The sequence below is a fragment of the Muntiacus reevesi genome, chromosome 1, assembly GCF_963930625.1.
Source record: "Muntiacus reevesi chromosome 1, mMunRee1.1, whole genome shotgun sequence".
NCBI lineage: Eukaryota > Metazoa > Chordata > Mammalia > Artiodactyla > Cervidae > Muntiacus > Muntiacus reevesi.
This window is the reverse complement of record NC_089249.1, coordinates 189,722,346-189,859,074: the sequence shown is the minus strand read 5'-3', so window position 1 is coordinate 189,859,074 and position 136,729 is coordinate 189,722,346. Positions and strand designations below refer to the sequence as shown.

Below are 136,729 nucleotides of genomic sequence, written 5' to 3'. Positions count from 1 at the left end.
GTGGATTCTTTACCACTGGGCCAAGGGAAGTCCATACACACCACACACACACACACATGTTTGAGAGGAATATAATGTCAATGGAATGGAGCAGTTGAGAATTCACCTTTGGAGCAAGGCCACAGAGTTCAAATACCCCTCATCCCACCCACTGCCAGTTCTTGCTGTGTGACCTCAGGCAAGTAACTCCCCCTCTCTGAGCCTCAGTTGCCTCACTTCATAAATTGTACCTGCTTCAAAAAAAATAAATTGTACCTGCTTCATCCACTTGGGGAAAAGGTTTAAATGAACTAATAGGAGTGAGGCTCAAAGAAAAGTGCCTGGCATACAATATAAATACTATATGTCGTATGTGCTTGGCCTGGTAGAAATATTGAGCCTCTAAAAAGATTATAGTAATAAATTTTTTAAAAGAGAAATATGTGAGCCCTTTATGTCATTTGAATTTTTCCAGTAGCTGCATTTTTTTTTCAGTAGCTGCATTTTTAAAATACAAAGCTAAAGAATAAATTTAAAGAGTAGAAGTATAAATGCTGGAGAGGGTGTGGGGAAAAGGGAACGCTCTGCACTGTTGGTGGGAATGTAAATTGATACAGCCACTATGGAAGATGGTATGGAGATTCCTTAAAAAACTAGGAATAAAAAAAAAAAACTAGGAATAAAACCACCCTATGACCCACCAATTCCACCCCTAGACATATACCCTGAGGAAACCAAAACTGAAAAAGACACATGTACCCCATTGTTCATTGCAACACTATTTACAATAGCTGGGACATGGAAGCAACCTAGATGTCCATCAACAGAAGAATGGATAAGTTGTGGTACATATACACAATGGAATATTACTCAGCCATAAAAAGGAGCGCACTTGAGTCAGTTCTAATGAGGTGGATGAAACTAGAGCCAATAAACAACTACTTTATTGTACAGAATAAAGTAAGTCAGAAAGAGAAAGATACATATCGTATACTAACATGGAATCTAGAAAAATGGTAGGGCAGCAATGGAGAAGCAGACATAGAGAAACTCAAACAAGGTCTCTATCAACCTAGAGGGGTGGGATATGTAGGGAGATGGGAGGGAGGTTCAAAAGGGAGGGGATATATGTATACCTATGGCTGATTCATACTGAGATTTGATAGAAAACAACAAAAATCTGTAAAACAATTATCCTTCAATTAAAAAATAGATTAATTTTTTTTTTAAAGTAAACAAGTGAAATTAATGTGAAAATTGCATTTAACCCCATAGATTAAAACTATTATCATTTCAACGTGGAGTCATATTTCAAGTGACATCTGGGGCTCAGGGCAACTGTTTAGGGTGGTGCAGACTTAGAATGTGCCTGCTCAGTCACTCTTTGTGACCCCATGGGCTGTAGCCTGCCAGGCTCTTGTCTGTGGGATTCTCCAGGCAAGAATACTGGAGTAGGTAGCCATGGCCTTCTCTGGGGGATCTTCCTGACCCAGGGATTGAACCTGCATCTCCTGCATTGGCAGGCGGGTTCCTTACCACTGAGCCACCAGAAAAGCCGCAGACTTTGGAACAGGGCCTGACATAAAGCCAGTGCCTGATAAATGTTAAGCACTGTTGCTGTTATAACCTGTGCACACAGGCATATGCTCAGTCCCCTTACTTGTCTTCTGGCCACTGCCGTGTCTTGATGATTCCCCTGGTTCTGTCCCCCAGGCAACCCAGGTGGTTCTCCAGTGTGTACCCCAGTTGTGAGGGTGGGGTGAGGGGAGGTGAGATACCAGGGTCCTTCGGGTAGCCCTTGTGGTACAATAACCCAGGACCTGTCACTCATCATCCACAGAACCTCATCGAGTCAGTGGATGACCTGTTGAAAAACTCAGGAGACCTGGAGTTACTGGATCAGTCTTCCAAGCACGTCACAGTCACCCACCTGCTCTCAGGCCTTGAACGAATCCTGAGGACCCTGGCCAAAGCCATATCTAAAGGGTCCTTCACCTACTGTTCGGTTGACGGCACAGGTGAGACCTCGTTCTGCCCCACCCCAGCTACCCAGGACCCGCTCCCACACCTGGAGCCCCTGATCACTGCCCCCTCTCTTCTCAGAGCTGTCCCTGGTGGTCCAGGAGCAGGGGAAAGGGAACGTCACCGTGGGCCAGAGCCATGCACGGATGCTGCTGGACTGGGCTGTGGCAGCCGCAGCTGGGGAGTCAGGTAATGGCAGGCACCCGGAGCAGGCACTTCAGGGAAAGGGAGGGAGAAGCTGGGATATGGCTAGGATACAGGAAAGATTGAGGGAAAGAGGAAAAGGGGGCGACAGAGAATGAGATGGTTGGATGGCATCACTGACTCAATGGACGTGAGTTTGAGCAAGCTCCGGGAGATGGTGAAGGACGGGGAAGCCTGGCGTGCTGCAGTCCATGGGGTCGCAAAGAGTCGGACAGGACTGCGGGACTGAACAGCAACACAGCTTCAGAATAGGCAGCCACAGGAAGCTGAGCCTTGGGGCGGGACTCTGGGCATCACAGCAGACCGGCAAGCTTGAATTAGACATCTTAAGAGGAAGGATGGGGCACAGAAGCAAGCAGAGCAGGAGGTAGCCAGCATGTCTGTCCCCCAGGCCCCTCCGTGGTGGGGATCCTCTCCAGTCGGAACATGGAAAAATTGCTGGCCAATGCCTCTTTGGAACTGGACTTGGAAAAGCTGAAAGAGACCTACGAGAGTCCTGTCCGAGGTGCCAAGGTCATGCTTCTCTCAGCGGTCAGCTCCGTCTTTCTGAGCAACACGGACACTGAGAAACTCGACTCCAACGTCTCCTTTGCCTTCACCCTCCATGTGAGTCCTGGGCTGGGGAGGGGAATCAGCCACACTGCTCATCCCATAGCCAAGGTGCCCGTGGGCCCTCAGCAGCCTTCCTTCCCCCACCCCCACCCACTCTGCTCCTTCCTTACATGTGCCTCAGGGCCTTTACACTTACTGTGCCCTCTGCCTGGGACACCTTTCCTCCACAATTCAGTCCTTTACCTGTCAACTTGTTCACATGTCACCTACTCTTCCAGGCCTTCCTGGACCTGCTTATTTAAATTACAATCTGTAATCACACCCCACCTTTCCCCTTTGCTCTTTTCTTTCGCATTCAGCACCTGCTAACACTCTGTCTAGTTTACTTATTTATTAGGTGTATTATTTCCTGTCTGTCTCCCCCACTAGAATGTCAGCCCAGAAGGACAGGGACTTGTGCCTCCCCAGTTCACCCGGGTCCCCTGGCCTGGCACACATAGTCGGTGCTCAGTAGACAGCTGTCAAAGGAGAAGCAGCCCTCTTTGGGGTCCAACCAAGCCCAGTACCCACGAGAGGGTTCCAGGCTAACTTCTATGACCGCCTCTCCCTAGAAACAGCCTGAGCTCAAGCCACGGCAGGAGCTGATCTGTGCCTTCTGGAAGAAAGACAGCAATGGGAACGGGTTCTGGGCCACCTCGGGCTGCTGGAAGATGGGCAGTGGGAACGGAAGCATCACCTGCCAGTGCAGTCACCTAAGCAGCTTTGCCATCCTTATGGCCCACTACGACGTGGAGGTGAGCAGACTGGGGGCCATTCTCAAAAACCCACTGGTGGCATGGTTGGCTCAAGCGAGACAGGCAGCTGGTTCTCAGTGGAATGGTCCAAGAGGTTCCGCATGGTTGCACAGACCAGATGACCCTACACTGCACCTCACAGCCCCTTGCTTGGCACCCCTAGACCTCCACGTGACTCAGCAACTAAACAGAGTGGCATTGCTTCAGCCAGTGCCCCTCTGATGGCCCACCCCCAACAAGTTGTTATTTAGTCATTAAGTCATGTTCAACTCTTTCATGGTCCCACAGACTGTAGAACGCCAGGCTCGTCTATCCATGAGATTCTCCTGGCAAGAATACTAGAGTGAGTTGCCATTTCCTCTTCAAGGGGAACTTCCTGACCTAGAGATCAAATCACCTTTTCCTGGTGGATTGGCAGGTGGATTCTTTACCAGAGCCACCAGGGAAGCCCCATCAAGTTGTTAAATACTGCTGAAAGCTCCCGAGGGATCCAGAGATACACTGGGCCATGTGAATACCTGGAATGGTCAGGCAGAGTAGTGGAGGCTGGTGGTCCAGGCCCAAGGCCCAGGAAGGACACAAATGTGGGTTTTGATGAGTTCATAGTTGCGGCCAGGTGTGGGAGGGGCAAGAGATGAGATGGAGATGAGGGTCAGAGAGGTGGGCTCATCAGTGTAGGGAAAGAAGGTTGCAGCCGTTGAGGATACACAGGGGACCTTCTAAGGAGAACAGTCTGGGTGTGTAGTGGGGAACTCATCTAGAGGAACTGGGGATACCTGCTGCACCCATGGGTGTAGGAGTGGTGGTATTTAGGGTGAGAGAGACACAGTAGGTTTATTCAGATGTTGATGGTAGAGGAGGTGGAGGGAGATGAGCCACCTGATCAGTCCTGCAGGCCAGGTCCCAAGTGGGTGTGGGTGGTGGGGCCCACAAGGAGGGCAGGAAGGCCTCAGGGTGCTGATGGAGTCCCGCCTGCCCCGTCCTGCATCTAGGACCCGAAGCTGGCCCTGATCACCAAGGTGGGACTGGCGCTGTCGCTGGTCTGCCTGCTGCTGTGCATCCTCACCTTTCTGCTGGTGCGGCCCATTCAGGGCTCGCGCACCACGGTGCACCTGCACCTCTGCATCTGCCTCTTCGTGGGCTCCGCCATCTTCCTGGCAGGCATCGAGAACGAAGGCGGCGAGGTGAGGCCCCGCCCCGTGGCGCGCCCCACTCTCACCTGGGCGCTAGACCTGCGAGGGCCTGGAGAGGAATAGCTCCGCCTATTGCCAGCTGGGTAGGGTAGTCGGCCTTCCCCCAGTGGAAGCATACGGCTCCGCCCATTCACTGCTTCGGCGGGCCCGCCCACCGCTGACGTCACCGCCGTCCCTCCGCCCTCGCCCCGCAGGTGGGGACGCGCTGCCGCCTGGTGGCCGTGCTGCTGCACTACTGCTTCTTGGCCGCCTTCTGCTGGATGAGCCTTGAGGGCGTGGAGCTCTACTTCCTCGTGGTGCGCGTGTTCCAGGGTCAAGGCCTGAGAAAGCTCTGGCTCTGCCTGATTGGTTACGGCGTGCCCCTGATCATCGTGGGCATCTCAGCAGGCGCCTACAGCAAGGGCTATGGCCGCGAGAAATTGTGAGCACGAGGTGGTGGGAGGGCCAGGGCTTGGGGGTTGCACGGAGCCCTTGCTCCCCTCAGGGCTGACTGGGTGTTAACCAGATCCTCCCTTCTTGCCCAGCTGCTGGTTGAATTTCGAGGGTGGCTTCCTCTGGAGCTTTGTGGGACCTGTGACCTTCATCGTTTTGGTAACTGTCTCACCTCCCCCCACCCTACACCCGTGGAAATCTGAAGCACTCGGCTCCACACGGAGCCTCTGTACCAGCTTTCTCTCTGCGAGTTCCAAGGATACCCCCTAATCTGAATTCTGTGCTTCCTGCCCAGGGCAATGCTATCATCTTTGTGATTACTGTCTGGAAACTCACTCAGAAGTTTTCTGAAATCAACCCTGACATAAAAAAATTAAAGAAAGTCAGGTGAGAAGACAGAGGCAGGGAGGGGGGCTGACAGAAGGGGTGGGTGTTTGAGGCGGGGCCCCCAGCTGCAACTGGCTGCCTCCCTGCAGGGTGCTGACTATCACAGCCATCGCCCAGCTCTTTGTGTTGGGCTGCACCTGGGTCTTCGGCCTGCTCCTCTTCGACCCGGAGAGCTGGGTGCTGTCCTACATCTTCAGCATCCTCAACTGCCTGCAGGGTTTCTTCCTCTTCGTGCTGTACTGCCTACTTAACAAGAAGGTGGGCCGCAGGCCAGGCTGCGGGCAGGGCTGGGCCCCTCCTCCTGTCCTGGGGCCCGTCCTTCCCTGACCTGGCCCCTGTGCCCCACAGGTAAGAGAGGAGTACCGCAAGTGGGCCTGCATGGTTGCTGGGAACAGGTACTCCGAGTTCGCCACAACCACCTCTGGGTCTGGCTCTAGCCACAATCAGACTCAGGTAAGGGCTGAGCCTGGGGTGGGGGGTGCAGGACAGAAGGCCCCCGGGTCTCTGGTCTCAGTCCTCACGTCTCGCTCCTTTTCCTCCAGGCCCTCAGGCCTTCAGAGTCTGGCATGTGAAGGCGCAGTTCTGGCCAAACCAGCAGCTCCTGTGGCCTCCGCAGCTTTTGCACACACAGATGACCTCCTCTCCTCCCTCTCTGCTCTGCTCCCTCCTGCCTTGAGCCCCACACACACCACGGAGAGGAGGGTGTCAGCCACCATTTGTTACCGAACCCCTGAACACCCAGCAAGGGTGGAGGGTCGGACCTACTTCCTGCTGCCTCTCAGCTCCACCCCGGTCAGGACCCAGGGTAGGAGCAGACCCCTCAAGCACACCAGGCCCAGACAGAATGAAGACTCGTGCCCAGCTTGGCCCTTTCCTGTCATCTGTCTTTGCTACAGAACAAGAGGCCAAGGTGCTGAGACTTTGCTTCTAGGTTAAGCTAAGACTGAGGTTGGGTGGGAGAGGGGCAGGGCCCTTCTCAGCCCCTTGCCGAAGAAGGCTCATGGTACTAAGTAAGGCCCACCTGCCCCCAGGGCAGAGGGTTCAAACTGATGTGAAGGCTGTGGACATTGTATGTTTTTGTTTAATCTGTATAAACCTTTCAGTGTTGACACTTTAAAAATTAAATCTCATGTTGACAGAGAAGGTGGCATGTCTTGTTGGCCAGAGGCTCACTGACCAGGCCATGGGCCCCTGGTGTCCACGAAATGCAGTGAGGTGACACAGACACTGTGGGAGCCAGACTTTCATAATAAAAACTTAATTCTTGCACAAATCTACAGCTTTTAAACAGTAAAATGAAAGCCCCAGTGTCACCTAGAAAGAGGACTTGAAGCAGCACGTGGGAAGTAGAGTGGCTCTGGGTCATCAGGGCATGTGGTTACCGGCTCTGCTCAACTGTAAGACACACGGGGGATGGGGGAGGCCAGTGAGGAGGGGGCAGTTGGGAGAGAAGGCCCCACCACTGTCCCCCACCTCCCCCCAGCACCCCAGCCCTGTCTGAACCACTTACTGTATGTGGAGATGTCAATTTCTTCTGGAAGCTCTGCCACGTTCACTTCAAACCGGTCCTGGACATCATTGAGGATTTTGGCATCGTTCTCGTCAGACACAAAAGTAATGGCCAGGCCTTTGGTACCAAAGCGACCTGCACGGGCCACCTGGAGGGAGATAGGAGCAAGGGTCAGGCTGAGTACAGACAGAGGTCCCCATCCAACACCAACCCTGAAAAAGGGGCAGGAGGGAAGGGACACCCCCATGGGCCACTCACACGGTGGAGGTAGGTGTCTGAGTCCTCAGGCATGTCGTAATTGAAGACAATGTTGACGCGCTCAATGTCCATCCCTCGGCCGAACAGGTTGGTGGCCACCAGGATCCGCCGCTGGAAGTCCTTGAACTGCTGATAGCGTGACAGACTGGGTGCAAAAAGAACAAGGGGCGGCCATCAGACACGGGGACCCTGGGTGGCATCTGCTCCACCGGGCCTGCCAGGGGCTGAGAGCGGCCCGCACGCACTCACCGCTCCTCCTGGGCCATGCCCCTGTGAATGGCAATGGCTGGGAAGTTCTGTTCCACCAGGAGCTGGGCCAAGGCCATGCAGCGCTGCACTGACTTCACAAAGATGACCACCTGTGACAGAGGGAGAGGCAGACCTGCGTCAGGGCCAGACTCCCTCTCCCAGGCCGGGAACCCCAGCACAGGCCATGGGCGTGCAGAAGCATCACCTGGTTAAACTCCAACACATCCAGGAGGTCAAAGAGCTTGCGGTTCTTCTCACTGTCCTTGAGTTTCACGTAGTACTGCTGTAGCCCGTGCAGCGTGAGCTTGGTCTCGTCGTCCACGAACACCTCCATGGGCTGTGCGGGGAGGAGAGCAGGAAGAGCCAGGCGGGGCTTACTGCTGGGCCTTCTGCCTGCCCAGAACCTTCCAAAAGCGACTCCGTGGCGGCAATACTTCCAAGAGGCCTCTGTACCCCCTTTAACACTTGTCTCCCAACAGCTGGATCTAAGGTCCGGCCCGGTTCAGGTGTAGACCAAGCTCTCAGCTCCCAGTTTGACAAGAGAGGAAGAGGCTCCGCCGGCCTTCCAGCAAGTTTGTGCCATGAGGGCAGCGTGGATGTTGGGGAGCGGCAAGAGCCTGCACCCTCGGAGGCCGAAGCTACCGCACAGAGCTCTCCGCCATTACTCACATCTTGCATGAACTTCCTGCACACGGGCCGGATCTCCTTGCTCAAGGTGGCGCTGAACATCATGCACTGCTTCTCATGGGGGGTCAGGCGGAAGATTTCCTGCACGTCCCGCCGCATATCTGGCAGGGAAGGGAGAGCAAGAAATGGGGCATGAGCACCTGCCAGACCACGACCCCCACCTGGATCCAGTCCCTCCCAACCTGTGCCAGGGAGCTGCTGGCCCCATGACAAGGGCGGTGTGAGCGCAGACTGTCAGAGGGGGGGAGTCCCAGGTGCCTGAGGCCCAGACTCAGGGTAATAAGCAGAGGCGCGGGAGGAGCGGCAATCCACTTACACGCTGCCAGAGCGGAGCAGCCGTGCCAGCGCGCCTCCAGCCACGCTTCAGGGTGGGGAGCCTGAGGCAGAGACAGCCGCTGGAGTGAGAGCTGCAGCCGCCTCCCAGGCACAAGCCCCAGCTCCCACTAGCCGTCAGGGCTCCCTGAGCGCAGGTGGGGGCCTAGAGCTAAACCAGCTGGTGGCAGGGCCACGGTCCTCGGCTAACATGGACGTGTGCCCAGACACGGCTCATCTTGGGTCATGTGGTCCCACTCCAAGATCCAGCTCAGGAGCCGCAGTTCACTCTGCCAAATGCCAGGACTTGCCCGCAAATCTGCTTCCAGGAGACCTAACTGCCAGCCACCCACACGACCCCACTCTGGGGAACCCTCTGGCCTGCCCTGTCAGGGCCTGGTTCTGAAGTCCGGGGGATGATGCAGGGGGCCTCCACAGCCCGCAGACGCGGCGCAGACACTCACCCAGCTGCTCCAGCATCTTGTCGCACTCATCCAACACGAAGTGCTTCACGTTCTTCAGGTTGAGGCTCCTATTGCGCACAAGTGCCAGGATCCGGCCCGGCGTCCCCACCACCACATGGGGACAGTTCCTCTTCAACACCTCCTCATCCTTCTTGATAGAGAGGCCCCCAAAGAACACAGATACCTATGCGGGGGAAAGCTGCTGTCAACCATCTGGTGGCCAAAAGCTCACACCCAATTCTTGTGACTATAGCCACTCAGTTCACAACTCTGCGAAGCCCCCACCGCCACCCCAGACCTGGTGCCTGGGGACAGGAGAGGCCTCAGAGCCTGGCCCCAGCTCCACTGAAAAGCAGCCCCAGGACTGAGACTGGCACAGGCCTCTGGGAGCCATTCATAATTCATCAGGCTTTTAAGGAGCAAAAACCACCACAAACCTCAAAGGCAGCCGCTGCAGCCAAGCTTGGTTAATGCCGGCTGGGCCAGAGCTGAGGCCAGCAAGGCTACAGAGGACCACACCACACCCCACCCGGCCTGGGGTACTCACCTTGACACTGGGCATGTATTTGGAGAACCGCTCGTACTCCTTACTGATCTGGAAGGCCAGTTCTCGAGTGTGGCACATCACTAGGACCGTCACCTGTGGGGCAGGGGGGGGCAGAGACCCTCAAGGCAGTGTCCAAAGTCCTCCCCTGGGCAGAGCCCACAATAGTGCTGGTCCCTGGCGGCCCCCAACCTTTGGGCCACTGGAAGGTCCAGTCCACATGACCCCATCTTCTCCCAGTCTATCAGCTGCTGCTCACTTCCTGTATCTTCTTACTTTCTTCCCTAGCAGGTTTTAAGACTTACTGTTTGTTGTTTTTGTTTAGTCCCTCGGTCACGTCTGACTCTTCGACCCAATGGACTGTAGCCCAGCAGGCTCCTCTGTCCATGGTTGCCATTTGCTTCTCTAAGGGATCCTCCTGACCCAGGGACTGAACCTGCATCTCTGCACTGGGAGGTGGATTCTTTCCCGCTGAGCCACTGGGAAAGCCCTCCCTACGTCTCCTTATAGCTACTCCAGTGTGTCCCCCTACGGCAGGGAGACACCTAGCTGGTGACACTCTCCATGCTAACAGCTTCCTGAGCCTGCCCCCTGGCTGGCCTATGACCATCAGGGGAAGGCTACCCCACCTTCCTGGCCCACAATGCCAAGGACTGAAACCACACCATGGCCTCCCATGAAACCCTTTCCTCCTAGACCACCCACCCTAAGGTCAGTAACACCCAGGGAGGTGTGCCCCAGCATGTCAAGAACAGAACACCTGCACGTGCCTCAATTATCCCCTCAAAATAGTGAACTACAACATTCAAGGCATGAGAAGACAATTGTGTCCTGTCGGCAATAAAAGCAGTAACAAAACCATGTTCAGTGTGAGACCACCTTCACATATGTGCACGATCTAGAAAAGCACATGTAGAAATTACAGCCGTCTTGCTGGCTGGTCAGACTGGGCACTTTTCAGTTTTTCCTCTTGGCTTATTTTGGGGGCGATATTGCTAACACCTAGCTGTGTGCATGCTAAGGTGCTCACTTGTGTCCAACTCTTTGTGATGCCATGGACTCATATGGACTGTGAGGCTCCTCTGTTCATGAGATTTTCCAAGCAGGAATACTGGAATGGGTTGCCATCTCCTGCTCCAGTAGAACTAAGTACCGTACTTAATTTTAAAAGTCCACAAAAAGGATTCGGGAACAAGGATTTTTAACAAGAGGGCCCATGATTCCTGCTGCATCAGGAAGCTAGCGCCTAGCAGGGAGGGTGTCCACCCACCTGTCCGTTGACGGGCTCAATCTGCTGCAGAGTGGCCAACACAAAAACTGCTGTCTTGCCCATCCCTGACTTGGCCTGGCACAGGACGTCCATGCCCAGAATGGCTTGTGGGATACACTCGTGCTGGACTGAGGGAAGAGAACACATGAGCTATCAGAAACCGGATGGATGTTCCCTCCGTGCAGGCCCCTCACCAGGTGGCTGAGTGGACCGTGCCGAGGCAGTGAGAGGAGAGCTGAGGGAGGGAGGACCCAGGGATGCGTACCCTCTGATGGGTGCTCAAAGCCACAGTCCACTATGGCCCTCAGGAGCTCTGGCTTCAGCAGAAAGTCCCGGAAGCCAGAGCTGTGGATGGAAACATAGGAACCCTTCACGTCTTTCTTGGGGGGAGGTGGAGCGCTCTCTGGAGGTGCCTGAGGCTCTTCATCTTCCTCATAATCCAGAAGCTCGTTTTCCACATCCTGTTCCGCCATGCTGCTGAGAACAGAGGAGGGAGGACAGGCTCAGAGAAGCAACAACAGTGACTGACGCAGGCAGGAAAATTCCCAGAGCGAGGGGGAAAAGGGAGCCGGCTGCACAGAAGCTGCAAGCTGTTGACACAAGTCCGAGGTGGGTGAGGTCCTGGGGTCCGGTCTGGCCGCCCAGCCACTGAAGCCAAGACTGGACGTCATTCTCCGATCTCTCTTTAACTCACCTCCGACACTGACTCCTGCAGCAGGTCCCACCACTCCACCTGTGTAGCACTTCCCAGCTTCCGCCTGTCGTGCCCACATCTCCACCACCCTCCACCAAGCTGCCTCACCTCTCCCTGGGACCTTCAGGTCACAATCACAGGTGCACCGAGTGAAACCCCAATTCCTTTCCACTTGCAACCTCCCTCACTGGCCCCTGCCCACCCCATTCCATACCACTCCCAGCCTCATTTGGCTGCTGATACTTATTGAGCCTCTACCCCAGCTCAGGTCGCCCAGCCCCATAGGCACGACTCTGCTGCATCGCTTCTGGTCTCTGGACAAATAAATGCCTCCTTCTCAGCATCAAGGTCTCAGCTCTACTGAATAGCCTCAGACCACCTAGTCTCAAGGACTCCCCTCCACTGTCACTCCCCAAGGACCCCACCCTGAGTCTGAAGATGCAACTGCCAGGATGCTGGAGAGATGGGAGCTTCTGAGCTCGCCAGTGTCTACCCAGCCCCAGCTGCTCCTGCTATTTGTGGTTTGCACAAGGGAATAATTAAGTGCTCTCATGAAAAGACCTCCCATTGGGCCTGGAGCCAGTAAGAATACAGCCAAGATGGTAAAAAGAATTAATACAAAGTGCAATCACTTCCTGGCTTCATTTAATTCAGCCACACAGAGCACCTAGTGGGTGCAGGCTACAGGGACCTGAACATGAGAATACTGTCTTTTGTCCTCCCTGTTGCACCCCAGCCTCCAGTCAAGGGGTGGTTGTTGCTGTCATTTTAGTTGCTAAGTCGTGTCTCTTTGTGACCACACGGACTGCAGCCCCCCAGGCTCCTCTGTCCATGGGATTTCCCAGGCAAGAATACCAGAGTGGGTTGCCAGGCCTTCCTCCAGGAGATCTTCCCGACCCATGGATTGAACCCGTGTCTCCCGCACTGGGAGGTGGGTTCTTTACCATTCAGCCACCAGGGAAGACCAGTGTAGGGAGTGGAAATGCTAAAAATAGTCCCTCTTCCTGAGATGGATTTTGAGGGTCCCAGACCCAATTTGTGGCCCTTTTGCCACTCATCCTCTGTGACTATGCAGCCCCAGGGCCTTAACCACCTCCATGAGGCCTCTCTATGGACAACCTCTCCCCTCCACCCGCATCTCAGAAAAGGCAACTCCATTCTCTAAACTGTTCTGTCTTTTCTCTTTTCCTGCCCACCAGCCAATAAATCTAAGCAGGTCAATCAGGCCACTTCTCACCCCTGCTACGTCACTGGTTCTCAGGCTGTCATCACCTTTCTTTTTAGTTTAGAGCAGCTTTATGGAGACATTCACATGCCATACAAGGCAGTTTAAAAGGTACATTTTATTGGTTTCTTGTGCAGTCACAAATACTTTCAACTGCTGCCACAATCATCTTTAGCACACATTTCCTCATGTCAAAGACTGCACCCTCAGGCTACCATCCTGTGCCCCCCAACTCCCTTTGGCAACCACTAATCTACTTTCTTTTTATGAATCTGCCTATTTGGAACATTTCATATAATGGAATCATACAACATGTGACAGTCTGACTTTTTTCACTCACCTAATTTTTCAAGGTTCCTCTACATTGTGACCACGTATCAGTACACCATTTCTTTTCGTGGCCAATGGATATTCCTTTTTACTGGAATACTACAGTTGGTTTTATCCATTGTCAGCTGATAGGCACTTCGGCACCGTCACCTCGTGCCTGGATTATGCCAAAAGCCGCCTTGTTGGGCTCCTTGCTTTCCATCTCCCACTCCCCCTTCAAGGCCCCTCAGCTGGTGGAGGGAGCCTAAAAAAGCTAAGTCAGAGAAAGCCACTCCTCTGCTCAACACCCTCCACAGGATCCCACTGTGTTCAAAGCAAAACAGAGTCCTCACCACAGACTATCAGGCCCGGCACAACCTGACTCCCCCTATACTCAGTTTGTCACCCTTGTCCCCTCACACATAGGCCTTGCTGCTGAGCCTCAAACATGCCTCAGCCCCTTTCAACTTGCTTTTCCCACTTTTTTCAGACCTCTGTTGTTTCAGAAAGGCATTTTCCATTGTGTTTTGTCACTCTTGTCATTCCAACTCTTATTAACACCACGGACTGTAGCCCACCAGGCTCCTCTGTCCATGGGATTTTTCAGGCAGAAATACTGGAGTGGGTTGCCATTTTCTCCTCCAGGGGATGTTCCTGACCCATGGATCAAACCCCCATCTCTGTGTCTCCTGCATTGCAGGCAGATTCTTTACCCACTGAACATCTGGGAAGCTGTTCTGTTGTTCCAAAAAGGCATATTCCAAAGTTGGGTCCAACTGAAAAAACACCCCCTCCAGTCATGCCAGCCCAGCACCCAGAACAGGACCTGGTTCATAACAGGTAAGCACTCAAGAAGAGCAAATGGCTGAATAAATGGAATTAGAATCGGGGCCTCACGGCAGAGTTTAGGGGCTAAGCAAGTATCCTCATAGGATTCTTGAAAGAGGCAATCTGATACAAGTACTGAGGATTCCTACTGGTGAAAACAGGAAGGCTCGCTTCAAGCATCAAAGAAAAGAAAAGGCGCCAGCGAAGGGCAGTCCAGAAACCACTAGAACCTTTCAGGGGTTGGAAAGAACTGGCTGCTTGAAGCAAGAGGCAGAAAACCAAGCTGGTTAGGCCCAGAGTATTCATACTTAATTCGCTGAATAAGAAATCGCTGATTAGGTTTTTAGTTGTGACTCAATCAGGATTTGCTCAAGACCAAGTTACTCCAGAGAAGATGGAGTGAGGTAAGAGACCAGCAGCAGGGAAAACCAGACACCAAATGAAAGAGGGTTAACCACGTTGGGAGCATTGTCAAAGAGGGAAAAGAGGGTGGATCACCCTACAGGGAGGGACCAACCCCTGGGGGAGCCTTGGACATAAAAGAGCCAGCGTCGTCTACTCTGGGCTTCAAATACGGAAAGAGATGTGCATTCCAAAAAATAAGAGAAGAGTTCGAAGAAACTCTTTTTGTTTTAATGGAGACAAATTTAGTGACAGACTAAGTCTGAGTCTAAGACTAAGTTCGAAGAAACTTTTTGTTTTAAAGGAGACAAATTTAGTGACAGACTAAGTTTGAGACACAAAATTTCTAGCGACTGGCTAGACAGAACCTAAAAATCAAAACAAATTACATCAGGAAAAGATTTGGCGCTGTTTGCTTCACCCAGAGAAGGTGGCAGAGGCCCCAAGAGCTGATCAACTTGAAAGCTGACAGACGACTAACAACTCAGACCCTTTCGCGTACCCTTCTCACCCTGAAGTGCTGCCCCCAAAGAGATTTTCATCTAAGACTTTGTTCCTTACTGGAATATCACTTTTTGCCCTAAATCTCTGGAACTACGAATCCACCCCCCGAAACGCAAAGCAAGAACGGAGGAAGAGTCTTTCGATCTTGAAGATCGTCACGTCGACAAGCTCCGGCTTCGCGCACCGCGGCCCCAGACCCCCGCGTCGCCTCCTGACCCCTCCCCAAATCGCCTCGGGCTTCCAAGACCAGGCAGACTTTGCCCCAAGGTGGGGTTCAGCCTGCAGGAGGCCATGACAACCCCTCCCGGAAGCGGGCCCGTACCCGCGCGCCAACGGCCGGTCCGCTCCCCGCACATGCGCCCTAACGCCCAACGGCCGCCAACGCGCGCTCCGGGAAGCCCAACCGCCCCGCCTCCCCTTGTCTCGCGCTCGGTCTCCTTCCCTCAACCCCTGGCGTCTCCTATCTCCCGCTCGCCCGCAGAGCCGACGTCTCCGCACCGCGGCCCCGCGCCTGGGCCAGCCGCTCACCTGATTCCTTGTTGGCCTCCGCGTGCTGCGAAGAGAGCCACCCGACTCTGGTTACAGTTCTCGCGCTCCGACACGAGCTGTTGCGCTTCCGGTCTCCTACGTCCGAGTGCGGCTCAGCTCACTGGGCCGCTCGTTTTTCATTCAAGAGAGGCGGGAGCGATTATTGGATTCTGCGGGAGGTGTCTGAAGGCTATTGGTGGAGAGGGGAAAAGGGCGTGCCTCATGCCTCCGATTCATTGGTCAATCTAAAAGTAGGCGCCGGAGTGGGCTGACCCAGGCGGGCGTCTGCGAGCGTACGGTACCGTCACGTGATAGAGGTTGTAACCGGCTCGTGTGCCACCATATTTAGTCCGGGCAACCGAAGCCGTGATGTGGGCCCAGAGTGAGTGTCTGACTCTTATGAAATAAGACCTCTACGCTGAGGGAAGGAGTTTTCGAAGTGGTCCTGCAGCGTAGAGGTTTTGAAAGGGTTCTGAGAAGGCTAGGGAGCTTGGAATAACACCACCGTGGAGAGACATTTTGCATCCTCAGTAGAGAAGGGGTCCCCCAGGGCATGGGAGTGAGAGAAATGGTCCTAAGCCACAATTCCTGTTTGCTGAAAGTCGCGTCCTGGTCAGACACTGTGCGAACGGCCATGCAGGTTCAGGCCGAAAAAACCAAAACCAGGATGTTTTCGTCATAAAACTTTTTTGTTGTTATTACTTTTACTTTTCTTTTGTATGAAAATTTCCCAGCCTTTTTGTCCTGCCAGTGCTTTACTGAGTTGAGCGGTCCCATGAGTTCTGATGGTTGATACCCGAGTGACAATTACCTGGTGAAGTTATAGAACGTTTCCATCACCACAGAAAGTTCTGTTGTGTCCCTCTCAAGTCAGCCACACCCGCTTCCTCCCTCTTGCCCCAACCAGGCAGCCACTATGTTTATTTCTATCACTATAATCTTGTCTGTTCTTGCATTTCATATAAACAGAATCATGCAGTAGATTGTCTCTTGTGTCTGGCTTCTGCTCAACAAAATGTTTTGAGATTTTCCACATTGCTGTACATAGCAATATTCTTTCTTTTTTACTCCTGAGTAGATCCCATTGTGTGGCTATACCACAATATAACCAATAGAGTTTCTCCATTCACCTATAGATAGGCATTCCCCCCCCCCCCCCCAGTATTTGGCCATTATTAATAAATCGTATACAAGTATTTTTGTGAAAATGAATTTACTTCTCTAGGGCAAATACCTAAGAGTGAAATGGTGAGTGGAAGGTCATGTGAGTATTAGGCTTTAGTAGATCCTGACAGTTTTCTACATTCTCACTAGCACCCTGTGAAAGTTCCAGTGACTCTTAATTCTTGGCATACCTGGTACTGTCAGTCTTTTCTCATCCATGGGAGATTTGGGGGGTGGGAAAGAGGAAGGAAAGTAAGTAGGGCAAACTCCGTAAGCCTGCTCCAGCTTTCCAGTCTCCCTAAGCCCTTAACACAATTAAATCTTTCTCCACAATTTTCCAAAGAGGTTCAGGCATTTCGTTTTCATTTAGTATAATGCTATCAAAGGGTCCCTGTCTGAGACAAACTCAGCGCTAAAGTCATCACAGGTATAACTTCAGTCAAAAAGCCCACAAAGAAAAAAAAAAAAAGCCCAATGAAGAGAAACCAGTCAATCCAGAGGGAGGCTTTACATGACATAAGATTGATACTGTATGTGATAATTACATCATAAGTAATCACATCAGAACACTTATAGAGCACTTGCTGTATACCCAGAAGTGGGGAAGCAGGGCCCGAATGAGGGTGCGGCATGCAAATTTTAAGGGGGCACCAAACACCGAACAAAGCAAAAAAGCAAAAAACTCGTGAGACTTCCCTGGCAGTTCAGTGGTTAAGAATCTGCCTTGCAATGTAGGGAATATGGGTTCCATCCCTGGTCTGGGAAGATTCCACATGCAGTGGAGCAACTAAGCCCAAGAGCCACAACTACTGAGGCCAAGTGCTGCAACTACTGAGGCCAAGTGCTGCAATTACTGAACCCCGTGCACCTGGAGCCTGTGCTCCACAACGAGAAGCCACTGCAATGAGAAACACGCACAACGAAGAGTAGCCCCTGCTCTCCGCAACTAGAGAAAGCCCACTCATAGCAGCGAAGACCCAGCAGAACCAGAAATAAAAAATAATTTTTTTAATCTTAAAAAACTGAGTCATCAAGATAAATAATATTTGAATGCACTACTTTAAAATCAAAATTAATGTTTAAAATCTCGCTAAAATATCTGATGAGCAAAATGTCAAAATTTTAAGTAAAGACAGGGTCAGTAACAGTACTACGTCAAGCCATATTGGCACCTGAGGCAAAAGGAAACGTTCAGAACTACTGATCCTGTCTTTTTTAAAAAAATAATAATAATAATTTTATTTATTTATTTATTATTGACTGTGCTGGGTCTGCGTTGCTGTGTGGGCAATGTAGTTGTGGCAAGTGGGGACTACTCTCTGGTAGTGATGAGAGGGCTTCTCGTTTCGTTGGCTTCTCTTGATGCGGAGTACAGGCTCTAGAGCTCGCAGGCTTCAGTAGTTGCAGCATGTGGGCTCAGTAGTCATGGCTCTGGGGCTCCAGAGCACAGGCTCAATAGTCATGGCACTCAGGCTTAGTTGCTATGCAGGATCTTCGCAGATTAGGGATTGAACCTGTGTCTCCTGCAATGAAAGGTGGATACTTTACCACTGAGCCAGCAGGGAAGCCTGTCTTTATTTGGATTTTTTTTTTCCATTACTTTTGATTTTTTAAAAATTGCATGTAAAAAACACATAAAACGTATTTATATGTAATTTGTGTGTATTAGCACATCCATTGTTCATATCTATTGTCATGTGGTTGACCTGAGCTCCAGATAGAGTTAATCTCGGTCCCAAAGTCACACTGCTGGCAGGAATTCAAGTCAAAGCCAGGTCTCTTTATTAGACTCAGCCAAAACCTCTCTCTCACAAAGAGTTGAGCACAACTTAGCGATGGAACAACAGAACCTCTATAGGTGGAGATAGAAGCCAAAGCTAGTAAATTGGAAGCCTGGAGAAAACCAGTTCCTGGGGAAAGAAGAGGAGCTCCAGGAAAGCAGGTGAGAGGTAACCTTGGAGGTATTAGATTACCTGAGACCATGCTGGAGAAGGAGGAGACTGGAGCCAGTAGAGTCCAGTAAAGAAGTCTCGGAAAACAAAGGGGGAAAAAAACAAACAGGGCTTTCACCATCTATGCAGCCAGGGGGAGCTTGTACTATTCAAAACAAGCAACAAGAAAGCCACAAGAAACAAAAAAATCCCACAAACTTTAAATCCAGAAAAGATTAGAGCCAGCTAAAGTACATCCACCACCCAAGATGAAAAAATGTTCACATTTGTCATATTGGCCTGATTCATTTCAGAATTATTTTAAGATAGAAAAGATTTTTAAACACCCACCCAAATGGCTACAAAGGAAAAGACTCACAGTACCAAGGTTGGAGGAGAGGCTGTGGAGGAACCAGAAATGAGAAGACCACTTTAGAAAATGATTTGGCAGTTTGTAATAAGGTTAACTAGGGAAACTCAACCCCGACAGTCTTGACATCTGAGCTGGATCCTTCTTTGCAGTGGGAGCCATCCCATGCCTTGTAGGATGTTTAGGAGCATTCTTGGCCTCTCGATGCCAGTAACACCCTGCCTCAATGTCTTCAAACCAAAAATGCCTCCAGACATTGCTAATGTCCACCCTCACCCCCGGAAGACAGAAAAAATCATCTCAGATCAGATCCATTGGGTTGAACAGGCACCGATGTCATGACTAAGCAGTCCTCAGAACAATCAATGAAACATTAAAAATTTTTTTGACATGTACACATTGTTAATATTTAATTTTTGGCTGCACTGGGTCTTCGTTGCTGCACGCAGACTTTCTCTAGTTGCAGCAAGTGGGGGCTCCTCTCCAGTTGCTGTGTGCAGGTTTCTCATTGGGGTGGTTTCTCTTGTTTCTGAGCACAGGCTCTAGATGTGCAGGCTTCAGTAGCTGCAGCACAGGAGCTACTAATTAATAGACCATTAGTTGTGTCTTTCGGGTCTTAGAACGTGCAGGCTTCAGTAACTGTGGCTTGTGGGCTCTAGAGCATGGGCTCAGTAGTTAAGGCACAGTTGCTGTTTGGCATGCGGAATCTTCCCAGACCAGAGATTGAACCCATGTCCCCTGCACTGGCAAGTGAACTCTTATCCATTGCACCACCAGGGAAGTCCAAGGAAACATTTTTTTTTTGGGGGGGGGGGGCACCACGAAAAGATACGAACGGGACTTCCCTGGTGGTTCAGTGGTTAAGACTCCACGCTTCCAATGCAGGAGGTGTGGGCTTGATCCCCAGTCTAGGAACTAAGTCCCCACATGCTACACGGTGTGGTCAAAAAGTTATCTTTATACATAACAGCTCCAAACTGGAAACAGCCCAAATGTCCATCAACAAATGAATGAGGAAAGAAACTGTGGTCCATTCATACCATGGAATACCACTAGAAATAAAAAGGAATGAATGATTGATAGCCACAACGTGATGGATAAATATTAAAAACATCACGTTCTTTCCAAACATACACTGTACACTGTGTATGTTGGATTGTACACTTTTTTTGATTGTACACTTTAAAAGGGTGAATTTTACAGTAACAGAAAACAAAATAAATATTAAGTGAAAGAATCCAGACATTTGGGGACTTCCCTGGTGGTCCAGTGGTTAAGACTTCTCCTTCCAATGCAGGGAGTGTGGGTTCAATCCCTGCTCTGGGGGGAGCTAAGATCCCACATGTTTGTGGCCAAAAAGCCAAAACATAAAAACAGAAACAATATTGTAACAAATTCAATAAAGACTTTAAAAATAGTCCATATTAAAAAAAAAACTTAAAGAAAAAAGGAGTCCAGCCATTTTTAAAGACCATAAAATGATTCCACGGAGTATGAAGCTCAAGAACAGGTAAAGTTAATTTACATAGAATCTACATGAGGAGCTTGCCAGGGAAAGAGCATAAGTAAAACTTATGCCACAGGGGAGTGGCCTGAGCAGAGGCCACAGGGGTAGGTGCATATATACAAATTCATGTTGCTGAACACCAAAAGATCTGTGTACTTTACCATATGTAAGTTGCACCTCAATCAAAATAAAATAAACAATTTACAGTAAAAGACGTTAACATTATTTTTAAAGTGGAAGTCATTTCTGTTCACATCCCCAACTCCATTCCCCTCCCCCACTACAGAAACAGCCTCAATAAAAATAACTGAACAATCACTGCAGCCCTATTCCGTGATTTTGGAGAAGGAAATGGCTACCCACTCCAGTATTCTTGCCTGAAAAATCCCATGAGCAGAGGAGCCTGGCGGACCACAGTCCATGGAGATGCCAAGAGTCGGACACAACTGAGCAGCTGAGCATGCACACACATTCTGTGCTTTATGAGAATTCATTCATTTAAGCTTCCCAGCAACCCTATGAGGTAGATGGCACTATGATCATCCCTTTTTACAGATGGGCTAAGACTCCATGCTTCCAATTCAGGGTGCCTGGGCTCAATCCCTGGTCAGGGAATCCCATATGCCACAACTAAGACCTGGTACAGCCAAATAAATTCATTAAATAAATAAAAAGAATTTAAAAAAGAAAAAGAAACTTTCCCAGGGTCTCTCCGTCCATGTGCAGTGGTGCCAGAATTTGGACCCAGATGGCACCAGTGGTAAAGAATACGCCTGCCAGTGCAGGAGACATGAGAGATGTGAGTTCAATCCCTGGGTAGGGAAGATCCCCTGGAGAAGTAAATAGCAACCCACTCCAGTATTCTGGCCTGGAGAATCCCATGGACAGAGGGGCCTGGCAGGCTACAGTCCATAGGGTCACAAAAAGTCGGATGCAACTGAAGCAACTTAGCACGCATGCAGCCTGGCAAACCTTAGCCAGGATGCCAGGCATACTGCCTACTATTCTGAACTGCTCCATAAACTTGATACATAATATCCCTTTCTGGATTTTTTTTTTTGCATTTGATATAAATAATAGCAAACTATCATTTTTTAACCTTGCTTCTTTATCCCCTCCCTTCACGTGATGTTTTCCAGTTTAGCCTTGTTGATACATGTAGTTCTTCTGGTGGCAAATGAATCTACTCCCATTTCTTTTCTTAGGCCCCCTCCCCTCCCCCGCTGGTGAAGACTTGCTTTGCAAAGAGCCTTATCTTTTGAGAAATAATCCTTATTCAGTTCCTCCCCTGCTAAGAATCTACCAGTGGTTCCCACAGTCCTCAGGGCAGATCTGAATTCCACTCCCACTATGGGCAACATCTAGAGTGTTTTCTCTACTCCAGGTTCACAAGAAAAAAAAAAAAAAAAAAACCCAAACAAACTCCAGCCATGCTTTCATGATACCTGGTTTGTTCATCTTTTCATCCAACAGCTGTTTTTTGAGTTCCTTCTGTGTGCTAATCCCTGTTCTAGGAGCAAGAGTAGTCATGTACAGATGTGAAAGTTGGACCATAAAGAAGGCTGAGTGCCAAAGAACTGATGCTTTTGAACTGTGGTGCTGGAGAACTCTTGAGAGTCCCTTGGACAGCAAGGAGATCAAACCAGTCAATCCTAAAGGAAATCAACCCTGACTGTTCATCGGAAGGACTGATGCTGAAGCTGAAGCTCCAATACTTTGGCCATCTAATGGGAAGAACCGTCTCACTGGAAAAAGACCCTGAAGCTGGGAAAGATTGAAGGCAGGAGGAGAAGGGGACAACAGAGAATGAGATGATTGGATGGCATCACTAACTCAATGGACATGAGTTTGAACACACTCCAGGAGCTGGTGAAGGACAGGGAAGCCTGGGGTGCTGCAGTCCATGGGTTCACAAAGAGTCAGTCACCACTTAGGGGCTGAATAACAACAAAGAGCCAGAGACCCAGCAGTGAACAAGACAAAAATCCCTGTCCTATTTTGTTGTTGTTTAGTCTCTAGGTTGTGTCCGACTCTTTGTGACCCCATGGACTGTAGCCACCAGGCTCCTCTGTCCATAGCATTCTCCAGGCAAGAATACTGGAGTGGGTTGCCATTTCCTCTTCCAGAGGATCTTCCTGACCCAGGGATCAAACCCATGTCTCCTGCTTGGCAGGTGGAATCATTGAGCCACTAGGGAAGCCCCTCCTGCCCTCTGGGAACTGACATCTTCCTGGTAAAGTCCGACAAGAAAGAAAATAGTCGTCAAATTTATTAAAATCTGCAAGGATGAAAAAAGTATGTGAAGGGTGGAGTTTGGTAGAGATGGGGTGGACCTTGTTCTGGGTGAAGATGCAGTCAGGGAAGACTTCCTTAAGAGGGTGACATTTAGACAAAGATGGAGATGAAGTGGGAAAGAGAGAATGCCAAGATGAGAAGGAAAAGCATTGCAGGCAGTGAGAACAGCCAGTGCAAAGGCCCTGAGGTGAGAATCAGCATGGGTGAGGAGGCTATGCAGCCAGAGTGGAATGAGTGAGGGGATGTGGGTGGGAGACAAGGGCAGAAGAAGAAGGATATACCAGGTTCTACCTCACCCACCTCTGGGCCTTTTTGCTTCTGCTGTTCCTTCCACCACACATGACTTTCTTCTCTATCTATTTGGCAATTTCCTAATTTGTCCCTTAGTGCCAGCCTTTCTGCCTCCTCTACAATGAGGCAGCTGTCCTCCCAAGGCATTCACTGGCTGGGTTACCTTTCTCCTGACAGCTCACACGCAGTGCATTTACTCCTTCCACAAAGATTGAGTGAGCTTAGGCCAGTTACTGGGAAATTTCAGAGAGGAGTTATACTTAAAACAAAGAAAACAGGGGCTTCCCTGGTGGTCCAGCAGTTAAGACTTCACCTTCCAATGCAGGGGGTTGTGGGTGTGATCAGGCAGCTAAGATCCCACATGCCTGGTGGCCAAAAAACAAAACATAAAACAGAAGCAGTATTGTAACAAATTCAATAAAGACTTTAAAAATGGTCCACATTAAAAAAAAAAAAAAGGAGAGCCATGGGACAATGATGACAGGATATGGAGATGCTCTGGGAAGACTCTCAGAGGAGATGACATACAAACAGAGACCTAAATGATCAGAAGAGGCCAGACTTGGTGAGATGTGAGGGAAGGGCATTACAGACTGGGGAATAGCCAGTGCAAAGGCCCTGTGGTTGGAAGTAAGGTGAGAATATTTGAGGAACAGAGAGAAAGCCAGTTTTGTTAGATGGGGGTGAGGGAAGTGGAGGGGGATGTGGCTGGACAGGTGGCCAGAGGCTGGACTGGACTACCTTGTAGGCCAGATGAGGAGTGGTGTTTTTCCTAAGAGCTCCAGAGTGCCAGAGACAGGTTTTCCAGCAGGCAGAGGTGGGGGGTGATGGGGGTGATTTAGGGCTTCCAAGGCCCTGGAGAGGACTGGAAAGAGGCCAGAGGAGGCACAGGGAGGTGTTGGTGCAGTTATCATATTTGGCTGAGTTCATACAATAAGTCCTTGGTGTCCCTATTTCAAGCCCAGAGTGAAATTTTGTTTCCAGTGCTACCGAAGTCCCCAGTGGGTACCGATAAATATTCACTGAGTAAATGAATGCCGGAAGGTTGGAGTGAGACGTTGGCAGGGTTCCCCAGCTCTATCCAGGGAAGCAGCCTGGAAACCTGGCAGGCAGCAGAGGGCCCTTCCCTGGATAAGGTGGTGGACTGGCTCTCAGCCTTGCTTGGCCCCATCATCCCCATCTGTAAAATGGGTGGGCTGGAGAATTAGAGGAAGACGCAGCAAGGACCATAAACATCCTGACTTTATAATTGGTGCTAAGTCGCTTCAGTCATGTCTGATTCTTCATGACCTTGTGGACTGTAGTCCCCTCTCCCCACTCCTCTGTCCCTGGGATTCTCCAGGCAAGCATACTGGAATGGGTGGCTATGCCCTCCTCCAGGGGATCTTTCCGACCCAGGCATGGAGCCTGCGTCTCTTGTGTCTTCTGCATTGACAGTCGGGGCCTTTCTCACTAGCACCACCTGGGAAGCTCATTGAGGGTGAGGGGCCTGAGTTTCCTCATATTTAAATCAAAAGCAAAAGAGCTGGCTCAAAGGTTTCTTTAATTCAATGAATAAATATTTGAGGAACTGCCAGGAAACAGGTGTGGCTGCAAAGGGTGAGCAAGGGGAAGAGGTGGGAGAAGAGGAGAGAAGGAAGGTGAAGGGCCTTGTGGGTTGCCGGTAGGACTTTGGCTTTTACTCTGAGGAAGGTGGGAGTCAAAGGTGGTTCTAGGCAGAAGTGGGACATTACCTGGCTTAGACATTCCTAGACATCCCTGGGTTGTTGTGGGGAAGAGAGACTATGAGTTCAAGGGAGGAACCCAGGGACCTGACAGGAGGCGATTGCACTGGTCCAGGTGAACGACGATGAAGATGGACCCAGTGGAGACCGTGGAGGGGGGAAGTGGGTGGATTCTAGATTGGTATAATTTCTCCTCTTCCTCTTCCCCGCTGTTCACCACCACCACCACCACCACTACTACTCCCCAGCCCCAAAGAGTCGCCCAAAGGGAAAGAGAAAACATCCCGCCCCGATCTCTGGGACCGCGTATACCATGCAAAGCTGCGGGTAACCAAGGTAGTCTCCGGCGCTCTGGCTGGTCCCCGGAGGGCGCCAAGGCGGAGGAGCGCTCTCTGCCCCGCGCCCAAGGGACCGCAGCTTGGTTTAGTCTCCGAGTTTGAAAGGGAGTGCCCGGTCTGCCACCAGCTAGGCTGCATGCTCCAGGGACTCCGGAGACCCTGGAGAAGCTCCTCAGAGGTCTCCACCTTCTGCCTCCGACCAGGCACGAGTCTGCACGGTGGAGCGCCACCTGCACGCAGCAGATCCGAAGAACAGGCGTGTCCCCATTTAACGGAGGCGAAAACTGAGGATCAGACGCTACAGGGCCCACAGCGAGTCCGTGACGGATTTAGGGTTCAAATCCCCTTACACAACAACGGCAAAAACACTAAAAATCACAGCAGCTAACCTTTGTCCAGCGCTTACTGCGTTCACAGCACTTGGCATGCATTGTCTTATTTCATTTTGTCAACATATCCAAGGGGTGGGTAGGTCAATCCTTCTCTCTCTCTCTCTCTTTTTTTTTTTTTTTACAGATAAAGGGCTGTTAGGTTTTGGGGCCTCCCCCAAGGCATAGGGTGCAGGAATTTGAACACAAGTCTGCTCACAGCTTGTCTCCAGCCTGTGGGGGAAGCGCCGGTGCCCTTGAATGACAGTCCGTTCCAAGAAAGCCCAAACTTGCAAACACAGGGAGAAAATGAGTTGTTTTTGTTGTTTTGAGAGGAGGTCCCGGGAGGCCCAAAGGCCTCCACCGCTCCCCGCTTTAACGTGGCTCCCTCTTTTCCTTTGGGCTCCCGCGCGCTCAATCGGGGGACCCGTGGGAAAAAGGAGAATTCCGAAAAAAAGAAAGGCGAGCGAAGCCGACCGGGCAGTTTCCCCCCCGGCGGGCGGTGCACAGCCGCTAGGACCCCGCAGCCCCAGGGGCCGCCGGGAGCCCCGCCCCCTCGACCCCGCCCCCTCCCCGGGCGCCGACCTCGGCGATCACGTGACCGGGCCCGGCGGCCGCTGGGGCCGGAGGGCGCGGCGCGCGGACTCGGCGGCCAGGCCAGGCGCGGCCCGAGCCGAGCAGGCCGGAGCCGGCCCTGCGCCTTGGGGGGGGCGTTGCGCCGCGCCCGCCCCCCTCCCCGCCCCGCGCGGGGCGCACGCGCGCTCCTCTCACCGCCCCTCCCTCCGCGCGGGGACCCCTGGCGGGCTGCGTGTGGACATGGCCAGCGACGCTGTGCAGGTAGGCGCACCTGCGTTCGCAGCCGCCCAGCGGCCAGCCAGCGCTGGGGACCCCCGCCCGCTCACCGCCGGAGCTCCCGGGATCGGGGCGGCCAGGGCGGGTCCCCACCTCCCCCGAGCGCTAGGCGCCCCCTCCCTGGGCCGGCGCCGTGGAGCCCGCGCAGCCTCCTCGGCAGGTGGAGGTACGCACGGGGGAGGGTGGAGGAACGAGAGGGGTCCTACAGCATCTCCCAACTCCGCCCTTCCCCGAGAATTAGAGGGGGCTCAGCGGCGGCTCGACTTCGGGTGTCTATGGCTAGCTGGGCATCCCGGTGCCAGTCGACCCTGCCGCTCGCTCCCTCTCTCCAGCGTTCGGTTCTCCGGCAGGTGCCGCTCCACCTGAGCAGGTGCCTGGCGCGATGCCCCGGGAAGGGCGCAGGCCACCCGCCCCGTTCCCCCTACCCTCCCCCACGCACAACAAAGCTCCGGCGGCACCCCCACCTCCGGACTGAGCTTTACGATGGTCGCGACGCTGCAGATTGGCACCTGTTGGCGGAAGTGCCAGAGTCACCTCTTTAGGTCTGGGGACCAGGGACCCACACAGCCACTCGGCTGCCGGGTGGAACCTTATCCCGGGATTCCAGGTGGGGAGTGTCCATGTCAATGACAGGGGGATTCTCTTTTACCTGGAACCCTGCCTGGACTGGGTCACTCAACAACCCACACATCAACACACACAGAGGCACAGGTGACTGACACCGACATGCCTCCCACAGGGTCTCCCTGTGCCACCGTGTGGACATCACAGCCTGGGACTCACCTTCCCTGCCTGTGGTGAGCAGGGCCAGAGTGACTTCTGAAACCTCTCCGGGTCAGTGACCCAAATCTGAGTCATGTCCTCTACCTCTGGAGCCCCCACTAGTGCCTCATCAGCTCTCCATCGTCCTGTGGTCGCTGTGTAACTGGGTTCTCATCTCCTTCTGCACCTGCCCCCACATCCCCTTTGTGTCTCTCCCCCGTGACCCCCTGTCCCCCACCCCAGTCCTGCTGATGGCCTGCCAGCCTTGCCGAGGAGCTGGGCGTATCTGGTGTTGCCGATCACACAAGGTCAGACCTTGGGGGCTGGGGAGGGCCTGGGTCCCTGCCTCTACCCCATCAGCCCTGGGAGGACAGTGTAGGACTCCCCTGGCACATGCATGCGTTTGGCATGTAGCAGACATGACCCGGACGGAGACTGTGATTCCTGGATCGAGGCTGGACCTGCGCCCTGGTCCCCTTTCCTGTCCCCTGCCTGCTGTCTACCCCCCCCCCCCACTCCCACCCCGTTGTTCCTCTCGTGGCTGCTTGGGTCTGCTACCCCTGTCCCTCTGTCTGTCCCAGTGTGTGTGCCTGTCTGTTCTGTGTCCGGCAAACGGATGTCCTGTCCGGATTCCAGAAACGCCCAACGCATTGAAATCTCCGGACATGGGGTCTAGATCCCTGGTCACTCTAGGAAGAGGGAATTTCTGGGAGGTGGACCCTCTGGACCTGGGCAGGCAGGAGGCGTCTTCTGCTTCTTGGAGGGTGTTGGGGATTCCCCAAGGCCAGGCCAGGCTCCTGATTCATGGGTTCATCTCGTTGGCCCTCAGGTGACCCCTGCCCTGGATAGGAGTGAGTCACCCAAGGAAGGAGAATCGGGGAGGCCCGGCCTCCCTCTCTTCCTCCTCTGCATATTCTCAGTCCTCAGCAGCTGGAGGAGGTGGGGCTGAGGGATCCTGCTCCTCCCTCCCCCCTGCCCCTCCCCCCCCCCCCCCCAGGATTCCTCTCCTTGGAGCTGGCTCTGCTCCTGGCTGTACCCCTGCTCTGCCTGCTGGGGACAGGGTGGGGCAGGGTGGCCAGTGGGACCTGGTTGATAGCAGGTGGTAGTAGGTGACCCTGGGTGTAAATTCCAGAGCTGTCACTTCCTCATGGTGTGTCCTAGGCCCAGCACCGTTCCCTCTTTGAGCCTTGGTTCTGCCGTCAAAAAAAAAAAAAAACAAAAGTGTAGCCAAGAGGATTTTCACGGTGAGGAAGGACATAGACCAGGTCAGCCCCTTGCAGGTGGGGCTGCTGTGAAATCCTTACCAGTGATCATGGTCAGCAGTTCAGGGTGTGAGTCTGTGTCCTTTAATTCAGGGTTTCTAAAGCTCAGCACTATTGACATTTGGGGCTGAATCATTCTTGGAGGTGGAGGCTCTCGTGTTTACAGTGGAATGTCAAGCAGTTTCCATGAACTCAACCCCATAGAGCCTAGTAGCAGCCCCAGTTATGACAACCAACCCAGAATGTCTCTGGATATTGCCAGATGCCCCCAGAAGTGAGGTGGGAGTGTTGGGAATCCCCTCCGCCATTGAGAACTGCTGCTGCCATCCCTCTGAGCCTCAGTCTCCTCACCTGTAAAGTGGGAGGGGCAATATGGCAGCTGCTCAGGATACAAATGAGGGGTCAGGAGGGTCATGGGAGTGACACTTCAGGCCTGTGGTGCATCTTCCCTGGAGGCAGCTGCCCCTTGAAGTTGACTGAGAGCCAACCCCGACTTCCCTCATCTCTGAAATGGGGTCTCAGCGTGGCGGCAGATAATATACGCGGGGCTCTTCCTGCCTGGCTGACAGCTAACTCCGATTCCGGGCACTTGTTGGAAATCTCAGTTCTGTCTCCTGCTGGCTGTGGGACTTTGGGCAAAGTTAGGTCACCGCCCCAGGCCTCGGTTTCCTCATCTGGAAAACGGAGTGATAATAGCGCCTCCTGGAATGGCATTAGTTGACCTGGCCTGCAGCTTGTAGTAACCGCCATGGTTCTTAATAAGCATACTTGAGCTTGAGTGGAAACACTCGCACCCCAGCCCTGCAGAGCTGTCTCCTCATGATGTGAGCCTCAGGGAGGTACCGCAGGGCCGGCCGGGCCCCCCGGCCTCCAAGCTGTGGTCAGCAGCAGCAGGCAGCCGCGCTGAGAAGAAGCCGGAAGTTGGGACAGGAAGGGGGCAGGGCCGCCCATGTAAGCACTTGTGGGTGTCGGTGTTTAAGTATATACAGGGGGTGGGGGTGGGCACACACTGGCCAGCCTGTGATACCTGCACATGCCTGGAGGTGTATAAGAGTGTGTCGTGGGGAAGCTGTATACGTGGGGAAGGCTGCTCTTCATGTCCACACTAGCGGGCCTGTGTGTGTGTCTGCTGGGTACACCTGGGGCATCCTCAGGACAGGGAGCAGAGGGGCCACCCCTGGGATGACCCCAGAGAAGCAGGCTCAGCCCTCGAGTGGGGGCTGAGAGGAAGGTCCTCTTGATGCCCCAGAGCTGGCCTCCGCAGGGGTTGCTGGGAGCCAGCAGGAAAGAGGAAGTAGCAGGCGAGAGGCCCTGGCAGGGCTGAGGTTCAGGAAGAGGGCGGGGCCCTCAGCCGGGACCCAGGATGGCGGAGGCTGATCCCCCTTTGGACCAGGAGCTGGAGGTGGGGGCTGGGGTCCATGTGGGGGAAGGGCAGCAGAAGAGGACCCCAAGTGGCACAGGCCGGAGGGGCCCTGCCCTCGGTACCTCTCGGTTTTGGACTGAGCGGAGGAGGTGGGGTGCTGGCTTTGGAGTTTTCTGTTTGAAAGATGAAACTGTTTGGGGCCTGTTGGGCTTCCAGGTTGGGGAAATAGAGGAGAAAGGGAACAGTGCTCTGCTTTTTAGGGTCCCAGTTGTAGACAACAGAAGGAGGGGAGATGGCACTTGGCCCCAGGATCTCAAAGTTTGGGGGTACAGCAGGGAATAGATGAGGCCTGTCTCCAGGCCCTCCTAGTTTGGGGGTACAGCAGGGAATAGATGAGGCCTGTCCCTGGGTCCTCCTCGTTTGGGGGTATAGCAGGGAATAGATGAGGCCTGTCCCTGGGTCCTCCTAGTTTGGGGGTACAGCAGGGAATAGATGAGGCCTGTCCCTGGGCCCTCCTAGTTTGGGGGTACAGCAGGGAACAGACAAAGCTTGTCTCCATGCCCTCCTAGTTTTGGGGTACAGCAGGGAATAGGCAAGGCCTGTCCCTGGGTCCTCCTAGTTCAAGGGCACAGCCATGAGGAGAAGGAACCTGCTCTTGGAACCCCAACCTTGTGGTTTGGGGGGCGTCACAGGCCTGCCCTTGATACTTCCTCATTTGGGGAGCAGCAGAAGGAAGATGAGAGCTGCCTTCAGGCCTTCCTAATGTGAGGCACAGGGAGTGGAGATGGGGCTTCCCTTTGGGACCTCCTAGTTTAGGGGGGCAGCAGAGGGGAGAGAGGGGTCTCCCCTCAGGACCTGGTCATTTGGGGGCAACAGAGGGAGACAAAGCCTGTCTTGGGCCCCCCTAATTTGGGAGGACAGTGGAAGGAGAGAGAGGGCCTGACCTTGGGGACCCCGAGCTGTGGGTACCCAGTGATGGGGCAGTGGAATCTGCCCTGCAGGATCCTACTGCATGAGGACAGAGGGAGGGAGGCTGAACTGTACCTATGGTCCTCTTGTCTGAGGGGACAGGCAAGGAGAAGGCTCTGCCCTTGGGACCTCACAGTTCGGGGGTGTCAGGAAGCAGGCACAGGGCCTTGTCTCACCTCCCAGTTTTGGGGGACCGCCGGAGGACACGGAGCAGGCCCTGTGTCAGCAGTCCCCCCACCAGGAGGAGGCCGGGCCAGGCCGGCTGAACGTGGTCTGCACCCCTAGAGGCCCCCTGGCCCCACTGACCCTGCTCCGTCCCCTGCAGAGTGAGCCACGCAGCTGGTCCCTGCTGGAGCAGCTGGGCTTGGCGGGTGCCGACCTGGCAGCCCCGGGGGTGCAGCAGCAGCTGGAGCTGGAGCGGGAGCGTCTGCGGCGGGAGATCCGCAAGGAGCTGAAGTTGAAGGAGGGTGCAGAGAACCTGCGGCGAGCCACCACCGACCTGGGCCGTAACCTGGGCCCCGTGGAGCTGGTGCTGCGGGGTTCCTCACGCAGGCTCGACCTGCTGCACCAGCAGCTGCAGGAGCTGCATGCCCACGTGGTGCTGCCCGACCCTGCGGTGGGCGTGCACGGTAAGCCAGGCCTCCCTGGGGTGGGGGGTGGGGGGTGCGGGATTGGGGGCCTCCCGTGCCCAGGGCTCACCCACTATGTCCCAGTGAGGCCAGCCAGCCCATTGCCACTGACCCCCAGGGAGACAGACTCGGTCACAGCAGCTTCCAACCTGAAAATGCAGGCCGCTGCTATACTGCTGACAAGTGCTCAGTTATGTCCAGCGCTTTGCGACCCCATGGACTGTAGCCCGCCAGGCTCCTCTGTCCAGTGGAATTCGCCTAGCAAGAATACTGGAATGGATTGCCATTTCCTCCTCCAGGGGATCTTCACAACGCAGGGATTGAACCTGCATCTCTTTCGTCTGCTGCATTGGCAGACAGATTCTTTACCAGTAGTGCCATCTGGGAAACCCAAATACAGGCAGACCAAAGGCCAAAACCAACACTCAGGGAAAGGTACACACAGTCACACCCACACCCAGACAACTCCTAAAGGCTCCAACTGACTAAAAAAATCTTTTAATTGCGATAAAAAACATGTAGTAGCACCTAAAGTATAACAGCATTGTTAGCTGGCTATTGTTATTGCTTCTGTTTAGACCCCATGTTTGTGACCCCATGGACTGTAGCCTGCTAGGCCCCTCTGTCCTTGGGATTTTTCAGCAAGAATACTGGAATAGGTTGCCATTTCTTTCTCCAGGATCTTCCCAATCCAGGGATTGAACCTGCATCTCCTGCTTAACAGGCAGATTCTTTACCACTGAGCCACCAGGGAAGCCCCTTAATCACCTATATTCCAATATAAAATAAAAGGTTTTGGGGAAGAAAACACAGAAAATTTATCATTTTTAAGCATGTAGCTCAGTGGTGTTGAGTATTTTCACATTTTTGTGCAAGGAATCTGCAGAACTTTTTCATCTTACAACTAAAAACAAAGATGTAACACACATCACATCAGTAGCTAGAGACCCTCACACACAGTCAGTCACACCAGCGCCCAGACAACTCTGAGGGCCTGTGGCTCAGCGGTAAAGAATCTGCCTGCAGTGCAGGAGATGTGGGTTCGATCCCTGGGTCGAGAAGATCCCCTGGAGAAGGGAATGGCAACCCACTCCTGTATTCTTGGCCTGGGAAATCTCATGGACAGAGGAGCCTGGCCGTCTACACTGCATGGGTTGCTAGAGAGTCAGACATAACTGAATGACTAAACAATAGCAGCATTATTCTGTGAATACCCAGAGATTTCCATGCTGCCAACCAGCACCCAGATAAATGCACACTGTCACACCAACACATACACAAAACCTAAGGGCTCACACATGCTCACACCAACCCCCAGAGATTCAGACACACAGAGTTGCTGTCACAGGTGTTTACCAACCCATAAACAGCCTGAATGGCACCCCACTCCAGTACTCTTGCCTGGAAAATCCCATGGACGGAGGAACCTGGTAGGCTGCAGTTCGTGGGGTCGAGAAGAGTCGGACGCGACTGGCGACTTCACTTTCACTTTTCCCTTTCATGCATTGGAGAAGGAAATGGCAACCCACTTCAGTGTTCTTGCCTGGAGAATCCCAGGGACAGAGGAGCCTGGTAGGCTGCCGTCTCTGGGGTCGCACAGAGTCGGACACGACTGAAATGGCTTAGCAGCAGCAGCAGCAGCAGCAAACAGCTGGAGACTTAAACACACAACTGGACAAGACCTGAGACTCAGCGCCACTTAGCCCAGCACCCACACACCACTTCGGTGTGTCAATAGCTGGAGGCTAACACTATCAGATCAACACTTGGAGATGACGAAAAAGAGCTCAGCCAATGCTCAAAAACCTCATCCTGTCACAGCTGTACCCAGAGGCCCTCTGATGGTCACACGACTCTGGAGACTCACACAGAGCTGCGCCAACCTCCAGAGACACACATGTCCAGCTGTTCCAACACTCGGGCGCTGTCACACCAGTGCCAGGAGATCTGAATGCACAGCTGTGCTGACTGTAGCAAACACGTGCAGAGAGTCATCCCCATCACCCAGAATCTCACCAAGTCATTCTAACACCTTGCATCTCACAGTTACACTAGCACCTGGGGAGGCACACACTCAGTTATGCCAACACGCTGAAGGTCACAGAGTTGACCACAGCCACACCCACTGACGCCTACACAACCCTGTACATCGTTGGGGTATAGATACCTTCTCTACAAAGATACATACGGTCACACCAAGGACTCACACACACCTGTGTTCATTTACGCTGGTCCTGCCCCAGCCCTGAAAGGGTTTCCCTATGAGGGCTGGTGGGGAGTGGGTCCTGTGGTCCCTGGCCCCCAGCTCTTCCTCCTCCCAGGCCCGGGGTGGATCCCCTCAGCTGGGGCAAAACCACCTGGGCAGTTGGAGAGGAGGGCCGTGGTGACTCTGCCCCATCCACCCCTCCAGATGCCCCCCAGTCCCCTGGCACAGGCGACTCCGCCTGCTCAGCCACCAACCTGAGCCGCGTAGCCGGTCTGGAGAAGCAGCTGGCCATCGAGCTGAAGGTGAAGCAGGGGGCAGAGAACATGATCCAGACGTACAGCAACGGCAGCACCAAGGTGGGAGTAGCGTGCATGCACACCCCCCTGTGTGCATGTACACCTGTGGGTGCATCACAGGCTGGAGCGTGGGTTGGGGGGCTGGGTGGTACCTCCGTCTGCCCCCCAGGAGACTGGGGCACTCTGGGCTGGAGACAGAGGGCTCTTGAGTGACTCTGCAGCAGGACTGGAGTGTGGGCAGCTTGGGTGGGGGCAGATAGGAAACTGGATGACTGTGGGTGATGTCAGATAGACACATGGTAGAGACTCCCCCCCCCCCATATTCAGTTACCCCCAGAGACAGGGCAACATGCAGCCTCCCACTGCTGGTGGCGTCTCTCACATGTACACACAGATCAACACCTAGATGCACACGTTACTGTTTAGTGGCTCAGTTGTGTCCGACTCTTTGCATCCCTATGGGCTGTAGCCCACCAGGCTCCTCTGTCCATAGCATTTTTTAGGCAAGAATACTGGAGTGGGTTGTCATTTCCTCCTCCAGGGGATATTCCCAACCCAGGGATTGAACTCATGTCTCCTGAGTTGATAGGCGGGTTCTTTACCACTGAGCCACCAGGGAAGCCCAGATGCACACATACTATAATCGTAACATCCAGAGACACACCCTATGGTCATAACAGCATCTAGAGACACACAGTGGCATATCACCACTGAGAGAGACACATATACCATCAAAACATCTAGATTCACAGCAGTAACAATGCTCAGAAATACGTGGAGGATAAACCACCAGTCACCTCTAGACACAGAGAGACAAACACCATCATAGGACACCTGGACACACAGACCCACCATCAGTTTTCACACCCAGAGATCAGAGTTGTCACACAGACGTACCCCAGTTGTACCAACACCAAGTACACAGTCACAGGTTTGCAGCAACACCCAGAGACACACCCACAGGCAGAGTTAGACCTACAGCTAGAGACCCAGAGAGCACCCATACCTGTCAGGAGGACACAGACCATGCAGAATTGTTTTTAACCTTTTATTAAGGTGTAACAAATGGACATCAAGTGCAGAAAACCTAAGTGTACAGCCAGGGAATTTTCATCTAGGTGCCCACCGCCCTTACTGAATTACAGAACCTTTCCTGTCACCCAGAAGGGCCCTCCTGCCCCTTTCAGTCAATACCTAGTCTTCTTGCATCACAGATTGGCAGTGCCTGGCTTTTTAAAAGTTTATTTTATTTATTTTTATTTTTGGGTGCTCTGGAACTTCATTGCTATGCTCAGGCTTTCCGTAGTTGTGGAGAGCAGGGGGCCGCTCTCTAGTTGCAGTGGCTTCTCTTGTCATGGAGCACAGGCTCTAGGGTGCGAAGGCTTAGTAGTTGTGGCTCATGGGCCTAGTTGCCCTGCTGCACGTGGAATCTTCCCGGACCAGGGATCGAACCTGTGTCCCCTGCATTGGCAGGTGGATTCTTAACCACTGGACCACCAGGGAAGTCTGTCAGTGCCTGGTTTTGAGCATAGCACCAAGTCGATGGAAAAATCCACCACCAGTTCCTGGCACTTGTACACACATAGGGTCCTTGGCTTATGCCCAGTCCACCCTGTAGCTTGAACTGCACACACCAGCATCAGGACCCTGCTTCCTGCAACTGCCTACAACTGTCTCACACCCAGTCACCCTTGGACTCACCCGTGTGGCTACAGGCAAGGCTACACCCACCATGGGGAACACTCACACACGTACGCCATTCTAACAACTGACAAATACAGTGCCTGCTGGTGCCAGGCACAGTTCTGAGCCTTGCACACAGATTACCTCCTTTAATCCTCAGCCCAGTGGTGGTTGGTGCTGTTGGTACTCCCCTTCCCGCAGATGAGCAGACAGACCCAGAGTGGTTGAGCGGCTTGTCCAAAGTCACACAGCTGTTAGGTGGCAGCTGTCAGGATTCACATGCCACAGGCTCCATCTCCCTTCAACACCCAGGAACACGTTCTGTCATACCCACACATGAATGCTTTGTCATCCAGAGCCTGCCTGGGGTGGACACCAGGATGGGTGGTCAGACCCCTACCCGCCCAGTCTTCCCCTCACGGCCTGTCTCTGCCATCAGGACCGGAAGCTGCTGCTGACGGCCCAGCAGATGCTGCAAGACAGTAAGACCAAGATAGATATCATCCGCATGCAACTGCGCCGAGCACTGCAGGCCTGCCAGCTGGAGAGCCAGGCGGCCCCAGACGAGGCTCAAGGTGAGTCCATCACCCTGAGACAGCCTCCCCTGCATTCCACCTTGCAGTTCAGCTCCCAGCCCCACAAGGGGTCTCTTTCTAAGGCAGGGAGGTGGGTGCTGTGACTCACCATGCTAGAATGCGTTCCTGACCCTCTCTGGGCCCCAGTTCCCCATTCTGTCCCACTCAGGATTTGCACGTGATCAGTTATGGGCAAACTACAGCTCTTGGACCAAATCTGCTACTGCCTTTTTTGGTTTGTTTGTTTTGGAAATACTGAAAACCCAGCCATGCCCATTCATTTACTGTCACCTACGACTGCTTCTGCATTGTGACACTGGGGCCAATGGTGGCAACAGAGCCTGTGGTCCACAGAGACAAAAATACCCTTTGGCTCTTTAAAAAAAATTATTTATTTCTTCAGTTTTGGCTGTGCTGGGTCTTTGCTGCTGTGTGAAGGCTTCTCATTGCAGTGGCTTCTTTTATTGTGGAGCACGGGCTCTTGGGCTTCGGTAGTTGCAGCTCATGGGCTCTAGCTCACAGGCTCAGTAGTTGTGCAGAAGGTGTTCAGTTGCCCTGCAGCATATGGGATCTCCCTGGACCAGGGATTGACTCCATGTCCCCTGAATTGGCAGGCAGACACTTAACCACTAGACCACCAGGGAAGTCCTACCCTTTGGCTCTTGATGGAAAACATGTGTGGACCCCTGGGCTAGGCAGTTGCCTTGCCATGTTGGCCTCAGTAATAGGAAACTGTGGGAGTCCACAGCCTGTGTGTGTTTCCTGTGTATCTCAGTGTCTGAATGCCTGAGGACGTCTCAACCCAATTGTCATCCTGAATTTGAGACAGGCTGTGTTGTATGCGTCAATTCTCCAGGTCTCACGTGCAGGGGTGACTGTACTAGTGACGTTTGTCAGTGTTAATGTGATATTTGCCGTGGGGACCAGAGTTTGTACACATGCCCCATAACTATGAGAGTTCCTGTGTCACCATGAGAGTGCATCAGCTGTTGGTGGGTGTTAGTGTGTTTGGGCTGCTCCACCACAATACCACAGACTGGGGAGGAGGGGGCATGTAAACAACAGACATTTATCCCTCACTGTGCTGGGGGCTGAAAGTCCAAGATCACGGTGCTGGCAGACACAGCGTCTGGTGAGAGCTGTCTTCCAGATTCATAGATGGTTGCCTCCTTACCATGTCCTCACACTGTAACTTCTGGTGACAGCCTGATTTTGTCCCTGTAAGTGTAAAAGTCTTAACGACCATCTGGGCACATGTGACAAAGATCTTGGTGGGTGCTACACAGCGGTGGGTGAGTGTGGCTGTAGGAATGCTTCAGTCTGAGTCTAGGTCGTCATATGGGACCACAAGACTGTCCTTGAGAGCTACAGCTGTGGATAAGCATGACTGTGAGCTTGTGTCTGTGGGTGACAGGTTTCCTGTATCTAGGTGACAGTGTATCCCTGTGCCATTGGGTGACTGGCTGTGTCCTCTCTTGGGCTGTGGCTCTGTCCCTGGGACTTCGCTCTGAGCATGAAGCCAGCCTGTTTCCCTGTGACATTGGGTCTCTGTGTCTATGAGTATCACTCACACTACCCTGACTGTATAATGTCGTGACAGCATTTCTTTTAAAGATGTTTTTTCATTGTGGATCATTTTTTTTTGTTCTTCAAAAAAAACATTATTTTTAATTGGAGGACAATTGCTTTACAGTATGGTGTTGGTTTCTGCCATACATCAACATGCATCAGTCATAACTATACATATGTCTTCTCCCTCTTGAACCTTCCCTCCCGCTCCATGCCATCCCTCTAGGTTGTCATAGAGCACTGGTTTGAGGTGCCTGCGTCATACAGCAAATTCCCACTGGCTATCTGTGTTACACGTGGTGGTGTATATATGTCAGTGCTACTCCTATTCATCCCACCCTCTCCTTCCCCCACTGTGTCCACAAGTCCTCACTGAATTTGCTACAACACTGCCTCCATTCCATGCCTTGATTCCCCGGCGGTGAGGCACGTGGGACCCTCAGCCCTCAACCAGGGATCAAATCTGAACTGCCTGCCCTGGAAGGCGAAGTCCTAACCACTAGACCACCAGGGAAGTCCCGTGCTGGCATTTCTTTGCCTGTGCCTTATCTGTGTGGCAGTGTGACTGTGTTGCCATGATCCTCCCTAGGCTGGAATTAGAGCCCTGGGAGTTTTGCTATTGTGTGACTCTGTCCCAACTCAATGGACATGGGTTTGGGTGAACTCCAGGAGTTGGTGATGGACAGGGAGGCCTGGCGTGCTGCGGCTCATGAGGTTGCAAAGAGTCGGACACGACTGAGCGACTGGACTGACTGACCGACTCTGTCCCATTAGGGTGTTTATGTTTTGTGACTTTCCCTCTGTCCCTGTGACAGAGGGAGATGCTGAGAGTTGACAGGGTGTATAGGGCTTCCCAGGTGGCGCTAATGGTAAAGAACCCGCCTGCCAATGCAGAAGACATAAGAACTGCAGGTTCGATTCCTGGGTTGGGAAGATCCCCTGGAGAAGGGAATGGCACCCCACTCTAGTATTCTTGCCTGGAGAATCCCATGAACAGAGGAACCTGGTGGGCTACAGTCCATGGGGTTGCAAAGAGTTGGACAGGACTGAAACGATAGCGCATAGCACAGCACAGACAAGGTATCTATCTGTGTCTATAACATCAGTCTTACCCACGTGACAGCATCCCTGTGTGGCAGCGTGATGGCATCTTTGTGAGTGTGTGTGGGTATGTGTGTTCCAAGGCCTACACCTGTGACAAAGTGACAATGCCATTGTCACCCTCTGACAGTCTGATGACATCTATCTGACCCTGTTCCTGTTCTTCCAGCTACATTGTATTTCATGGTGTGGGTGGTCACCATTCATTTACCCAGACCCCTACTAGAGGAAATGCGGTATCTTTCAATCTTTTACTCTTAAAAAATTAAACGCTATGAATAACCACGTATATATCAAGGGAAATTCCCTGGCAGTCCAGTGGTTAGGACTCTGCACTTTCACTGCAGGGGAGAGGGTTTGTGATTCAATTCCTAGTCAGGGAACTAAGATGCCGCAAGCTGCACGGTATGGCCAAAAAAAAAAAAAACAAAAAAAAACCACCCAACATGTATCAAGTGCAAAGTTGTTTCTATGGGATAAAGTACCTGAGCTGGGATTGCTAAATCAAAAGTTAGATACATTTATAATTTGGACAGAAATCGCCAAACTGCCTCCATTGGAAAACAACTTGTGTTCCCATCAGCAACGTGTCTGTTCCTAAGTGTGTGTTTTATTTTTATTTATTTATTTGGCTGCACTGAGTCTTAGTTGTGGCACACAGGATCTTCATTGCATCATGCGGGATCTTTCCTTGAAGTGCACAGAATCTCTAGGTTGAGGTGTGCAGGCTCAGTAGTTGCAGGGACATGGGCTTAGTTGCTCTGGAGTATGTGGGATCTTAGTTCCCTCACCAGGGATCGAACCTTCATCCACTGCAGTGGAAGGCAGATTCTTAACCGCTGGACCACCAGGGAAGTTCCCTAAGTATGTGTTAAGTGTGTGTCTGTGTATAAGACTGCCGCTGCGTGGCAGCTTAACTGCATCCCTGGGACGGGCTCTGTGGGTGATGGTGTCTGGATAAAAGAGTGACAGCATCCGGGTGCATGTGTGGCTGTCTGCCCGTGGGTGACAGTGTGACTGTCCCCATGACCCCCTACCTTGGGAGGAAGTGATGCTGGTTGATGGCTATCTGCCTCTGGCCAGTGCCTGTTCATACAGATGGCTGCATGTCTCTGCAACCAGGATGGTTGGACCCGGGGCTCAGGCTGGCCTCACTGCCTCGTGTCTCACGCCCACAGGGAGTCCTGACCTGGGGGCAGTGGAGCTGCGCATCGAGGAGCTGCGTCACCACTTCCGAGTGGAGCACGCGGTGGCCGAGGGCGCCAAGAACGTGCTGCGCCTGCTCAGCGCCGCCAAGGCTCCGGACCGCAAAGCCGTCAGCGAGGTGAGGGGCGGGGCGTCGGCCCGGAGAGGTGGGGCTTCAGCAAGGGGTGTGGATTCATGTTTCAAGTCGGGCCCAGATGATTGGAGGGCTCGGGCTTCCGGGGAGGAGCTCCAGGTGGGACTTAGCCGGCCTGGGGGCGGGGCATGCCGGATCCCGCCCCCAGCCCGGCCAGGCTTCTCCCACCTTAGGCCCAGGAGAAGCTGACCGAGTCCAACCAGAAGCTGGGGCTGCTTCGGGAGGCGCTGGAGCGGCGGCTTGGGGAGCTGCCCGCTGACCACCCGAAGGGGCGGCTGTTGCGCGAGGAGCTCGCCGCGGCTTCGTCCGCAGCCTTTAGCGCCCGCCTGGCTGGGCCCTTCCCCGCCACGCACTACAGCACCCTGTGCAAGCCTGCACCACTCACAGGTGGGTCCCAACACCTCCCCCCCCCTCCCGTCTTCCCCTGCTCCCACCCCAAATCAGGACCCCACCCTCGTAGCTCTGGACTCCTGCCCCTCTGATCCCCTAGCCGCAAGACCCACCACTGGGATCTTCATTCTCCCTAGTCCTGGACTCCCATCCCACTGTCCCCTCCCTTCTCCATTCACCCCAACCCTGTAGCCCTGGGCCCCATTTCCTCACGCCAGACAGACCCGTGGGCCGTAGACTTCCCACCCCACCTTGCCCTCCCAGAGACTCTTGTCCTTGTCTCCCCATCCTTGATCCCTGGGTGGGGAAGATCCCCAGGAGATGGAAATGGCGACCCACTCTAGTATTCTTGCCTGGGAAATTCCATGGACAGAGGAGCCTGGTAGTCTGTAGTCCGCAAGGTCGCAGAAGAATCAGACACACACACACACAAAAAGAGTCAGACACAATTGAGTGAGTAAACAGCAACAGCAACAACAGTCCCATCTTCACTTTCCCCACCCCTCCCTGAAGGGCCCTGTCTTCTCTCTCCAGCCCAAGTCCTCGATTTCAGTCTCATAGTCCCTCACTCTCAGAATCCTCAGTCCTGAACCTCTGACCCCCCACCCCCAGACTAACCAACTCCTCCCTTCTTAGATCCATCAGTCACTACCACCCCAGACCAGTCCTACCATAGACCCCAGCCCCAGTGTCAGACCTCAGGCTAGCCTACCAAATCCTGCCTGGGACTCCCCAGTCCTACCTGGCTCACCACTGCCTAGACCTCCGGCCTACACTCTGAACTGCTCTTCTGTCACTAAACCTCAGCATCTAGAGTCCTTCCCCAGACTGTCCCACCCCTCCCCCTTGTCCCCTGTTTCTGTCTTCTGGGCACAGCCATCTCTGCATTAGACCCCCTGCCTCACCCCGATTGTCCCTCACCAACTCCCACTTGCACGCTGGCCACTTCTGCACACATCTTCTTTACCTGCACCTGCTCCCCGCGTCCTGCCCCAGAGGTAACCCACCCCATGAGCCTGCCCCTCTCTCAGGGACCCTGGAGGTGCGTGTGGTGGGCTGCAGAGACCTTCCAGAGACCATCCCTTGGAACCCTTCACCTTCGGTGGGGGGGCCTGGGACCCCTGACAGCCGCACCCCCTTCCTGAGCCGCCCAGCCCGAGGTCTTTACAGCCGAACTGGAAGCCTCAGTGGCAGGAGCAGCCTCAAAGCGGAAGCCGAGAACACCAGTGAGTGGCACTGATGTCTGGGAGGGATGAGGTGGGGTAGGCTGGGAGTGGTCCCTGATTTCCCACATTGGTAACATTCTGAAAAAGTCGTTCATCACGCTCATTAGGATGGATACTGTAAAATAGAACAAGATAAAATAACAGGTGTTAGGGATGATGTGGAAAAGATGGAAGGCTTCTACACTGTTGGTGGGAATGTACAATTGTGTGGCCACTGTGGAAAGCAGCATGGCAGGTCCTCAAATAATGAAACATAGAATTACCATAAGATCCAGTATTCCTACTTCTAAATAAATACTCAAAAGAGTTGGAAGCCGTATCTCAAAGAGATTTTGGTACACACCCTTGTTCATAGCAGCATTATTCACAGTGGTCAAAAGGCAGAAGCAACCCAGTGTCTGTTGATGGATGAATGGATAAACAAATTGTGGTCCATCCACACAGTGGATTCCAGAGAAGTCTATTCTATAGAAATGGATTCTATTCTATAGAAATACATCTATAATGATGGTAAATTTTATGTTATGAGTTTTACCACAATGTGAACAGAAGCGAATGCACACATTTAAAAAAATAAAAGAAGAATAACACTAGAGTAACTGCCAATGTTACCACCACCCAGGTCAAAAAATAGAATTCTCTGGATTTTTCAGCCTTAAAAAAGAAGGCCATTCTGAAACATGCTGCAACATGGATGAACTTGAGTACATAAGTGAAATAAACCAGTCGTAAAATGACAAGTGGAATTCCCTGGTGGTTCAGTGGTAAAGAACCTGCCTGCCAGTGCAGGAGACACGAGTTTGATCCCAGAGTTGGGAAGATTCCCTGGAGAAGAAAATGACAACCCGCTCCAGTATCCTTGCCTGGGAAATCCCATGGACAGAGGAGCCTGGCGGGCTACAGTCCACGGGGTCACAGAAGAGTCGGATACTACTTAGCAACTGAGCATGGGGATGCTTCTTGTCTTTTTGTTGTTGTTGAGTCACTAAGTTGTGTCTGACTCTTTTGCAGCCCCATGAACTGTAGCCTGCCAGACTCCTCTGTCCATGGGGTTTCCCAGGCAAGAAAACTGGAGCGAGTTGCCATTTCCTTCTCCGAGGGATCTTCCCCACCCAGGGATTGAATCCCTGGGTTCAACCCATGTCTCCTGTGCCTCCTTCATTGGCAGGCAAATTCTTTACCACTGAGCCACCTGGGAAACCAACAAGTAGTATAGGATTCTACTTATACGAAGTTATCTATATTGGTTACATTCATAGAGATGGAAAGAAAAGTGGTTGCTAGTGGTTGAGGGGGAGGGGAAAACGGAGAGTTATTGTTTACCTGGGACAGAGGAAAATGGAGAGTTATTGTTTACCTGGGACAGAGTTTCAGTTGGGAAAGATGAAGACTTCTGGAGATGGATGATGGTGATGATTACACAACGGTGTAAATGTACTTGGTACCACTGAGCCGTGTACTTGAAAATGATAATGATGGTAAATTTTATGTTATGTGAGTTTTACCACAATGTGAAAAGAAACGAATGCACACATGTAAAAGTATGAACAAAAGAAGAATAACAATAGAGTAACCGCCTGTGTTACCACCACCCAGGTCAAGAAATAGAATTCTCTGGAAGTCCTCTCATGCCCCCTCCTCAATTCCAGCCCCTTCCTCTGTCCTAGAGGTAGCTACTCTCCTCACTCTTACCGTTATCATTTCCTCGCTTTTCTTTGTAGTTTTAGCACCCATGTACCATCTCAAAGCAATGCAGTTTAATTTGCCTGTGTTTGAACTGCACATATGTGGAATCATACAGAATGTATTCCATGGTAACGGCTGCTTTTATTCAACATTGTGTGGGAGACTTATTCATACCGTTGCATGAAATTATACTTCATTCATTTTTAGCCCGGTTTAATTGTCTTAGACTGAGCCATATCAAATTGCTGTCTTTTTTTTTTTTTAAGGTAAAAAATAGTTGAATATAAGAGATTTCATGGTTTAGCTAATAACCCTATATTACCATTTATATGTTAATTCATAGACAAATGTTTCTAGTTTAGAGCTGTTACGTAGGCATTATATTTATGCATCTCCCGATGTATACTTGCTGGCATTTTTTTAGAGTGAATACTTAGGGATATATTGTCGGAATTTATATATAGAATAAAAGTGAATTTGGATCCCTGCCTCACACCACACACCAAAATCAACTGGAGATGGATTGAAGGGCTTAATGTGAAAGGCAGGACTGTAGAGCTTGGTCAGATAGCATAGCAGAATATTATAGGGCAAGAGAGGATTTCCTTATTAATAAGATACAAGAGATTACCCTCCTCCCCAGAATCTCCTGACACCCTCCCCTCACCCCTGTTCCAGATGAGGTGAGCACTGTGCTCAAGCTGGATAACACAGTGGTGGGACAGACATCCTGGAAGCCATGTGGCCCCAACGCCTGGGACCAGAGCTTCACCCTGGAACTGGAGAGGGTGAGTTAGGTTGGGGGGTGAGAGGGCTGGGAGAAGGCGGGGCCTGGGGCCTCAGGCACCCCAGGTGACAGCCCTCTTCTTCCCTCAGGCACGGGAACTGGAGCTGGCTGTGTTCTGGCGGGACCAGCGGGGCCTGTGTGCCCTCAAATTCCTGAAGTTGGAGGATTTCTTGGACAACGAGAGGCATGAGGTGCAGCTGGACATGGAACCTCAGGGCTGCCTGGTGGCTGAGGTACAGCCTGACCCCCACCCTGAGAAAATGCTTTTTTTTTGGTTGTGCTGGGTCTTCGTTGCTGCTCGGGATACTCTCGAGTTGCGGCACTTGTGGATTTTTAATTGCACTGGCTTTTCTTGTTGTGGAACATGGGCTGTAGGGTGCATGGGCTTCAGTAATTGCAGGACATGGGCTCAGTAGTTATAGCTCCCGGGCTCCAGAGCACAGGCTTAGCAGTTGCAGCACACGGGCTTAGTTGCCCTGCGGCATGTGGGATCTTCCCGGACCAGGGATCGGACCCGTGTCTCCTGCCCTGGCAGACGGATTCTTCACTGCCAAGCCACCAGGAAAGCCCAGAAAAAATGCTTTTTGTGTCTCTTTCTCCTGGTTTTCTAGAAGGGGAAGATGTGTTTTCCCCTTAGTCTCTGAACCTTGATAGGAAAGTACATATAATTAGTCCCATGATGTGTGACTAAACTTGGGATTGGTTTCATTCTGAAACAAGATATTAAAAAAAAGAAGAAACAGCAAAATGCTGTCAAGCCAAAAAAGAAAAGCAAAACCAAGCAATGTATTATGGGGATTGCTATGAGAGCCACAGTTGAGCAGAGAGATTCCTTCCCCAGTGCCGTCAGGGTGAGGGTCCTCATGAGGGGAGCCCACGCCCCACCCTAGGCGCAATGGACATTTGGGCTGGATCGTTCTTGGTTGCAGGACTGCTCTATGTGCTGCAGGGTGCTGAGTCACATCCTCCGTCCCCACCCACGGGATGGGATGCTGGTAGCAGCCCCGCACAAGTTGTGACAACTAAAAATGCCTCCAGACCTGGCCAGCGGCCCCTGATTGAGAGCCCATAGTCTAAATGACATTCCTAGCTGACCCCTCGTCGTATGGCCATGCCCTGTCCTAAGTGCAGTGCTGGCACTGACTTATAAATCCTCACAAGAACCCGTGCAAGAGGGACCGTGATTAGTTATGTCTGACAGAGGAGGAAACTGAGACACAGAGAAAGAAAGTCACTGGCCCCGTCATTTAACCAGAATTATTCTCAGAAATTCTTTAAATTTGCCCCTAAAATACTCATGTACCCTGTTTTATGTATTGGGCTGAACAGGGAGTTCATTTGGGTTTTCTCATAAGATCTTATAGAAAAAAAAAACTTTTTGGCCAATCCAATACACACACACACACACACACACGTATATGAATTGCTTCCCTGGTAGCTCAGATGGTAAAGAATCCGCCTGCAATGCAGGAGACCTGGATTCAATCCCTGGGTTGGGAAGATCCCCTGGAGAAAAAAATAGCAACCCATTCCAGTATTCTTGCCTGGAGAGTTCTGTGGGCGGAGGAGCCTTGTGGGTTGTACAGTCCATGGGGTCACAAAGAGTTGGACATGACTGAGTGACTAACACTTGCATTTCACGTGTGTGTGTGTGTGTGTGCGTATATGTATGTATTTATGTATAGATATATCTCCACATGTCCTTAACCCTAGGGGCAAATTCTTTTTTTTTTTTAATTTATTACTTATTTTGGCTGTGCTGGGCCTTCATTGCGGCTCTTGGGCTTTTCTAGTTGTGGTGCGTGGGCTCTAGGGTGCTTGGGTTCAGTCGTTGCAGTTTGTAGACTTGATTGCCGTATGTGGGATCTTTGTTTCCTGACCAGGGATTGAACCTGGGCCCCGTCCATTGAGAGTGTGGAGTCTTATCCACTGGACCACCAGGGAAGTCCCCACCACTTGCTTAGATTTTTGAATACTAGTTTTCTTTGCAAAAAGATTAGACCATGTGAAAAAGATCAGAAATGTGAAAAAGAAACAGAATTCCCAGTGTATGCGTGCTAAGTCGCTTCAGTCATTTCCTACTCTTTGCGATGCCATGGACTGTAGCCCACCAGGCTCTGTCCATGGGATTCTCCAGGCAAGAATACTGGAGTGTGTTGCCATGCCCTCCAGAGAATCTTCCTGACCCAGGGGTCAAACCTGCATCTCTTATATCTCCAGCATTGGCAGACAGGTTCTTTACCACTAGCTCAACCTGGGAAACCCTAGTATAAAAACCTCCCAGTGCACAATATTAAAAAAAAAAAAAAACCAGCTGTATAATTAACTCTGTTTTCAGGAATGGGATAAATATCAAGAGAGTCATTGGGTTCAAGTGAGTTTAAAGATTAACCTGAAAGAAGCTTTTCCTTGGCTGTGAAAGTTGTTCACTTGTGTCTGACTCTCTGCGACCCCATGGACTATACAGTCCATGGAATTCTCCAGGCCAGAATACTGGAGTGGGTAGCCTATCCCTTCTGCAGTGGTTCTTCCCAACCCAGGAGCCTAACCAAGGTCTCCCGCATTGCAGGTGGATTCTTTACCAACTGAGCTACCAGGGAAGCCTATAGAGACCAAAAATCTATATTACTCTAAGTTTTCACTAGAAAATGCTTTCAAAATTTCAAAACATTAGTCACTTATCACTAATTTCTAACTAATTCACTAATTCCTAAAATTATCTAGAAACAATTCTTGAAATAGTCAAGGGCTATCTTACTATCTGGGTGAAAATTCTTACATGGTCTCATAATCCAGGACCACAGAAGGAAAGGAACAGAGAAGAGCTGACTTCAGATGGCAGGGCCGTGAAATTATTCTTCTGTTAGGAAGATTGTCCAAAACCCAAGTGGACAATAGCGGTGGGTGGCCAGGAGTAAGAATTCTGAGGCAGTCCTGCTTGTCTTTAAGATTTACTTATTATTTTTTTTAAGAAAGATTGTTGTTTCTTTATTATTTTTTTTAATTTTTTTTGGTTTTTTTTTATTTTTGTTTTTTGTTTTGTTTTTTTTTTGTTGTTGTTTCTTAAAAAAAAAAATGTTACTTATTTTTATTTTTGTCTTGGCCGTGTCTTTGTTGCTGCTCGGGCTTTTCTCTAGTTGTGGCGGGCGGGCTTCTCATTGCCGTGGCTTCTCTAGTGATAGAGCACAGGCTCAGTAGTTGTAACTCACGGGCTTAGCCGCTCGGCGGCATGTGGGGTCTGCCTGGATCAGCAATTGAACCTGTGCCTCCTGCATTGGCAGGCGGACTCTTTACCACTAGGGAAGCCCCCAAGGTATACTTAAAACATTCTATTTTGTTCTCCCCAAAGCACCATCCTATAGAACCTTCCGCAGTTCTGTTGTCGATGAGCCTACAATAGTTGAGTTCTGTCGTAGATGGAATTGTTCCGTGTCTGTGTCCTCCTATCTAGTAGCCGCTAGCCACTTGAAGTCTGGCTAGTGTGACTGTGGGACTGACGTTTTCCGTCAGCTTACATTTTACTTCATTTCAGTAGCCACACGTGGCTAGAGGTGACCAGATCAGACACCCAGAAGGTCACACGGTTCTGTGACTTCAGCACCTTCCAGAAGATGCGGTGCAGTTGGGAGAATTACATGAGACCAGTGGTTTCCCCACATGAGTGGACACCACCATCATCACCTGGAAGGCTTGATAGAACACACACTGCTGGGTTCCACACCCAGGGTTTCTGATTCAGTGGGTCCAGGGTGGGTGGAGGTGCTGAGAATCTCCATTTCCAGCAGGTTCCCAGGTGATGCTGGTCTGTGAGCACAGGTGGGGAGGCAGGATGCTAGAAGAAGGGTAGTTCCCATTTGCTAGAGTCGTCCGTGGGTCTTGTTGGATCAGAGCTGCTCCCCACCCCTAGAAGAGGGCATGCTTGCCTGCTTCTTGCTTTTCCAGGGTGGCTTTCAAGAGGTGATCCTGTCAAAGGATGGATTGGCTTTGTGACCCCTTAATACGCTGCATGGTACTCTGTGGTTGGATGCGATGCCACAGTGACCGGAACCCCGGAAACGTACGGGTGTGCACGCCTATGACCCTGAGGCTTCCCCCAGCGAGATGCTAGAGGTGGGCCAGGGTCCTCACGCCAGCCCCTCCCCTCAGGTCACCTTCCGCAACCCTGTCATTGAGAGGATCCCCCGGCTAAGACGACAGAAGAAGATCTTCTCCAAGCAGCAAGGTGAGGGGATGAACCAGGGCAGCGCAGAGACCAGGGGTGCCGGGCGTGTCCTGGACCAGGGGTGCCGGGAAGCTAATGTCCCCCCCCACACCCCTCCCCAGGGAAGGCATTTCAGCGCGCTCGGCAGATGAACATCGACGTCGCCACGTGGGTACGGCTGCTCCGCAGGCTCATCCCCAACGCCGCGGCCACTGGTACCTTCAGCCCGGGGGCTTCACCAGGACCTGAGGCTCGCTCCGCAGGGTAAGCGGGGGGCGGGGCCCTGGGAGGCCGGCTGCCCCTGGCTGTTTGCCCGGATTCTGGGTCTTAGATGCGCCCTTTTTCCTTGTACTGCAGTGACATATCTGTGGAGAAGCTGAACCTCGGGGCTGAGACAGACAGCCCTCCCCAGAAGAGCCCTCTGGGTCCTCCTTCCAGCCCATCCAGTCTGGTGAGCAGCCCCCTGGCCCAGCTCAGGCTCCAGGCTCTCGCCAGGAACTTCTTGGCCACACAGCACATCTCTGCCAGAGCTAGGGTCTCATTTTCTGTCCCAGATAAAAACATGAGCTCGGGAGCCAGGCCACCTGGGTCCCACTCCTGCCCTGTTGCCTTCTGTCTGTGTGACTCCTGCCAAGCCGCTTCGCCTCTTGGTGCTTAGTACACCACCCTGTAAAACAATCAAGTTTAAAACTCAAGTTGATGATAGGAGTCAAGTTAGTGGTTTCCTCTGGGCATTTTATTGACAGGAGGGCGGACTCAGGAGAGCCTGCCAGCCTGATGAAAATGTTCTGAAGCTTGATCTAGGTCAGAGGGCAGTACACTTTTTCTGGGAAGGACCATATCGTTAGTATCTTCAGCTTTGTGGGTCAGACGGGTCACAGTGATGACTTGTCAATACTACTCTCATAGAAAGCAGCAACACGTGATAGAGGCATGAAGGGGTGTGGCTGTGCACTGGGGAAACCTTACTGAATGTCATATCCCTTTCAAGAATCGTGAACTATTTTTCTTTTGATTTTTCTTCTCAACCCTTTAAAAATATAAAAATGATTCTTAGCTTACAGACTGTACAAAACACAGAATTTACCAACCCCTGGTCTAGTTCACAGGCATCTGGGTAGACACACATGTCTACCCACCCCACTGAATGCATTTTATACCTCATTTTCTAAAAAATGGCAGCAATAATAATATATGCTTCATGGTGTTAAATGAGCTACCTTATTAAATAGATGAATTTGGCAAAAAAAAAAAAAAAAATCCAAAAGTTGAATAACACTGAATGCTGGAGAAGATGTAGGAAAACAGGCAGTCAGTGGGAGGCCTGTGAATCACTACATCTTCTTGGGAGGGCAAGCTGGTTGAGTTAAAAATGGGTATTACCTTGACATAGATGTTCCACTCCTGGACATCTGTGATGGCCATTCACACACATGCACCAAAAAATGCTTGAATGGGTATAAAATATATCTAGAAAGGTACCCACGATATTATTAACAGCAGCTGGCTCTGGGGAGAGCAGCTGGGGCAGGAAAAACTGTATTTCCTACTGTATACCTGTTTGCACTGGTTGAACTTTTAAAACTATGTCTAGAGTGGGGAATGATGGACCAGTAGGTAAATTTTCACCCACTTAAATTTTTAATTTTGATTCTTCATTATATATGCATATGATGTAAAGAATTAGGTTGTTCCACAAGGCTGTTACCAATAAAGGCAATAGGTTGGACGCATTGGAGCTTCAGCAGCAGTCCTCCCAATGACTGTGCAGAGTTGATTTCCTTTAGGACTGACTGGTTTGATCTCCTTGCTGTCCAAGGGACTCTCGAGTCTTTTCTAGCACCACAATTCAAAGGCTTCAGTTCTTCGGCGCTCAGCCTTCTTTATGGTCCAGCTCTCACACCTGTACATGACTCTTGGGAGAACCATAGCTTTGACTGTACTGAGAGGAGAGGTCAGATTGGAGATGGGGCATATCCATTGTGGCTATGAGTTACTGTACTCTGACCTCCTCTCTCTGTCACAGAGTTCTCCGGCCCAGGCGACTACTACCACTCCCGAGCTGCCTTCGGAGACCCAGGGGACCCCAGGCCCCACCCTGTGCAGGTGACACCCCTCCCCTGGCCCCACCACCACCACCCCCGCCCGCTGTCCCTTCCTTCCCACCAGTCCCGTCTCTCTGCAGCCCTCTGAGGAAGTCACCCCTGACCCTCGAGGATTTCAAGTTCCTGGCAGTGCTGGGCCGGGGTCACTTTGGGAAGGTGAGGTATGGGGGGGTAAGGAGTAGAGGGGCTGGGGGGTCCAGACCCCCAGGTCCTGGACTGGCCACGAAGGTCACCCCTGTGACCACTGTGGTTTCAGGTGCTGCTCTCCGAATTCCGGCCCAGCGGGGAGCTGTTCGCCATCAAGGCTTTGAAGAAAGGGGACATTGTGGCCCGAGACGAGGTGGAGAGGTGGGGAGCCTGCTCATGCCCTCTGAGAGCTTCAGTCTTCTCTTCTGGGAAGTGGGAGATGGAGCACTCCCTCCTGGGAGTTGCTGTGAGAATGATTCATAACAGTCATTCCTACTTACTAAGCTAGTTGTCGTTGAGTTGCTAAGTCGTGTCTGACTCTTTTGCGACCCCGTGTAGCCCAGCAGGCTCCTCTGTGCATGGGATTTCCCAGGCAAGAACACTGGAGTGGGTTGCCATTTCCTTCTCCAGGGAATCTTCCCGACCCAGGGATCAAACCCAGGTCTCCTGCATCGCAGGTAGTCTCTTGCATTGCAGGCATATTCTTTTACCTACTGAGCCGCCAGTATTTAATGACTCTTAGCAATCACCCGTCATGTCCTTTACATTCAGTAACTCGTTCCTCACAACAGCTCTAAGAGGTCAACCCTGTTATATTCCCAGTTCTGCTGATGGAAGAGAGAGATTGAGCAAATTGCCCAGGGTCCCATAGCCAGTAAGCAGCAGGTCTGGGATTTGAACTTAGGGACTCAGGTTCTGAAGCCTGTGCTGTTAATGGAGCCATGTACTGCCTCTGCTTTGGGGTCAGGACCCTGAGTTCAAATCCTGCCTCTGCTACAGATGTGCATAGAAACCTTAGAGTGGTCACTTTACCCTCTGAACCTCAGCCTCCCTATCTGTAAAAGGGGAGTAATAATTCCTTTCTTGGAGGGTTGCTGGGTGGATTGAATGGGAAGATGCCTCTAGATAATTCTGCAGAGTGCCTTGCACCCTGTAAATGCCCAGTAGAGGCACTAAGATAGTCCCAGTCTTCTTGACATCCTTTTATTAACCAGGAATCCAGCTTAGACAGGCTTAAGCAAATAAAGGAATTTATTGCTCTGGATCGGAAAAGTCCAGGGGTGGACTGCCTTCAGGCATGGCTGTATCCAGGTGCTCAGTTGATGTCGCTAACTTCTGCTTTTATCTGTGTGGGCTTTGCTTGTACTTGCCTCATAGGGTTAGAGATATCTCCTACTTTAGCACTTTTTTTTTTAACTTTAGCACTTTAAGGTTCATCTGCCAGCTTTGGCCCTTCTCCCTTATTCATTCCAGCAGAAATCTTGAGTTTGAATCCATTGACTTGGCTTGCCCATTCCTGAACCAATTCCTGGCCTGGGAGATGGGGTGCTCTGAAGGGAAGTGACAGTTCCCCTGGCAGTTTCCCAAAAGGAAGTCAGGGGACTGTTACTAGGACAATGGATGGATTCTGGGTGCCTCTTGAGCAGGTTCAGAAGCATTAAGCAACTTGCCCAAGTGTGCACAGCCATTCAAGGCCCTTGAGCAAACATCTGATGATTGAGGACTCTAGGGAACGACGGGAGTCAGGGGTGGTGAGCTGCTTCGTTCTCTGACCCCCGCCCCCCCACTCTGCCCAGCCTGATGTGTGAGAAACGGATCTTGGCAGCTGTGACCAACGCGGGACACCCCTTTCTGGTGAACCTGTTTGGCTGTTTCCAGACACCAGAGCATGTGTGCTTCGTGATGGAGTACTCAGCCGGCGGGGACCTGATGCTGCACATCCACAGTGATGTGTTCTCGGAGCCCCGTGCTGTGTGAGCCTGGCACCCTGCCTCCCCACACCTCCTGGAGTTATGGGCGACTGTGGGGGGCTTTTGACGATGTGGGAGCCTTCGGTGACCCTCCTCCCTTGTCTGGAGACCCAGTCCCTCATACCAGCCTCTCTCTGCAGCTTTTATTCGGCCTGTGTGGTGCTGGGGCTGCAGTTTCTCCATGAACACAAGATTGTCTACAGGTGTGTGTGCATGTGTGCGTGTGTGTGTGCATGTGTGCGTGTGCGCATGCGCGTTCACGCCTGTGGGCTTGTGCATACATGCACATACCCGCTCTGCCCACTGGGGGGCCCTCAGGCTTCAGGCAGAACCCACGTCCCCACTCATCCCTCCTTACATACTTCCACCCCCCCTCACAGGGACCTGAAATTGGACAATTTGCTTCTGGACACCGAGGGCTATGTCAAGATTGCAGACTTTGGCCTCTGCAAGGAGGGTGAGTGGGTGGGGATTCGGATCTGAGGGGCTGACCTCTAGGGTTCAGACAGAGAGGGGAGGGAATGGAGTCCCCCAGCCCCACCTCGGTTACCCCTACCAGGTTCCTAGGGCTGGCTGTCTAGGCCACCCCATGCTGGACTGGGCTAGAGCTGTGACCTCCCCCATAACCTCACGTGGCCTTGCTACCCCCCCCCCCCCACCCAGGGATGGGCTATGGGGACCGGACCAGCACTTTCTGCGGGACCCCAGAGTTCCTGGCACCCGAGGTGCTGACGGACACATCGTACACTCGGGCGGTGGACTGGTGGGGACTGGGCGTGTTGCTCTATGAGATGCTGGTTGGTGAGGTGAGATCCCAGGTGTCTCCACTCTGCCTGTCCCTGGTAACTTATATGTGTGCTGGTGAAGTGGGAGGGTTGTTTAATCACTAAGTCATGCCCAACTCTTTGTGACACCGTGGACTAGCCTGCCAAGCTCCTCTGCCCATGGGATTTTCCAGGCAAGAACACTAGAGTGGGTTGCCATTTCCTTCTCCAGGGAATCTTCCTGACCCAAAGATCCAACCTGTGTCTCCTGTATTGGCAGGCGGGTTCGTTGCCTCTGATCCAGTAGGGTAGCCAGTAGGGGGAGGGTGTCAGATTCACCCTCCACTATGTGCTGTCTGATTGAGGACAGATAGCTCTGCCTCCTTGGCCTCAGTTTCTGCATCTGTAAATAGGGGGCCTTCCCCTCCCAAGTGAGCCATGTCAGAGTACAGCTGGAGCCCTGGGTGGATGGAACCGGGTGCGGTGTGGTCAGAGGGGCCTAATTCACCCAAGCTCTCCTTGTCCCAGTCCCCATTCCCAGGGGACGACGAGGAGGAGGTATTTGACAGCATCGTCAACGATGAGGTTCGCTACCCCCGCTTCCTGTCAGCTGAAGCCATTGGCATCATGCGCAGGGTAAGGACCCCCGCCCAACTCGGGGTGAGACAGGGGAAGTGACCCTGGGGCTGGGAAGGGGAACGCTGACACGGAACACCCTCCACTCAGTTGCTGCGGCGGAATCCAGAGCGGAGGCTGGGATCCAGCGAGAGGGATGCTGAGGATGTGAAAAAGCAGCCTTTCTTCAGGGTGAAGTCTCCCACCCCCAGGACCCGTTCCCTCATGTCCAAGACCTAGTGGCTTCACTTCCAACGTTGTTACCTCCCCTCAACACCTACCTGCCTTTGCTTCCTCCCATTTACCCCCACTGACCTTTCTACACCCACCCAAGTTAACTGCAGGCTGGCCTGTTGGGGAGCATTGCTGTGTATGAGCCCAGCCGCCCCTCCCCCCCGCCATACACTCATACCGTAATCCTTCCTGAGCCCCCAGCATGCCGCCCCCCACCTCTGTCGTGTGACTCTATGTTGATTCTCAAAAAACCAGACTCAGACAGGTCGCAAGGAGCAGACCTTCCTGCGGTCTGCCCCGAACCTCCCCCGGTGACCTCTCCCCTCCTCGCCCTGCAGACTCTCGGCTGGGATGCCCTGCTGGCCCGGCGCCTACCGCCGCCTTTCGTACCCACGCTGGCCGGCCGCACTGATGTCAGCAACTTCGACGAGGAATTCACAGGGGAGGCCCCCACGCTGAGCCCACCCCGCGACGCACGGCCCCTCACGGCCACAGAACAGGCGGCCTTCCGGGACTTCGACTTTGTGGCCGGGGGCTGCTAGCCCCCTCTCCCGCCCCTGCCGTCACCGAGCTGTTAGTAGTTTTTAAAAAGGCCTTTGGGGTTTGCCCCGCCCATGCATCCTCGTTTCTTTTTGTGCACAGTGATGATGGGGGCTGGGAGGAGTGCTTGGAGGTGGGAAGAGTTGGGAAGGGAAGCAATGGGTGACTGGCGGCCTAGGGAGTGATGGGGAGATGCCCTGGATTATGGTGGGGGATCATATGAGGAGGGGCCAAGGAGTGGTGGAGACTCAGGCCTGTGACTGGTGGAGAGCCTAGGTGGGCTGCCATGGGAGCTGTGTAGAGGAATCAGAGGCCCGTAATGGGGCGTGGCTTGTGGGTAGGGACTTGGGGTTGTGTTGGGGGCGGTCAGAGCCACAATGAGCGAGTGGTTGTGGGAGTCATTCCTGATGGCGGCAGGGGCGACTAGCGCCCCCAAGCCCTCTTGCTCTGCTCCCAGCGGAGCCCCTGCCCCCAGACTGTGACCCTGGAGTTTTGCGCATGCTCCCGCAACTCCCCCTCTGCGTCTCTACGCCCCCGCGTGGCAAGTTCAAGAACTGCACGCCCCGGAGGTGCACACAGCGCCTGTGCCGCCTCCGCTCTGCCACTAGGGTGCTGCAACCCGGACAGGACCCACCGCCCTGGGCTTGTCCGCAAAAACCTTTCATTCCCCGAAGGCTCTGCGCTGCGGACCTGAGGCCGGTCCGGAGTGGTCTGGCTTAGACGCCAGGCGTGCCTAAAAGGAGCTGAGGCCACTGTGCCGAGAACTGCGCAGCGAGCTGGCCTCCCAAGTGCTCCTGGTTAGGCCCAGCCCCGCATGGCTGCCCTTGGCGCCTGCCCTTGAAGGCAGCAGGCGAAGCAGTTGGCGAAGCACTGCCTGGCGCAGCAAGATGTACACCCAGGGGTCCAGAATCTGGTTCCACGAGGCGAGGCGCACGGCCAAAAACAGCGGCTGCTGCAGGGAGCTGGAGCCCCAGCCTGCGACGGCCAGCACCACCACCACCTGCAGGAAAAGGTGGTGTGAGCGGTGGAGCGGTGTAAGAAAAGGAGTCTGGGGAAGGGTAGGGCTGGGATGTGTGGGAGCGTGCCGGGGAAGTAAGGGGCCTGTGAGAAGGAACGTAATGTAAAAGTAAGTGGGAGTCTAATTGGGAAGGAGCTGTGGAGAGGGAGTGGAAAGCGGGGCCTCAAAGAGCACGGCAGAAGCAAAGGCTTCATTGGGTGTGCTCTCAGGCGAGAAAGAAGTCCCAGATATGCCAAAGGACAGAGGATGGAAAAAGTTTCCCTGGTAGCTCAGTGGTAAAGAATCTGCCTGCCAATGCAGGAGACGCGGGTTCGATCCCTGATCTGGAAAGATTTCCCATATGCCAGCTGGGAGGCTAAGCCAGAGCACCACAACTGCTGAGTCTGTGCTCTGGAGCCTGGAAGCTGCAATTATTGAGCCCACATGCCTCTAGTACTGAAGCCCATACATCCTAGAGCCCGTACCAGGCAGTAAGACACTGAGCAAAAGAGAAGCCTGCGCACCACAAGGAGAGAAAAAGCCCGAGAAGCAACTAACACCCAGCACAACCAAAAATAAAATTATAGGGAAAAAAGGAAAAGGGGTGGTGATGCTAGAAGGGAGCTAGGGAGTGAAGGCACTTGGGAGGGTGGGGTTAGAACGGATTCGGTGAACAATACAGACCCCAGAAGGAGTAAGACAAGGGGCCTAGAAAGAGTGGGATGTCAGAGGGAGCGAGCAAAGGCTGGACTCTGGCAGGTGGGGGCCTCAAGAGGGCAGAGCCCTGGCTGGGCCAGGGAGAAAGGACTCAGGATGGAAAAGGGTGGGAGGGGTCACGGAGGGCGTGGGAATGAGCAGGGTTGGAGTGGACCTGTGCGCCCCTCACCAGCAGGGGACTCCAGCAGATACACGACACCACCATGATGCCTGCGAGCTGGCCCACCATCTCCACGTCGTGGGCGCGGGCTCTGCGCGAGGAACCACGGCCCGGAGAGCCGCCCGGGGAGGCGGAGGCCGAAGCGACGGACGAGACGGACGAAGCGGAGGCCGAGCGGGGTCCGCGCCCTCCCCAGTGACGGCGGCTGTCGGGGCCTCCTCCGGCTGGGAAGTGCTGTCGAGAGCGGCGGCGCCGCCAACGGGCGCGCAGCAGGGCCAGGCCGCTGAGCGTGTTGCACAGGAGCGCGGCGAGCAACGAAGCCAGGCCGAGGCCGGCGAAGAGGCCGGCGAGTAGCGCCTGGCGCCAGCCTCCCGCCGGGCCCAGCCCGATGAAGCACCACGTGCCGGGGTACTGCAGCTCATAGCGGCCTACGCGCGCCAGCGGCAGCAGCGCCACGGCCAAGGCCACAGCGGCCAGCACTGCCAGAGCCAGCCGCGCACGGGCCACCGAGACGCGGGCTGCGTGCAACAGCGGCCGCGTGACGCCCACGCAGCGCTCCACGGCCATGCCGCAGCCCAGCAGCAGCGGGCACAGGCCGAAGAAAACCATGCAGCCGCCCAGGAAGTGGCAGGCGCCGCCGGCAGGCGCGCGCCCCGCCGCGTACAGGCGCAGCACCAGCGCCCCCGGGATCACATGGCCCGCCAGGTCGGTGGCCAGCAGGCTGGCGACGAACAGCAGGAAGGTGGCTGCTGAGCGGCGGCGCCGCAGACGGCCCGCGGCCTGCGCCAGAAGCCCCAGGGCCAGCACGTTGGACACGGCGCCCAGCGTCATGGAGAAGATGGGCAGCGCGGGCGATGCGCCCGCCAGGCCCAATGGTGGTCCGGCGGACGTGTTGGGGGACCCGGGTGCCGTGCACGTGGTCGCCTCGCCCGCCAGGCTCAGGTTGAGGGGCCCGCAGGGGCTCATGTCAGGTGCTGCGGGTGGGGCTGGGAAGAGGAGGGGAGGGGAAGGTGAAGTCCCGCCGTTGGCCTGGGACCAGCTGGTTTCACCCTCCCACATCATCCCGACCCATTTGACTTTATAGAGTTCTCTTACCCATGGCAACTCTAAATGACTCTGGCTGCCCCATGCCTGATCCAGTTCTCCTCAGCTGCCCCAATCAGCCTATCTCTCGCTCCCGGCTCCAGTTGCCCTCACTGCACACCTCCCCTGATCATCAGGGCTCACCTGGCTTCAATCCACCTGTCTCCAACCCCACTTCTGAGCCTTGCCCACCCACCTGACACCCACCTTCCATTTTGGCACCACCACACATTCCTGGGCCCCCAGCCCTCTCTGATAACCATTAACCCATTTCTGACCCCAGGGCCCCACCTGACCTCACTGCCCCATCTCTGACCATCACCAATTCCCCTTTACTCCGGTCCGATCCTACATGCTCACAGCCCCACCTCTCCCACCATGGACACCACACTTTCCCCCGGGCCATATCCCTGTTCCCTCAATCCCCATCTTTGTCCTCATAGCCCCATTTCTGTCCTCAAGGCCACATCTCTGTGCCCACAGACCCATCCCCTGGGCACCTCTGGCCTGTCGGCAGAGCCTCAGCCCTGTGCCCCACACTGCCATCCCTGAGCTCCCCCTGGATGCCCAGTTTCCTCCTGCTGGCTCCCCATCCCCTGCCCCAGAGGCCTCAAGGCTGACCCATCTATCCATTCCTTGATACCCCCTGGTGAGGGCTGAGAGGGCAGAACTGCTAGGTCTTCTGGAAAAAGAGGCTGGACAGAGGATAAGATCAACTGGGACAGACAGATGGGCTGAGAGTCAAAGAACACATGAAGCACAGGCTGCGGGAACCCCGTCCTTCCACGCCTGCCTCCCTCACTGACAGTCCTCTGCCCAGGCCTTCTTACCCGGTGCTGCCTCGGACGCAGGGTCCCCATTGCCTGCCGCCTGGCCTCTGCCGCCCCGCTGCGCCGCTGCACCCCAGCCTGCTGCTCCGAGCTCTCCGGCAGGCCGCTCCCTCCCCCTCCCTCCCTCCTGGGGCGGCTCCTCCACTCCCTGCCTCCTCCCACTGCCCACTCCAGCCTCCAGGGGCCGTTTCACTGGGTGTATGCCTTCAGGGGACCTGGGTTGGCAGGGACCACCCCCGCCACCCCCTCCCCCCCGCACTCCTGGCAATGGTCCGGGACCACTCCCAGACCTTAGCTCCCCTCACGAGGAAGTGGGGGCCTCCAGGAAGTTGGCCTGTCCTCCCTGCCCCGTGACCCTCTTCCCCTGGTGGGACGGGAGCAGCCCCCTTCCCCGCCCCCCAGGCGTGGGCCTCTTGCCTGCCTCATTAATAAAGTGGATAAAATCTAAACACTGGAAAATGTGAGTGTCGCCCAGGGCAGGCGGGGGCGGCTTAGGGGGGGGCGCCACTACCCCCACCAGGGCTGCGAGGTGGGAGAGCGAGCCCTGAGTGGGGCCAGTGGCAGCCTCTTGCCCTGCCAGAGCCTTCCTGGATGCTGGGTGCGTGGTGGTGGGCAGAGCCTTGGGTGGACCAGCTTGGATCAGGCCCAGCCGGGCTAGGAGATCCGCCCATTATTTACAAAGGGGCTTAAAGCCCAGGCATACAGCCAGTCATCCCCCAGGAAGGGAGAGGGAGGAGGCCGAAGCCGGGCAGGGGGACCAGGAGGTGTGGTGACCGGTAGGCGGTCTCCTAGATCCTGCTTTAGGACATGGTCCCAAGTCACACACAGCCACAGCTGTGGGCACACAGCTGCATCCTCACCTCCTGCCCCAAGAAATAGAATCACATCCCTGAAGGGCATGTGCACGCGCACACGCACACACACACACACACGGTCTCACACCCAAACATACACAATTGTATCCCTTAACATTCCAAGACCCCGTCACCATCATGGCCTGTTTCCAGCCCAGCAGCAGCCACATTCCTCAGACCCTTGGCATCAGCCACCGTCACCCTGAGACAGTGTCACCCCCAACACCAGACCCCCATAATCACAGACTCCAACAGCCTGAAATACAAGCCCCTGTGAAAGGGACCATCACACCCATTGTTGTTCCTGAGTCGCTCAGTTGTGTCTGACTCTTTTGCAACTCCATGGACTGCAGCCCGCCAGGCTCCTCTGTCCATGGGATTTCCCAGGCAAGAATACGGAAGTTGGTTGCCATTTCTTTCTCCATGGCATCTTCCAGACCCAGAGATCGAACCCCCATCTCCTATATTGGAGGTGGATTCTTTACTGAGCCACCTGGGAAGTCCATCACACCCGTTAGTGCCATCAAATAGTCTCACCCTGCACCTCGAGCAGTGCACACAACCGCTAACACTGACAGAGCCCCCCAGCAAAACCCCAAATCACCCAGAGATGCCCCCCAACAGTCCAGGACAGGCCCCACAGGTACACACTGCATGTGCCTGAGACATGAGGAGTGGTAATCCCCTAGATACCCCAAGATCTAGCCAGTCACACCCCTAGTAACAGCAACACCCAGAGAAACCCGCTTATGGCACTGGACACCCCAAGATGCGGTCACACAGCCACACTCCACACAGAAGCCCTACCAGTTACAAACACCCTGGAACGTAAAGACAGCTATCACACCTTATTCCCTCAACACAGTCACAAACCACCAACACCGAGAGAGACGGTCCTACCCCTCTCAACAGACCCAGACTCACAGCCTCACCCCTTCACAACCTGAGCCATTAACACAGACACACAAAGTACCCACAGGTGCCCAGGGAATCCTGGAGCAAGCCCTGTCCCCGCGCCCCCCTCCCAGGACCCACTGCCTGCATGTGGGAAATGGGGAGCGAACAGGCTCACACCTTGCCTCTCAGCTCTCCCCAAACATTCCTGTGGGGACCTCTGGCTGGGTTCCCCTTGCTTCAGTCCTTGATCTTCCCTCCAGGTCTGGCGAGGGTCCCACCCCCGCCTGCCCTGGTCCCCCCTCAGTCCTCAAGGATGAAGTGGGTTGTCAAAACAAGCACTCTAAAAAAAAAAAAAAAAAAGAAAGCACTCCAGGTTTATTACATCCAGCACAGAAGTATGGTGTGCCCTGGACGCTGACAGACCCCACACATCCAGAGTCAGCCTGGGCGGAGTGGGGGGGTGGGGTGGGTGAGGGTGCATCGTGACTGCTCCCCCACCAACGTCGAGCCTTGGGGTGGGTTCCTCCCCATCGGCACTGACTGGGCCAGGCTGAGACCCCATCTTCAGCCCACCTCATCTTTCTTTCTCCATGCCTTCGGGCCCAGACAGCAAAGAATCTACCTGCAATGCAGAAGACTGGGGTTCGATCCTTGGGTCGGCAGCCCACTCCAGTATTCCTGCCTGGGAATTCCATGGGCTGCGGAGCCTGGTGGGCTATACAGTCCATGGGGTCGCAACGAGTCAGACAGGACTGAGCGAGTAACACTTTCACTTTCTGGCCTGGGGGCTCTCTGGGCCACTGGGTCGGAACAGACAAGGGCCCGCAGCCTCTTGCCCACTGTTCACATCAGGCCAGAGGGTGGCAGGAAGCTTTGTTGGAAAGGGAGCAAGATTTGCACCCTGAGTAGGCGAAGAAGCTCTGGCCTTGCCTGGAAGCCTGGTGGCTTGCAGCCAAGAGCCTCATCAGGCTGAACGGGTGGGAGGGGGCGGGTGGCTGGGGCCAGCTCCTAATTCAATTTGGAGCCCGAAGAGGATGGATTTCAGCTGCTACATTCTTTCCCAGCCCCGACCCACCCTCCTCTCTCACCCAGAAGCCGCCACACAGATCCAACAGCAGATAGATTCTTTATGTTCCAGACAGCAAATTCAGGTACAAAAGCCCACCGCCATCATCCCTCCCTCCGGCCCCTTCGGTCTGGGGCTGAGCTGAGGGAGACATGAGGGGGGTCGGGGAGGGAGGGAGTTTGGGAGGGTTTCACAGCAGACTAGTGTTTCAAATGCGGAGGTAACAGACTCCACAGTGAGGGGGCTCCTCTGGGGAGATGGGGGGTGGTGGAAGAGGAGGGTATTATTGCATTTGCTGAGGGGGGACACACAGCCCCCTCCTGCATTCCCTGCATCAGGAAACTAGGGAGGTCACGACCCCCAAACAGAACCCGAGGCCCCAGGGAGATAGGAGGGACCAGTTTGGCAGCTGAGGCGGAAAGTATTGGGGGCGGGGAGGGGGGGTGGCCACCCAATCTGGTTGGTCCCTTTCCGCAGCTGTGCCTGACCCTGGCTGAGGTAGGTGGGGAGGAGGGTGGGGGTGGGGGGCTGGGCGCCCCAGCCAGGCTGGGAACTGGCAAGGGGGTGGTACCGAATGGAGGAGGGGCAGAGGCCTGGCCCCACCTCCGCTCTGCATCATCTCCGGGCTACTGAGCTGGGCCCAAGCTAGACGCTGGGGTCCGGGCTCTGGTGTCTCCGCCCCAGAGGCTCCCACCGGGCCTGGCCCAAGTCATCTTGAGGTCCAGCGGAAGGCCTAGTAGCGGCCAACCTTGGCGTCCCCGATGGCCCCCCAGACGTCAAAGACAAACTCATCCGGGAAGGCGAAGTCACCCAGCCGTTCATCCAGGGCCTCAGCCAGCTCGTCTGGGTTCCTTTTGTCCTTTCCAAGCTCCACCATGGTGGCCGCTGGAGGGGGAAGGATGGGGAAGCAGAATGGAGGCACAGATGACAGAGGGGCTTAGGGTAGACTCAGCCCCACAGGACCTACAAGCCCCTTTCTCCCACACGCCCACCCATCCCCAGACCCTGATGACCCCATCCTCACTTACCCAGCTCTGTGTCCCTGATGCCCATGTAACTCTCCAACAGGTCATCCACCTTCTCAATGGCCTTCTCCTCAAAGGCTGAAGGCTGGGGGCAGGAAGAGGGATGATGACATTATAATAATGTGAATATACCTGTAATTATACTGAGCGCTGGGTGCAATTTTTTTTTAGCCACTTTTGATATAGAAACCCATGGTTCTTTCTCATGACAACCCCCAAAGTGGCAGTATTATTAGCCCCATTTCACAGATTAGGAAACTAAGGTCCACTTGCCCAGGGTAGGTCCCAGAGCTGGGCAGTGGTAGAGGTGGATGAACATCCAGTGCCCAGAGGCCCTCAGCTAAGAGTGATGCTGCCACCTATAAATTTCACAGGGAAGTGGTGGGGGGCGGGGGTAGGGTGGGGGCGGGGAGGGACTTAGGCTCTGCTGGAACACTCACCAGATCCTCTACTGTGGCTGGACCCCGAGATCGGAGCCGGAGGGTCCCTCGGCCAGTGCCCAGCTGGGGACCCGAGCCAGGGCGGCCACCCCCTGAACGCACGCTGATCATGTCTGTGGGAGGTAGGGGGAAAGGGTGAGGACTGGAGGAGCCCAGTTTCAGCATGTTCTGGGCAGAAACCCAGACATCCCGGCCTCAGACCACCCTCTACCTTCTCCAAGCTTCTGTAGGTTTTGGGGGCGTTGGGGGCTGAGGTGACCCCAGAAGGGTAGGTCTCCTGACTCTGGCTTGGCCGGGGTGTAGGAGGCGCAGCCAGGGGCTAGGTATGGAAAAGGGCTGGGAGGCTGGAGGGGACCACTCCTGTCCTGGGGGCTGGAGGGACAGGAAGGGGATGGGTCCTGGGTCTCCAGCTAGTTTCCCCAAGGCCACTGGGGTTTAGCTGCTGGGCAGCAGACCAGCCCTATCTGCCTGGGGAAGTGTTTCAGAGTCCCCCACCCCCAAGCCAGGGACCTTGAGCCCATTCCTGAGAGTTAATGAAGCTGGACAAAAAGGTAGGCGGGCTTGCACAGGGCAGCCAAGCCTGGCTTCTTGGGGCTAGGGGGTTGGCCAGGTTGGGGGCGCTTGGCTAGGCTAATGGCTCCTGGAAGCTGGGTGTGGGGGCAACTTCCTCCTTGCCTCCATTCCCCTCCTGAGCTGGGCCGTGAGCCAACACCCTCTCCCCGCAGAAGGGTGGGGCTGCCCCACCAGTTACCACCAGCTGGGCTTGGGCACCACCTGCTGGTGATCCTTGGTACTACAGGCGGGAGCGCGGGCGTTGCAGGGGGGTACGCGGCAGCCCCTCACCAAAGGCTTTTCGAGGTTCTGTGAGCTTCAGTGTGAAGGTGCGGCCTCGGGGCAGCTCCTTGAGCAGCCGGGCCACCTCGTAGTGCCGGCAGCCCAGCAGACTCTGTCCGTTGATGGCCTCGATCATGTCACCCACACTGATGAGCTGGATGTGGTCGATCACGCTGCCCTCCTTAATGCGCTGTGGGGAAAGGAGCTGTCAGCCCCCGTGGCTCCACCCTTGGGTCCTACCCTCATAGGCTAGGCCTTACCCTTCAGACTCTGGGTGCCCCACCCCCAGGTACCTTGATGAAGGCATAGCCAGCCCCATTGTCTGTGATGGTGAGCCCCAACGCCTCCTCCGACTTGAACACCTCCACTTCCTTGCGCTGACCCTTGACGTGGGCAAAGATGAAGTCCTCCAGCCCTATCTGCCCCCCCAGGAGCTTGTCCATGTCCACTTTGTGGGTGTTGAGGGTGCAGAACATCACCTGCAGGAGTGGGAGACATTCAACCCTCACCTCTCTCCCATGCCCTTTGCCAACTGCTACCTGAGGGGGAAGGAAGGAGCACTGGCTGGGAAGGGCCTGGAGGTATCCCTCCCAGTGCTTGACCACCACGGAGCCCAGTCAAGGCCCCCACTAGGATGTCAGCTCTGCTATGGCTGGGTTTCTGTCCTAGAAAAAACTCCCTACTGGTTCCAGGGCATAGAGCCTGGCATGCAGTGGGTGATCAGAAAATGCTTTTGGAATGAATGAAGGGGTACAGATACACATTCTGCCTACTGAGACCCCTGCATCTACTTCCTGCACAATCCCACTGTCACCCTCTTTGCTTCCTCCATTCCTTTGGCCCCTGAAATCCTTGGGGTTGGACCTCCCAATGAATCATAGGTGAATCTTACATCTGACCACCGGCTCCCACAGTCCGCTGGGCTACAAACCCTTCAATGTAAGATGGGAATGTAGCATCCAGCCCTGGCTGTCCATTCCCACAATCCACTGGGCTGAGGCCTCCCAGTGCTGATGGGAACTCAGCACCCAGTCCTGGTCTCCAGTTACCCACAATACACTGGGCTGCAGGTCTCCTAATGCATGCCTGACTGGAACTCAGCATCCAGCTGTGGCCACCAGCCCCCATAATCCACTGGGGCACAGGCCTCACAATGGCTGGTGGGAATGCTGCGTCTGCCTATGGCCTCCAGATTGCCACAAAGTCATGGGGTGCAGGCCTCCCAATGCCTGATGAAACTCAGCTCCAGCCCTGCCTACAGTTCCCCATAATTCACTGGGGTAAAGCCTCAGTATTTGCAGCTTCAGCACCTGAGCCATAGCTCACAAACAGGATGCACGCTCCGGCCTCTCTCTAGCTCACCATCAGGGAACCCCGGTGCCCGGCTCCCCAGTGGGTACCTCGGCAGCTGGCAGCCGGAAGGCCTCGGCAATCTTGCCATACAGCTCCTTGACGTTGGTGAATCCCTCGATGCGGCCAGTGGGACTGCCATGGGCCAGCTGGGTGTGGAACACGAGGCGGGGCCGCAGGGCAGGGGGCGGAGGGGGCAAGCCCATCTGGGGCCCCCCCGCCCCACCTCCGCCCAGGGGCCCCGGCTCCCCCACGCCCAGCCCACCACGGCCTGGCTCAGCCTCCTCATTTTCCACCAGAGGTGGTGCCTTTTTCCGCCGCCCCAGTCCTAGTGGCATGAGCAGTGAGAAGAGGGGGCACACCCAGGAAATCTGCAGGATGGGAAAAGGTGCTCAGGGCCTGGGTTGTAGCCTCAGGCCGCCTTGCCCCCACAGGCCCAATGAAATTATTCAGAGAACAGGCTGGCCTCAGTTCAAAATCGGGTCCCAGTTCAGAGCCAGGCAATCACCCAGCCAGATGACTGGCCAAAGGGAACCTGGAAAAAATGCCTCATATAAGTGATTCAAACTACCACGGGGGCATGACACTCTAAGTCCCTCATGTGTGCCTATTCACACTTTTTCTCCCTAATAAACACTTTGTTTCACTTAAAAAAAACAAAACACCTGGTCCTAGCACTCACACACCTGCATGGAAATAATAATATCAGCTAATATTTACCATAACTGCTAACTGCTCTGTGATCTTACTTTATCCTCATGTCACATCGTGGGGAACATATTATTGTCCCAATGTGATTACATGATGTACCATATATGCGATTATGCCCGTTTAATAGATGAGAAAATGGAGGCTCACAGCCTACGTTTCTCTATTTTTCTATTGGTTGCAATCATTAGTGCTGTGCACAAAAAATTTCTGACTCTTACCTTTCAAAGTATGTAAGCAGATGGCATTCCTGGCCTCTTTATGACTGGGTAAGCATATGAACAGTTCTGGACAATTGAGTTGTGAGAGGAAGTGACACATGACATTTCTGGGCTGAAGCATTTAATTACTGGAGCAAGAACCTCCACAGATCTAATTTTCCTGGTAGGGTGACCAGCCACATTTGATGTGGTGGCTACCCCGTCAGGGCAGGCTCTGAGTGACTACAATGAATGAAACCCCCCAGCTAAGGGGCAGTGGACATGTAGCAGGAACAAAAAATAAACCATTGTAGAGTATGACTGCTAAGATTCTGGGCGATGTTCGTTACTGCAGCAAAACCTATCCTGACTGATACACTTTTTTTCTTTCTTCTCCCTCCACTCTATTTTTCTCTCTCTCTTCCTCCCTCCCTCCCTTCAAACAAATATGTTTTGGGTACCAACTATATTCCATGCACCATTGTAGATATTGCCTTCAATAAGATAAGCAAGGTCCCACATTTCCTTACCCAGAGTAAATAAGGAGCCTGTGATGAAAGGTTAATGGATGAAGAAAACAATCTTACATGGATATATTCTAAGCATTTACAAATACACATACATATGTATGTATGTGTGGGTATATATACCATGGGTGTATGTGTTTAAGTGGATACATGCATGTGTGTGTGGTGTGTATTTTTAAAAAACTTTAATTAGGAAATTCCGTGGCAGTCCAGTGGTTAAGATTCAGCATGGGTTCAATCCCTGGTTGGGTAACTAAGATCCCACAAGCATGTGGTGCAGTAAAAGAAAAAAGTTTTATTTAATTATAATTCAAAACTGTAATTAATAATTTCATAAAAGTTTGCTAAATAGTATACCTGTGAAGGTAAGATAAAATCTCTGTGAATAACTCAAGCACGTTACTAAACCACTGAGCAAAATGTATGCTGCAAATATTAAAATAACTCCAATTATTAAAAAAAAAAAAGACAATCTGAAGGTCCCTGACTAGGGCCATCATGAGCAGTTACACAGGTTGTTCACTGTGCAAAAGCACCAGACTCAGGGTTGCATTTTTCGAATTTACTCCTAGTTGCTGCAGAGGTTAGCTAGCTGGGGCTCTGTCCATGCTGTCCAAAAGCATACAGTTCAGAGAAGATGTACAGTGAGCAAGCAAATGTGTAAATATTCTATGTAATTTCTAAAGAGCTATAAAGACAATAAAACAAGCTTTACAGACAAGGTCACAAAGGACCTGCCTCTCTGAGGAGGTGAAGCTGAGACTTGAAAGACAGGAGGATATGAGGCAAGAACATTCAGGCAGAGAGAACAGCTAGTGCAAAGGCCCTGAGGTGGGGATTTACTTGACATGTTTGAGGATCAGCAAGGAAGCCTGTGTGGTTGGATCCCGAAGTAAGAGGGACAGTAGGAAAAGGTGAGGGCAGAGACGTAAAAAGCAGAGACATTACTTTGCTGACAAAGGTCTGTCTAATCAAAGTTATGGTTTTTCCAGTAGTCATGTATGGATGTGAGAGCTGGACTATAAAGAAAGCTGAGCACCAAAGAATTGATGCTTTTGGTGGTGCTGAGAAGACTCTTGAGAGTCCGTTGGACAAGAAGATCAAACCAGTCAATCCTAAAGGGAATCAGTCCTGAATATTCACTGGAAGGACTGATACTGAAGCTGAAACTCCAATACTTTGGCCACCTGATGCGAAGAACTGACTCATTGGAAAAGACCCTGATGCTGGGAAAGACTGAAGGCAGGAGGAGAAGGGGACGACAGAGGATGAGATGGATAGATGGCATAACCGACTCGATGGACATGAGTCTTAGCAAGCTCTGGGAGCTGGTGATGGACAAGGAAGCCTGGCGTGCTGCAGTCCATGTGGTTGCAAAGAGTTGGACATGACTGAGTGACTGAACTGAATTGAACTGAGAGAGGTAACAGGCAGACTGTGCAGGGCCCTGTGGGCCAGAGGCAGAACTTGAGCTTTTGATCTGAGTGAAATGGCAGTCATGGGAGATTCTGAGCAGATTCACAATTAAGCTAGAGACCAGTGTGGCTAGAGTGGAGTGAGCAATGGGAGAATACGAAGAGGGCAGGTAAAAGAGGTGATGGAGGGGGACTTCCCAGGTGGCCCAGTGGCTAAGACTTCATGCTCCCAATGCAGGGGGCCCAGGTTCGATCCCCAGTCAGGCAAATAGATCCCACAAGCACCAACAAAGGGTTTGCATGCCGAAACTAGAGATCCTGAGTGCTGCAACTAAGACCTGGTGCAGCCTAATGAATAAATACTAAAAAAGAAAGAAAGAAAAAAAAAAAAAGAAGCGATGGAGGTCAACTGTATAGGTCTTTATAGACTAGGAAAGAGAGTTCATGTTTAAGTCACATGTCCAAAGTCACAGAAACTGGCCCCAACCCTCAGGTCTGACTCCCAAGCCCAAGTTCATTACAGTGATGCTCTCCCCTAGGTGACTCAACCTCCCTGGGCCTCAGATGCCTGACCTGTAAATGGGGACATTCCATCCACCTGGCCAGGCTGTGGTAAGGATCAGATTATGCCAAATTATATTTTTGTATGTAAGGGGGACTTCTTGCTCCCTCCTTTCAGATCACCTCTTCCCTAGGGCTGTCCTGGATTCAGTAGAGCCCCTGAGCTAGACCCATTTTCATTCATTCATCTGTTCTTCAACACCTCCTCTAACACCACCTGGTCTAGTCCCATCAACACTCAGCGAGAGCTTCTCAGGTGGCTCAGTGGTAAAGAGTTCCCCTGCCAATGCAGGATACATGGGTTTGATCCCTGGGCTCAGAAGATCCCACATGCCATGGAGCAACTCAGCCCATGCGTCACAACTTCTGAGCCCATGCATCACAACTACTGCAGCCCACATGCCCTAGAGCCCATGTTCCGCAACAACAGAAAACACTGCAATGAGAAGCCTATGCACTACAACTAGAGAAGGCCCCAGTGCAGCAATGAAGACCCAGAGCGACCATAAATAAATACATCTTAAAAACAAAAACAACTCACCTAGACGACTGCAGCTGCCTTTTCTGAGTCTCCCAGCTTCCGCCCTTGCCCCCCAGTGGTTAATACAGCAGCCAGAGTGATCCTGTAAAACATAAGTCAGGTCACATTTGTCCACGCTCCAACCCCTCCCAGGGCTCCTACCTCACTTGGAGTAAAAGTCAATGTCCTCCCCTTGGCCCATGGGCCCCAAATGACCAGCCCATGTCACCCATGTGCCCTCATCTCCTGGCTCTGTCCCCTCGCTCATTCCCTGCAGATACAAGGGCCTCCTCCTTGTTCTTTCAACACACTGGATGAAGTTCAACCTCAGGGCCTTTGCACTAGCTGTGCCCACTGGTAGCCACACAACTCACTCTCTTACCTCTTTCAGGTGGAAACCATACTTCATTCATTTAGCTTGTTCATTGTCTGTTTGCCAAAAAGGGCAGGGAACTTTGCCTGTCTTACTCATTCCTCTATTCTTAGCTCAGAGAACAGGGCCTGGCACTTGTGGAATTAATGAGTGGAGAATTAATGAATTAATGGATGGATTAATGAATCTAATATTCACCAGCCCACCAGTCTCTGTGCCCAGCTCTGGGGAGACAAAGAAGCACAGGCCGTAGCATCTGCCCTCAGTAGGATCTTGTCTCCCCAGCAACAGTATAAGTCCTACCTCTGGGGTCCCTTATTCCTTGCTTCCCAGCATCATTCTGGACACAAAGTAGGTGCTTCATCTAACCACGGAGACACTGAGATTTTGCCTTTTTCACTCCCCTTCTAATCAGTGATACTAAACAACCTTTAAAACATTTGAAACCATTTGGATTTGCCCTTTTGTAAACTGTCTACTTAAATCTTTGCCCATTTTTAAAAACCGCATTTTTTTTTTCTTGCCATGCCACGTGGCTCATGGGATCTTAGTTCCCTGACCAGAGATTGAATCCCAGCCCTCAACAGTGAATGAGCAGAGTCCTAATCACTGAACCACCAGGGAATTCTCTAAAACCACATGGTCTGTTTTTAATTGCAATGCCTAGTCTTTTTTCTTATTGATTTGTGGGAACTCTATATATTCTAGATACTAGAAATAAAACACATTCTGAATGAATAAACCAGTACTGCTCTGTCAAGTTATTTCACTATACTCACTTAATGATGCTACTAAAAACAACAAAAAACCCCACATCATCACCTCCCCAGGCTCCCCTCCTACCACTTCCCATACATCTTAGCAGAATGCTAAGAACATAAATATTAAACCTGGATTCACCACTTATTAGTTGTGCAACTGTGGGCAAATGTCTTAACCTTTCTGAGTTCCAAAGAAATCATACATGTGTTTGGAACAGTTGCTGGCACACAATAAGAGTTCCACAAATGCTGGTGACAATTACTACTATTTCTATCTGTATCATCTTTAGTCAGCTGCCAAGATTCAAACTCCCTCCTTTATCTAGGGACCCCACATCCTGCTCACCAGTTCCCAACTTCCTTATTCTGCCTACACTTGATGCCCTGGTTCAGGTTGGCTTCATGTCTTACCCAGGACAGGGAAATAATGGTGGTAAGGAAAGTGGGTGGTGTTTATGAATTTGTTTTCCAGGCCAGAAGAGGCAGAGTGGCCTGGGTTCAAATCCCACCCCTGTCACTTACCAGCTGAGTGGCTGTGGGCAAGTCACTTCACTTGACAGGGCTTCAGTTTCCTCATCTGAAAAATGGGCAGAATTCCTGTCTCTCAGAGTGCTTACGGGAATCCAAAGAGTTTATGCAAGTAACTCAATTAGCACTTTGCCTGACATTTAATTTAAGAAAGTTATTATTACTCTCACTGTTATTACTGCCTCTTCCCTTGCCCTGCCCAGGAACATCCCAATCCTCTCTGCCTGTCAAGGCCTACTCCAGGCCACCTCCTCCAAGCAGCCTTCCTGGCTTGTCCCTGCCTGTTACAACCACCCCTGTGGTCCAGACAACTCAGGCCCATGGATTTAATTACATGCTGTTCTGGCAGAACTCTTGTCTTCCAGTCTTAGGCTGTTATTTAATTTTATGTCTCTATTTTAAAACATAAACCAGATCGTGTTGCTCCCCAGCCTCAAATCTTACATCGGTTTCCCACGTGATGGAAGAAAAGCTCTAAACTCCTTAATGTGACCCACAGATCCCCACAGAATCACACCCTGGGTTCTCTCCTGCCCCAGCCATACCATGCCAAGCTTGACCCAGCCTCAGAGCCTTTGCCTTGGCTGTGCCCCCTACCTGATCCTTACAAGGCCCAGCTTCTTTTTGTCATTCAGATCTTGGCTCCAAAGTTACCTCCTCTGAGATCCCCCTTTCTTACAGATTCTACCATGCCACTCCCTCATATTTTATTCATAGCATTTATCAACTTCTGCAAGTGTGTTTCGTATTTACTTGTTATTAACAACTTGTTTGTTGCCTGCTTCCCCCCAGTAGAATGGCAGCTGCCCAAGAGCAAGGATTTCTGTTGTGGTCACGACTATATCCTCTATGCCAGGAACAGTACCTGGCCTGTGGTGGTGGTTTAGTTGCTAACTTGTGTCCAACTCATGCGACGGCCACCAGGCTCCTCTGTCCATGGGATTTCCAGGCAAGAATACTGGAGTGGGTTGCCATTTCCTTCTCCAGGGGATCTTCTCGACCCAGGGATCAAACCTGTGTCTTCTGCGTTGGCAGGAGGATTCTTTACCACTGAGCCACTAGGGAAGCCCACCTGGCACATAGTAGATGCTTAATAAATACGTACAGAATGAATAATGTGTCTTATGCCTGCATTCTGACTACTCTCCGAGCCCCCCTATGCTCAGAACATGCCTACTGTACAGCTTCAAGCTGCCACCTCCCCACCACACTCCCAGTCTCCCCTTAAACTTGAACACAGGTATGGAGAAAATGAGCTTCAATTCAGCTCGTGGCACTGAGCAGGCTGGCTGGAATCCCACATCCCTACCCTCTCTTCACTGGGAAGGGCCCGGAACTTAACGAGCCTACAGCCACACAGAGTTGCAATGGGAGGAGCAGGAAATGGGGAAGGGGGTTCCTGAGAGCTCACGCAAGCTAGGGGAGGGGACACCACGCCCATGCTCCCCTTTTCGGCAGTGTACTGCTTGGAAGACGAGGGCGGGAGGCCTCTGAATCAGTCTTGAAAAACCGGCTCATGGGTGTTCCCAGGGAGAATGCCTACTATCTGGGGCCCAGGCCTCCTGGGGGGCCCAGCAGCCACAGGACCCCGGTGGCTCCCTGCCACCCACCTATCTCTCCCACAGATGTCACTCTCTTCTCAGGACCCAGTATTCTGGCCTTGCTTTTCCAGCTTTGGGGAAAAGGGATATGGGGGCAGCTTCCTGTCTGAGCAGCTGGTGAAAGCAACGACCAGCAGGTGTGCCCCAGATGGTGTGTCTAGTTGGAGGGAATGGAGTGGGAGGAGCTGGTCAGAAACACCTGAGCCCTGAAGCCACTGGATACCTAGTCTAGTGGCGGAGATTCCAGTTCTGGACTCTGAGGCATGGGTTTGAGTCCCACATCTGCCACTTACTCGCTGTGTGACCTTAGGCAAGACACTCCACCTCTCTGGGCCTGCTGCTTCACCTCTGAAAGAAGTAACAGCAACTTCCATGAGGGGTGATTCAATGATCCGCATGGTAAATACCTGACACGGAAGTGTTCAATGAATGCTAGCCCGGGTGATTTTTTTCATTATTACAATCGGGACCTCGGTTCTCCCAAGGCGCACCCCACCCCCTCCCCAGGCCCTGGACGATTGGGACAAGGCCAGCTTCTGGGACTTGCCCGAAATACCTACCCTGCGCCTGTCCCCGCCAGGACGGGAACTCTCCAGAGGTGCAGGGGGCTGGGGTGCGGCTGGAGATGCCATCCCGGCGCCGGGAGGCGTTCACCCCTGCCCCTAGAGGGAAGGCAGGCGGTCCTCGGGGAAGGGGACTCAGAGATTTCCCCCCGCCCCGCCCCTCCACCCCGCTCTGGGGCCGGCCCCACCCCGCAGGATCGGCCGAATCCCCGCGGGTCCGCGATCTCGCAGGTCTGCTCCGGGGTCCCCGCGAGCGGCCGCGATGGACCCCCCGCCCCGCCGCGCCTCGCAGGGTATACTCACCTGCGCCTCTGTAGCCGCCGACCGGCTCGCCCAGCTCGGCCCTCCGCAAACTCTGGCCCGGGCCTCTCCCGCAGCCACCGCCAGGGGGCGGGGCCGGCACCCGCAACTGGCCAATCAGAAGCGGCCGCTCGGCGCTCGCGGCCAATCCACTCCACGCCGCCCCGCTTCGGGTGGAACCCGAAGGAAACATTCCAGAGGGATCCCTGAGCTTCACTCGATTCTTCACGACACCTCCCCCGCGCCGCGGAGCGTTGGACCTTCCCGCCCCTCCTAAGCCGCGGCGGGCTGTACCACCGCGAGGCTGCGGAAGGGGGAGCTGAGGCCGAGCCCGAGCCAATCTCTGGGAGGAAGGAGGCCAGCGGCCAATGGGAAGCTGAGGCCCCTGGACCACGTGTTCTTGGCTAAGTGTCCGTGTGGGGTGCTGTGGGTGCTAAGAGGCGGGGGGGCTAGTCGTGGAAGTCAGGTGACCGATACTGAGTTTGGGGGTGGGGGGTGGGGGAAAGGATACAAACTTCCAAAGTCCAGAAAAGGGAACCCTTTAGAATACTCGGAGGGAGCCAAAGGCGATCCCTAATTCAGTCCTCCACTCGGCCTGCCCATGCCCCAGCTTGGCCATCCTCAGGGCAGATAAAAAGATGTATTCATTCTGGGCGGGTGGGCGGGGGACTGAGATGAATAGGGAGGGTCCCGCGTGTCCGGCGTCCTGGATGGACAATGGACAAGGGCATTCATTCATTCATTTACTCATCAAATATTTAAGTCGCTCCTGCCCCGTGCCAGGCTCTGTCCTATCTCAACAGATACGTCTACGAGTAAGCTGAATGAATGTTCTCTTAGTAAAGGGAACAGGGCATGCAGAGGCTTGGAGGGCGGACAGAGAGATACAATACTCTTTAGGAGAGAACAATAGCGAAGGAGCTTGCAACGCAGCTAGCAAAGCATCTTTAGGTTGCAGTGGAACGAAAGACAAAGGCAAAACGGTCTGTCCGCTTGCTGGTTGACCAGCGAATATTTATTGAGCACATATTATGTGCTAGATTACAAAAGATACCCAGCCAGGCCAAGTCTCAGCCCTCAGGGAGCTGACATTCACGAGTCTGTCTCCTTCATCTCTGTTGCCCCTCCGTCCTCCACCCTCCAGTCCTGAGAATGGCACAGAGCAGGGTTTCAGTATACATATGTGGATGAAAGAACTAGGTAATCTCACCATCTCCAGGTTTGGCTTGTAACTGGGATTTCTTAGGCAGACGCAGGTACAAGAAACAAAGACACAAATGCACCTTTCCCGGGTCAGGACAAACCTAGACAGCAGATTAAAAAAAAAAAAAAGCAGAGACTGTATAGTCAAAGCTGTGGTTTTTCTACTTGTCATGTAGAGATGTGAAAGCTGGACCATAAAGAAGGCTGAGCACTGAATAAGTGATGGTTTCGAACTGTGGTACTGGAGAAGACTCTTGAGAGTCTGTTGAACAGCAAGGAGATCAAATCAGTCAATTCTAAAGGAAATCAACCCTGAATACTCATTCCAAGGACTGATACTGAAGCTCCACCTTTGGCCACCTGATGCAAACAGCCGATTCACTGGAAAAGACCCTAATGCTGGGGAAGACTGAGGGCAGGAGAAGAAGGGGGCGAGAGAACATGAGATGGTTGGATGGCGTCACCAATTCAGTGGACATGATTTTGAGCAAATCATGATTTTGATGATCTCACTATTGGGAGATAGTGAAGGACAGGGAAGCCTGGCGTGCTGCAGTTCATGGGGTTGCAAGGAGTCAGCTACTATTTAGTGACTGAACAACAACAGGCCAGGACAGTCAGTTCCCAGGACAGATGAGATTTCCTTGTTCTAGGAACAACCCAGCCACTCGGACAGCTGGGGCCAGATCAGGGATTCACTGTGTGTTCTGGGAGTTGTAGTTCTTGGAGACTTCAACTGTTCAAGCCTCCTGGAATGATTGAGTCTTTGCAGTTCCCTGGGTGAGGTGAGTTGCTGCACATTCCAGCTGGGTTAGGGCCTGAGTGATAAAGTGAAGGGGAGAGTGGGCCCTGGGCTGTTGCTGAGGGCTGCCTGGCCAGCCCCACCCAGCTGGCAAATACTGAAACTGCTGTGGCAGCAGGCACAGCTATTGTCCTTCTCTTCCTGTTCTGCTGACCTCTGCCACCCCCACTGAGCTATCGATTGCCTCTGGCTGGGCCAGTGCTCTCTGTGGGACTGTGTCCACTGTGCTGCTTGTGCCTGACATCTGAGCTGCTTCCTTCTACACAGCTGGAGAGACGGTATGTGTGACATGGGGACAACAGAGTCCTGAGTGGAATCCACCTGAAGCCACCTGTTGACGGATGAGGAAGTGCCCAGGGAAGGGCGAGCAGGTTGCCCAAGGGCACAGAGCAACACTGGGTATCTCCTTCCTTCTTGATTTTATAGCTCAAGAAGTTGGGAGGCCCAGCTGGCGAGGAGCTCAGATTTTTTTTTTTTTTTAATATTTATTTTAAATTGGAGGATAGTTGCTTTACAATGTTGTGTTGGTGTCTGCTGTCCAACAGTCAGCTATAAGTATACATATATCCTCTCCCTCTGAGACTCCTCCCACCCACCCGCATCCCACCCGTCGAGGTCGTCACAGAGCACTGAGCTGAGCTCCCTTGTAATACAGCTGCTTCCCACTGGCTGCCTATTTTACACGTGATAGTGTTTATGTGTCAGTGTTTCTCTCTCAATTTGTCCCCCACGCCTCCATTAGGAGCTCAGATTTGAATGCTGCCTCTACCCTTGTGTGTGGGGAGTTGGGGGTGGAGTTCTGGAATGCCAACTAATAGATGCAGAAGGAAAGATCAGGTTAGAAAAGCACCATTTGTCTTCCACTAGAGGAATGATTGATTCAGACAATGCTTTGTTAAATGGGGCAGTAGATATTTACTGTCAAAGAACCAGCCCACATATCACTTGTTAATTTCAGCGGAGAAAAAGTTACCTTGGAAAAGGTGCAGTGGAGAAAGCTGGAAGTCACTACCTTAACCAAGTGATAAAAAGGTATGACCACTGAGAGAATAGGCTGTCCTCACTGTTACTACTGTGACGTATTACTCAGGAAGACACATCACCTTCGAAGAACCTGGTCCTGCCCGAAGTGCTTAATCTGAGTTTGATGGTTGTTGTTCAGTCGCTCAGTTGTGTCCGACTCTTTAAAACCCCTGGACTGCAGCATGCCAGGCTTCCCTGTCCTTCACCTTCTCCCGGAGTTTGCTCAAATTAATTACTAGGAAAAAAACAACAACAACAGACACAACCTGATGGAGGGACATTCTTTAAAAAACAAAAACAAAATGGTCTGGACTCTTCAAACAGATCCATGTCATGAAAGGCAAATTCAATCCATTAATTAAATGAATAAATGACTGGTAAATGGTTCTAGGTTGAAGGAGACAAAAGATAGAAGACAACTAAAATCAGTCTTTGATTCTTGATTGGATCCTTGATAAAAATTTCAAAAAATGGTAAAAGGGTTAGGATGGATATTCTTGGGATAATCTAGAATACTTGAATGTTGCCTGAATATTAGATAATAATGTCATATGCATGTTAAATTTCCTAAGGGTGAATGTTTTGTTGTGGTTACACAAGAGAATATTCTTATTCTTAGGATATAAACACTGATTTGCTTATGTGCTAAGTTGCTTGGTGGCTCAAACAGTAAAGCATCTGCCTACAATGCGGGAGACCTGGGTTCAATCCCTGGGTCAGGAAGATCTTCTGGAGAAGGAAATGGCAACCCACTCCAGGAAAACCCATGGATGGAGAAGCCTGGTAGGCTACAGTCCATTGGGTCGCAAGGAGTCGGACACGACTGAGCGACTTCACTTTCACTTTCACTAAGTCGCTTCAGTCATGTCCCACTTTTTTCGACCCCATGAACTGTGGACCGCCAGGCTGCTCTGTCCATGGGATTCTCCAGGCAAGAATAGTGGAGTGAATTTCCATGCCCTCCTCCAGGGGATCTTCCTGACCCAGGGATTGAAACTGGGTCTCTTACATCTCCTGCATCGGCAGGCAGACTCTTTACTGCTAGCACCACCTTGGAAGTCCAAACACTGAATTACTAAGTGTTAAATTCATGATGCCTGCAGCTGTCACATGGTTCAGAAAAAATTACACAAGTATAAAACATTTTATATACAATATTATAATATTGTGTACATCGCTGTGAACATATAGGGAGATAGAGGAAGCAAATATGACAAAATAATAACAATTGCTGCTGAATCCAGGAAAGTGGAATATGGGTATCACTTTACTATTCCTGTAAGTTTTCCAAGCTTTGAAATAAAAAAAAAAAAAAGTATTTATTTTTGGCTGCACTGGGTCTTGTTGCTGTGCGTGGGCTTTCTCTAGTTGTGGCATGTGGGGGCTACTCTGTGGTATTCAGGCTTCAGGCCATGGGTTTGCAAAGAGTCAGACACGACTGAACGAATAAGGAGAGCACAGCACAGGCTTCTCATTGCAGTGGCTTCTCTTGTTGCGGAGCATCGGCTGTAGAGTTCTCGGGCTTCAGTAGTTGTGGCTCGAGGGCTTTAGAGTACAGGCTTAGAGTTGTGGTCCCGGAGCTGGATCAGGGATCAAACTGTCATCCCTTGCATTGCAAGGCAGATTCTTAACCTCTAGACCACTGGAAAGCCCTAGCTTTGAAATTTTTAAAATAAATACCTGAAACGAATACTCCTACTCCCCTCCCATCCCTAAACGCAATCTTTCAATGGTTTTATAAATAAATAAATATTTTAGAAATAAACAACAACTCCTAAAACAGTAGGGCTACTTTCTGGAGGGACATTGGGCAGGTCTCCTTTCAAAATACATCTTCAGTCACTACCCACCACTTCCTTGGCCCCCACCTGGTCCAGCCCCAACCAATTTCTCACTGATCTCCCAGCTCCACCCTGGATCACCCCCCCCAATCTATTCCCCCCATGGCAGCCAGAGGGCACCTGTGAGCACCCAAGTCTGATCCTGTTCTTTCGCAGCTAATGACCCCCACGCCAAGAGGCCATGTGCCCTTGAAATACTTCAGTGAAATATTTCATCTGGAGTCAGGCCTAGCCACACTGATGTCCAGCATTATTTTCTCAAGGAAAGTTGGGCCCCCATTGAGACAAACCAGCCAGACCTCAACTCCAATTTCTGGATAAAAGCAGATCATGCCATGTCCCTCCTGACTCAAACTCTTTCAGCTGGCTTCTCTGCCTCAGGCATGTGGGCCTGTCTCAGCAGGGCCCTGACTCTGGGCCTGTCTCATTCCTGGGCACACCCCACGTTACTCTCTCCTGCTGTCTCTGCCCCACCCACACCAGGCCTCCAGGGCCTCACGTTCAGCTCAGACCTGCTTTATGCGCGCCACTGGTCTTCCATGGGGCGGCTGCTCCAATGGCCTATCTCTGAGCCCTGACAAGCTCCTGTACCTTGGATGGTGTGCCCAGGACCTGCCACGCATGCGTCCTCTCTCCAAGCTCTCTGGTGATGGGAAGTACAATACTTTGCCCACTACAGTCGGTTGCATAGTGGACCCTTACAAGACATGCCCATGTGCCTGAATCTGTGATTGTAACCTTATTTGGCGTCAGGGTCTTGCAGAAGTAATTAAATAAATTGAGGATCTTGAGATGAGATCATCCTGGATTTAAATGGGCCCTGAATCCAATGTGTCCTTTTAAAGAGACAGAAAAGAAGATACAGAGGACTTTCCTGGTGGTCCAGTGGTTAGGAGTCTGCCTGCCAATGCAGGGGACATGGGTTCGATCCCTGGTTTGGGAAGATTCCACATGCCGAGGAGCAACTAAGCCTGCATGCCCCAAAGCTTGAGCTCCACAACAAGAGAAGCCACTGCAATGGAAAGCCCATGCTCGCTGCATCTAGACAGTAGCCCCCTCTCACTGCAACTAGAGAAAGCCCATGAGCAGCAATGAAGACTCAGAGCAGCCATAAATAAATTTAAAAAAAAGAAGAAAACAGAGAGACAGGAAGGGAGAGATGACTTCTTGTGAAGACAGAGGCAGAGATTGGAGTGATGTAGCCACAAGCTAAGGAAGGCCAAGGATTGTTGGCAGCCCCCGGAACCTGGGAGAGGTGCGTGGAACTCACTTTAGGCTCCTTCAGAGCCTAAAGCAGGAGCCAACCCTACTGAGACCTTAGTTTTGGCCCTGTGGTTGCCTGAACTGCAAGAGAATAAATCCAGTTGTTTTAGGCCTCCCAGTTCGTTGTACTTTGTCACAGAAGCCACAGGAAACTAAAACAGAAGTCTCTGTTTCCTGGAAGACTGTGAGCTCCATGAGTTCCCCCCACCTGCTTTGTTTGCCTCTCGCTGGATCCCCCGGGGCTAGTGAGCTGGCCCTCAGGAACTGTGCCCAATGACTAATGCATGAATCATGTTGTAAGAACAGGATCCCAGGAAAGAGGGGCTTTCCTGGAGCCAGACAGAATACCCATTTCTTCCAGGTGGGAGTTGGAGGCAGTGGGGTGTGGGGGACCCCTTTCTTGGGGGAACCACCAGCAGACCTCAGGGTCGTTCTTCCTTGGCACACTCCCTGACGTGAGCGGTGGGCAAATGTTGCAGGTCCTCTTGTCTGAATCATTTTGTCTCTCAATTACTCTTTCAACAAACATTCCGAGGGGCAGCTCTGGGTCAAGTGCTACCCTGGGTACCAGCGATGCGACAATTATTAGGGCATGGTAGGTGACTTTGGACTTTCCAGGTGGCTCAGTGGTAAAGAATCCACCTGTAAATGCAGGAGACGTGGGTTCGATCGCTGGGTAGGGATGATGTTCTGGAAAAGGAAATGGCAACCCACTCCAGTATTCTTTCCTGGAAGACCCCCAGAGGAGCCTGGCGGTCACAAAGAGTGACTTCTTTGGGGTCACAAAGAGTCAGACACAGTGACCTCAAGGAAACTGGGATTGCTCAGGAGGAGAATCTTCTGAAGTATTCCTGAGGCTCTCTCCTGTCTTCATGACAAAGAGGGAAAACATCTGAGTAATCAGAGAGTTTCAGAACTCAGAAGAAATCAGACACCACCACGCTCCTTTCCGCTACCAAGCTTAGACTCAGCAGACTGTGAAAGAATTCTCAGGTTTGTGTGAGGGGAACATGTACTTTATGAAGTAGATTTTAATAGAAAATAGATGCTTATTGCTTGTGTTATGCTAGTTGGAAATAGGTTGGTGTGTTGAAATTTCAAGAGACTGATCATATATATAGCTCAGGTACTTTTAGTTGTTATATAATCAAATGACTCTCTCCTCTTCCCACACCCACCTCCCAAAGGAATATTAAGATAGAACAAACCCCAAATCTTTGTAAGCTCCTGCCTCACTCAGGAAAAGTCAAAAGTCTCCAGTAGCCCACAGACCCTGTACTGTCTGCCTTTGCCTCCCACTCACCCCTCATTTACTCTGGTCCAGCCTCATTGGACTCCTGGCTGTTCCTTAAAAAAAAAAAAAAATATTTGGCTGTGCAGGATCTTCTGTTGTGGTGGTGGTGGTGGTATGTGGGATCTAATTCCCTGACCAGGGATGGCACCCAGGCCCCCTGCACTGGAAGTCCCCTGGCTGTTCCTTAAACTCAGGCTCCTGCTTCAGTGCCTTTGCACAGGTTGTTTCCTCTGCCTGGAAGGTCCTTCCCTCAGTATTCATGTGGCTCTCCTCTTACTTATTTCCTTCAACTCTTTGTTCAAATGTTGCCTTCAGGGTGAGGCATTCACTGGCCATGTCACTTAAAACTGCACCCAACACCCATCGACAGAGGAGCCTAGTGGGCTGCAGTCCATGGGGTCACAGAGTTGGACACGGCAACTAAGTACACAGCACAACACTCTGTACCAAGTTGTTCCATATTTCGCCATCACTTTCTGCTGCTGCTGCTGCTCAGACGTGTCCAACTCTTTGCGACCCCATGGGTAGCCCACTCGGCCCCTCTGTCCATGGGATTACCCAGGCAAGAATACTGGAGTGGGTTGCCATTTCCTCCCAGAGGGGATCTTCCTGACCCAGTGATCAAACCCTGGTCTCCCACATTGCAGGCAGATTCTTTACTGTCTGACCCACCAGGGACGCCCTCTTTACCACTAGCACCACCATTTGGTTTTGGTTTTGTTCTTTCTCACCCCACTTGACTGTCAGCTCTGCAAAGGCAGAAATTTTTGCCTGTTTTGTCTAATACTGTCTCCTCAGCATCAGGAGCAGGACTGGACAGGGACCTCCCTAGTGGTCCAGTGGTTGGGAATCTACCTCCCATTGCAGGGGGTGAAGGTTCAATCCCCAGTCAGGGAAATAAGGTCCCACATACCTCGGGGTGTGGCCGAAAAAAAAAAAAGGACAGGAATGGACACACTGGAGGCATTCAATAAATGTTTATTGAATGGACAATGCTTATTACATATCAGGCATTATGCTGTGTTCTTCAATAATTAACAGCTAATGGGAATAACCAATATTTAAAGAGAGCTGGGGCAAATTTTTCCCGAAGTTCCTTAGTATTTCCTCATGTTAATTCACAATTGTCCTGTGCCAGACCTGTGTCAAATTCTCAGAGGTTAGCTGTCTGAGTTGTGGCCCTGGGGGAGTGAGAAGGTGGGAGTGGCCAGGGGAATGCAGTGAGCAGAACTTGAACTCAGCACGGTCACCATTCAGAAGCCAAGTTCTTTGTTTAAATCTTTGTCTGCACCTGGTCTTGTCACATGTGGGATCTAGTTCCCTGACCAGGGATGGAACCCAGGCCCCCTCAATTGGGAGTTCAGAGTCTTAGCCACTGGACTACCAGGAAGTCCTGGGAAACCAACTTCTTAATGCCATGTTCTTTTGCCTCCCCAGTGCCCTACCTTGCCCAGTGTTCACAACACCTCTATGAAGTCTGTATCTTCAGTAGCCCTGTTTTCAAAGGTGGCCTCTGAGACTCAGAGAAGTGAAGTCACTTGCCCAAGAACACACAGCAGCAGAGTGACAGAGTTGGGACTCAAAGGCAGGCTGCTCAGTCCTAGGGCCTGATGTTCCACTGCTGGTGTCGAGTGAGCAGGCTGTGACCAAACAGCATGGGAGTGAGCCTGCTTTTTCTTTTTGGCTGCATTGCATGGCTTGTGGGATTTTAGTTCTGACCAGGTATTGAATCCACGTCCTTGGCAGTGAGAGCAGAGCCCAAACCACTGGACCAGCAGGAAATTCCTGGAGTGAGCCTTCTCAAGTTGGGTGGGGGCCAGGGTGGAGTTGTGGGTCTCAGGGGCTTGCCTAGGGATTTGGTTCCTGGAGCTTAGCCAAGAGAATAGACCCAAAAGACCGTGAACTCACCTCAGAGGTTTCTTTGGAGTGGGCTGAGAAACTTTTTCACATTAGGATACGGTCGCTGACACACAGCACTTGTTGTGTCAGGCTTTGTTGTGTGCTTCTATATCTCTATACCTGAAAATCCTCACAACTGTAGAAGTACAATTTTTGTGCTTATTCTACAGTTGAAAAAACTGAGGCACAGAGAAGTCAAATCATTTGCTCAAGGTCACACAGCTACAAAGTGGTTGAGTTGAGATTCAAACCTGGAAGCAGGAGCAATGATAAAGGAGAAATAGGAGCCACCAAACATGGAACTAGATCTTCACACCCACCTGCACGTGTCTGGTAGAATCAACATATGGAAAAACAGAAGAGAAGAAGCTATTTCCATGTATGAGAGGAAAAAAAAGGTGGCAGGGGGGGCGGGGAAGCAGAGCATACAGTATGTACCACTTGTGTAAAAAAAGAAAAATGTCTTCATGCAACATCAGAAGGCAAAGCACAGGAGAAACTGGGAAAGTTTTCCTGGCAGTGGATTCAAAAGGGATGGGAGGGTGACTTTTTAACTCTATATGCCCTTACAAATTCAGTACTGTGCTTACATAGCCAAAAATCGAAACTGAAAATTTAGAAATTATGTTTACGCTTATATAGGCAGATTGTCTCCAGGAGGCTGCACAAAAATATTTTTAAAAGAGGAAAAAAAATTTGTAATGCCATGGCTTGTCTACAGTGGTCCTGAGGAAGGAGGGGACTTGACTATTCACCACAGGCTGAATATGAATTTTTGTTTTCTATTGTTTGAATCATGGAAAAATGAAGCACTCCTGGTGTGATGGATAAAGATACTGTGTTTAGTCACTCAGTCGTGTCCAACTCTTTGCGACCCCATGAGGTGGGTGCAAAACAGAGGCAGCTCCCCTCACACTGTTGTGGAAGGAGCAAACTCCGAAATGTGATCAAATAGGCATCGTGGGAATATAAATTTGTTAAAGGGAAGCTAAGGGAGTGAGGGGAGAAGCCAGCTTGCAGACAAACACCTGACACACACATGCAATCAGGTTTCAGTGTGGGCAAAGGCTGTGCATCCGAGGGACAGGCCTCCGTTTACTAGGGTCCTTGTCATTTTCCTGAAGAGTGACACTGTCCCATCCACCATCACAGGAAGGTTATTTCTCCGTTACCAGGATTGTGTGCGACACACCGAAGCTTTGGGCACATTTGTGCCCACGGCCCTTGGATAAGAACCCCATACAGACCAGCTATGTTAATGAGGGAGGCTGGGGCAGGGGGATGGCAGCTCTGGGGGTCTGCGACCCCAGTTGGGGCCAGGGCCAATTCTGCAGTAAATATCATTTCTCATCCTAGAAGTGGTGATAAGGTCCCTTTTGCCTCTTAATACTCCAGGGGTCACCTCCCAATGAGGATGGCCTCTCCGGGCTCAAAGCAGCTACTCCTCTAAGAGACCCATGGCTTAGGTTTGGGTGAAAAGCCCTCTCTAAGATCTGTGCTGTCCAATAGTCACTGCTAACCACCACGGGTGGGTGCTGAGCACTTAAATGTGCCTGTAGCTACTAAGCAACTTGTGTTCTGTTGAATCTTAAATTTGTTTTAAAATGAACATTCCCATTGCTGAAGAAGGTTCTCTGGGACAGTACTGCCCTTAGATTGCTTCCAGTGGTTAAACTGTTTCAGTGGTAAGGGAAAGCCCTCCAAGGTTGGTGTTAAATATGGTTATTTAAGTTTCTACATCCTGATATCTTGTAGCAAAATAGCAATGCAGTTTTTGGCCTGTGTAATTACTTGTCTTGTAATAAAACCAGTTCCTTAAAAAAAGTTACAAAGTAAAAGCAGTTTCAGTACCCTGCAAATAAAGGGAGGGCAGGAAATAGGTCCTAACCAGGGTGGGATGGCCCTGGCCTGGAATCCTAATCTGGTTTGGCCAGGGCCTGCCTGACACCAGTTTGTTTCATCAAGAAAGCAGGGATGCAGGGGGTGCGGGTGGAGATTAAGAGAGTAGGGCACACACTTCTCCTTGGCCCCAGCAACCAGATCTTGCAAGACTGGGAGGGGATCTGTTTAACTTTGGCCCCAACCTTCACCAAAAAACAAGCTCTGAATCCACTGGGCTCTTCCGATGCCCAGAGCCAGTCCAGCAGGTTTCTCTTGTTCACCCCACATTTAACTCAGGAGGGCAACTTCTCTCTCCCTTGCAGAGGACTCCTACCTCCTGCCGACCCCTCCCCCTCCCACCCACCCTGGCTGCCTTTGGAGGGTTGCCCCAACACCACCCCATCCCATCAGCAGAACCCTCAAACAGAGTCGCAGGACTGCTCCCCTGAGGTTTAGCATCAGTCTTTAATGCTGTCACGCTGCACATTGACAAGTCACACACTTTGGTCTTGTGTTGGCAGTGGCAACTTACAATGAATCTAAAAGTCTGAGCACCAGACTGACCTTGCAAGGAACAAACACTTGTTCCAACACCTCCCCCCACCCCCCCCACCCCCCCCCCAACTCCCACCAGGTTCTTTCTCAGTTCCATCATGGCCCTATACAGAGAGCAGCAGCTGCTGTGGACCGGTTTCATCTGACTGCACATCAACTTTACACAGAATTATAAAAACATATTTACAGACGTTCCACAGTGCTCCTGTAATCAGAAGCAAAGACCCTTTTATCAAAAGGGATTATAGCTAGGGCTGTGCAAAATTCAAAAGGATCAGATCCTTTTGAGAGAGTCCAGAGTCCATTGAACAAAAAAAATGACCTGGGTCATGGGGAAATCCCAGGTGTGCCAAAAGATTGCCTCACAGCAAAGGAAGGTGAAGATCTCTGCCTGGGAGCCTGGGGCCAAGACCCCAGCCAAGGCCCCTGACTCTTGAGGGAGAGGCAGCTGCACGTTACTCACTCAGTGAATGCCGGCTCCCTTGGTCCTGCTGGAACAAGGGAGGTATTGCTTGTGGGAGCTGGCCAGGCAGTTCAGCAACCAGAGTTGAGATTCTCAATTTGAGATGGCAAAAGAGAAGAGGGGGTTTCTTAGGGAAGGGCAAGATGGGGGAGACAAATACAGAGTAAAACATGAACTGATCACACATTACAAACTGAGGAGTGTACAGGATCTGGTAACCATGAAGGCAGGTCCACACCACAGGACGTCTGCAAGCGGAGGGACTACAACAGGGGGATCAAGTCCAGCTGTGGGTCTGCAGTCTGCCTCTCCCCCTGGGGAGGGTTTGGAGAGGGAGGAGGGGGGTGCTGCCCACCCAGGAGGGCTGTAAGGACCCAGTGGGGCAGACTGCACTGCCTTCGCCTGCTGTCCCCACCACCTGCCGCCCTACCGCTGGAAAAACAACTTTAGTCTAGTGCACGACTTTGAAAGATTGTAATATATTCTCTGGAAAACATTCAGCAGTATGAAAGCCCTCCCTGGGCCCTCCCGCCCTCTCGCGGGTCCACAGCTGGTGGAACGGTCTGGAAATCCTTGAGCTCTGGAAAGGTCCCTGGTCAGTCCTTGGGGAACACAGGTTGACTATATCGGAAGAACCTGCTCAAGAACGGTTCTTGACGTCTGGGGAATCCTTTCAGGGAAGATCACTTCAAACTCAATAATGAGGTCCCCACGTTTCTCGGGCGTTTTGGGGAGAGGGAGGCCTTCTCCGGGAACTTTTCGCCGCATGCCAGGCCTGATGACATCTTTGAACACAACGGGTATGGTCCTGCCGTCCAGAGTGGGGACATTCACTGTACAGCCACACAGAGCCTTGGAAAGCAAAGGGACAGCATTAGAAAGAGTAGCTTAGCAGCTCACATCCTGCCCAGAGGCTGCTCACTGGAGGGTAAGCGCCATCAGGCCTCTGCAGCTAAGACCCTGCCTTAAGATCTACCCAGGTCACCAGCACGGACGCTCTGGAAAAACAGCCCTGGACAGTCTTGTCGCCATTGCACTGTCCAAGCTTGGCCCACACCAAGTACCCAGAAACATTTGTCAAGCAAACACTGAACGGCATCACAAAGCAGCCTTCTCCCTCCCCAGACGCTAGTGCCTTACCTCCCGAAGGCTGATCCTGGCTGGATAAATGACATCAGAGCCATCTCTCTTAAAGATATTGTGTGGCTTGTCCTTTAAAACAAAGACAATATCGGCTGGAATGTTGTTGGAAGTCTGGTCTCCTTCCTTGGGGAAGGTGATTTTGGTCCCTTCTTTCCACCCCCGCTTCACTTCGATGGTCAAGATTTTGTCTTCATTGCGAATGCTCTTTCCGTCGGGGTTCAGCCGCTTATGGGAGATTTTCATCTTCTTGGTACAGCCGCTGTAGATCTCTTCAAGTGAGACCCTAAGGTCATGGGTGACGGGGGGATCTTGTTTCTTTCGGGTGGGCTCTTGGGCAGGGCGGGAGCGGCCAAAGTTCATGTTGGTGAAGCCACCCATGCCCATGGGGAAGCCAGAGAACGGGTCATCGATGTCCATGCCTTCCTCCCCGTTGCGCTGCCCAAAAAAGGTGTCAAAGGGATTTCGGCCACCGAAGAACTCAGCAAACATAGCATGAGGGTCTCCATGGAATGTGTAGCTGAAGGAGGTACCGTTAGTACCGCCGCTGCTCCCACCGCTGGGGCCACTGCCCTTCAGGCCTGAAAAGCCAAAGCAGATGAAATCAAATGAGTGGCTAGGAACTTAACTCTCCAGGAGCTTTCCTTCAAGGAAAAAAGCTTAGGAGCCATTGGGGGAGGCATATTTTTTAGCCTGTCAGGGAAGAACAAGGAAGAACTCCGAGCTTTTACCTCCCACTTGCAGCAGCAGAAACGGAGCCCCCACCCACTTATGGCAGGTAGTTCACTGTGGCAAGACAGTGGTGAAGGATTCATGCTTTGAGATGGGCATCTCTTGGGGCCACCCAGGTCCTCACATCTGAGAAACCCATTCCTCTTACACTATTATAATGAGTACGAAAAACTCACTAAGAGAGCCAATGAAAAATGCTTAACCCCGGATCAGTTTTCACTAAATGCTTACTCTTAAATCCCCTACCGCTAGAGACGTGTGGGAGAGGAAACCCAACATGAAACTGCAAATGCAGACTTTCAAATTCTCGCACCCTGGCACTAACTGCCCCCATTCTCATATAATAAGCCGCTTCTTCCTGAGGACCAAGCCCAGCAACCTGAGTCATCAATGGGCGACAGGACAAGACGCTTCTTTCTTTTTCCCTGAAGAGAGCTGGCCCCACCTGCACCTTGACGGCCGACTAGGTAAGCACTTTACAAGGATTACCTCACTCCACCCTCGGAGAGGCGCGGGAGGTCGCTCGGCGCTAATTGGCATCTCATTTGCAGGTTCACTACTCGCAGCCTGTGCTCAGGGCACAGCCAGAGGCCCTGCCCTGAACCCCGGAGTGGCAGAGCCTCCCACCTCGCCCAGGTGAGCCCACGCCCGTAGCGCCAGCAGCCAAGCTAAGAGTACGAACCCTCTCCTTCCTCACCCGCACCCTCGGACCGATCGCGGACGTGGGTGGAGGCGAGCGCCCAGGGAGGGGCAGCCCCAGACATACTAGAAGCTTCTGAACGAGCAGCGCGGCCAGGGCCCCTCCTCCCATCGGGCGGCCGCCAATCCGAGGGCGGAGGCCTTTGTGGCCAGAGGGCGGGGGCTGCTTCAACCCCTGGACCCGGAGCGCCCCCCGGAGATGCTACAGCGAGGCCGCCCTGCCTCGGTTTCTCCGCCTGTCAAACGGCGAGGGCGCGCCCCCGGTTGCGCGCGCGCACGCACCTTCCTCCCCGTAGCGGTCGAAGATCTCGCGCTTGCGCGGGTCGCTGAGCACGTCGTAGGCCTCGGCGATCTCCTTGAACTTCTCCTCAGCGCCGGGCTCCTTGTTCTTGTCCGGGTGGTAACGCAGCGCCTGACGGCGGTAGGCCCTCTTGATCTCCTCGTCCGACGCACCGCGGGCGAGGCCCAGCGTCTGGTAATAGTCCTTTCCCATTGCCCCCGCCTGCGGCCCGCCACCCAGCTGTTGCCGTCCCCCGGCTCCGCCACCGCCCCGTCCCGGACTCTATATACCCGTCCGGCGGAAGCTTCCAGAGCCCGCCAGCCCCCTCCAGAACCTTCCGCCCCGCCCCCCACGCGGCTTTGGCCAATCCCCGTCGCCCAGGCTGCGACGCGCGACATCCGGGGCGGGGTCGCGCCGCCAACGGCCGCCTGTGCGCGGCCACGCCCCCTCCCGCTCCGTCCTGGGCAACGCTTCTTAGCGGCGCGCGCCCCGGGCGGCGGAGGCCCTGCCCACCCTCCGCGGGCACCAATAGCGACCAAGTTTTATTGCTTCCTGCAACCAGGCTGGCTTTGCGGCCCGCCTCCTGTCTGGGTCAATAGGTTACGACGCGCTACTCCAGGAAGGGGCGGGTCTGGGGAAGACACCGCCCCTTCATTCAGTTCAGTTCAGCCGCTCAGTCGTGTCCCACTCTCTGCGACCTCACTGCAGCGCGCCAGACTTCCCTGTCCATCATCAGCTCCCGAAGCTTGCTCAGACTCATGTCCTATCGAGTGGTTGATGCCATCCAGCCATCTCATTCTCTGTTGTCCCCGTCTCCTTCTGCCTTCAATCTTTCCCAGCATCAGGGTCTTTTCCAGTGGTCAGTTCTTCTCATCAGGTGGCCAAAGTATTGTAGCTTCAGCTTCAGCATCAGTCCTTCCGATGAATATTCAGGACTGATTTTCTTTAGGATTGACTGGTTTGATCTTCTTGCAGTCCAAGGGACTCTCGAGTTTTCTCCAACACCACAGTTCAAAAGCATCAGTTCTTCCGCGCTCAACTTTCTTTATGGTCCAACTTTCACATCCATACATGATTACTGGAAAAACCATAGGTTTGACTAGATGGACCTTTGTCGGCAAAGTAATGTCTCTGCTTTTTAAAGTGCTGTCTAGGTTGGTCATAGCTTTTCTTCCAAGGAACAAGCGTCTTTTAATTTCATGGCTGCAGTTACCATTTGCAGTGATTTTTAGAGCCCGAGACAATAAAGTTTGTCACTGTTTCCATTGTTTCCCCATCTATTAGCCCCTTCACTAGCAGATGCAAATATGCCTGCTTTTATCTCACAGGGCCAGAAATGAGTTCCTGCCAGGTGCCTCCAGGCGGTGGGAGTTGCCTAATTTTCCCCAGCCCCAGATACCGGCTTCCTTCTGGAAATAAAAAGTCACCCGCTCTGTTCTACCACCTGTGTGTGCATGCTCAGTCATATCCAACTCTTTGCGAGGAGAATGCAGGTGGGAGCTCCAGTACTATCTGCGTCCTCAGTCATAAAGGACCCTGCAAAGTGAGGTGAGCACCGGGAGCTACAGTTCACCTCCCTGCAGAGGTCTTCTCAGTCCAGCCCTTCAAGCCTCTCACTTTACCATTTTCTCAAGAACACCTGCCACTGAAATCTGAAATTGTTCCTTGGTTTTCATGTTAAATGTCTCCCCCGCTCCTAGCCTGGAATCACCATAAGGTCAGGGACTGGGTCCTGTCAGTGCTGAGTCTCCAGTGCCAGGAATTGTCTGGAACCAAGGCTTCATAAATATTCCTGGCTCTTTTAATTTTTTTTTTTCATATGCATGGTTAGTGTTTTATTCTTTGAATAATGGTTCTGAAACATCACACTAAGTCAGGTTGAAAGGAAAAGTTTATAATAGTTTTATAAGGATATAACATATGTACTGACTATTCACTCTACAAAATCTTGATCATAGAGCTTATGATACACCTAGTTTACAGTAGCACCCAGGTTTTCCTGATAGTCATTATTTCTCTCTTGTTTGCATAGACTTCTTATCATTGGCTGCCTTCTGCTTTTGTTGCATGATCTCAGAGTCCCGCTGCTTCCTCTGAGAGGTAGTCGAGCTATCCTCTTTTCTTTTTCCCTTACTAATTTCCTGGGATTTCTTCATGTTTTTCTGGCGGGTAAGTTCTTGTTGAGTTCCACCTGCCTGACCTTTCAGGCCAGACCAGACTCAATTGCCCCTCTCCCTCCACGGACGAAAAAATCCTGGCTGTTTTTAATGCACCTGGTTCTTCACCCCTGCCCCACTACCTTCATGATGTGGGGGAGACATGGGCATGGAATACACCTCTCAGGGCCTTAGTATCTTCATCTCTGGGCAACATGATCCCTTTTGGCTCCTATAGTCTGGGGTGTCTGTGATCAAGGACAGGGCTGACGTGGAAAGGAGGCTCAGAAAGAGGTGCCACCTGAGAAGGGAAGAGAGGAGTAGGTGGTGGTGGCCTACAGAGGGGAAAGGTTCTTGGAAGAACTGCTTGTGAAGTCTGGGCAGTGTGACACTGGTGCTGGAGCCAGATAGTCACATTTCATTCTTGGTCCCAGCACTTCCTGGCTGTGTGATCTTGGGCTTGTTACTGAGCCTTCCAGGGCCTTTAGCTTCCTCATCTGTGCAATGGGGGTAGTAGTTGTACCAGCCTCATAGGCCTTCGAAGTAGACATTGAGTCAACATTTGTGAAGTGCCCGGGATGGACATAGCTTAGAGGAAGTTCTGTCAAAGGGGTGACTAACCATCTGGTTGAATGGTGGGCTGCTGAGGAACCCCCTTCCTGGCAGGACTACAGCAAAACATTTCTGGTAACCACTGTCCTTGTGCAAACTGGAAAGAAAGTTTTCTTTCCTGAGATACTGTCTTCTTTCTTCTTGAGAAAGACACCATGGTCTTCCGGTCATCCCTGGCCACTCCCTGACCCCAAGTAACCGTGTCAGTAAGGGATTCCCTGGTAGCTCAGTTGGTAAAGAATCTGCCTGCAGTGCAGGAAAACCGGGTTCGATCCCTGAGTCAGGAAGATCCCCTGGAGAAGGGAATGGCAACCCACTCCGGTACTCTTGCCTGGAGAATCCTATGGACAGAGGATCTTGGTGGGCTACAGTCCATGGGGTCAAAAAGAGTCAGACAGAACTTAGCGACTAAACCACCACCATCAAAGGACTCTGGATTAAGACACACACCAGCCAACGTGGGAGGATGAGTCTAGGCTGGATACCCAAGGGCACAGCACTGCAGGAGTCCTGAACCAATCATGGAGGAGAGAGAGTTTGATTTTTTTTTTTTAATAAAGTTACATAAAGAGATAGTGGGAGAGTCATCATGGGGAAAGAAACGTAGAGCTTGTGGATTTCTTCACACTTATAAATTTAAGGGTTACAGATGTGCAGACTTCCTTGGCAGTCCAGTGGTTAGGATTATGTTTCTAATGCAGGGGGAATGGGTTCAGTACCTGATTGGGGAACTAAGATCCCACGTGCTGTGTGGCCAAAAATAAAATGAAATTAAAAAAAAAAAAAGGAGTTACAGATGTGGGGACTTTTCTGGTGGTCCAGTGGTTAAGGCTCCCTGCTTCCACTGCAGGGGGTGTGGGTTTGATCCCTAGTTGCGGAACTAAGATCCCACAGGCCACTTATAAACCCACCCTGAAAAAATAACTTAACAGATGTGCAGGCCTCTAAAGGTCTTCACATAGTTCTGGTGGACCAAAAACATCAAGCAAGGGGTGTCCTTGTGTTTGGGGGCAACCTTAGGACTGGGAAATCTCCCTTCCTTGAGTAAGCCTGGGTCATATTCAGGAAGTTTTAATTGTTTAACCATACCCCCCCCCCCCAAAAAAAAAGAGCCCAAACCCAACTTCTCTTATTATGTTCTTTGACCTGGACACATACTCACTGTTTATTGTTTTTTTTTTTCAGCCAGGCTGAGTGGCTTGTGGAATCCTAGTTCCCCAACCAGGGATTGAGCCTGCACCCTGGGCAATGAAAGTGCAGAGTCCTAGCCACTGGACTTTCAGGGAATTCCCTCACCAGGCACGTTGGACTGTTACTGGAAAAGTGACTTTCACAGAAACTTAGCAGAGGTTTGAGCTATCAACTCAGAGAAGAGGAGACGATGTGATGGGTAGTTGTATGCATAGACTTGGCTAGGCAGTAGTACCCAGTTATTCAATTAAACACTAATCTAAGTGCTGCTGTGAAGGTGTTTTACAAATGTGGTTAGGTTAACATCTATAATCAGTTGGCTTTAAGTATAGCAGATGACCCTTGATTTTTGTGGGTAGACCTCATTCAATCACTTGAAAGGCTTTAAAAGCAAACACTGAAAGACCTTAAAAGCAAATATGGAGGTCTGCCTGAGAAAGAAGCGTTAGTTCCTGGCCAAGACCTGCTGGTCTGCCCTACAGATTTCACACTTGCCTTGCCAGCCCTCATAACTGTGAGAGCCAATGCCTGAAACAAGTCTCCTAATACACAGACACACTCACAAACACATATATCCTATTGCTTCTGTTTCATTGGTAGAACTAAGAACTAAGAATATAAAACTAAGCAGGTCAGTCTGGAGTCAGTCAGTCTCAGCTGAAAACCTGGACCTGCTGTTTCTTTATTTACTGCCCATGTGATGTTGCACAACTTGTTCTCTGTAATTGCTAAGTATGTCCTCCATAAAATGGGGATAAGAGTAGATCTTACCTCCCAGGGTTGCTATGTGAATTTGAGAGGGCCCAGGCAATAAACCTTATAATAATAGCTTAACACCGACAAGGTCCTACTCTGTGTCAAATTGGTTCCAAACACTCAATGTGTATGAACTCATTTAATCCTGACAATAATCCTGTGAGGGGCTTCCCTGGTAGTCCAGTGGTTAAGAATCTGCTTGCCAGTGCAGGGAATGTGGGTCCCATCCCTGGTCCGGGAAGATCCCACGTGCCGTGGGGCAACTAAGCCCAAGAGTTGTAACTACTGAAGCCCTTGTGCTTAAAGCCTATGCTCTGCAACAAGAGAAGCCACCACAATGAGAAGCCAAAGCCCTGCAACTAGAGAAAGCCTGAGTGCAGCAATGAAGACCCAGCACAGCCAAAAAGAACTTCATTAAAAAAAATAATCCTATGAGGTTGGCCTGTCATTACCTCTGTTTTACAGGTAGGGAAACCAAAGGTCTGAGAGGTTACGTGACTTGCCTGAGGTCACCTAGTGAATAAAATGCTGAGGTGTAAACTGTTTAGCATATTGAGTGTTTATGGTAAGCACTCAGCTTGTGTAAGATGTGATTCAGATGATGATAAAGCCTTAAGTTTTTATTTTTTAAAAGCATCACCACTCTTTTCAACTCTTCTTCTCTTCATCAAAAAGAACTTCAAAAGCACTACAGTCATATAAGCTAACAATCTTCCCTGGTGGAATACCTGCGTGAAATAAAAACCTATGTTCACATAAAAACCAGTGAGCGAATACTTATCAAGGCTTTATTTGTCATTACCAACAGCCATTAAAACCTGAATGTCCTTTGGTGGGTGAAATGTAAACAAACTGAATACTATTCAGTCATAAAAAAGGATTGAACTATTGATACAGTAAACAATGCAGAGGAACCTCAAATGCATATGTTAAGAAGCCAGTTTCAAAAGTCTGTTCACTGTGTGATTTCATTTTAAGGTACTTCTGGGAAAGGTAAAAGTGTTGATGCAGAAACTGGATCAGTGGTTGCCAGGGACTGGGATCTTGGACAAAGGGAGACAGGGGAATTTGGGGGGATGACAGAAATGTTCCATATCTTGACTGTGATGGTGGTTACATGACTGTATTTATTCAGAACTGTACAGCAGAGAAGGTGATTTTTATTGGATGTAAACTGTATCTCAATAAAAAGAAAGAAAATACATCCCATGAATTAAAAGATTCAAAAGGCAGAAAAGTTAGGAAACCTCTCTCCGGGGCTCCTGACATAGTTGAAAGTTGCAAATCAGCCCTGGCTTGTCTGCTGTAGGCTCTACCTTCCCTCACACAGCTCTGATCCAGTTTGATCACACATGCCAAAACAAGCCAAGCCAGGTTCCTGGAAGAATCAAGATCCTATCTTTTTTTTTTTTTTTTTTAAGATCCTATCTTACTTGCACCTGGGAAATAGAAAAAGAGCTTGTCTCAGTGCTCTGTGATGACCTCGAGGGCTGCGATGGGGGTTGTGGGGGGAGGCTCAAGAGGGAGGAGATATATGTATACTTTTAACCGATTCACATTGTTGTAAAGCAGAAACTAGCACAACATTGTAAAGCAATTACTCTGGAATTAAAAAAAAAAAAGAACTTGTGAGACTGACACAACCAAACACACCAGATCTTCCAGGTCCAAACGATCACGGGTTCGCCTGACTCTGAGACCCAAGGAGGCCCTGCTCACCCTTCAACAGTGCCACAGCACCAGACCTTTCTGGAATTCCCCCTTTGGAAACTGCTTTAAGGGGCTTGTTACATTTGGCTCAGCAGATACCAAACGTATTTACTTGTCACCATTATGAATCAGGTTAGTGATTCACAGGTTAGTTTCCCCAGTGTCCTGGGAAAACTAGCTGTCCCTATCAACAGGTACAGACAGAGCCATGGTATAGTGTCATGAATGGCTTGAACAAAGTGGCCAGCCTTTGTTCCGAGGATGAATTCTGTTTGTGCTGGCAGCCTGATTACTGGAAACCAGATGAGGCCAACAAGGGGTTCTCACACTTGTGTGTGTTCAGTCACTCAGTTGTGTCTGACTCTTTATGCCATGGACTGCAGCCCACCAGGCTCCTCTGTCCATGGGATTTCCCAGGTAAGAATACTGGAGTGGGTTGCCATTTTCTCCTCTGGGAATCTTTCCGACCCAAGGATTGAACCTGAGTCTCCTACATCTCCTGCACTGACAGGCAGATTCTTTACCACTGAGCCACCTGGGAAATCCCCCTCTCCACCTGTAATACCCATCAAAACCAAAGAGGACTTCCCCTCTGCAGGCTGGATCATGCCTTTCTATCAGTTTCTTATAGGTGAGGAGGCGGGTGGGAAGTTATTTGTATGCCCCAGCTGGCACACAGCATATTACATTCACAAAATTATTTGGTGCCTGTTGAGTGAGTTCAGGGCTCAGGAAAGCATCCTCCAAAGGGAAATTCCAGAATGTCCTGAGCCTGTAGGAATGTGTGTGGAATCTCCAAAAATGACATTCCTTTGGACACCATATGCCTTACCTAGCTGGAACCCAGCCATAGGGAAGACACACCTACTCAGACCACACTGGAGAACCTGGAAATTGCTAGCAAAATGTGGCTAGATTTTAGGGGTTCAACCCTACCCCCTTAGCATCTCAGAAGTAGATGCTTCAAGTAACTCAATCTGGTAGGATTTTAACTTGTGGCTTCTTCTTTTTTTTTTTAATTTTAATATTTATTTGGCTGCACTGGGCCTTAGTTGCAGTATATAAGATCTAGTTCCCTGACCAGGGATTGGAACCCAGGTCCCCTGCATTGTGAGCATGGAGTCTTAGCCACTGGACCACCAGGGAAGTCCCTAAACTTGTGGCTTCTGAGTGAGTAATCTCCTACCCTTCTCCATGAAGCCAGGAAACAAGGTCTGTTGGTACACAAAGGATCTCATGATACTATGAGCTCCGCAACTGCCAACAGGAAAAGATCTGTGCTTTGGAAAGTACAACTATAAAACACTTTATGGGACTCCCCTGGTGGTGCAGTGGATAAAAATCCACCTGCCAGTGCAGGGGACATGGGTTTGATCCCTGGTCAGGGGACATCCCACATGCTTCAGGGCAACTAAGTCCGTGTACCAAAACTAGTGAACCTCTGTGCCACAACTACTGAAGCCCATGCACCTAGAGCCCATGCCCCACAACAAGAGAAGCTACTGCAGTGACAAGCCTGAGCACCACAACAAAGAGAAGCCCCCACTCACTGTAACTAGAGAGAGCCCGCACAAAGCAACGAAGACTCACGCAGCCTATCTGTTTTGCTCAGATAGGCCTGAGGAAAAAGGTAATTAATTTCTTTGGGGTCTTTTTTCAGTAACCAGGGATTGAACCTTGGGCCCCCTGCAGTGGAAGCAAAGTGTCTTAACCACTGCACCACCAGGGAAGTTCTGGAAAAGGTAATGACTTAGCTTCCTTTATTCTGAGAGAGGCGTCCCCAAATGTTGTAGCTTCAGAAATTTCTAGAGCCTAACCTGGATGAGTAAGTGCTGAGCACTGACTCACCTTCTCCCCGCCCTGCTCTCCTGTGAACCAACAATCTGTCTTTGAGGACTTCTCACCATGTCTCTGATGCCAGGCCTCTGAGTTCTGGAGCACTCAACAGTTGAAGGAAGGCTCAGGGGTGGGGTCTGGAACCAGGAGAAAGGAGATAAGGTAAGGGGGTGTGCCAAGTCTTGTTTTAAGTGTCTGCTTGAGCCTGTATGTGTGTGTAGTGGCAACCAACCTCCCCCGCCTGCTCATAACAATCAATGGAACAACAGCATGACATGACCCCAAACCAGCACTGTCCAGTAGAGACAGTGTGAGACACACAACTGCCAGGCCAGCCACATCCAAGCTGTGTCTGATTTTAAATGTTCCAATAGGCATATCAAAGAAGTAAAAAGAAACAGAAATGTAATTTTAATAATGTATTTTTACCCAATATATCCAAAATAATATTTCAGCATACCACTACATAACTAATAATAATATTATTGTTGATAATATCAATAATAATAGCACTAATCAACATAGAAGTTGATTAATGAAGTTTTTTTTTTACATCTTCCTCTTCACACTAAGTCTTTGAAATCCCTTTGTGTTTCACTTTTACAGCACATCTCAATTTTGACCAGGCACATTTCAAGGACTCAGTAGCCGCATGTGGCCAGCGGTGACCACACCGGGCAGTACAGGTAGAGACTCTAGCAAGGTGAGGCGGGGGCGTGCATTAGAAAGGGGAGTGAAGACACCCCCACAATAGTGAGCGAGCTCAGGTTACAAGTTGCGGGGTGTGTGCCTGAGAGCTTTTCCCCACCTCTTTCCCCTTTAGTTTCCTCCCATTCGTGACAGATAGGGGTTCCCTCGCCGGAGCAGCCTCTCCATCCGGGTGCCCCAGCCCATGCCCCCAACCCCTTGCCGTCTCCCGTTGCTCCCCGGTACTCTCCGGGGGCCGCCCACCTCCGAATTCACCCAGTCGAGCTGCCGGCCATGTGGATGTTGCTTTCCCTGTCACTCAACTGCTAGCTCCCTCCCCGCGCCTTGCAATAACCGTCGCTTCCTTGGTTTCCACAGAGACGCCATCAAGGGGCGGGGCAACGGACTCGCGCGACCAGAGGCCCTCTTTGATTGGTGGATAGCCAAGCTCCTTCTTTTTCCTACGTCCTCCTCCTTCTTGCCCGTGTGGCTAGAGTTCCTAGTTCCTGCGCAGACCCGCTCTGCGGGGCGGGGACGAAGGTGGGCGCCTTGCGCGCTGATTGGCTGGAGGGGCGCGAGCGGCAAGGAGGGGCGGGGCGGATACGGATCCGCGGTTAGTCTCGCGCGGCGGTCGTCCCCGCGTGAGGTACTCTGTGGTGTATCGCGCGCAGGTAGCAGGAGCAGCAGGAGCAGTAGCCGCCGTGCGGGGGAGCCATGAAGCACTATGAGGTAAGAGACGAGAAAACGGGGATTGAGCGACGGCCGCAGATCTATTTTTCTTTTTCGTGAGACAGTCGGACCCCGTTTTACGTCCTGAGCCCAGGAGAGAGAGCCGGACGGCGCAGGCGCAGTAAGCGCGCGTTGTGCCCAGGGCCACTCGTAAATCTCAGTGCGCAGGTGCGGGGTAGGTATTTATAATTCTGCAACCCTGGCTGTTTTGGGGGTGCCTTTTCTTGGGGTCTCTGCAGGACCTGGGAAGCTTGCAGGTTCCTCGCAGCTTCCCCTGCGGGATGAATTGTAGACTTTGGCAGGGGAGGAACGAGGATGTGGAACCTTTGCTCTCACTCTGAGGGTATCTTGCACAAACCTTGCACCATGCCTCCGCCTCGAGCTTAGAAAGGGGCTTTGCAGTCAGTCCTCTCTGGCATGACCTTTGGACCCCTTCCCTCGCCCGGGACGGCTCCCCGAGCGGCTTAGGTGGTGAAGGAGGTGTAGCTGCAGTGCTGGCTGATCTTTGCTTTCTGTTAATCTAAGAGATCATCTCCGTCAAGCCTTGCGTGTCACCGAGGAGAAATCTCACACCCGCAACCACTTTTGAAGTCCAGGGCTTCTGACTCCTAACTGGGGCCTCTTTTACCCTTAAAACGAAGTGTTCTGATGAACTTATCAACCTAGCTGATAATATAATATTAATAATTTAATTATTGCTGGCTTATAAGTAGCATTAAATGATAAACTAACTTGTTATTAAAGTTCATAATAATAATTTAGAGAGTCTTACGTTTGTGCCAGTGAGAGTCTGTTACCTTGTTTTCTTAGCCTCACAGTCCTGTGAGGTAGGAGACTATAATTATTGTTGTTTTTGTAAATGAAGAAACAGTCTCAGAGATGTCAAATGACTTGCTCAAAAGTCCCCAGCTAGTTAGTAAATGCAGGACAGAGAGAAATTCAGGACTCCAGAGGGTCAGTTGCTAACCACTTTGCCATACTGGTCCCCAAATGAAAATTAGCCAGTTGAGAGACTTTTTTTTCCCCTTCCCGAGTTTAAAAAAGTGTGTTAAAATACACATAAAATTTACCATCTTAATCATTTTTAAAGGTACAGTTCAGTGGCATTAAGTATGTTCACATTGTTGTGCCACTATAACCGCCATCTACATCCACCTCCAGAACTCTGTTCTTTCCATCTTGCATAACAGAAACTCTGTACCCATTAAACACTAACCGCCTTCTCTCCTCTGCCCAGCCCCTGGCTACTGTCATTTTACTTTCTGTCTGTTTGAATTTGATCATGTTAGGTGGTTCATATAAGTGTAAGGCGACAGTCTGATTTTTGTTTGCTAGTGAAATACCACTGCTTCTGCCCACTCCCTTTACTACTGCTACTGTTACTATTATTACTTTCTGTGGTAATTTACCCAGAATCTTTTGAAAACTTTAACCCAGAAGTCCTTAATGATTTTTGACGTGGCCCAAAAATGAGGAGGTAGAAGTTAGTAATCTCTTATGCCTCATTCAGCTTTATGATTGTAGAATGAAATTCTTCTAATACAGTTCTTCTAATACAGTTTTACCTTTCAAAGCCTATCTGTAATCCTGGAGAAAAAGCCACATTCAGTTTGAAAGATGGAGGACGGGAGATACATGTGGCCTTTTACAAAATGGAGTTAGTTTTGGTAGTTGGCAGGCAGATAAGGTAGGCCCCTGAGGATCCTTGGGATGGACACTTTTGTTCTGGAAGCTTGTCACAGCCTGAGGGTTATGGCTTGATCGGGAGGACACTCAAATCCTGTCCCTCCTGGAAGCAGAAGCTTCAAACCCACTGTTCAAAGTGACCTTGGAGGAAAAAAATAAAGTTGTTATATTTCCATGTTCTGTGTTATCATTCTCTGCTGACATTTGCCACATAAGCACTGAGGTGGTAGCTCCAGGCTTTCTGTACAGGAGTAAACTCTCTCTCAGCCGATTTTGCACATCAGGCTGATCAACTCTATTACAGGTATTTGTTGCAGATCAATAAAAATAGCATAAATTCTTTCCTTCACATTTAACACCTTGAGAAAGACTGTATTTCTGTTTGGGACTAAGTCTGTTCTTCCACAACCTCCACCTGCCCCTACCCCCACCCCCAAAGCAACCCCTAAAGCACTGGGTGATTAACACCCACCAGAAAGACCTTTTTGACTGGGAGAGAGACCTTGGAGATTATGAAGTGTAATTTACAAGCGATAGAGATGATGCTCAGAAAGGTGCGGGACTCGCTCAGTGACACAGTGAGTGAGGGTTGATATCTGATGTTTGAGGCAGGTAGGATTCCAGCTGGAGGAGCGATTTTTGCTGCTGTTTCGATAACTGTTTGTTGACACTGTCGTTCTCTCTTCTGTGGTCCCAGAGGAAAATGCGACTCTTCAGTGGCCTCATTGAGACGAGGCAGGTAGAACGGGTTACTCTTGGGCCTTCTCCCAAGCAGGTCTTTGGAAGGCAGAGTGGGACTTGGGATTGTCTCGGGGTCAGAGCAAGGTCATCAAGGGAACTGCTTATCCAAAGCTATAGGAAATTTTTTCTTTTTTTTAAATTTTGTTTTGCTATTGCAGATGAGAGGTCCAAGTAATGATCCCAGTGGCAGCTCAGCTCTTACCTTGGAATCTGCTGATTCCTGGGAAGATGGGTCTGTCTCAGCTTCCTTGCATCTGGGTCACTGCTCATTTCCCATTGCTAAAGCCCAGAGGCAAGGCAGCCTCTTCCTCCTGGGATCCCTAATAGGATCTTCCATTTAGGGTCCCATTGAGGTCCCCATTTAGAATCTTCTCCTGCTTTTCCCCGCCTCCCCTCAAAAGGGTAGGTTTGTTGGTGCTCATCTTGTGAATAATATAATTCTTGCTTTAGCTTCTCCACAGGAGTAAGTATGTGAAAGTTCGGGAAGTAGAGTTCTGCTGAAGAGGCAATTGTTTGAGCCAGAGAACTGGGTAGGAAGAGGGAAGTGAAGAAGAATGTGGACCCATGTATAATGGTGTCAGAGGGTGCCTGGGCCTTGGATGGGCCTGACTCTGCCACTCACCAAATAACTAACCTAGGGCAGATTACTTAATCTCTCTGAGCTCCTTGGAGCAAAATAATTGTGACAGCAAAGTAGTAATAACATTAAGAAATTGCTGGAACTACATCATAAGGGGTATTTATGAAAGAGGAGGTGCTGCACGCAGTACTGGTTCATTTATTTTGACTGTTGTGCATGATTTCTTCATATGAAAAGCAATTTAGTTTGATTTACTTGGTCTTAATAAATCTCCAGGCATCATGTTGAGTAGAAAAAAGCAAATAGCAAAAGGTTTTGTAAATTTTAAAAAACATACCAAATGAGATTTATATGTGTTTTTTGTGGATAGATACCTAATTAAAGGATAAATTGTAATATGAAGTTAGAAATGTATGGGAATTACACAGTAAGAGGAACCATTGCTTGGGGAGGGATGGAAGGAGAGGAGAAGGCATAGGGAGGGCTTCAGCTATGTCTTTTTTTTTTTTTTAAGGAATCTGTTGTAGTAAATAGAGTAAAATATAGATATCTGTTTAACCTGGGAGGTGGGATCTTAAGTGTCTGCTGTCTTGTGTACTTTTTTCCTTCTGAATCCTTGGGTTCCTTTGGAGCAGAAGGTGAGGGATAATTTGGGTTTTTGTAGCCATTGAGCGCTGTGTTAGCATGCGGGTTTCTGACTTCTGCACGTTAAACAGGCGGGAAGGTATTGTGTTCTGATGGAAAAGGCAATGGCAACCCACTCCAGTACTGTTGCCTGGAAAATCCCATGAACAGAGGAGCCTGGTGGGCTGCCGTCTATGGGGTCACACAGAGTCGGACACGACTGAAGTGATTTAGCAGCAGCAGCAGCATCATTGTGTTCTGAGATGGGGCCTGCTTGATCTCTTCACTCACACCCTGCTGTGTGCTGCATCCAGCAGGCCTTCAGAAAACGCATTTGGGATTAATTGTTTATTTACAGACAGGGTGGGAGCCCTGTTATGATCCCCCTCTTTCTGGGTCACTTTTTTTTTTTTTCTGGGTCAAGTTTTTTTTTCCTTTTTATTTGGCTGTGCTGGGTCTTCATTGCTGCTCACAGACTTTCTCTAGTTGCTGCGCATGGGCTTCTCATTGCAGTGGCTTCTCTTGTGGCAGACCACAGGCTCTGCCTGTGCTTCAATAGTTGCAGCATGTGGGCTCAATGGGTGCTCCAACGTGTGTGAAATCTTCCTAGGCCAGGTATCAAACTTGTGTCCCCTGCATTGGCGGGTGGATTCTTTACCACTGAGCCACCAGGGAAGCCCCTGGGCTACTTTTTGTTGCTGGATACCAGGGGCAGGTCACATTTCTTGTGTCCTTGCCAAAACCCTGAGAGTTGGATACTCCTTCTCCCTCCGTTTTGTGGATGAAGAACCTGAGGCTCAGAAAGGTGAAGGAGCTTGTCCAAGGTCACATCGTGGTGGAGACAGGATCCAGACCTAGGTCTGTCTGTAGAAGAGCCAGAGCCACGGTAATGTTGGGGATGCTGGCATTGCTGGTAGTAACAGCCACGGGTGGTTACTGAGGCCTGTGAGCACCTGATCAGGTGGGCATCGGTGTTACTTCTACTTAACAGGGAAGGAACCCGAGGCTCAGAGAAGTCAGTTAAGTTGCTCAAGGTCATGGAACCAGCAAGCAGTTTCTGTCCCTGTAACGATTCCCTGCTGATGCTAGTTCGGTTGGTGGCTGTGCTGTGCTGAGTACCCAGCATCCCTGGAGAGAGGATGCAAGGGGCCCTGTGGGTCTGTGTGGTCCTCTGACAGACAGCCCCTGTGCCTTCACATTGGATGGGCTGGCCCTTGGAGTTCCAGAGGTGAATTAGATTGGGATGGGGTAGCCTCAAAGCATGGTGAGCTTTCAGGACCTTTCTTGTGTTGGCGTGTGTCAGACCAGGAGCCTGTGGGGTTGGGGATGGTTTTTAGGCTTTTCTATACTCTGCAGGCTCTGAGCAGGTGGTGATTCACATTGGCAATTCTCCTGGTGAACCCCTTTCTCTGGCCCTTAGAATTGTAGCTCTACACTTCAGCCACTCACCCCCTTGCTTCTTAGAATCTCATTGCCCCCAGACCTCAGTGAGTTCTAGAACTCTCAGATAAGGGGTGCCTCCCCTGAGCCACACAGTCAGGTCCCCTTTGGGTGGGGCGGTATCCTCCCTGGGAAGACAGAAAAGCCTACCAAGCTTTGGGTCAGAGCTAGGTTCAAATCCATAACTGCCCTGCACAACGTATGGAGCCCATAGGTTCTGTAACCTCTTGAGCCAATTTTCTTTTCTGTAAAATGGGGATCCTGGTGGGGGGTGTGCCCTCAGTGGCTGACTTTGGCTCCGATCTTCCCAACTTTGCCTTCAGGGACATCAGGTTGATATCTTGAAATCAGCCTCGGTGGGGCAGAGGGGATGGGCAGGGGTTGTATTTACACCATGGACTGAGGCAGATGCTACAGGCAGGCCCCTCCCTCTTCCCCAGTCCCAAGTTACTCATGAGCTGCACACCGCTGGGCACAGTGGGCCCTATCTCACAGGTTATCCCTTCAAGGAATTACTGCTCTGGTGAGCGTTAGATGGGTACAGCCCAGCAGCTAACATTTAACTAGTTGGGCTGACCCACACCGTGATCCTAAGGGCTTCCATTGTGGCTCAGACGGTAAAGAGTCTGCCTGCAATGCGGGAGACCTGGGTTCGATCCCTGGGTCAGGATGATCCTCTGGAGAAGGAAATGGCAACCCACTCCAGTAGTCTTGCCTGGAAAATCCCATGGATGGAGGAGCCCGGTAGGCTACAGTCCATGGGGTCGCAACGAGTCAGACACGACTGAGCGACCTCACTTCAATCTTCACACAGTGATCCTGAGGCCTGAGAGAGGGAGTGGAGGCGGGGCCTGGGTGGAGGAGGCGGGGCCTGGGTGGAGGAGGAGGGGCTGAGGTGAGGAAGTTGGTGGGAAGAACCAAGTGGTAGGGGTGGCGGTGGGTGGGCGGCTGGGCGCAGGGTGGGACAGCTGTTGGAGAGACTGGTGAGGGGCTCGAGTAGGGGTGGGGAACCCTGAGCCTAGCAGAGCCTCTTGAATAACTGGTTCCTGAGGAGTGAGGAAGGTGGAGTTGACAGCCCTGAGTGTGTTAGCGTTGTTAATGCAATTGAGTTTGGTTGGGAAGCCCTGTACTTCACTGACAGGCTTGGCCGGATGAGAAAGGCCCGGAGACCTTGGGCTGGTTGGTCAAGTTCAAGCTAGATCTTAACACCCTCCTGCTGATATTGACAGTGGCAGCTGAGAATGTTTTAATACCTGGTCACAGCCAGAGCATTGTGATGAAAGTCACTACTGATACAGTGCTCACTCTAAGTGCTTTTTATTTATCAACTCATTTACCCCTCAAAATGAACCCGTGAACTTGGTACTCTTATCCTTATTTGAGAGATGGGGAAACTGGGGCCCAGAGTAGGGAAGCAGCGTGAATTCACAGCTGGTGAATGGCAGGGCCCGGATTCTACTAGACCCAGAGTGGGCTTTGCTGTGGGTGGGCCCAAGCGACCACGCACTGCGGAAGGAATGGAGTGTGGCCGAATGGCCGTGCCCTTTAAAGGCAGGCCACCAGCTCTACCCTCAGGACAGTTACTTAACTGTCTTGGGACATTTCAGTTGTCTCATCCGTGAAGCCAGGATAAAGACAGCTGTCTTGGGACTTCCCTGGTGGTCCAGTAGGTAAGACTCCATGCTTCCAATTCAGGGGGCCCAGGGTCCATCTCTGGTCCGGAACTAGATCCTACCTGCTATAAGCAAAGATCATCAATCCCATGTACTGCAATTAAGACCCAGAATGGCTAAATTTTTTTTCCCCTAAAAAGACGCCTGTCTCAGGGAGCTCCTGGTCCATCTGAAGTGCCAGCACACTGTCTGGTCCAGGGTCAAGGTCCAGATCATTAGGTGGTCAAGGACAGAGCTGTATCTGTGAGGCCACCTGGAATACTTTCTGCATGTGTTCTCTCTAGAACATCTCCAGATGTGTTAATGAACAAGACCTTGCGGGCTCCTGGAGATGGAGTTGTGCCAAACAGTATGCCCAGATATGGAGGAAGAAGCCCAGAAGCCCATGATGGTTCTGATGTCACACACCCTGAAGCCACATTTTGGAATCAGCTGTTCTGTCCTTCTCTGTGGGAGGACTGTCAGTGAAGTCACAGCACAGTCAGAACCCACTTTCTAACATCGTGAGAAAGAACCATTCCAGGGAAGAGGTGTCCAGAGTGGACCTGGTCCTCTGATGCTTGTCACAACCTCCTTCCTTACAGGCGCACCACTGTGTCTGTTCTTGGCCCTCCTGGCCATGTTCCTCACCCAGCAGCAGCCAGAGGGCCTCTGGGGAGGGGAGGATCGCAGCACTCAAAACACCCCCCTCAGAGCTTCTTGTCCTCCTCTGCCCCCTACTGCCTTCTCTTATTGCTGGGCTGGTTTCATCTCGAACATCCACCGCCACATTCCTGCCTTGCACATAAGCCCTTCCCTTGGCCAGAAATTCTCTTCCCTCTGTTTTTCCCGTGCCTGCTTTCTTCTCGTTGAGAGCTTAGTTTCGTCGTCATCATAGAGGCCTTCCTTGGCTGTCCTGCTGGAGAGGGGCTGCTGCACCCTGTTCCTCTCCTCTGGCGCTCCCTGGGCTGTGGTTGTGTTTTCATTTGGGAACTTGATGGTCCTCCTCCCTGGACAGAGTGAGCTCCGTGAGGGGAGGGGCACAGGTTGCTAGCAGCTCCTGCTGGTCTGGACACTTTTCCGTGGTGGGCTCCGATCACCTGTTCTCCAGCCTGTCTCCTTTTTTTTTTTTGCCCGTGGCTGTCCTGGGTCTTTGTTGTGGCACTTGGGCTCTCTAGATGCAGTGAGTGGGCTGGTTGCCCCGAGCCATATGGTATCTTATTTTCTGAACCTAGGTCCTTGGCATCGGAAAGTGGATCCTTAACCACTGGACCACCAGATAAGTCCTCTATTGCCTATTTACTAGTGCATTCCTTCTGACAATTTTTTTTTCTTCTCTGTACCTATTGTGTGCCAGGAATACTGGACTGAAGGAACGAACCTTCAGCCTCTACCTTCAGGGTCTCTTCGTCTAAGCCAAAGCCTGAAAGAAGTCTTCTGGGAAGGGAGGAGCTCAGCTTGGGCAGAGGTCTGGAGGCCAGGCTGAGTGGTTGTGTGATGAGTGGTAAGGCTGACCAGGCCAGGCTTTGCAACGACATCTGTGGACTCACTGGTGATGGAGGTCCTTTTTCCTGTTGATATTACCCAAAAGCTTAACTTTCAGAGAGCAGTTTATTGAGTCCTTGGGGGGCGCGCCCACTGTAGTGTGTGTTATATAAGCGTGTGAGAATAGTGGTTCCTTATTACTGACAACTGTGCTGTGGGTGGTGGTGGGCACTACCCGCTCCCGCCCCCGCCCCCAGTCCAGTGGTTAGAGACGGGCCACGAGCCTCTCAGTCCTCTGGGGGATAAAGGGCCTCTCAGTAGCTTGTGGTGACTGGCAGGCTGGCACAGCCTTGCCCCTGTCCCTGCTCTAACCAGTCTCTTATGTAAGCAGAGCTCATGGACCATTCACAGGCAGCCCGGGAGACTGCAGAGTTTGCGCAGTCTCGGGGCCTTCTGAATTTTTGTTTTCCTCTTTAAAAGGACCAGGGAGCAGTGACTGAGGACCGTGCCCATTGTGTGAGGGGCTTGAGAGAAGGCGCCTGTCCTTTGGGTGGGACTGGGTCTTTCAAGCTGGTGGGGAGGGCAGTGGTAAACAATCTGCTTGCCAATCACATGGGAGACGCAGGTTTGATTCCTGGATCGGGAACATCTCCTGAAGGAGGAAATGGCAACCCACTCTGGTATTCTTGCCTGGAGAATCTCATGGACTGAGGAACCTGGTGGGCTATAGTCCATGGGATTGAAGAGTCAGACTGAGCACACACACATAATTTAACCCTAGCATTTGGAACTTCATAGAGCAACCGGAAGCAGGTTGAACTTGAAGGGGTCCAAGAGCTGTAGCTTCTGGTCTTCTTGTTAGGAGAAGCTGTCTCCCAGGACACCTCAAGAAGCTAATCTAGAAGAAGAGGTGTGAGTTGGGGGAGTTGCCGAATTGATGCTTCTCAGGAGGTGCAGTTGGCAGAGCGTGTTTCTGGTGGGGTGGTGGTGAGGGTAACAGCAGAATTCTTGGGAAGATACGTATAGCCTGAAACAGTGTGTTGTTGAGTCCACTCCGGAGAATCAGATCTCTTGCAGTCTCCTGGCTGGAGGTGGGATCCACAGAGGACAGGCTGGGGTTGAGCCGGGAAATCCCAGTGCTGGGCCAGATTCCGGAGACGTAGCTCTGCTCGTCCCATCCTCAGATCCTGTCATTCAGGTGTCAGCTTGAATGTCACTTCCTCCGAAAGGCTCCCTCTGACCCACCCACGCCACCCTTGTCACCTTCTCACCTCTTCTGTTTTGCTTGAAGTGGCACTTAACGCCTTCAGAGAGCTGTTTGTGTGAGGCTGTCCTCTGTCACCCCAGCTGTGGATCAAGTGCTTGTGTGCCTGCCTGTTAAGAGACCCACGAGAAGAGGCTGGGTGGGCTCAGGCAGTTAGCTGCATCGTCCATGCCTCCCCCCAAACTGTCCTGCACCCAGCGATCAGGAGGACGCTCCAGCTTGTGGAGTGCCTGGCGGTTCCCTGGAACTGGTGGCTTTAACTGAGAGCACTTGTAGCTCTGGTGCGTTAGCGTGGGTGCCTGCTTCTCTTGGAACTTTGGAACTTGGCCATTTCCGCCCCCCTGTTTTTGACTCCAAGTTACTTGAACCCTGAGTGTTCATGTAAGGATGACATGGGAATTCTACAGGAAGTGCTAACCATGACGGGCAGACCCCAGTAATGTTTCCTGCTAGGCTCCTCCAGGCGCCATCTGAGAAGTGGGCCCTGGAACTATACACATTCTGAGCACCACATCCTGGCTCCCCGGGGGCCTCGGTGGATGGCAGCATTTCCCGTCTCTCCAGCTGGGCCTGGGAACCTGCACTATCTGAGGAGAGAGCGTGGGGAGGGGTGTCTGTGTGAAGACCCTGGGTCTCATTTCACTCTCTCTGCTGGAGCCGAGCTGGCCAAGCTCTGTGGGGTTGGGGGAGGCTCTGAGGGCCTTGACCTGTGAAGTTGCTCACAGGTAACACTGGACAGGGGGCAGACAACCGAGGGCGGCTTCCAACACCCCTTTTGCAATAGCTGTAGCTGAGTGTTTTCTCTTAAACTACCTTTCCCTTTATGGACATGGCTGGGCCTGTTCAATATTCCAGAAACCCTGCCCTCCTCCATCAGTCTTCTTTCCCTTGTTAATTACTCTCCTCTCTTTGTCCCAGGATATACATCTTTCCCCCTCAGTATTTTCATGTTCCTGAAATTGGGATGCATCTTACAACTTGTATCTGTCCACCCATTTATCTAATGTTGGCATATGTGTCCCCCCTCAAAAAAAAAAAAAAAGACTTGGCAGCTTGTTTTGAATCAGTGACACTTCAGGATCCAGGAATTAGGGCGTCTTTCTCGGTGCTTGCCACCTTCATTTTCTCGTCGCTGTCAGTGCTTCCCCGCTTGTCCGAGCAGCAAGAGGTTCCTTCTCAAACCAAACCAGACCAAACCCCGCTTGTCCGAGCAGCAAGAGGTTCCTTCTCAAACCAAACCAAACCACTCCAGCAGCTTCCCATCCCTGGACTCACACCTGGAGGGCTCGTCTCGGCCTCCATTCGGCCTGCTCCGCTGCTGCGTGCCTTTGAGTATACTGTGCTGCATCCAGTCTTCGGATGTTCCTGAGCCCTGCCAACTTGTGTGCTGCCCCAGGACCTTTGCAGTTTCCTCCGGGAGCCTCATGCTGGCCATCACTTTGGCTCAAGTTGCACACCCTCAGAGAAGCCTTTCCCGACCGCCTCCTGTGGCCCTCTGGGCTCCCTGCCCAGCTCTCTCATTCCCAGCAGCTGGTTCATCCTGACCTCGTGTTACGTAACAGAGTCTTTGCCCATGTTCCCCTTGAGCCCAGTGGGCTGGGGCGGGGGGTGGGGGGACGCTTGGCCATGGTATCCCAGCATCTGGGCCAGTGCCTGGCGTGCTGCACACAGGTCTTTCTGTTCATCATCGAGCCCAGCACCCTGCACAGGCCTGGTGCAGCGAGGGGCTAAGTCAGTGTTGTCTGAGCAGATGAAGAACGGGAACTTCTCAGCCAGCAAAAGGCGTTCTTGGGGGTTTGAGGCGCCCTCCTTATGTGGTTGAGCCCTTTGCAGGTGTCTGTGTAGGAACCCCTTCTGAGCTCTGCCTGGCACTGGACACAGCATCCAGGGCTCTGTGGCCTCTCTGGCCCGGGCCAGGCATCTGCAAAGAGCCCAGGGAGCAGGATCGCTGGGGGGCAGAGCCCTCTGGCTTATGTACGGGAAGGTTTGATGGGCTTGCTCGGAGCTCCTGTGGGCCACGTATTGCCTGGGAGCTGGGCAGCCCCTGGGGCTGAGGCTGGACTGGGATACGGACACTTTCTCTCACACCCTGACTGGTCAGTGTCTGCCGTACTGCGTGTTCTTGGGGACCTGCGTGGGGCTGAGCAAGTGAGCAACGCCAGGCCCTGGGACCAGGTCACGAGTCACTGCTTTCAGAAAAACAGTGGAGTGGTGCCTAATGGTAGCTGGAAGACCTTACAGATATTTCTGAGACTAGGTCACCGTGAGACTTTGGGCCAGTAACTCAGAAGGAGTTCACAGAATTGGGGACTTTTTGCTTTAACAGGACCCTCTCTTTAATCATCTGTTTATTTATGTGAATATGGCTTCTTAGTGTTTACTTGAATAAAGAAATGTCAGAATAAAAGCTCCATCTCATTCTAGCAGTAAGAAATAGTCACCTTGGCTACATGAACTGATTGGGAAAATGGTACATCCATGCCATCTAGAGACACAGTGCTGATAACCTCCTGTTTATGGTTAATATTTAGTGACTTGTTGATGATTCATAGTTTATATTTAGCTGATACTGTAATGATAACTCATCCTGAAGGATTTTCTCCTTACACTTAGAGCCTTAGGTCATGAAAATGTTTTTAAGAAATTTAATTTCAATTTGAGCAGTAGATATGATGCCCAGTAATAACCTTCAATCAGGTACTTCCCTGGTGGTCCAGTGGTTAAGAATCAGCCTGCCATGCAGGGGACACAGGTTGGATCGCTGGTCTGGGAATATCCCACATGCCTCGGGGGCAAGGAAGCCTGTGTGCCGCAACTACTGAAGCGCCCTAGAGCCCGTGCTCCGCAACAGGAGAAGCCGCTGCCGTGAGAAGTCCGAGAACCACCACGAAGCATAGCCACTGTGCTCTGCAGCTGGAGATAACTGGTGAGTCATAACGAAGACCCAGCACAGCCAAAAAAACCACCTCACAGACCTTCAATCACGATCCTGTATTTGAATAAAACTCAGTGCAGGAGGGTAGCAAACAGTTCAACTTCAAGGCAAAAAAGGAGCAAATATTAAGGAGCTTGTTTATAGCCTTTTTTTTTTTTTTAAGTGGAATGATGGTAGATAGGAAGCTACTTAGGTATTTAGACCCTGGTGAGATTTAACAGAGCCCCATAAATTTTATATAGAATTTGCAATATCTGCAGTAGGCCGGAAATGACATCTTTTTGCAACTGTTCAAGCTCAGATGAAAAAGTATTGTCAACTTAAAAGTGTGTTGGGGGCTACATACAATGAGCAAAATTATTTTAGGCATACATGTGCATGCTCATTTAGTCATAGTCTGACGCTTTTGTGACCCCGTGAACTGTAGCCTGCAAGTCTCCTCTGTCCAGGCAAGAGTACTGGAGTGGGTTGCCATTTCCTCCTCCAGGGGATCTTCCCGACCCAGTGATTGAACACACGTCTCCTGGGACTCCTGCATTGGCAGGAGGGTTCTTTACCCCTGAGCCATCTGGGAAGCCCCATACATGACCAGAGAGTGTTCATAGAGCACCCAGTTTGCTCACAGATGCTTCCGTGTGATTACAGGAAGGAGGAGAGGTGTTTCTCAGTGAGCTGGATCTCTCTGGAGTGTTCAGTCAGCATTTCAGATTTAACATGTCCAAAACTGAGCCTGGATTCCCGTCCCAGCCACCCCAACCTCAGCCTGCATGTTCTGCTTGACTCCCACTTCCCCACACCCGCCCCTGCCAGTTAACAGCAGTTCTAGTCTTCTCCTCACCAGGCCCCAAGCTGTTTGACCCATCTCTTTCCCTCACTCCTTATGTTCAGGAGCCAGCAAATCCTGTATCTCTGCCTTGGGAATACCTGTGGAATATAACTGCTTCTTATGAGCCCTGCTGCCGTCATGAGGCCCAGGCCAGGGATTGGCAGGCTCTACCTGGGGAGGGCCAGATGGTAAATGTTCTAGGCTTTTCTGACCATACAGCCTCTTGACGGCTTCTCAGCCCTGCGGCTGTCACAGAAGCAGCCCTGGACGAGCTGCCAGCCAGCGAGCGTAGCTGCGTCCCAGTGAGCCTTGTGGATACTGAAATTTGAATTTCATGGAATTCCCATGTGCCATGAAATAGGCTTCTGATTTTTTTCTTAACCACTTAAAAGTGTAGAAATCATCTTAGCTTGTACAAAAATAGGTGGTGTGCCAGAATTAACCTCTGGGCCATAGTTTGCTGGCCCCTTGGTTTAAGCCATCCTTTATCTTGATAACTTCCTATTAGTCTTCGGGTTCCATCCTTAGTCCCCCATATATAGTCCAGAGGGATCCTTTAAGAACCTGTCAGGTCACATCCTTCCGCTGCCCAGAACCCCCTATGGCTCCCACTTCAGCCAGAGTAGAAGCCACAGCCCTCACCAGCCCCGGGAGACCGTGCATGACCCATCATCTCCCGTCCTCCCCTCCTTTCCTCCCCCCTCTACCCCGGTCCCCAACCACAGGAGCCTTGGCTCTTTGCTTAAGCACCCCGAGCAGGCGGCACCTCAGGCCTTTGCACAGGGCGTTCCTCTATGTGGAGGCTCTCCTCCAATCTCAACTGCCCTTTCCTTAACCACCTTCAGGGCTTGGCTCAACATCCTCCCGGGGAGATCTTTCTTGACCACTATGTGAAACTGCCAGCTCCCTTCACCTGCCACTCCCTGTTCCATTATATTTACTTTTTGACGTGCTGCGCAGCATGTAGGATCTTAGTTCCCTTACCAGGGATCAAACCCATGTCTCCTACAGTGGATGCATGGAGTCTAAACCTCTGGAGGCCAGGGAAGTCCCTATATCTATTCTATGGTCTGTGTTCCCTGCTAAAATGTCAGTTCCATACGGGCAAAGGTTCCTGTCTGTCCTTCCAGGGCTGAACCCCCAGAGTCCCTAACATAACAGTGCCTGGCATGTAGTAGGTATTTGGTTACTGTTCATCACTGCTTATATGGTGGAGTAAGTCTGTGTCCTCACCTGGAAGAGGGGAGTAATAGTAAAGGAGATCGTTTGTGTCAGGACCTGCCTCCCCGCCTGCACGTTGTGAGTATACAGGATGTGTTAGCTGTTGCTGCTGCTGTGGGCATTAAGGCCGGCCACGTGGGTCTCAGACAGGGCTGTTGCGCAAAACTGACCTGCCTACTGCACCCGGGCTGGGCGTGCTGGGCGCAGGTCGGGAGTCAGCCTGGACGAGCGCCCTCTGCTGGTCAGCGTGTTGTCAGCTTGCGTCCACAGGGCTCAGCGTCTCCTCCTCTTCCAGCTCCCTGGCCCGACAGCGCCTTCCTGCCAGAAGTGCAGAGAGACCAGATGTGATCACCAACCTTGACCTGGCCAGGGTGTGCAGGATTGCAGATCTGGGCCGTCCTCCTGGGGTCTTGGGGCCAGGGACAGTTCTGGAGGAAGAGTATTGAGTTCTAAGGAGCAAAAACAGGTGGGGCCCTGCCCCTGGAGCCTGTAACTCCTGAGCCTCTGCTGCCTTGTCCGTAAAGTGGGGTGACAAGGCCAGCTCGAGCTGGTGGAGGCTTGGGTGCTGGCACCCTGCTTGACGGCTGAGGGAGGGGGCAGGGACTGGGTAGGGAGCGACTGGGGGGGTTGGCTGAGAGTTTGGAGGGCATGTCAGGCAGTCTGTCGTGATAAGGGTTTGGGGCATCGTCCAAAGGGCAGGAGCCTGTTGAGGAAGGCAGCCCAGGGTGAGTTGGCTGCCTGTATCTGTCACTGGGAACTTTTGAAGCTGAGGTCCCTATTTTCTCATCTGCATTGTCCAGGTCAGGGCTTCATAGGTGGGCAGGGTTCAGGGTCACTGGGCGGGGCCCTTTGCCACATCTGCCATGGGGATGCTCTCTGTTAGGCCCTCTTACGAGCATTCCTGTGTCAGGACGCAGGCAGGGACGCAGGCTGGTCTGACTGTGGCCTCTGCAGCACTGTCCCACCCCCATGGCACTGGTTTTTCAAGCTCATCGGTGGCTTTAGTCTGTGGCAGAAAACTGCAGAACAGCTGCTGACCCTACCTATGCCCCTCTGGCTGGTGTTGGGGTGACAGGCCCTTTGCCCTTGGTGTGCCCTGGCTCAGCAGGGGCCCAGAGTCGAGCAGGCCAGCCTCCTAAGGACACTCCCTGGGAAGGTGACTTGTGCAGAATCCAGACCTCTGGAACTAAACGTTAGCAAGGAGCGGGTGCCTTCCAGATAATCAGGTCCAGGCTTTGTTCCTCCTTTCTTTAGCATTTAGCCCTGTTCTCCAGAATGCAGGTGGTTTTTTTTTTTTTTTTTTTTTTTTGTAAGGGTGGGCAGTGGAATTCTTTGGGCCCAAGTTGGCTGGCTCTGACCTGGTTCTGTGCCTTAGGCAAGAGCGCCCCTTTTCCCAGCCCTGGTTTTCTGGGCTGCTTAGCTGGGGTTACAGTGTTCAGTGTACAGGCCCAGGTGATTGTGCAGGTAAAGATCTCGGCACAAGGTAAGCAAGCATATGATAGACCCTGCTAGAGGTGGCACTGCCAATGAACCGGGCCCTCACAGAGCAGCTCTGTCCAGGACAGCGCCCTCTGGAGGCCGCGAAGGCCTGTAACCGCCCAGGGAGGGGTCTGAGCCGTGGGCACCAGTGGGCTGCTAGTCAAAGAGCGTGGTGGCCCTCTCGGGCCCCAGACCCAGAGTCTCGCTGTGTTGGTCCAGCTCCTTCATCTTGGGCCTTCTGTGGTCATAGCAACCAGCGGGGGCACCTGGACGCCCAGAGAATGTCCTGCAAGGCAGGCTACTACTGGGCTATGGGGGGCTCCTCCAGCTTCTCCTGCCCTTGGACCCCAGAGCCCAGGGACTTTGGCATTCAGACCCTGCTATTAATCATCCTGCCAGCAGGGGTGGGAGGCAGGAGCTGGCCCCTTGAGGCCCTGGGAGTGGGTGGTCAGTCTCTCTCTGCCCTTCCTACCCTGGGTGACATTCCCTGCCTCCCCACTGCAGCACTCCAGGGAGGCTGTGCAGTGCCCCCAGGCACCTCGGAGAAACGGGGTCAAGAGCTGAAGGCCCTGGGGAGGGAGGTATTTCTGGCCCAGCAGGTGCGGCCTGTGCTGGCTTCCTGGCAGCTGAGCCCAGGTCTTCTCAGCTGCCCTGGCATGAGTAGTGTGACTTTGATATTTCTGGAAAGTGGAAGGGAGAGGGAGCTGAAAGTGCTGAGCTGCCGAGTCTAGGTGAACATGTTCAAGACTCTGCATTAGTGAATGGGGTGCGCTGGTCCGGCCCATGCTGCTCAGGGCCAGGCCTCCATCCATCCTTTGAGTGTGGCCGCCCTTGTGCCCCCTGTGGGGCCTGTGGGTTCCAGGAGAGCCCAGGTCAGTGGCTGAGGGACCCATGGGGCCCTCTGCCCCTTTACCTGGAGTCTAGGCTGCATTGAGCAGGGCTTGCACCCACCGCAGGCCTCTTGTATCCCAGCCTCGGGAGCCCCCCCAACCCCAACAATCCTGCCTGGTGCAGGCACTGGCACCGGCTGTGCTGTGCCAGTCTGCCCAGCACAAGGTGGCCTGGTTGAAGGGCCCTTCTCTGGCAGGCAGCCCCTGTGGGGTCCCTGAGAGCCTGCTCTAGACGGGGGGCCTGTGTCACTGCTGCCTGGGGGTCTCCCCAGGGCATGTGCCTCCAGAAGTCTGTGTGGTGGTCAGTCAGGTCAGTTTACTGCTGCATGAGCTGGGAGTGCCCCTCGGAACTCGGCTTCCTCATCTGTGAGATGGAGTTAATGGCGCCTGCTCCCTCAGCCGCCCTGGGGACTGTAAAGGGGGGTGAGGAGAGGTGTCTGGGTAGCAGCTGCAGTTCTTACCCACTCCTGTCGGGAGGGTTCCCCTGTAGGACACACGGAACCGGGCGGTGATGAGGGTGACCTGGAGTCCACGCTGACTCTCAGGCCTGGGCCCCCGGGTCTTGTTTATATCCAGGAGGGGCCAGAGGAACACTGGGCCCGGCTGTTTATGAAAATGGGGAAACGGAAGCTCGAGTGGGGCCCGACTTCTGGCTTGGGAGCCTGCCTGGGCCCTGTGTGCCACGCCGTGTGTGGCAGCTCCCACGGGTAAAGCAGCAGTTGCAGACTCTTCCAGCCCGGGCTTAGGTGGTGCCTCCCCTTCCTGCCACCCTCCTGCTTGGTGCTTCTCTCTTCTGAGGCCCAGGTCAGAACCTCAGAGTCCCTCCCCTCCCACCCCTACATCCAGACCCTCAGCACATCTGGTCACTTCCATCTTCGTGGCCTGTCCACTTCTTATTCCCTCCATGGTCACCTCCCTGCTCCTGTTCCCATCGGTGCCTCTGCCCTGGTCTCCCATTTTGTAGGGGGTGCCTCTGAACAACTGAATCAGATCACACCCCTCCCCTGCTCAAGAGCCCTCCATGGCTCCCACCTCCCTCAGTAATAGCCAGAGCCCCTCCTGTGGCCCACACTGCCTGCGCCTTCCCTCCCCCGCTGTGATCAGCCCCCTCCCTCCCCATTTGTGCCTTTCCGCTCCCCCTCCACACTGCTCTGGCCACACTGGGTCTGCTGCTTGACGCATTATACTGGTCAGGGACATATTAATACGGATTTTGTTGCCTGTTATTTATCGGAGACGGATGAGTATCACTTACATAACACGTCACCAGCCACAGGCGTTAGTTTCTGCACAAACCCCTCAGTCCGCAATGAGTTAAACATGCTGGTACAGCCTTTGCACTTGCTCTTCCCTCTGCCTGGAGAGCTCTTCTGTGTGGACGTGTGCATGGTGTGTCCCCTCACTTCCACTGGCCGGCCTCCTGACAACTCTGAAGTGGCCATCCTCCCCACTCCCGACTCCCCCACCCCGCCTCCTTTCTCTGTTTTCCTCCACAACTCTTGGTTTAAAACATGCCACTATTGATAATCTGTCTCCCTGTCCCCTGCCCCCGCCAGAACGCATGCAGCTCCTGTGAAGGCAGGGATTCGGTTTTGGTCATGGCAGTGCCCGCGGGAAGTGGGGAGGCAGGAAAGCATATGTAAACGAAGAAATGAGCGTGAGGTAATGGCTCCCCGGGGCCGCCTGGCTGGTGAGTGGGAGAACAGTGAGTGCACATTCTCCTGATCTCATCCTGCCCTGGGCGTAGGTGCCCGGGTCGTTCACCTGGAGCTCCGGCTGCTGTGCGCACCCTTCCGGTCGCGGCCGCAAGGGGGCAGTGGAGAGCGCGGCAGCCTCAGCGGCTGCTGTCTCCCGAGCGCTGGTGATGAGCTAGAGCAGGACGCCTGCCGCCGCCCCGCCTCCGCCATCCGCACGTGTCTTGCTATTGTTAGGGTTCGGGCTCAATGTCACCAGCTCCTCGCACCACCTCTCTGACCTTGGTGTGGTTGGGCCCCTTCAGGGTCATCGTCAGGTTTTGGAGAGAAGAGGCCTGGCACCCTGTGTGTCTGCCACTTGTATTTTGGGTGTATTGGTCTGATAACATTTACTTTTTTGAGAGTTATTCTAGACTGGACGTTTGTGTGCTTTCTCAGGGAGGCCTTCCCTGACCACTCTGTCTGAAATGGCTGTCCTCCCCACTCCTGACCCCTCATTCTCTGTTTTCCCCTCATCTCTTGGTATAAAGTTTGCACTGTTCTCTGTTTCTGCCCACCCCCTGCCCCCCCAGCACATACAAACTAGCATGGTGGTGGTTATTGCCTCTAAGTCTTAGAGTAACCCTGTGAGATAGCAGGTGAGGCCAGCCTACTTGGTAGCTGAGAAAATGGAGGCTCAGAGAGGTTGGGTAACTTGCCCAGCGCCACACAGCCTGAAAGTAGGTGAGTCTTTTTGACCTCAGAGCCTCCTTGTGAGGGGCTGCTGGGCCTGTGGTGCTGCCTGCAGGCAGAGTGTGTGGAGCCTGTCAGCGGGGAGCCCCTTCTGTGTTGGGGGTGCTGGTGAAGAAAAATAGAGGGTTCCCTTGGAGCCAGAGCAGGCTCATTGCTGACCCTTTCCTACGGTCAGTGGTGAATGCAGAGCCTGGGAGCATTCTGGCCGCCAGAACGCTGGGCCCCGCAGGGTCGTGGAAGCTGGGCGGGGTGGCCTGCAGACGTCACAGAGGCTTCCTTGGAACGAGGCTAGGGAAAGCTCCCTGCAGCATCTCCTGCTCTGGGGTCTGGCGTGGTGGGCAGGCCCCCCCCGCCCCGAAGTGTGGTGACGGAGGGGAGGGAAAGGCCTTGGCTCAGAGGCTGGTGGGGAAGGGGCTTTGAGCCCCACCTCCATGACCTTGGGCGGGGGCCTCCCACAGGTGTTTCCGGAGCACAGCTCCCCCCAGGCTGTGTTCTAGGTGCCAGGGAAGGGCTGAGGGCAGGGCAGTCCCCGCCCCCTGGAGCTGACCATCCAGTGGGAGGCAGATGGTAAATGTCGGCGTTGCTATTTTAAGTTGATGGTGGGGAAGGACCTTGCTGAGGCGGCGCGGGACAGCCCCGTGGGGTCTGGGGGAGAGCGGAGCCGGTACTGAGAGCTGCATGTGCAAAGGCCCCGAGCCTGTCCTGCTCTCGAGCCAGGTCTCCTCATCTGCCACGTGGGGATCACCCCGGGAGCCTTGCCTCCCTGAGGCTCTGGCCCTCCAGCTAGCTGGAAACAGGTGCTCAGGGAGTGGGTGCCCCTCCTTCTACAGTGGCAGCCTGATCAGCGGCATCTGCCCATTTCCACGAAGGTGGGGGAAATGGTGGGCCCCACTGCCTGGCAGTGTCTGGGTCCTCCCCTTGGGTGGGGCAAGTCTGCAGCCTCCCCCCGCCCCCACCCCTCCTGCAGGGTGGGCAGCACCCTGCCCCTCGCTCGACCGTCCCCTCCCACCAGCCCTGACCTTATGCTCCCACAAGTCGCTGTTGGCTGGAGCCCAGAACCTGGGGCCTCTGAGTGAGAATTCCTCCCGGGCTGGGTGACGGCCATCGCTGAGCCTCTCCTGTGCTCCAGGCCAGGCTCCTGCCCTGTCCTTGTCCTCTGTCTGGTCATTGTGCCCGAGGCTTTGGGGCCACACCCCCTGCCTCCCCAGTGCCCAGACTTCAGGTCAGCCTGATGGGCTTTGTTTCATTCATCTTCAAGCTATCACCCTGCTCCATGTCCCCCAGCCCCTTCCCTCCGTGGGGACAGGAGGAGATGCTCCCGCCCCCTTCAGGAACTTCTGCCACCCACTCCTCCTCGTCCCTCACCTGCCTTCTCCCTTGGCGGGGGCGTTCTGAGCCTGCTGCCTTCTCTTCTGGATCTCTGCTCAGCAGCCGCCTGGGTCACCTCACCCCAGTCCTGGGCCCCCACCCAGGCTGGCTTCAGGCCCGGGCACAGGGGTGTGTATGTGACAAGCATGGGGGTGAGCGCGTGCTTGGCAGAGAGCAGAGGGTGGGGGGGTGCGGTGGGGGGTAACTCAGGGACTGAAGATTGGAAGCGCATGATGGGGTTCCCCACATTTAGGCCTTCAGTCTGCATGGGGTGGGGTAGTGGGGAGCCTTTGCTGCTCCTTGCCTCTTACCTTTTCTTTTTCGGGTAATTAGAACTGGTTTGTATGCCACCACCCCCACCCCCCCCCAAAAAAAAAAAAAAAAACTACTTTGTTGAGGTGAATTTCACATAACATGCAGTTAACCATTAAAAAGTAAGTGGTTCGACAGCCTTCCATTCATGCACAGTGTCGGGCAGCCTCCGTCTCATTCCACAGCTTTCTCGTCACCACAGAAGGAGACAGGTCCCCATTAGCTGGTGCTCCCCTTCCCCTCCCTGGTCCCTGGCAGCCACTGTTCTGTCGTGTGTCTGCTTCCGTTTACCTGTTCTGGACATTTCACAGGAACAGATGACCCCTGTGTGTCTGGCTTTTTTCACCTGGCATACATATGTGTGTGTGTGTGTATATATATATGTGTGTGTTTATGTATATTCTCCTATCTGGCTTTTAAACTTTAAAAATTTACCTTTCTTGAAGTAATTATAGAGGCACAGACAGTTGCAAAATAGGTACCCTCCCCCCTCACACCCCCCCTCCCGAGCCTTGCAGACCTCTCTGGGTGGAGGTTTGGGGACAGGACATGAGAAAGGAGGCCCCAACCAGCCACAGTGGCCCTGAGCTGGGGCCGCCCCCCTCCCCAGCAGGCCAGGGGCCTTGCGTGCTGCCCCCCGGGCGGGCTTACCTTCGCGAGGGCGCCGCTGCTCCTTGCAGGCTGGGTGCGGCCGCGGCGGTGGCAGTGGTGGCGGCAGCTGCAGCGGCGGCCGCTGGGCGGGGTGGCCCCTGTCCCCGCCGCCCCCTCCCGCCGCCCCGCTTCCTTTCCCAGCAGCCAGTCGGGGCTCCGACGGCCCACTGTCTCCTCCCGGGTCCTGGTCTGGTGCCCGGGCTGGGGGAGAGGGTAGGATTTCAGCCCTCCCCCAGCAGCTGGCCGGCCGGGAGAGGGGCTGGTTGTATTTTAAGCTGTTGAGTGGTTCAGCAGGAACTCGGAGGCCTGCTCTCCCAGTAGACGCGGTGCAGCCGTCCTGCAGACCACACGGTCCCGAAGACGTGGGCACTGCCCGCCGGGGACCCAGCAACTATTAATATACCTGCAGCCCGCCCAGGGACCTGCTGTCGTTGCCCTTTCTGGCACATTTTGCCCGTGCCCCTCCCCTCTCCCGGGAGTCCCCTGGGTGGGGCTAGATGCTTGGGGGTACTACCAGCCCCCTCCTCCTGGCCCTTCTGTCTGACTGTGTCATCTGTGTGACTCCGAGGCATTCGGTAACCTGCCCCAGGTGATGGCAGGCTCCTGATCTAGCACAGTAAAAAGGACGTTGGCCAGCACTTCTTGGGCTCTGGACTCTCCTGCCCTCGGTCCGTGACGAGGGACAGGGAGCATGGATGGACACACAGGCCTACAGTCACCCCTGGCGGACATGGGGAGCCGGGGTCTGAACCCAGGCCCATCCTCTTTCCCTCTCTGCAGGCCCTCGGGGTCTCCTCACATCCTGAGGTTTTGGGGTGCATCTCGTCTGTCAGGCACCACGCCAGCCCCTCAAGGCACACACCTGCCTACCTGCCCCCAGGCTGGGGCTGAGAGAGAAGCCTGGAATCAGTCTTGTGTGCCACCTGCCATGTCCCTGCCTCTCCTACTGGCAGTGGGGGGTGTGAGAGAGGAACCCTTTCCGTGGCGGGGAGGTCCCTGGGTGGGTGGGTGTGCTCTCAGAGAGCCTTATCCAGGGCCCTGCCCTGGCTTCCAAGTTCTACTCCTTTTCTGCATGCTGCCTCCGATGAGGGTCTACCTGGTGGGAAGGGCCGACTTGGGGTCAGATCAGCCCTGCCTGCTATGTCCCCGTGTCTGATAAGAGCCACATCAAGCCCTGCCCTGGGGCCCTCAGACCTTTGATGATGGGCTGGGGCCCCGCTAGGCCTCACTCCAACTCCCCCAAGTTCACACCTTTTACTGCTGGCTGGGGTGCCTTCTCCTGCCTGCCTGGTTAGGATGGGTGGGTCAGACCCCCCTTGGAGCCCTGCCCCTCTCAGCATTGCCCCCACGCACCACTGCCTGGGGCTCAGAGACTGGGGCAGGGGGTGCCCGGGCTGTCTGCTCTGGGCTCTGGACGCTCAGAGCCTGGACAACGATGCTGTGTTGGACTGACGTGGTGGTGGCCTTGAACAAGGCCTGGGTGGGCCTAATGAGAAGTAGGTGGAGAGGGGGGTTGGGGAGGTGGGGGCCAAGGTCTCAGGATTGGCTGGGGGCGCATGCTGGAAGCTTCTCCGTTTCCAGACCCTTTCCACACGTAGAGCAAGGCTCTCTGCACCGGGAACCCCGGAATCTGTCACCTTCCCTGGGAACATGAACACACGAGGAAACTAATCCAGAGTGTCCCTTGCAGCTCGGAAGGGGAAATGGATGATCTATCTCACGGATTCTCAGAATAGCTGGGATTTCTCCAAGGCCAGGGAGCCGTGAGGGCTGCGCTGGGCCCTGGGCTGCCCGCTGACCTCTCCCCCTCCTCCTGGTGGACTGGCTCTTGCTCTGCACTGTGCTGGGAGCCACTTATGTGCCAGTCCTGGGCATCTCCCTTCCTGCCTTGCTGTTGGGGGTCCGTGTCCACGGGATAGCCTTACAGTCGGAGCCCCCCAGGCCTGGGGGGGGGCGCTGCCCCCAGGTCCCCCCTCCCCAGGAGCTCTGTGGCGTGGCTCCTGGGGACTCCGTGTGGGGCAGTTTTATATTTAGCTGGGCTGTGGCTGCTGGGCCACTCAGGTTACATCTGCACAGAAGCTGGCAGTGCCAGGGCAGGCACGGGCTTCCTTCCAGCACCGCGGCAGAATGTGATCGCGCCGGCCCGGCCCAGAGCACCTCTCGTGGGGAGGTCTGTGGTGGGGGCTGACGGCCGGCAGCTGGGGACTCTGGCCGCTGCGGGCAGAGCGGGGCGGTATGGACCTGAGCGTGAGCTTGGTGGCCCGGGACAGCAGCCAGGGCCTCGGCCCCAGCTTTGGCCTCAACGGCCTCCCTCGACCTGCGCCCCCCAAAGCGACCAAGAAACCTAAAAAGGCCGTTCTCTTCTTCGAGGTGGAGATTCTGGACGCCAAGACCCGGGAGAAGCTGTGCTTCCTTGACAAGGTAGGACCGGCCGTGGTGCCATCTTCGTGGGCCTGCCTGAGGGTGCTGGGCCTGGGACCCCTCCTTTCCTGGGCTTTTGGCCCCCGGGGAGATGGATGTGCCCCTCCACTTGTGTCCTGACACCCACCGCCTGCCCTTCAGGGTGTGCAGGACGGGTGTGTCCCTGGGCCTGCCCCTGCCACCCGGCCCCTTGGGGCAGAGCGCCCTGTTCCCTGGGTGTGGTCCGGAGCTGGCCTCATGGTACATGAGGAGGCCGCGCAGCTTCAGTGGACCCTGCAGGGCTCTGGGGCCTGGGAGGGAGGTGGGGTCCTGAGACCTGCCCCTTTCTGAGGCCAGGCCAGGGGACGGGGGTGGTCCCATCCCAGGGAGGTCTGGAACAAACAGGGCCTTCACCGGGGGAGGAGCTGTGGGTGGGGTGGAGAGGAGGGGCAAAGCAGGCTTGGCTTCTGTGCTCACACCATCTCCCAGCTGGTCCAGAGGCGTCCTGGCTGCCTGGTTAAAATGGCCTTCCGGCCCATGACTGTGGTGTCGGCTGGATGGGTTGGGGGGCTTGGTCTCCAACCCTCCCCCTCCCATAGCAATTGCCTAGGACCTCAGGCCATCCCACCTCCCCAAGAGAGATCCTGGGTCCCCGGCCCTCCAAACTCCCCGCCACGGCTGACTTGTCCCCGGCCTGTGCTTCCCCCAGGTGGAGCCCCAAGCCACCATTGCCGAGATCAAGAACCTTTTCACCAAGACACGTAAGTCCAGGGCCAAGCCACACGGCCCCCCTGTGACCCCTCTGGGCAGGGGCCTCTAGGTGGGACCCCATCCTGCCTGCCTCTCCCTCAAGGGCCTGCAGAGATGCCCCTGGTGTGGCCCAAGCCTCTCGGGGCTGGCCTGGGGCCGCCGCCCCCGTGTGGCCACCCGCAGGAACGCCCTTGCATGGCTTCCGGAAGGACAACATCCCGCTTTGCCTGCGCTTCCGGTCCGTGTCCCGGAGCCACACCGGGGCCCAGAGGAGCCCACCAGGCCGTTTGCCTTGACACCCCACTCTCCCTACAGACCCACAGTGGTACCCCGCCCGCCAGTCCCTCCGCCTGGACCCCAGTGAGTACAGCTGTCTGCTGGGCTGCCCCCGGGCTCCCGGGTGGCCGTGGGCGAAGGCCCAGCAGCCCCTGAGCCCTGGCCCAACTCTCCTCAGAGGGCAAGTCCCTGAAGGATGAAGATGTCCTGCAGAAGCTGCCCGTGGGCACCACGGCCACACTCTACTTCCGGGACCTGGGAGCCCAGATCAGCTGGGTGACGGTGAGTGCCCAGCCGTCCTCCCCTAGCTGTCTCCCTCCCCGCTGCCCCCAGGGTGACCACCCTCCCCTCCCCAGGTCTTCCTGACAGAGTACGCCGGACCCCTCTTCATCTACCTGCTCTTCTACTTCCGGGTGCCCTTCATCTACGGCCACAAATACGACTTCACGTCCAGTCGGCACACGGTGGTGCAGTGAGTGGGGCCAGCTGGGAGGAGGCGTGGGGGAGGGGGGCCCGCCAGACCCGCCCCCGCTGAGCTGGCTCCCCGCCCCCAGCCTCGCCTGCATCTGCCACTCATTCCACTACATCAAGCGCCTGCTGGAGACGCTCTTCGTGCACCGCTTCTCCCACGGCACCATGCCCTTGCGAAACATCTTTAAGGTAAGCCCCGAGCTGCCCATCAGTCCAGGTTCTTCAGCCCTGCCCCGCCCTCCCTGGTCCCCCTCACCTGGGTCCCGCCCTCCACGGGGCCTCCATCCCGCCCCACTCTTTCAGAACTGCACCTACTACTGGGGCTTCGCTGCGTGGATGGCCTATTACATCAACCACCCTCTCTACACACCCCCCAGTAAGTGGCCGGGAACCTTGCTCCCCCAGGGAACACTCCCCCCCCCCACCCCGGCTCTCCCCTCACAGGCCTCTCCTCTCGGCTTCCTTTTCAGCCTACGGAGCTCAGCAGGTTAAACTGGCGCTCGCCATCTTTGTGGTAAGCAGGCCAGGATGGACAGCGGGGATGGGGGAGTCTGGGGGCCTCTGAGCTGACCCACCTTCTCTTGACAGATCTGCCAGCTCGGCAACTTCTCCATCCACATGGCTCTCCGGGACCTGCGGCCGGCCGGTGAGTGGCCGGCAGCGGGCAGGGGTGTGGTCACTGGAGCAGGCCGGCCCAGGGGGTGATTGCTCCTGCCTTGTCCTCCCAGGGTCCAAGACCAGGAAGATCCCGTACCCCACCAAGAACCCCTTCACCTGGCTCTTCCTGCTGGTGTCCTGCCCCAACTACACATACGAGGTGAGGGTCTGCCCTGGGCTTGGAGTCCCCGGGGAGGGCTAGCTTTGGTGGGGGGCACGGTGCCTGGCTCTGTAGCTGCTTTTGCAGTTTGAACTTTAACATCTGGTGAGGGAGACTGTGGCCTTTTAGGGGCCTAGGGTGGGCGGTTGTCAGGCTGGCAGCCTCACCATACAGCCCCCACTTCACTCCTGGCTGCTCCAGCACGGGAGGTCGGTTGCCATCCCCTTCCAAGAAAATGGCCCCGAGGGTGGGCGAGGCCTCAACAGAACACCCCTGCCCGCCCTCATCTGGCCGCTCTGCCCACAGGTGGGGTCCTGGATCGGCTTTGCCATCATGACGCAGTGTCTCCCAGGTGAGCCTGGCCCCGTACTTCCTGGGGGCCCCGCCGGTCCCGCAGCATGCAGCCTGCTCCCCCTGACGCCCCTGTTCCCCCCACAGTGGCCCTCTTCTCCCTGGTGGGCTTCACCCAGATGACCATCTGGGCTAAAGGCAAGCACCGCAGCTACCTGAAGGAGTTCCGGGACTACCCGCCCCTGCGCATGCCCATTATCCCCTTCCTGCTCTGAAGGGCGGCTCCCCACACCTGGGCTCGGCCAGATCCAGCTCCTGTCCCGCCCCCCACTGCTGGAGGAAGAGTGGGGACCACTGCTCTCCAGGGTCTGGAATAAAGCCTGCCTGCCCGGCTGGACTCGGACTTGGCCATGTTTCTTTGGGGGATTGGTTCAGGGACCAGCACACCACAGGCAGGCGGAGCTTGGGCCGCGGGGCCTGGAGGCTTTTATTTCTTGACTGGTCCACAGAGTGGTGGGCAGGTTTGCTACAGGGCCACCTCGGGGGCCACCTCGCTGGGCCCCAGGCCTTTGGCCATGTCCGCCTCCCTCTGCTCCCGTCTCTTCTTCCGCTGCAGCAGCCGCCGCTCCCGCTCAAACTCCTTCATGCGCTTCACATAGCTGCAGGCAGAGCACAAGGAGGGGTGTCAGGACACAACCGTCCTGTGGCCTGGGAGCTGATGGGCCTGTGTGGGGGGTGTCTCCCCAAGTAGGGAAGACCTGTGTGCCTGCGGATTAGGTCTGGGGTCCGCCCGCTACCTTGACACCACTGAGCCAAGAGCAAGGACTGGGCCTCCCACCAGGAACCTGGCTGGGCCACTCCTCTAGGCCCGCCCCCCCGGCAGCCCCTCGGCTTCTTCTTTCTACTAAGGGGAGGCCTGGCTAGAAACTCAGTGTGAGTTCACAGTCCTCTGCCTCTGGAGTCAGGGGCCCAGGGCCCCGCCGCGTGGGGATGTGGGGTGGGCTGGGGGCTCACTCGAGGTGCTCGCAGTAGTCCCAGTCGTGCTGCTCGTGCTTGCAGGCCAGGAAGTTGGGGAAGTTGTCGCGCTTGCACTTGAGAAACCGGATGAGGTAGTGGGCACAGTAGTCTCGTTGCTGGAGCACCAGCTGGGCGTCATTCATCTCCTGCTGAGTGGCCACCATCTCTGCAGGTGGAGGGGGAACCGGGGAGGCTCAGCCAAGGTGGCAGCATCCTTCTGATTTGCACAAAAGCAACAAGGGCAGAGTCCTTCTGCCATCAACACCCACACGAGATTCTTGCCGCTCCGCCCCCCCAGGGTCACTCAGCAGACAGTCCTACCAGCAGAGCCTGCAATCCCCTCTGCTGGGCCCAACCCAGTGTTTGTGTGTATATGAGTGTGTGTGGGGGGAAGGGGGCGGGCAGGCTGCCTGCGGGACTTGAATCCCAGCTCTACCCTTGTTGGAGCTGTAACTTCTCAGAGCCTCAGCTTCTTCCCCTACTGCATAGACTTGGCTCTGAAGTGAGCTGAGCAGCTACATGTAAAGTGCTTAAGTGCCCGCCTCTTGGACAGCTGAACTAATAACCCTCAGGTCCTGCTGCCCCACCCACCTGGAAAACTTGACCTGGATGAAATCAACCTTCATTCAGCTGACGCTCATTTGGGGCTCTAAGAAACGGTAGGGGCATACCCCAGTCTGTGCAGGCTGTGCTGGTGATCCTGAGCTCCACCCCCTCTGGCAGGGGGCGCTCAGGACCAGCCTTCCTGCATCAAGGGAAGCACTCTCAGCTTACACCGGCATCTTTCTTGTCCCAGAAGGTCCTCACAAGTAGCCACAAGTCCTCACAAAGTTTCCACTGCTTACCTGATATCCACTTCCACTGGCTCCTCTCCCCTCTGCTTCTCAGCCAAGTTTCTGACTCACTCTGGCCCAGGGTCTGCCACCCACCAGCGTCCACACTCCACCCCAGCCCTGCCCACACGCTGGCTCTTTGCAGAGCCATTCGGGACCCCAGGGCACCGTGCTTCCTCAGCCTCTTGCTTGCTTCTTTCTCGAACATTCTTTTCCCGCGGCCCTCATCTCCACCATACCCTCCCCAGGTTTCCCCCCATCTCTGGCTGTCCATCCATTTTCTGCCCAAAGCTGAAGCGCTGGTTTCTGGTGGTTCCTGCTAAGAGCTCTCTGCTCATTCTAATCCGCGGCTTTGGTCTCCAGTCTGTAACCCAGACCCCAGCTTGGGTCCCCACCCTCAGCTCGTCTGAGCTCCAGGCCTCGTGTCCATCTGCAGTCTGCGATGGCTTCCATGTCAGTGTGCTGCCCCTCATACCAGATGCTTCCGCATAATCGGTCAGCAGCCAGAATTTCTGGAGCACCTACTGTGTGCTCGGTGCTGGGGACCCATGGGGAACATGTTATGCAAGAATGGACGCCTGCTCTCGGAGGAAGACACTGAACAGACATGCAGAGCGAAATGTAAGATGCTTGGCAACGCTCCGTGCTGCTCATGTGCATGCATGCTCGCTCATGTCTGACTGTGACCCCATGGACTCCTGTGTCCGTGGGATTCTCCATGCAGGAATACTGGAGTGGGTTGCCATGCCTTCTTCCAGGGGATCTTCCCAGGGATTGGGAATAACCCATGTCTCCTGCATTGGCAGGCAGGTTCTTTACCACCAGTGCCACCTGGGTAGCCTGGACATATGTACACTTATGGCTGATTCACGTTGTACAGTAGAAACCAACAATGTAAAGCAATTATCCTCCAATTAAAAACAAAGCAAAAACTCCAGCCCTGGCTCACAAAAGCCCTTTGAAACCAGGGGATGAGCAGAGACCCCGAGGGAGGGGTGAGAATGAGTGGAGACAGAAGGCAGTGTGGATTTACACTGGGCATTTACAAGGCAGGGAGTTGGGGGGCAGTTGTTGGGTCTTGGAACCACGTGAAGAGGAGCCCCCAGGAAGGGCTGTGTCTGCTGCTGCTGTAATGGAGTTAAAACTAAGACTCTGAAGTGGGGTTTTGCCAACTCAGCAGAGTGGGGGTGGGGAGGAAGCCTGACCAGAGTCCTGTCAGTGAAGCTGGGGGAGACAGCTGGATGGGGAGGTAAAGCAGGAGAATATTTTAAAAACAGCAGAAATAACAGTGAATTTGCATGCTGATGGGAAAGCCAATGTCCAATGAGAAGAGACTGATTGGGACAGTGCTTGGGTGGGTGAGAGGATGGGATGAAGGGCATCAGAGGGTTCAACTGAAGCAGAGGTTTAGCTGAAGCTGGGGCAGATCGAGTAACAGGAGAGAAGGTGGAGTCCAGCAGGAAGCAGGGATGAAGGGAGCCCAGGAGAGTTTTGGCTGCATCTGTTTTCTTAACATTTTTTGGCTGTGCCTTGTGGCATGTGGGATCTTAGTTCCCCAACCAGGGATTGAACCCTTGTTCCCTGCCTTAGAAGTGCAGAGTCTTAACTGCTGGCATGTCAGAGAAGTCCCTGCATCTCTTTTCTTAAGAGGATGCCACGTGACAAGCTGAAAGGAGATGCTGGAGTCTGAGAGGGATGGCCTGACACTGGTTGAGGGGGGAGCAAGAGAGAGCAAAGGGCCAGGGAATGTGACAGGAAAACCAGTGTAGCGTGAGGAGACAAGTGGGGAGCAATCAGGAGACTGGTCAGGGAGGCTGAGTGTTTCTCTCCCACGATGTTCAGCTGCACAGGGGCAGGAGCCAAGGACTCTTGTTAAGCCAGAGAGAGCGGGCAGGGTGGCGGCGGCTCCAGGCGTGTGCAAAACATTAAGGGAAAGAAGGGTGCATGGAGCAGTGGGAAAGACTGACACGGAGGTGGCCTACTGATGGACTACAGGTTCCGGTGGGGCTGAAGGGACTACCAGGAGTCGAGACACCAGAGGAGTGTACCCTTACACGTTGTCCTAAATCCAAACCTCTTTGCACCACCCCCGTTCCCTTAGGGGTCTCCCTGTCTGCAAGTCATCGCCCACCAGGCAGCCAACAACGTGACCTTTTGACAAAACAAATCTGGTCGCGTGGTTACTCAGCTTAAAAGCACGAAGCACTAAGGGGAGAGCCACTCTCCTTAGGCTGGCTCAGCTCCTTCGCAACCCCCTCAGGTCTCGCTTCCAGTTACAGCCCCCTGGAAGCCCTCCTTGATACTCCTAGGCGCCATCACGAAGACCCGCCAGGTTCCATGGTCTCCTTACAGGACAGTGAGTTCTCTTTAGTCAGTGCCTGCTGTATCCTCGGTACCCAAACTGGCTTGGTCCAGGATTGGCGCTCGATATGTCTGTGATATTAACTCACAAAAAAAGCAAAGTGCAGGACAGCTTGTGCGGCGTGAGCCCCCCCCTCCCCGTCCCGCCCGCTTGTGTTTTCCCGGGCATACCTAAAAAGAGCAGTGACATCTACCCAGAGGTACAGTGAGCACACCTCTTCCGTAATAAACTCTCCCATGGCTCCCCACTCACTCCAGGACTAAGCCCAGGTTCGATCGCCTCATTTTAGCATCGCATCACCGCTCTCTTGTCCCCCAGGCTTTTTGTTCAAACCGTGCCCTCTGCCTGCAATGCCTCCACACTCTGGCAAGGTCACGAACGTCCTCGGAATTCCTCCGGGCCGAGGTCAGGGCTGAACCCAGACACAGCGCACAATGCCTGAGCCCAGCAGTGGGGACTCCGAGGTTCAGGGGTTCCCGCACCGGTGCCCCACTCCCGCCGGCCGCTCCTGCGCACAGGGCCTCACCGCGTTCCTTGCGCTCGGGGAAGCCGTAGTCGGGCGGGAAGGTGGGCATCCGCAGGGGATCGGGCTCCACCGATGCATCGCCCAGGTATCTCCGGGCCAGGTGAGCCCCCATGGCTGCTGTCACCGCAGGTTCCAGCGGCAGCCGGGGTCACCTAATTCCTACCCGGAAGCATTCCCCCTAGGCCAGCTACGGCTTCCGGGTTGCTTGCGCCGCCGCAAGGATCATAGAGATGAATGACTCCGGAGGCCTTCAGGTAACTCTGGCGTCTCCTGGCGGCCGGGCGGAGACAGCAAGGCGCGTACCCCCTAGTCCGGCTACCGCCAGAGGGAGTCTTCCTGCCTCGGAAAATACATCTGGGCTGGGGAAGGGTGAACTACCGGAGCCTGGGGTCTCCTCCCACCCTCCCTGGGTGCCACTGGTCTCCTGAAGCTAGAGTAGGAAGGAAAAATATATTTTATATCATAATTAAAAAATGTTTTATTCTAACACATTCAAAGTTTTCATAAGCACTTGCACAGTTGCTGATGATATAGTGAATATAAAAGGTTTAAATAAAGTTACTTAAAATAAATATTTTAATTTAAATAAACAAATACAAGTTATTTATCAATATACTATTTATAAACTGAGGGTTTTTTAGAAAAATATTTTTATTTATTTGGCTATGCCAGGTCCTAGTTGCAGCATGAGAACTCTTAGTTGCAGCATGAGAACTCTTAGTTGCAGCCTGTGGGATCTAGTTCCCTAACCAGGGAACAAACTCAGGGCCCCTGCATTGGGAACACAGAACTTAGCCACTGCACCATCAGGGAAGTTCATATTAAACTGAGCTTTTAAATAAATCCTACTGAATACTTTGTAAAAATGGAGCAAGCTGTGATTCTAGTATTCCTCTACTTGCCACTGTAAAGAATTGGTATTACATATCACATCTGTTAGGTTAGCGCTTCTATATGTGTGTATTTAAAAGTATTTTAAATATACACACACATATATATTTCTTAGTACTTCTTGACCAAATGCTGCCTCCATGTGCAGCTGTAACAAATGCAAATGATGTGTTAATTTGTTCCTATCTCTGGAATCTCAGCACAGGATTGGAACACAAAGGAAAAAATTTTCACTGGATGCTTGGCAGTGTTGGGAAATGATACTTGGCTGTGCAAGATTAGATTTCATTTGACAAGGTGCTGTGGGTTGAAGTGTCTTCCACGGTCTGATCCCCCACCTCCCGCCAAATATATGTTGAAGTCTTTAACCACGGAGAATCTGTGAATGTGATCTTACTTGAAAACAGGGTTTTGCAGATGTAATCAAGTTAAGATGTGGTCATGACAGACTTGGGTGGGTCCTAATCTAATGACTGATGCCCTTCTTACAAAAGGGAAATGTTTTTAAATTGTAATTTTATGTATTTATTTATGGTTGTGCAGGGTCTTTGTTGCTGTGGGCTTTTTCTCTAGTTGCAGTAAGAGCTACTCTCCAGTTGTGGTGCACTTCTCGTTGCAGTGGCTTCTCTTGTTTCAGAGCACAGGCTGTAGGGGGCACTGGCTTCAATAGTTGCAGCTCCCCGCCTTTAGACCACAGGTTCAGTAGTTGTGGCATATGGGTCTAGTTGTTCCTCAGCATGTGGGACCCAGGGATTGAACCCACGTCTCCTGCTTGACGGGTTGACCGGGGGTTGGGGGGGGAGACTCTTTACTACTGAGCCACCAGGGAAGCCCTAAGAGTGAAATGTGGAAGCAGACAGACACCCAGAACATCATGTGATGCTGGAGGCAGAGGCTGGAGTGATGCATCTACAAGCCTATTAACACCAAGGAATGTAGGCCAGGAAGGTTCTTCCCCCAGAGCCTTGGGAATGACCATGGCCCTTCTCACACCTTGTTTTGGACTTTCAGCCTCCAGAACTGTGAGACTATAACTTTTTCTTGTTTTAAGTCACCTGCTTTGTGGTACCTTGTTATGGCAGCCTTAGGACATGGAGATACACGATCATTTGTCTTTTCTCTTACCTAAACTCGATTGGTTGGTTTAGTTGCTAAGTCATATCTGACTCTTGCGACCCCATGGACTGTAGCCCACCAGGCTCCTCAGTCCATGGGATTCTCCAGGCAAGAATACTAGAGTGGGTTGCCATTTCCTTCTCCAGGGGATCTTCCTGACCCGGGGATCGAACCCACGGCTCTTGCATTGCAGGCAGATTCTCTACCAACTGAACCACCAGGGAAACTTAACACCTAAAGTTGTCTGGTGCCCAAATCCTCCTCACATTCCTAAGCAGCCTCTTTCCAGCATTGGCATCTGCACAACCACATTCACACCCAGGAGGGCCCTCCTGGGGCCTGAGTGACATTGATACCAAGACATGCCATGTGTTTTTTTTGTTTGTTTTGTTTTTTGCCACACTGAGGCATGCAGGGTCTTAGTTCCCTGCCAGGGATCGAACCTGTGTCCCACGCAGTGGAAGCAGAGTCTTAACTACTGGACCATCAGGGAATTCCCATAGATGCCATGTTTAGAGTTATGGTTGTTCTATGCAGGTTCCTTTGCAAGATCTCAGGTGACAGTGGCATCATGCATTCTTCAGTAAGCTTATTTTGTGTTTGTAATATGTGTGCTTCTCTAAAGCAAGCCAGATCCCTCCACTTGGGCCAAGGGGGTTTCCTCTATTTAAGAGAACAGGTGTCCTGGATTAGAATGCTAGTTGTGTGGCCTGGGTGAGTGTATTTAGCTTTTTTGTAAAATGAAATATCATTTTTAATGTTGCAACATTAAATGTGTTAATTATATGAAGTACTTATAGCAGTTCTTGTCATGTTGTTTAGTCGCTCAGTTGTGTCCGCCTCTTCTGCAATCCCATGGACTGTAGAGTGCCAGGCTCCTCTGTCCATGGGATTTCCCAGGCAAGAATACTGGAGTGGGCTGCCTTTCATTCTCCAGGGGATCTTCCCCTCCCGGGGATCAAACCTGCATCTCCTGCATTGGCAGACTCTTTACCATTGAGCCATGAGGGAAGCCCAGTTCTTGGCACAGCATTAGATAAGTGTTACTTATTACTACTACATCTTTCTTGTATGAACAGTTGCCTCAGATCTTGAGGACCCAGAGGTGAACAGGAAGATAAGAGTGGGGCTGGATGGTGTCTGTCTCCATGTACACTCAGTCCCATGTGGGGCTTTAAATCCGACCTGCAGCAGGTTGAATCATGGTCCCCCAAAAGGCATGTCCATACCCTAATCTTGGAAACCTGTGAATGTGATCTTATTTGGAAAACATTCCTTTGCAAAGGTAATTAAGGATCTTTATATTGTCTTGGACTAATTTAATTTAATTTAATTCTTTGGCTCCAGGGACTTCCCTGGTGGTCCAGTGGTTGAGACTCTGCTCCCAATGCAGGGGGCCTGGATTCGATCTCTGGTCAAGCAACTAGACCCCACATGCCACAAGTAAGGATTCACATGGCCTCAACTAAGACCAAGTGCAACCAAATAAATAAATAAATATGAAAAAAATCTCAGATCACTTTCCCCTTGCTCCCCAAGCCTCAGCTGTTTCTCATAAATATCCTGAGCCCCTCACCTTCAGGGAGGTGGGTATGAGATTTGCTCCCCCTTCTCCTTGCTTGGCTGCCTTGTGAGTAAACCCTTTCTCTGCTACAAATCTTGGTGTTTCAGGCTTGGCTTGTTGTGTGTCAGGCAAACAAACCTAGTACAGTAACGCAAGCTACAGAGGACAGTCCAGTGGGTGATTGAGCTTCCTTCCCAGGGCTGCCTGTGACCTGTCCCCAGAACATGGCATAGATTTGTGATTCCTGTGCACTTCCTGACTCCAGGGGGCAGCATTCACACTCTGGTCTCCGCGAATGGCACTCCTGGAGTTGTGCAGTGCACAACCCCCACAGCTGTACCAGGCCGTCTTGTTCTGTGTGTCTCCTCTGACTCCCTTTCTCTGGGTGTCAGCCGCTCATTCAGAGGCCAGAGCAGGAAGGAGACCCAGAGAGGCAGTTCAGGTATCCAGCTCACTCTCCCTGTGTGACCTTGGGAAGTGACTTCCCTTTCAAATATGCAGTTGACTCACCTGAAAAAATGGGTTCCTATTAAACAGCTCCTCCCCACTTTATGGTTTTATTTTCCTTGTTAGCACTTAGCACCCTCTAGCCTGAGATCCATTTAACTTATTTATTTATCTTGTTTCCTGTTGGTCTCTTCTCTTGAATATCGGCTCTGAGGAGCAGGGAATCTTATCTGATTTGTTCACTGCTGTATTCCTGAAATACAGGAATGGAACTGACATACAGTAAGTGCTTAGTAAGTAGCTGTCAAAACCAATACAGGAATAAATGAACAGGGTGGTAGGGAGGAATCAGTTTGATGGCTATGTGAAACGTTTCCTGTCAGGCACCTAGGATGTGCCCCAAACACGCTCACTACTATTATTTATCAAAATGTTTATTAACTTTTTCTATTAAAAACATATATATATATATATATATATATTTTTTTTTTGGTTGTGCTAAGCACCTTGTTGGATCTTAGTTCCGGGACCAGGGCTAGACACCCGCCTCTCCCGCCCCTCGTTGGCAGTGCCGAGTCTTAACCACTGGACCTCCAGGGAAGTCCCATCACTCTTATTATTTTAATTTGGCGCGCACTCTCTGACTGAAAGGCCCCCAGAGGGGGCTCCCACGACCAGTCGACCAGTCATCTCACTAGAGAATGAAGAGGTCCAAGTGAGGGGGTGGAGGAGGTGGGGGCGGGGCGGTGACTCTGGACCATTCTGTCCTGCAGGCCCAGGACCCAAATGTTTCAGCCTGGTCTGTCTATACGCAGAGTTGGGGGGGATCATATTAGAGTGAGTGCGGTATTAAGGGGTGAGGGAGGGGCCGGGCCTCAGTCACCCGTGCCCCACAGCCTTCCTGTTATTTTTTCTCTACCAGCCATCTGACAAGGAGCGCTTACGGTTCCCCGCCCGTGTTCCCTGCATCGCAGCTCACAGCTTCCCCGCCCCTCCTTCCTCCCTTCCAGGCTGCGCCAGCTGCCCCGCGCCGCCCACTCGGCCCCAGGCAGGGGCTGTATTAGAGTTGTGGGCAGGTCGGCCTCAGAGGCCCCAGGTGGGGCTGAGGATGGAGAGAAAATTCTGGGTGGAGTCTGAGCCTCGCCTCGGTCCGCTGGATGGGAGATCGGAAGCTCTGGGTAATTCAGTTCCGGAGGAGGAGGCGAAATAAGTCAGCGTGTCCTAGACAGTCCCTGGGGAAGACCTCGCCTCAGTTTGATGGGTGCGTGAAAAGCGCTTCCTGCCAGGCACGGAGATGCCCAAGACCGACCAGATGTGTGCCTGTAATTGTAGCCAAATAAGGTCAGAGCATCCGGTCCCATCACTCCCCATCACTTCATGGCAAATAGATGGGGAAAAAGTGGAAACAGTGACAGATCTTACTTTCTTGGGCTCCAAAATCACTGTGGATGGTGACTGCAAACATAAAATTAAAAGACACTTGCTCCTTGGAAGAAAAGCTATTGACAAACCTAGGCGGCGTATTTATATGCAGAGACATCACTTTGTTGACAAAGATCCCTGTGGTCAAAGCTGTGGTTTTTCCAGTAGTCATGTATGGATGTGAGAATTGGACAATAAAGAAGGCTGAACGCTGAAAAATTGATGCTTTCTAACTGTGGTGCTGGAGAAGACTTTTGAGAGTCTCTTGGACTGCAAGGAGATCCAACCAGTCAGTCCTAAAGGAAATCAACCCTGAATATTCATTGGAAGGACTGATGCTGAAGCTGAAACTTCAATAATGTGGCTACCTGATTTGAAGAGTTGACTCAGTGGAAAAGACTCTGATGCTGGGAAAGGTTGAGGGAAGGAGGAGAAGAGGGCAATGGAGGATGAGATGGTTGGATGGCATCACTGACTCAATGAGCTTGGGTTTGAACAAACTCCGGGAGACAATGGAGGACAGAGGAGCCTGGCATGCTACAGTCCATGGGGTTGCAAAGAGTCAGACACGACTTAGGGATCAACAATAGTTGTAGCCATGAGCTACCCTGGGATTCTGTTGCCTACGTGGAAGGAGGCTGGCAGGTAGTGGAGGAACCAGTGAGCCTGGAGGGGCCTGACTTTAGTCAGGGCTTGGTAGGCTGGACAGTCACTCATTCATTCAACAATCATCTTATTGAACACCTAATGTGTGACAAGATGGTGATAACTGTTAAGAAGAAACATAATGAATGGAGTGTATGGAGAAGGGCAGTCTTGGAACTTGAGTTTTATAAAGTCTCACTGAGAAAGAGACATTGGATCTCAGACTTCCAGTTTCTCCAAGACACCAGAAGCTTGCTGTCCTCAGGGCCTTTGTATGGACTCCAGTGCTTTTTCTCCAAATATTTACAGGGCCTTCCACCCTCCTCCTTCTGTGGATTTCAATTGTCAGGTCTTTCCTGATCACCTTCTCTTCCCCTCCTCCTCACCCCTTCCTCTTACTCTTTCTCTTCCCCCTCCTCCCTTTTTCTTCTTTATAAATTGAAATATAATCGACATGGGCTTCCCAGGTGGTGAAGTGGTGAAGAATCTGCCTGCCATTGCTGGAGACACAGGAGACAGGGATTCGATCCTGGCTTGGGAAGCTCACCAGGAGAAGGAAATGGCAACCCACTCCAGTATTCTTGCCTGGGATAATCCCATGGACAGAGGAGCCTGGTGGGCTGTAGTCCATGGAGTCTTAAAGAGTCCAACATGACTTAGCGGTTGAGCGTGCACATGTAATTGACATATGATAGTGTATTAGTTTTTGTATAAACATAATGATGTGATATTTGTATATACTGTGAAATGATCACTGCATAAAGTCTGATTAACATCCATCTGTAACAGCACATAGCTACACTTCTTATTTTCTTGTAATGAGAACTTTTAAGAACTGCTTACTCAATGAAAGTGATATTATTTCAAGGCATGGATGTGCTATACTGTAATACATATAAGGAGGTGTTTATAGACACGTAAAAAATGAGGGTATAAGAGTGCTAATTGTTCAGCAAGATTAGAAGGGCGTTACATCAGTAAATGATGTGCTGACCATTTTTTATTGCATGGAGAAAGAAAGTGAAAGAAAATGTTAGTCAATCGTCATGTCTGACTCTTTGAGACCCCATGGACTGTAGCCCACCGGGCTCCTCTGTCCATGGAATTTTCCAGGCAAGAATACTGGAGTGGGTAGCCATTCCCTTCTCCAGTGGATCTTCCTGTCACAGGGATCAAACCCAGGTCTCCTGCGTTGCAGACGGATTCTTTATCTTCTGAGCCACCAGGGAAGGCCATTGCTTGTAGAAGTATATTTAAAAACTCGTGTATAAAAGTGTATTTGGGGGGACTTTCCTGGTGGACCAGTGGTTAAGACTTCAAACTTCCAATGCAGGAGGCACAAGTTTGATCCCTGGTGGGGGGAACTAAGATCCCACATGCCACATGGCGTGTCCTAAAACAAAAACAAAGAGTCAAAACCCATGTTTTTTGAGTGTTCTTTGCTCATCCAGTTGTGAAGTTTTAGTTTAGTGAATGGATATGTAGATAATTCTGTAACACATGTAGAGAAATGTCTAGAAACACAGGTAACAAAGATGTTCCTATTAGTGTTACTTGAGGAAAAAAAGAAAAGAAAAAACATCTCTCTTACCAACTTTCAGATAGACCCAGTCACCACCTTCTACTTCTTTCTTCTCCTTCTTTCTGTGCCGTGCACCTTGTGGGATCTTTGTTCCCTGACCAGGGGTTGAACTTTGGCCACGGCAGTTAGAATCCTAACCACTGGACTGCCAGGGCACGCTCCCGATTAAGAAGGAACACCTTCTTACACATGTGTTTAATTCCCTACTTTTCCCTTAGCACTGCTTTAGTTACACCCCACATATTTTTGTA

The 136,729-nt window shown here is 52.7% G+C and overlaps 8 protein-coding genes and 1 long non-coding RNA gene across 26 annotated transcripts in view; 3 read left to right on the top strand and 6 right to left on the bottom strand.

The window, feature by feature from the left end:
• The window catches only part of ADGRE5 (adhesion G protein-coupled receptor E5), an 18,022-nt gene extending 11,316 nt beyond the window's left edge, over positions 1–6,706 (top strand). For all 4 annotated transcript variants that reach the window (XM_065917594.1, XM_065917593.1, XM_065917591.1 and 1 more), the window contains 11 exons: positions 1,820–1,997; positions 2,083–2,190; positions 2,597–2,811; positions 3,369–3,551; positions 4,544–4,735; positions 4,939–5,165; positions 5,269–5,335; positions 5,472–5,563; positions 5,653–5,821; positions 5,912–6,016; positions 6,106–6,706. In XM_065917594.1, the coding sequence (XP_065773666.1) occupies positions 1,820–1,997; positions 2,083–2,190; positions 2,597–2,811; positions 3,369–3,551; positions 4,544–4,735; positions 4,939–5,165; positions 5,269–5,335; positions 5,472–5,563; positions 5,653–5,821; positions 5,912–6,016; positions 6,106–6,135 (1,566 nt within the window). In that variant the 3' untranslated portion in view covers positions 6,136–6,706. The remainder of the gene's footprint in view (positions 1–1,819; positions 1,998–2,082; positions 2,191–2,596; positions 2,812–3,368; positions 3,552–4,543; positions 4,736–4,938; positions 5,166–5,268; positions 5,336–5,471; positions 5,564–5,652; positions 5,822–5,911; positions 6,017–6,105) is intronic.
• A 99-nt stretch (positions 6,707–6,805) lies between these two features.
• DDX39A (DExD-box helicase 39A) lies at positions 6,806–15,459 on the bottom strand. 4 transcript variants are annotated; one of them, XM_065917596.1, is made up of 11 exons: positions 15,348–15,459; positions 11,123–11,331; positions 10,858–10,985; positions 9,591–9,683; positions 9,044–9,227; positions 8,250–8,368; positions 7,786–7,917; positions 7,581–7,690; positions 7,332–7,476; positions 7,074–7,221; positions 6,806–6,958 (listed from the first exon to the last, which is right to left on the bottom strand). In XM_065917596.1, the coding sequence occupies exons 2-11, from the start codon at positions 11,328–11,330 to the stop codon at positions 6,942–6,944; spliced, it is 1,284 nt and encodes a 427-aa protein (XP_065773668.1). In that variant the 5' UTR covers position 11,331; positions 15,348–15,459; the 3' UTR covers positions 6,806–6,941. The 4 variants fall into 4 exon arrangements, with proteins under 4 accessions (XP_065773668.1, XP_065773667.1, XP_065773671.1 ...); XM_065917595.1 differs by having other exon boundaries at positions 11,123–11,334; positions 15,348–15,446; XM_065917599.1 differs by lacking the exon at positions 15,348–15,459 and adding an exon at positions 13,117–13,385 and having other exon boundaries at positions 11,123–11,334.
• A 10,497-nt stretch (positions 15,460–25,956) lies between these two features.
• On the top strand, positions 25,957–54,505 carry PKN1 (protein kinase N1). 2 transcript variants are annotated; one of them, XM_065917589.1, is made up of 22 exons: positions 25,957–26,172; positions 30,869–31,172; positions 33,583–33,734; positions 35,797–35,932; positions 39,781–39,926; positions 40,115–40,328; positions 41,363–41,557; positions 43,922–44,031; positions 44,120–44,263; positions 48,177–48,252; positions 48,354–48,495; positions 48,589–48,682; positions 50,258–50,337; positions 50,417–50,492; positions 50,593–50,684; positions 52,100–52,276; positions 52,414–52,476; positions 52,654–52,730; positions 52,937–53,079; positions 53,566–53,673; positions 53,764–53,844; positions 54,225–54,505. In XM_065917589.1, exons 1-22 carry the CDS (start codon positions 26,152–26,154, stop codon positions 54,426–54,428), a joined length of 2,835 nt encoding a protein of 944 aa, XP_065773661.1. In that variant the 5' UTR covers positions 25,957–26,151; the 3' UTR covers positions 54,429–54,505. The 2 variants fall into 2 exon arrangements, with proteins under 2 accessions (XP_065773661.1, XP_065773660.1); XM_065917588.1 differs by lacking the exon at positions 25,957–26,172 and adding an exon at positions 29,570–29,613.
• Positions 54,506–54,872: 367 nt separating this feature from the next.
• PTGER1 (prostaglandin E receptor 1) lies at positions 54,873–58,305 on the bottom strand. Its single transcript, XM_065917590.1, has 3 exons — positions 58,214–58,305; positions 56,310–57,286; positions 54,873–55,426 (listed from the first exon to the last, which is right to left on the bottom strand). Exons 2-3 carry the CDS (start codon positions 57,264–57,266, stop codon positions 55,160–55,162), a joined length of 1,224 nt encoding a protein of 407 aa, XP_065773662.1. The 5' UTR covers positions 57,267–57,286; positions 58,214–58,305; the 3' UTR covers positions 54,873–55,159.
• Positions 58,306–61,071: 2,766 nt separating this feature from the next.
• GIPC1 (GIPC PDZ domain containing family member 1) lies at positions 61,072–72,883 on the bottom strand. Of its 10 annotated transcripts, none has more exons than XM_065917577.1 (11): positions 72,740–72,883; positions 72,434–72,535; positions 72,167–72,280; positions 70,267–70,321; positions 68,632–68,713; positions 64,730–65,050; positions 63,623–63,808; positions 63,339–63,519; positions 62,496–62,608; positions 62,059–62,140; positions 61,072–61,915 (listed from the first exon to the last, which is right to left on the bottom strand). In XM_065917577.1, exons 6-11 carry the CDS (start codon positions 65,015–65,017, stop codon positions 61,764–61,766), a joined length of 1,002 nt encoding a protein of 333 aa, XP_065773649.1. In that variant the 5' UTR covers positions 65,018–65,050; positions 68,632–68,713; positions 70,267–70,321; positions 72,167–72,280; positions 72,434–72,535; positions 72,740–72,883; the 3' UTR covers positions 61,072–61,763. The 10 variants fall into 10 exon arrangements, with proteins under 10 accessions (XP_065773649.1, XP_065773654.1, XP_065773651.1 ...); XM_065917582.1 differs by having other exon boundaries at positions 72,097–72,221; XM_065917579.1 differs by having other exon boundaries at positions 72,167–72,221.
• An 11,505-nt stretch (positions 72,884–84,388) lies between these two features.
• DNAJB1 (DnaJ heat shock protein family (Hsp40) member B1) lies at positions 84,389–88,093 on the bottom strand. The gene is made up of 3 exons (XM_065917576.1): positions 87,814–88,093; positions 86,101–86,681; positions 84,389–85,812 (listed from the first exon to the last, which is right to left on the bottom strand). Exons 1-3 carry the CDS (start codon positions 88,022–88,024, stop codon positions 85,582–85,584), a joined length of 1,023 nt encoding a protein of 340 aa, XP_065773648.1. The 5' UTR covers positions 88,025–88,093; the 3' UTR covers positions 84,389–85,581.
• Positions 88,094–96,068: 7,975 nt separating this feature from the next.
• Positions 96,069–121,005, bottom strand: LOC136155635 (uncharacterized). Its single transcript, XR_010660851.1, has 5 exons — positions 119,069–121,005; positions 112,113–112,260; positions 99,054–99,315; positions 97,024–97,481; positions 96,069–96,209 (listed from the first exon to the last, which is right to left on the bottom strand). It is a non-coding gene; the product is annotated as an uncharacterized lncRNA (long non-coding RNA).
• TECR (trans-2,3-enoyl-CoA reductase) lies at positions 97,353–124,476 on the top strand. Of its 2 annotated transcripts, XM_065917574.1 has the most exons (13): positions 97,353–97,488; positions 121,439–121,489; positions 122,178–122,229; positions 122,534–122,578; positions 122,673–122,776; positions 122,851–122,966; positions 123,049–123,154; positions 123,269–123,341; positions 123,436–123,479; positions 123,554–123,611; positions 123,694–123,782; positions 124,089–124,134; positions 124,221–124,476. In XM_065917574.1, the coding sequence occupies exons 1-13, from the start codon at positions 97,474–97,476 to the stop codon at positions 124,346–124,348; spliced, it is 927 nt and encodes a 308-aa protein (XP_065773646.1). In that variant the 5' UTR covers positions 97,353–97,473; the 3' UTR covers positions 124,349–124,476. The 2 variants fall into 2 exon arrangements, with proteins under 2 accessions (XP_065773646.1, XP_065773645.1); XM_065917573.1 differs by lacking the exon at positions 97,353–97,488 and having other exon boundaries at positions 121,245–121,489.
• A 52-nt stretch (positions 124,477–124,528) lies between these two features.
• NDUFB7 (NADH:ubiquinone oxidoreductase subunit B7) lies at positions 124,529–128,997 on the bottom strand. Its single transcript, XM_065917575.1, has 3 exons — positions 128,812–128,997; positions 125,088–125,256; positions 124,529–124,732 (listed from the first exon to the last, which is right to left on the bottom strand). Exons 1-3 carry the CDS (start codon positions 128,921–128,923, stop codon positions 124,600–124,602), a joined length of 414 nt encoding a protein of 137 aa, XP_065773647.1. The 5' UTR covers positions 128,924–128,997; the 3' UTR covers positions 124,529–124,599.
• Positions 128,998–136,729: the final 7,732 nt, after the last annotated feature.

What these genes read in the sequence shown, in the direction of transcription:
- PTGER1 (XM_065917590.1), bottom strand. Translation starts at nt 57,266, where the DNA reads ATGAGCCCCTGCGGGCCCCTCAACCTGAGCCTGGCGGGCGAGGCGACC. An exon ending in TCTGCTGGAGTCCCCTGCTG is followed by an intron (nt 55,427 to 56,309) that starts GTGAGGGGCGCA and finishes CTTTTCCTGCAG; the next exon opens with GTGGTGGTGGTGCTGGCCGT.
- GIPC1 (XM_065917577.1), bottom strand. Translation starts at nt 65,017, where the DNA reads ATGCCACTAGGACTGGGGCGGCGGAAAAAGGCACCACCTCTGGTGGAA. An exon ending in CTGGCTATGCCTTCATCAAG is followed by an intron (nt 63,520 to 63,622) that starts GTACCTGGGGGT and finishes CTTTCCCCACAG; the next exon opens with CGCATTAAGGAGGGCAGCGT. An exon ending in CAGCCACAGTAGAGGATCTG is followed by an intron (nt 62,141 to 62,495) that starts GTGAGTGTTCCA and finishes TCCTGCCCCCAG; the next exon opens with CCTTCAGCCTTTGAGGAGAA.
- DDX39A (XM_065917596.1), bottom strand. Translation starts at nt 11,330, where the DNA reads ATGGCGGAACAGGATGTGGAAAACGAGCTTCTGGATTATGAGGAAGAT. An exon ending in GCAGGAAGTTCATGCAAGAT is followed by an intron (nt 7,918 to 8,249) that starts GTGAGTAATGGC and finishes CTCCCCGCACAG; the next exon opens with CCCATGGAGGTGTTCGTGGA. An exon ending in GGCATGGCCCAGGAGGAGCG is followed by an intron (nt 7,477 to 7,580) that starts GTGAGTGCGTGC and finishes TTTTGCACCCAG; the next exon opens with TCTGTCACGCTATCAGCAGT.
- DNAJB1 (XM_065917576.1), bottom strand. Translation starts at nt 88,024, where the DNA reads ATGGGAAAGGACTATTACCAGACGCTGGGCCTCGCCCGCGGTGCGTCG. An exon ending in CGACCGCTACGGGGAGGAAG is followed by an intron (nt 86,682 to 87,813) that starts GTGCGTGCGCGC and finishes TTGGCTTTTCAG; the next exon opens with GCCTGAAGGGCAGTGGCCCC. An exon ending in CCAGGATCAGCCTTCGGGAG is followed by an intron (nt 85,813 to 86,100) that starts GTAAGGCACTAG and finishes TTGCTTTCCAAG; the next exon opens with GCTCTGTGTGGCTGTACAGT.
- PKN1 (XM_065917588.1), top strand. Translation starts at nt 29,575, where the DNA reads ATGGCGGAGGCTGATCCCCCTTTGGACCAGGAGCTGGAG. An exon ending in AGGGCTGCCTGGTGGCTGAG is followed by an intron (nt 44,264 to 48,176) that starts GTACAGCCTGAC and finishes CCCTCCCCTCAG; the next exon opens with GTCACCTTCCGCAACCCTGT. An exon ending in ATGAGATGCTGGTTGGTGAG is followed by an intron (nt 53,080 to 53,565) that starts GTGAGATCCCAG and finishes TCCTTGTCCCAG; the next exon opens with TCCCCATTCCCAGGGGACGA.
- NDUFB7 (XM_065917575.1), bottom strand. Translation starts at nt 128,923, where the DNA reads ATGGGGGCTCACCTGGCCCGGAGATACCTGGGCGATGCATCGGTGGAG. An exon ending in CCCCGAGCGCAAGGAACGCG is followed by an intron (nt 125,257 to 128,811) that starts GTGAGGCCCTGT and finishes CTCCACCTGCAG; the next exon opens with AGATGGTGGCCACTCAGCAG. An exon ending in GACTACTGCGAGCACCTCGA is followed by an intron (nt 124,733 to 125,087) that starts GTGAGCCCCCAG and finishes CTCTGCCTGCAG; the next exon opens with CTATGTGAAGCGCATGAAGG.
- TECR (XM_065917573.1), top strand. Translation starts at nt 121,304, where the DNA reads ATGGACCTGAGCGTGAGCTTGGTGGCCCGGGACAGCAGCCAGGGCCTC. An exon ending in AGCTGTGCTTCCTTGACAAG is followed by an intron (nt 121,490 to 122,177) that starts GTAGGACCGGCC and finishes TGCTTCCCCCAG; the next exon opens with GTGGAGCCCCAAGCCACCAT. An exon ending in CCCAGATCAGCTGGGTGACG is followed by an intron (nt 122,777 to 122,850) that starts GTGAGTGCCCAG and finishes TCCCCTCCCCAG; the next exon opens with GTCTTCCTGACAGAGTACGC.